The 144,179-nt window shown below is 39.9% G+C and overlaps 1 protein-coding gene and 2 long non-coding RNA genes across 4 annotated transcripts; 2 read left to right on the top strand and 1 right to left on the bottom strand.

Moving 5' to 3' along the window:
* The first annotated feature begins 7,279 nt into the window (after positions 1 to 7,279).
* Positions 7,280 to 12,402, top strand: LOC135713419 (uncharacterized). Its single transcript, XR_010518734.1, has 4 exons — positions 7,280 to 7,472; positions 9,937 to 10,047; positions 10,933 to 11,142; positions 12,221 to 12,402. It is a non-coding gene; the product is annotated as an uncharacterized LOC135713419 (long non-coding RNA).
* Positions 12,403 to 23,835: 11,433 nt separating this feature from the next.
* On the top strand, positions 23,836 to 141,233 carry LOC135713420 (glutathione hydrolase 1 proenzyme-like). Of its 2 annotated transcripts, XM_065236532.1 has the most exons (8): positions 23,836 to 24,127; positions 24,189 to 24,435; positions 67,243 to 67,387; positions 93,025 to 93,132; positions 96,704 to 96,749; positions 103,730 to 103,899; positions 140,393 to 140,454; positions 140,510 to 141,233. In XM_065236532.1, the coding sequence occupies exons 1-8, from the start codon at positions 23,931 to 23,933 to the stop codon at positions 140,588 to 140,590; spliced, it is 1,056 nt and encodes a 351-aa protein (XP_065092604.1). In that variant the 5' UTR covers positions 23,836 to 23,930; the 3' UTR covers positions 140,591 to 141,233. The 2 variants fall into 2 exon arrangements, with proteins under 2 accessions (XP_065092604.1, XP_065092605.1); XM_065236533.1 differs by lacking the exon at positions 93,025 to 93,132 and having other exon boundaries at positions 23,843 to 24,127; positions 140,510 to 141,215.
* Positions 70,914 to 71,861, bottom strand: LOC135713421 (uncharacterized). The gene is made up of 3 exons (XR_010518735.1): positions 71,780 to 71,861; positions 71,656 to 71,723; positions 70,914 to 71,594 (listed from the first exon to the last, which is right to left on the bottom strand). It is a non-coding gene; the product is annotated as an uncharacterized LOC135713421 (long non-coding RNA).
* Positions 141,234 to 144,179: the final 2,946 nt, after the last annotated feature.

Genomic DNA, 144,179 nt, shown 5'->3' with positions numbered 1-144,179 from the left:
GGTACACTGAAAAATTGTGTGAGCAGGTGCGTCGCCAAAGTTTTCGAGCCGCTCCGTCTGTCACTTCGTTTGTGGTTAAACTCCAGTACTCGTGCCACCACTGGTTGGGAGTGAAAAGTTGAAAAATAAACAACATTGACATGAATCCGATCAATGATGTTCATTTGTCCACTTGTTACTCCCAACACATTTCAAGCTGAACATTGCATTAGGTCCTAAGTAACATTGATCGATTCTCTTCGTCGTCTTTCTCTTTCGTTAATTACTTGACCACATAACCGTTTCTTGTTGTGATTGTCGTATTAGATGCTAGATAGAAGCTTCTTTATCGATCTGTGAGCTGAAAATATCTGAGAATGTCCTTACATGGTCGTGGGAATACAAATAGAAAGTCGATGAAGAGAATCTGTTAATGTTACTTAGGACCTAATGCAATGTTCAGCTTGATTTTATCCATTTTTGGGTACACGGTAACCAGCGTAAACACATAAATGAGTAAAAAAACTACACATTTTTATATTTATATGCAGCTGTCAAAAAATGTGAAAATTTGGAGATCCTAAAATGTGTAAAAAATTCACATTTTAAGAATGTAGTACCAGTCAAAATATGTGTATTTTTATACTCATTAATGGGTAAAAAAAACTTCAAACTTTGCTGCATCCTGCTTTGTTGACGCACGCCATTTTTTACTAAATTTTCAGTGCACGGCGAATGAGAACAACCCAAATTTGAGTTTAGTTCACTCATAATCGCCAAAAGTGCAGGAACTCAGCGATGAGTAAAATTTGTCCCATGGTTTCCTGTGGAAAACCTAAAAAATCTGCCGGAAAATGAGGAAATTGACGAAAATTTTATTCAGTCTCGGAGTAGTACCAATAGACTGAGTGAATCCAATCTTTACTTTTCTCAAATTCGGGAATTTTTCCCTGGAAAATCCTGGAAAAACCTGAGAAAACATGAGGCAAATTAACTCATCGCTGAGTTCCTGCACTTTTGGCGATTATGAGTGAACTAAACTCAAATTTGAGTCGTTCTCATTCGCCGTGTGAAGAACCGCAGGAAAATGGAGGAACTACGGTCCAAACTGGACTGTGCGCAACGATGGACATGCTAGAGGGTAGGTGATCTATACTTTTTTCATAGCTTTTAGTTTTAGTTTAGTTTATATACTTCATATACTGATTTTTGTTTTTCTTCCCTTGATTTGTTTTCCGTGCTGAGCACCAATGCTACCGACACCAGGGAGGAAGCTCCCATATCTGGACCCTACCCGAAAAAAAAAATAACAACAAAAATACATTAAAAAACAATGTAACAATAAGACGAAAACTATTGTCTTAACAATGATTTATATTGTACGTGTACAATAAATTTACCTTGATTTTTGTTGTACTAAACAGTAAATTTCATGGTAAATGGAAAATTTACAATAAAAAAGGGGGGTTGTTAAGTATCTTAACAATGAAATTTTCGAGATTTCCGCATATAATTTTTTTCAATAACAGTATATTTTATTGTTATTTTACTGTTGGTTGGCGAATTTATTGATTAAAAAAATAACAGTGTACTTTAGAGTGTATGTGTTGGCTGGACAGATATACTTTATCGACTTTAAAAAAATCAAAAAAATTAAACATCGTCCCGGGAAGGGAGGGGGTCAGTAAATTCAAAGATGAATACTAAGATGAAACTGTCGGAAGAAAAACCTTAAATTTTAGTGTCCTCTTTCACGGTCCCTTTCATCCAATGAATACCCCCCGTATTCAAAGTAATTTTGTGGTTTTGCTGCCCCCTCAGTAGAGATGAAATTTTGCGCTCATTTTTATCAAAACAAACACACCAAAATCAGAGATGTCCCATTTTTTAATTACTCGATTAACAACTAATCGATTATTTTTTGTTCGCTGTGCTGCCATTTTTCCACCACGATCGGCACGATATAACAACCGATTACAAATATTTTACTTTTCGGTTCGTTAATCGATTAATCATTTCAAGAGAAAATTTGCATTACGTCGAATGTAAGAAAGGTAAACAAAGTCGAGCTATCAGTGTCAATCGATTCTCCTGCTATTACACTATATACTGTCAGAATATAGGATCAAATCCCATTTTTAAATTTATTTACCAGTCAAATTGCTTTTTGACGTAATCACCTTCCGATCAAAATAGTTTTCGATGTTACTTAAGTCACCCAATTTCTATGGAGATGCCGTATGACTTAAGTAACAGCGCTGAGAAATCCGTGAAAAGTGTACGTTCGTCGTTTCGCTTTCTCATTATTAAAGTGAATATCCAAACTGTTTGTTGCTGAGATGATTTCGGTGGTCCTAAAATGATGAATGGGCTGCACGTAAAGAGACGTAATTGATAATTCTCCCGAATATCCTGGTAAATACACTTTGACTTAAGTAACAATAGGGGCCACCAAACGACGTATATAAACTTTTGACTTAAAAACCAGTATTTTTTAGCATGAAAGCTAGCGATTTGCATTTGTATGATTAAAACCCTGCTAAATATGTTAAACATTGCTATCACTATGAGATTATATGTGTTTACTTGGAAATAGGAATAACTTTTCGGTCATCAAAACAAAACTTTATTTTTCTCGGATTGGTGCGAATGTTACTTACGACATAATGAAAATTTGCTCTTGAATTATTCGAATGAAAATCGGCCATCACTAGATGAATGTGAAACGTCATTTCAAATATAAGGACCGTACATAAATAATGATACAATTTGAAAGGGACCGGGCTAATCACAAATTACGTCCCCACGGTAACTGAAATGAACACGAGTGTTCACCGGTTGGTAAATCTGTTACGGGTGAGTCCTTTTTTTACTGGTTTTGGATTGAGATTCGATCCGGAACTTGTGAGAAATGCAGGCCAACTCCCCTGCACTCGATCTCCCTAGGTCACGCCTCCTTGGTGGTTGAGCGTCGTTGATAAGTTAATACATTCGACTGGAGAGAATCGCCCATGAAATATGCTTCCACCTGAGAATTCCTTCCTGATATCTTCAAGTGGTGGATTTTTTTTATTATTATTGTATGATTATTGACTGCACGGAAAAGGTCTGCATTAAGCGGGATTTAGATGAGGCAGGTGAGTTGAATTCAACTCAAATCGATCTGGTCGTAGGCGTTCAATCAACAATCAATACGAAACTAACGATTTTAAATTGGCTCACCACTTTAGTAGCCTATTGGTCCCAAGCAAACGATTATCGTACCCTATTCTAGTTGAAATTCTATTAATACACTATGTTTGTTTTGATTCGCTATGAAAGTTTGACAGATCCAGAACAACATGTGAAAAGGGCATACAAGCTTTTTGTAAACAAACCTTCTTATGCCCTTTTCTCGCCACCCATATGACACCAACGCAAACCTTTAACATCACCGGATAGGGGACACTTTCCCCTTCCCGGTGATATTGCTGGTTTGCGTGGGCGACCCTCGGTTGGTGAGAAAAGGGCCTACAAAGGTTTGTTTACAAAAAGCTTGTATGCCCTTTTCACATGTTGTTCTGGAGATAACATCAGGGGTGTGTGGATTCATGCAGAACATGCAGGGGTGAGTGAAATAGCTTGGGACTGCTTGGGACCGTTGTTCTGGTACTGAGTGAGCCAAAAATAATAATGATTTTCTTCGGGACCCAGTGGTCTTAGAGTTACCTCTATGGTTCAATTGACTTGGCAACGAATAAAGCAAGTCCGATATCAGTCAGCCAAACGAACTGTCAAAGCCAGATCCTTTACGGACAGTGCCTATATTGATTACATTGGCAGTGTAGCTGACTCTCTCATAGTCTGCATGCTTCAATTAGATTTATTTTTATTGTTTGTGACGTAACCCACAATGAAAACACATCAATATTTAATGTAACAACAATTTTTATTGTAATAGAGTTGTTCATTATTGTTCATGATCGAATCACGTTAACAATAAAATAAATGAAAAATACTAGGAAAAATACGATAAAAATCATTGTAACAACATTTATTATGTACCCTCATTGTATGTACATCTAGGTACCACTTTTGCCGTTTTCGGAAGGGTTCAACATTATAACAATCATTTTTATTGTCGACAATAAATATTAATGTTAGAGCATTGTTTCCACTGAAAATTACACTGTAATTTTTTTTTTCGGGTATGCCTATCGACCCCCCGCATAAACGCGAACCATAAATTGACCTTACCGATAATGGTTATAAATTGTTTATAATCCCTCCTTAACTTTAACTGAAATGGTTTTGGAACCTTACATGAACGTTTGTGTGATAAAGTTTTAACCTTATGTATTATGGTTTTTAGGAAGCGGACCTTACAAATAATGAGTTGTTAAGAACCATTACCATTTCAAATTCTTGTTTTCTCCATACATTTTCGGAAAGAGAACTATATTAGAACGGTTTTACTTATGGTTTGAGAACATTAATGGTTATGGTTATGGTAGTCAGTAAGGCCCATGAATGGTATTATGTCCCGAACAGAGGAAAAAAAAAACGACCCATTATTTGTAAGGTCCGCTTCCTAAAAACCATAATACATAAGGTTAATACTTTATCACACAAACGTTCATGTAAGGTTCCAAAACCATTTCAGTTAAAGTCAAGGTTAAAGTTTAGGAGGGATTATAAACAATTTATAACCATTATCGGTAAGGTCAAGTGATGGTTTGCGTTTATGCGGGCCATCAACTCGATTTCTGGACCATCCATTTCCAAGCGGATTTCCATATCTGGAACCTTCTTTCTTTTTTCTAGTTTTCACTATACAGACGACTTTTTATTTTTTGCTTCCGTTCATACTTTTTCATAACACATTTGTAACAGGTGGGGTACTCCCTGCCCAGCACTAATGAGACCCCCCTCTACACTACCTCAGGGTCGGCATGCGCGCTCGAATATCACGGCCAAGGAAACACTCGAATATCTAACACACACAACACTTGTTTAGCTATAGGCACCTTTATTGTTCCCACTTTCGTCCCACTTTCTTATTCGCTATCTCCTACCTCGTTACGCCTGACGTTTCTTCTAATTCTTCAGCGCGGGCCCGCTGTTGGTCCTTCCACAGCCACTCCTTCACCTTCCTCAGCTTCCTTCTGGGTACTTTTCACAGGCCAGTCGGTTCCTTTCCTCGACTTGGTTCGCAAGCCGGTCGCGTACTTCGGTACTTTCCGCGACGGCTCTTCGATCTCTCTCTCTCTCCTCACTATACTCGTGGCGTGGCGATGGGCCGTTGGTTAGTATTCCCGGATACCTTCGTATCGGAAGATGCTCCGTGTCTAACCGTATGCCGAATAACGGACACTACGGGGTCTGACCACGCCGTGGATGAATTGCCAGCGGTAAACTACGGGGTCCTGGATGGTTCTGCACCTCACTCTCCTTCTTCACTTTTTTTCACGTCCTCACGGTTTTTTACTGGTTTCGGACTTGCTTGAACTAGCTTTACGAAGTATCGCTGTTGAGTATCGCCAATCAAATAATTCTTGACGATGGCGGCTGACCTATCCTCTCTCCTCCTCGCTGAGCCATCGTCCTTCCGCCCTATTTCGCCTCATCATGGCCCCATTATGCCACCTCCTAATGGCCTCCAAATCCAGTAAACAGTGCCATCTGGTGGTAGGTAGCGGATCTTCCTGTCGTTTAGGCGGTGTGGCTGTGTACTGTCCAGTGGGTGATTTTGTGGGCGATGGGTGGTGTTGGTAGCTTGTATTCAAACCTTTCCTTGGCATATTGTTATACATAAAATACGAAACACTAATCGTGACAATCTCACTAATCTCAGACAAACAGACACACCACTGGTTACACTCTCCACCCGCTCGGGTAAAAAAAAATGTCGGTGAAGCCGAATTTTTTTTTTCTTTTTCATACACAAGAATTCCAAAATTGTGACGCGTACCTCTGAACCAGAATTTTCACAAACAAAACGAAACTTACTCGCACACTTTGTTTTTAACACAAACTAATGAATCAAAACCTCAAACTTATCCAAAAGTATCGAATCACAGATGTTAGCTAAGGAAAGAGTAGCGTTTTATTAACAGTGTATATTTGGGTCGGGGTCATAAGTTATCATCGTTGGTAAACCAACTCAACTCAGTTTCAAGGTCAAAACCTCCTACTGACCATCAATATCTTTCGATTCCGGTCTCCAGCGATCCCTTTTAAACTGTATAAATTGTTGGACCAACACTCAAGAAAAACGAAATAAAATATATATATATATAAGCTATACTACATTTAACAATTAAAAATAGTATTTTAAATCTACTAAAACAGAACATGCAGATTTTCAAAATTTAACATATTAATAAAGAATTCCGGAATAATATTTACAGTTTTTACAAAATTACTCTAGAGTACGGTGTGAAAAATTTCATCACCTTTAGAAACGTTTTGCTATGTCGGAGTAAGCCGTTATCAGTGAATCAACTGTGGCTTTTTGTGATAACGTTATCAGTTTTATCAGTGTGTGCGTACGGAAGACTGTGAACTACCAAACTGTCAAATGCCTATTATTTCAGAACGTATTGTTAAAAGTGGTGTGCTGTTGATGAAGTTGTGGCTAAAATCTAGGTAAAAAGGTACTTTTTTCAGAAGAACTGTTATCAATTTGATGACTAGTCGAAACTTATTTTGGCCTATTGATCATTTTTGCTAGTTTTTCTTCTCGGAAATTTCCTTCTCCAACGATTTTAGCTAGAAGTTCATCATGTATGGGGATTGCATGCTGGACATACAATCAGGTAAGTATGGACAAAAAAAAATGTGGTTGATTCAATGTCATCTTACTACGGTTATCCATTCTCCTATTGTACGCTCACTCTCTCTCACATTATGCACTGCTATTACCAACTGATTGCAACCCAGTTTCAAAACTTTGTTTACGATATTGTAAACAATTCAGTTGATTGCGTAAAGTGCATAAATGGGGTTATTTGAAACTACACACAGCTATTTGACAACAAAACGAAAATTAAAGTATTTAACAAATTATTCATTACAAAAATACTAAAATTAATGATTTCCTAGTTGAATGCATTCGGCAATGTCTTTCTTTGACACATTCTTTACTTAACTAGTGATTCTCTCCTCGATATAGAATTACGCAATAGGATTAGGAATACTGGACCAGATGAAACCGTTTTCGGTTCAGTAGCCCTCCTCACCATTGACCTTCTGTAACTCAAGAATCAAACAGTTATTAATTGGTGGTACCACGCTTTATTTTTAGATTCTTCTATTTTAGGCCTTCAGATCCGCTGCCGAGAAGATACCTAAAGATCTTCCATTGAGATCTGAGATCTCATACGAGCTGTTGCCTTTTTTTGCAACGATGACGCACGCTTTATACTGCGGACCTAACTTCGCGTTAAAGTCCTTTCCAGCAGATGACAAAGTAAAGCTCCGTTTGAAGACTCGTTGTCCGACAGTGAATGTAGGTGAGTAGCGTTTGTGATGTAAGTCATATTGCCGTTTCGTGCTCTCGTAGGCTCTCTTCAAGTTCTCCCTCACGAGCTCGAAGTTCTTTTTATTAACTCCCTGCATCCTTACCCCACGTTCTTCTTCCGAGAGCTCACTCTCATCTTCCCTCCGGTGATCTGATCCTAGAGTTATGTACCATCTCATGCCCGAAGATCACTCGGTACGGGGTGTACTTCGTCGATCCATGTATGGTGTTGTTCAATACGAACTCAATTTCTGAAATTTTAGTATCCCAGAGCTTCTGATCGTGACGGACGTACGTGCGGATCATCGAGTTTATCGTCCTGTTAAGCCGTTCTGCTGGGTTTGCTTGACTTCGGTGTCGTGAATTGGCCCAGTGCTGGATTTCATATTTCCTCAGCAGCTCTTGAAATTCCTTTGATAAAAAGGTAGTCGCATTATCCGTTATAACGTACTGCGGAACGGACAGTCTTCGGAACCATCTTTCCTCCAAGATTGTGCACAGACTCCCTGAAGAGATTTTCTTTACCGGAACAAGCAGGCAGTACTTAGAGAAAACGCCTAAGACGACTAATAAGTGGGCATTGCCCTGCTTGCTTCTAGGCAAAGACTGTATGTAGTCCATGCACACAATCTGGAAAGGCCTGGTCGCGATTCGTTGATTTCCCATTTCCGGAGCAGTTGATGTCGTTGAATGCTTGTTCTCCTTGCAAGCCTCGCATTTTCCTACGTACTTCTTAACGTCAGCACTCATCCTAGGCCAATAGTACTTTCGTTTGACACTCTCGATGCACTTCTCGAATCCGATGTGCATCATGCCATCGTGTTCCTGGTGCATGATTCGTGAACGTTCGGACTCAGGTACACACTCCTTCCATTCAAATCTGTAGTCTAATACATCCGATTTGGCAGCTACAAACTTGAACAATCGACCATCCTCGATCCGGAAGTCGATGTATTTTTCGGGTTCGTTTTCAACTGATTCATACAGATTGTGGTACCATGTGTCCGCTTCTATCACCTCCAATGCTTCAATGGACCGAGATAACGCATCTGGGACAATGTTCTCCTTCCCTTTACGATGTTTGATCTCCACATCGTATTGTTGCAAAGTAATGCTCCATCGGCTCAAACGCGATGAGGATCTCCATTTGGCTCTCATTATAAAAGAGAGTGCCGATGAATCCGTTACGAGAGTGAACCGAGTACCCTCTATATAGCATCGAAACTTCTCAATGCAGCGAAGGGCAGCCAACCCCTCCTTCTCTGCTGCATGATAATTAAGTTCGGCTCCTTTTAGCTTCTCTGAGTGGTATGCTATCACTCTTTCCACCCCACTGTGTACCTGAGTGAGAACACCTGCTAGAGCGGTATCACTAGCGTCTGTCTGCACGCAAAACGAAAGACTGAAATCGGGATTAGCCATAACAGGGGCAGTAATTAGCCTCTCCTTGATAGCTTTAAATGCATTTTCTGCTGCCTCATTCCACCGCACTTTCTTGGGTTTGTTTTTCAACAAATCGGTGAGTGGTGCGGTGAGTTCGCTGAATTTGTCGATAAACCTGCGGTAATAATTTACCATACCGAGGAATCTTCTCAGTGACCTTACTGACTTCGGGGCCTCGTATCCAAGAATCGCTTGGACTCGATCCGGGTTAGGCCGTAATCCTTCTTCCGAGAGGATGTAACCGAGGTAAGGCAGTTCGTAGCAGCAGAATTTGGATTTCTCCAGATTTATAAATAAATTCGCCTCTTTTAATCTTCTAGCTAACTCCCTTAACTTCTGTACGTGCTCCTTAAACGTGTGACTCGCTACCACAATGTCATCCAGATACACGAAAATGGCTGGTTCTAGTTCTCCATGCCCCAAAACTTTGTCCATCAGCTTACTCAGCGTTGCCGGACTATTCACCAGTCCGAAGGGCAACCTGGTAAACTGGAAAAGTCCCTTACCTGGTACTGAAAAAGCAGTAAATCTACGGGATTCACGGTTCAAGGGCACCTGAAGAAACGCTTGTGATAGGTCTATCGTAGTTAGGAATTTGAATGGACCCAATTGGCTAAGAATTCTATTCTGATGGGGGAGTGGATATGCATCTCTCTTTGTTCGCTCATTGAGCTTTCTTGCGTCGAGACAAAGTCTCACATCCTCACTGTCTCGCTTCTTGACGGGAACAACTGGCAAAGCCCACTCCGATTCGGATGGCTCGACTACTCCGTCCCTGATCATGTTATCCAGCGCTCGATGGATCTTCTTCTGGATCTCTGGACTCCAAGGGTACGGATTTTTACGAACTGGATCAGAATTTATTAATTCGTCCTTTAGCTCGATTTTGTGTTCGATGAGACTGGTTTTCCCCAAGTGGCCTGGACTCGCTAAAAATAAACTTTTTACCTCCTTCAGTTGCCGTTTTTGGTCGTCGCTCAGCTCACTAACACTTTCTACTGATTCAATTTCAGCATCATCGATCGCGTCGACGGATTGAGAAACTGTTGGACGAATTCCAAAGGCCTGCCAGAAGTTATATCCCAAGATGCAACGACGATTCAAGTTGGGATCAACCAAGACCGGTAAGATTTTGGTTTCTCCATTAAATGTTATTGGAATGTCGGTGGTCCCTATGACATCTAAGTCCTGTCCTCCTGCTGTTTTTAAGTTAACCCTAGTGGGTCTCAATTTTAATTTTAAATCACTCACTAGTTTCCTACCACCTATTCCTAACACTGTTCTAGCAGCACCACTGTCTAACAGTCCTACGATAGAAATTCCCCACATTTCCACTCTCACGAATGGTCTTGCGTCATCGCTGAGTGTTACCAGTATAGTTGCTATCTCCTCAGTTGTATCTCCACTCACTCGCGAGTAACCCAGCTGTTCGAGAGCTTCTGGAACTACTGGTCCTATGTGAGGTCTTGTGGAGACAGTCTTCGGGCCGTTTTTTGACTGGCAATACGGGCAATCTCTCGTTTTGAAGCCCGGAAAACCACAACGTTCACAGAACATCTTCCGTTCCTTGGTACAATCCTCGAAATCGTGACCTCCTTCATGGCAATTGTAGCATACATTCTTTCTCAATGGAATGTACGCATTGACGATTCTCTGAAGGGCATTAGTTCCACTAGGACCTGGAACAGGACTGCTGGTTCTTTGTCTAGTGTCCGGCTTCGGATTTGGTTTGATGGAATTGATCTGCTTTTGGTGGCTTTGGTAGACATTTTGTTGCTGTTTCCATGGACGCTTCTGAAGCTGTTGGTTATCACCTGGTCTAAACTGGCGATTTGAATCTCCCCTATTCTGGTTTCTGTCCTGATACCTGCCACGATTGTCTTGGAACGTTTGCTGTTGTCTAATTTCATCGATTTGTACAACCTCTTTTCTCGCAAACCTAACATCCTTCCTCTGATACATGTGCCAGTTGATTGAATCGAACCGCTTACCGAAATCCTTCATTCTAGGTATCGAATCAACGTTCGCAGCCAGCAATGCAATACGGAAATCATCTCGAGTATTGCGAAACAGAACATCGAACTTCCTCTTCTCATCCCACGGATTTGACATGCCGCGAAAGATCCGGACCATGTCCAAGTAAAAGTCCTGGAACTTCTCCCTGACACCTTGCTTCCGGTTGTTAGCTTGCCGTTCGTAGACGTAGTCGATGTCGACAGGTAAAAACTCCTTTTTCAACTCATCTACCAGCTCATTCCACGATCCTAGTTCCCTACTAACTTCCATATACCAGGATCTCGCCTTCTGTGTAAACAGATGATGAGCTCCCTGAAACAGCTCAGTGTCCGAAAACCCTTCTGACTTAGCGTTAAATTCCACCTCCTTAAGAAATTCATTCAACCTTCTCCCATTATCCATCCCATCATATCGAACTGTCCATTTGTGAATTGGAAACCTACTATGTATTGATCGATTCCTCTCTCTTTCCCTGTCATTCATTTCATTTACTTTATTTGCTACCGTTTTCCTCTCCTCTGCGCTTTTCAGTGTTTCCAACGAATCATTCTTCTGTTTAATCCACTCCAGAAAATTTACTGGTTTTGGATGAGCCTTTTCTACCCTTTTCTCCTGTCGTACTCTTTCCTCAATTCGAGTGCTGTTGTTGGTTTGAAGTGGGGCATCCTGTGACTGACTTACGGATTGTTTTGATTCCAGCACTGTGATCCGTTGGAGCAATAGACTCACAACTGACGTCAGTTGCTTGATCTCATTCGCCAATTTATTTCTCTCACTATCCACCTTCTCAGACTCACTACCACCAACAGACTCTACTACAACACTCTCCTCTCTAAGCTCAGTTATGCTCTCCTCAGCGGAACTCTGGACTGGATTTTCATTCTCGTTTTCCTCTTGCTCCTGATCAGCGTTCATGTTCTCTCCCTCATTACGAAGCTGGATCAAACTTTCATTGATGACCGCCAACTCAGCCTCTCTCACTTCTGGAAGATGGGAGGTTGCTGAAAAGTACACATTGAGCAATTTCACACACTCTCCGGCTATCACAGCTAGACTGTTCAATTCATCTTCTTCTTTGACGTTGACTCTCAACCGCTGCATTCGAAAGAGAATATGAATCAGTCTGCTTTTGTACAGCTGGTCTGGGGCTTTCTTCGATCGTCGCTTTTCCAAATGGTTTTTTATTCCATTCAGCTTATCATCACAAACCTCTAGCTCGTCTACTACCGATTCACAAACCGACGAAATCATAACACCTACTTTCTCTTTTTCCTCTTTCAGATGACTTCTCAGTGTTCTCTCTGATGCGCTCCGTGAAGATACAATTGCGAGACCACGGATCCTTAGCTCGTGTTGCAGCTCATCTATCGTCAGATGGCCAGGATTCAACGCATGGTACTGTGCCGACAAAAGAGACATGCTAGTCTCCGCCATGTTCATTCAACAACACAGGAAAATCGTAGAATAAAAATTGAAAAGAACCTAAAATATTGCTCAAGTGGAGCTCCCACTCAAAATTAATTGAAAAATCCAATTGTTGCACACTTTTGTTGCTTGAAAGCAGATTATTAAAAATTTGAAATCCTAAAATTTGTTCACGCTCCCTACTGAAGCAAATAATTTAAAAAAAAAAACCTAGTTTTAGCCTGTTTTTTTTCAATAAACGTTTTGTTTTTCTTTGGTGTTTTATTCAACAGTCGAAATTCACACAACACTGATATAATTCCGGAATTTGCCGCGAAAACTCCAACTATTCAACTTATATTGTTTTAGTAAGTTTTTCTTTATGTTGGTAGCTATTCAGACCATTGACTGACATCCAAGACCCCTCTTAATGAACAAATTCTGTTGAATTTTTATTCATCAACCAGGTTACCTATTTTGTGTGTTTTGTGGTTCAGTTTATTCGCGAAGTCTGGATGTTTTCCCAGAGACTTCTGCAAAGACACGCAAATGGTATTCAAGTGTACCCGAGCACTGATATTCTACGCAAATTTTCAGTTGGGCGCCAAGTGTAACATGTGGGGTACTCCCTGCCCAGCACTAATGAGACCCCCCTCTACACTACCTCAGGGTCGGCATGCGCGCTCGAATATCACGGCCAAGGAAACACTCGAATATCTAACACACACAACACTTGTTTAGCTATAGGCACCTTTATTGTTCCCAATTTCGTCCCACTTTCTTATTCGCTATCTCCTACCTCGTTACGCCTGACGTTTCTTCTAATTCTTCAGCGCGGGCCCGCTGTTGGTCCTTCCACAGCCACTCCTTCACCTTCCTCAGCTTCCTTCTGGGTACTTTTCACAGGCCAGTCGGTTCCTTTCCTCGACTTGGTTCGCAAGCCGGTCGCGTACTTCGGTACTTTCCGCGACGGCTCTTCGATCTCTCTCTCTCTCCTCACTATACTCGTGGCGTGGCGATGGGCCGTTGGTTAGTATTCCCGGATACTTCCCGGATACCTTCGTATCGGAAGATGCTCCGTGTCTAACCGCGCCGTATGCCGAATGACGGACACTACGGGGTCTGACCACGCCGTGGATGAATTGCCAGCGGTAAACTACGGGGTCCTGGATGGTTCTGCACCTCACTCTCCTTCTTCACTTTTTTTTCACGTCCTCACGGTTTTTTACTGGTTTTCGAACTTGTTTGAACTAGCTTTACGAAGTATCGCTGTTGAGTATCGCCAATCAAATAATTCTCGACGATGGCGGCTGACCTATCCTCTCTCCTCCTCGCTGAGCCATCGTCCTTCCGCCCTATTTCGCCTCATCATGGCCCCATTATGCCACCTCCTAATGGCCTCCAAATCCAGTAAACAGTGCCATCTGGTGGTAGGTAGCGGATCTTCCTGTCGTTTAGTGGTGTGGCTGTGTACTGTCCAGTGGGTAATTTTGTGGGCGATGGGTGGTGTTGGTAGCTTGTATTCAAACCTTTCCTTGGCATATTGTTATACATAAAATACGAAACACTAATCGCGACAATCTCACTAATCTCAGACAGACAGACACACCACTGGTTACACACAGCAAATAAATGCTAAATTAAAATTAACTATTGCTGGCTTAATAATAGAATATTGTTATTTTTACAATAGTTGCAGTTGAAAAGTGGCTTATTAAAACAAAAATAATCCTATTTTAATTTATACCACTAAGCATTATTGAAACAACAAAATGCAATATAATTTCAACCGGAATTGTTTGTGTAAATACAACTAAAGTTTTTTTTTGGTTCAATGCAAACAATTTTCTGTCCGTGTAGAAGGTCCCGAAATAACGTGCTCAACTTTTTGGCTCAGCTCTGGTACTCTCTTCGGTCCCAAGCTAATCGATTCACCCCTCGAAACTTAGGAAAAACCAATAACCCCTCATTTTATCTGTCAAACTTTCATAGCGAATCAAAACAAACATTGCGTTTTACTAGATTTTCGACTAGAATGGGGTACGTTAATCGTTTGCTTGGGACCAATAGGCTAGTCAAGTAGTGAGCCAATTTAAAATCGTTAGTTTCGTATTGATTGTTGATAAAACGCTGTCCAGACAGGAGAGTTATAACATGTTATAACGGTTGTCAAATAATTGCAACACAGAAACTACCATCAAGATAGCGCTATAACATGTTATAACTCTGTAGTCTGAACGTACTATAACCAACAATCAATACGAAACTAACGATTTTAAATTGGCTTACCACTTTAGTAGCCTATTGGTCCCAAGCAAACGATTAACGTACCCTATTCTAGTTGAAATTTTATTACTACACTATGTTTGTTTTGATTCACTATGAAAGTTTGACAGATAACATCAGGGGTGTGTGGATTCATGCAGAACATGCAGGGGTGAGTGAAATAGCTTGGGACTGCTTGGGACCGTTGTTCTGGTACTGAGTGAGCCAAAAATAATAATGATTTTCTTCGGGACCCAGTGGTCTTAGAGTTACCTCTATGCTATAACGGAACTATCCACCTACCCTCTTTTTAAGATCATTCTCTAGCTAATAAATTATCACACTAAAGCTTCATGTTAGATAGCATTTCCAACCAACTCTGAAAATCGTAAACCTCGCGTATGAAGTAACATAAAAACACTCCGAAAAAAGATTATTACAAGACATATTATAATACCATATTGGATAAAACCATAGAGGTAACTCCATAGAGGTAACTCTAAGACCACTGGGTCCCGAAGAAAATCATTATTATTTTTGGCTCACTCAGTACCAGAACAACGGTCCCAAGCAGTCCCAAGCTATTAAACTCACCCCTGCATGTTCTGCATGAAACCACACACCCCTGATATTATCTGTCAAACTTTCATAGCGAATCAAAACAAACATAGTGTAGTAATAGAATTTCAACTAGAATAGGGTACGTTAATCGTTTGCTTGGGACCAATAGGCTACTAAAGTGGTGAGCCAATTTAAAATCGTTAGTTTCGTATTGATTGTTGATAAAACTGTATAGACTTATCCGTAAGCTTCTCCAATGTTTCGGAATCTAACCTTCTCCGAAGATCTTCCATTTTTGCTAAAAAAAAAAGAAGCTGCGGACAGTAACTGTTTGCATTCCCGATGAGTCGGTGACGGAATGAGACGATAAAATCTCCAAGTGTTTTTTCACCCATTATTGGGTAAAAATATACCCATTATGCAATCGTGAACTTATTCTTTTATTTATTTATTTATTTATTTATTTCGTCAACCAACGTAGACTAATACATATTCAAATACAGTTTTGTTTCTAAAATTAATTTATTTATTTATTTCGATGGGTTAAATGGGTATTTTTTCACAAATTTTATGATTTCCAAATTCCCCCATTTCTTGACAGCTGCATACATGGTTTGAAAATGGGTATTTTTTAACCCATTAATGGGTTTTCCCGAAACACCGTGTAGTATAGTACTAGAATTTCGGCTAGAATGGAGTACGTTAATCGATGTACTTGGGACCGATCGGTTAGTCCAGTGTGTGCCAATTTAAAATAGTTAGTTTCCACCGGTTGGTAATACCAACCAGTGGAAACTAACGATTTTAAATTGGCTCACTTCTTGACTAGCCTATTGGTCCCAAGCAAATAGATTAACTTACCCTATTCTAGTCGAAATTCTAGTACTACACTATGTAAGTTTTGATTAGCTATGAAAGTTTGACAGATAACATGAGGGGTTCGTGGATTTTCCAATGTTTCAAGGGGTACATCGATTAGCTTGGGACCGAAGAGAGTACCAGAGCTGAGCCAAAAAGTTGAGCACGTTTCTTCGGTACCTTCTGGTCTCAGAGTTACCTCTATGGTAATACCAACAATCAATACGAAACTAACGATTTTAAATTGGCTCACTACTTGACTAGCCTATTGGTCCCAAGCAAATCGATTAACGTACCCCATTCTAGTACTACACAATGTTTGTTTTGATTCGCTTTGAAATTTTGACAGATAAAATGAGGGGTTATTGGATTTTCCTATGTTTCGAGGGGTGAATCGACTAGCTTGGGACCGAAGATAGTACCAGAGCTGAGCCAAAAAGTTGAGCACGTTTCTTCGGGACCTACTAGTCTTAGAGTTACCTCTATGGTAATACCGAGGGGGGTGACACATCTAAATCTCAATTCTAGATACTCGAAAAATCTCACACTAGCGAATCAATCTTCGAAATAATTTTTTTTAATTTCTCGCATCTACTTGCATCGTGCAACATCTTTTTGCAGGAAATCTTCAGAATCGCCATCAATCTTCTTTTTATCTTTTCAGCGTGTGCGCAGCTAACCACAGCAAAACATTATTTTTCCTGCATCGTAGATAGAGTCGTCCCCCTCGGGTAATACCAACAATCAATACGAAACTAACGATTTTAAATTGGCTCACTACTTGACTAGCCTATTGGTCCCAAACAAACGATTAACGTATCCCGTTCTAGTCGAAATTCTAGTACTACGCAATGTTTGTTTTGATTCGCTATGAAAGTTTGACAGATAAAATTAGGGGTTATTGGTTTTTCCTATGTTTTGAGGGGTGAATCGATTAGCTTGGGACCGAAGAGGGTACCAGAGGTGAGCCAAAAAGTTGAGCACGTTATTTCGGGAACTTCTAGTCTTAGAGTTACCTCTATGGTAATACCATAGAGGTAACTCTAAGACCAGAAGGTCCCGAAGAAACGAGCTCAACTTTTTGGCTCAGCTCTGGTACTCTTTTCGGTCCCAAGCTAATCGATGCACCCCTCAAAACATAGGAAAATCCACGAGCCCCTCATTTTATCTGTCAAACTTTCATAGCGAATCAAAACAAACATAGTCTAGTACTAGAATTTCGACAAGAATGGGGTGCGTTACTGGATTTGCTTGCGACCAATAGGCTAGTCAAGTAGTGAGCCAATTTAAAATCGTTAGTTTCGTATTGATTGTTGGTAATACCATAGAGGTAACTCTAAGACCACTGGGTCCCGAAGAAAATCATTATTATTTTTGGCTCACTCAGTACCAGAACAACGGTCCCAAGCAGTCCCAAGCTATTTCACTCACCCCTGCATGTTCTGCATGAATCAACACACCCCTGATGTTATCTGTCAAACTTTCATAGCGAATCAAAACAAACATAGTGTAGTAATAGAATTTCAATTAGAATAGGGTACGTTAATCGTTTGCTTGGGACCAATAGGCTACTAAAGTGGTGAGTCAATTTAAAATCGTTAGTTTCGTATTGATTGTTGGTAATACCATAGAGGTAACTCTAAGACCACTGGGTCCCGAAGAAAATCATTATTATTTTTGGCGCACTCAGTACCAGAACAACGGTCCCAAGCAGTCCCAAGCTATTTCACTCACCCCTGCATGTTCTGCATGAATCCACACACCCCTGATGTTATCTGTCAAACTTTCATAGCGAATCAAAACAAACATAGTGTAGTAATAGAATTTCAACTAGAATAGGGTACGTTAATCGTTTGCTTGGGACCAATAGGCTACTAAAGTGGTGAGCCAATTTAAAATCGTTAGTTTCGTATTGATTGTTGGTAATACCATAGAGGTAACTCTAAGACCACTGGGTCCCGAAGAAAATCATTATTATTTTTGGCTCACTCAGTACCAGAACAACGGTCCCAAGCAGTCCCAAGCTATTTCACTCACCCCTGCATGTTCTGCATGAATCCACACACCCCTGATGTTATCTGTCAAACTTTCATAGCGAATCAAAACAAACATAGTGTAGTAATAGAATTTCAACTAGAATAGGGTACGTTAATCGTTTGCTTGGGACCAATAGGCTACTAAAGTGGTGAGCCAATTTAAAATCGTTAGTTTCGTATTGATTGTTGGTAATACCATAGAGGTAACTCTAAGACCACTGGGTCCCGAAGAAAATCATTATTATTTTTGGCTCACTCAGTACCAGAACAACGGTCCCAAGCAGTCCCAAGCTATTTCACTCACCCCTGCATGTTCTGCATGAATCAACACACCCCTGATGTTATCTGTCAAACTTTCATAGTGAATCAAAACAAACATAGTGTAGTAATAGAATTTCAACTAGAATAGGGTACGTTAATCGTTTGCTTGGGACCAATAGGCTACTAAAGTGGTGAGCCAATTTAAAATCGTTAGTTCCGTATTGATTGTTGGTAATACCATAGAGGTAACTCTAAGACCACTGGGTCCCGAAGAAAATCATTATTATTTTTGGCTCACTCAGTACCAGAACAACGGTCCCAAGCAGTCCCAAGCTATTTCACTCACCCCTGCATGTTCTGAATGAATCCACACACCCCTGATGTTATCTGTCAAACTTTCATAGCGAATCAAAACAAACATAGTGTAGTAATAGAATTTCAACTAGAATGGGGTACGCCATAGAAGTACTTGGGACCAATAGGCTACTCAAGCAGTGAATCAATTTAAAATCGTTAGTTTCCACCCCCTGGTAATACCATACCGTGATACCAACAATCAATTTGAAACTAACGATTTTAATTTGGTTCACTACTTGACTAGCCTATTGGTCCCAAGAAAATCGATTAACGTACCCCATTCTACTATAAACTCCCGTACTACACTACGTTTGTTTTGATTCGCTATGAAAGTTTGACAGATAACATGAGGGGATCGTGAATTTTCCTATGATTCGAGGGGTGCATCGATTAGCTTGGGACCGAAGATAGTACCAGAGCTTGATAGTTAAGTCTTTGTATGGTTAAGGCATGTAAGAGGTGCTTTACCTACCTTGCCATTCAGGGTCGTATATACAATTGATCTCCAGGAGAAATTGCAATGGGGCAAACTTTCATCCCACTTTTGGTGGAAAGGCGGAATTTACAATGAAGATGGCGGAAAACAAGATTTTCTTCACAAACAAAAATTAGAACATATAATCAGTTGAGGTTTAGAAGGCCAGACATTTTTATTTTTTAAGAGAAATTAGCGAGTAATTTTTATGTAGGTTAACTTTTTATTTGTAACCATGCCGTGAGCTCACCGTTGCGGCCGATTGTTGACCTGCTCTGGAACATCTGGAAGTGGTTGGGACTTCGTTGATCTCCGGAACGCTTCTTCACGAAATCATTCTTCTTCTTCTTCTTCTTCGTCTTCGGGGCACTTCTGAGCTTCACTGTTCCCACTCTTGACAAGGGATTCACTAGCGGTAAGGCTCTCATATCGTGGGCCAGAGTTCTGTTCCGGGGAGTGGTACCGTTCGTGTATACACTGTTTTTCTTAAGTGGTCATCAAGCGAGCTGCACCACCATTTGTGAGACGGGCAGACACAATCTTTACGCAATACCACTATTTTCACTGTCCGCTCGACCACGTACATTGTTCACTTCAACTGCAGTTTTTTTAGTTGAAGATGCTAATTTCAAATAACAGACTGTAGTGGTAATTTTTATACGATAGATGGAGTAGATGAAAGCATAGAGTTGATAGTTCCGTTAGAGTACGGCAGTGTGAAGATTGCATATAGATATTAGAATATAGCGAGCTAGGACAACTTTTTAAGGAGGGTACAAATCGGTTTTTTCATCTCTCTTTACCAAACTCCCCCCTTTGGAGAGGGATGGTGAGGGGTGTGTCCCCCCGCCACCACTGGCAAAAAGAGATGAAAACCGACCCGCTCAAGTACCAACTGTGTGTTTGAAACAGTTCTACCGATTTTTTACCGCACTTCAGTTGTTATTTGAAGGAAGGCATCCAGTCGTAGGTTTGGAAATTGCAACTATTGTTTACCCCTACCACGATATGTGCTCCTGTCATCGTCGACTTGACGATCTCGAGGGGACACGGGTGGGGCTACTGTACCTTTCGACCATTGACAGTAATTGATGGTATGCTCCCATCCAGAGTTATGTACTTTGACTATATGTTTTAGTATTACTTCTACGTGAAGTCAACGATTTACATAGTTGAAGATGCTAATTTCAAATAACAGACTGTAGTGGTAATTTTTATACGATAGATGGAGTAGATGAAAGCATAGAGTTGATAGTTCCGTTAGAGTACGGCAGTGTGAAGATTGCATATAGATATTAGAATATAGCGAGCTAGGACAACTTTTTAAGGAAGGTACAAATCGGTTTTTTCATCTCTCTTTACCAAACTCCCCCCTTTGGAGAGGGATGGTGAGGGGTGTGTCCCCCCACCACCACTGGCAAAAAGAGATGAAAACCGACCCGCTCAAGTACCAACTGTGTGTTTGAAACAGTTCTACCGATTTTTTACCGCACTTCAGTTGTTATTTGAAGGAAGGCATCCAGTCGTAGGTTTGGAAATTGCACCAACCAGGAAGTCTACAATTAACTGTTTTTTTTTTTTTTCAGAGGTCAGAAGGACCTCCATCTAAGCCTCTGGTAACTGCTCTAGCCACGGTCACCGTCTGAGGTGGGCATTACATGTGCCATCTTTTAAATGTACAGTAAATTATACACACCCTTAAAATACAAAATGAAAAATAAACGTCACTCAAACACTATACAAAGCGGAGACAGACATTTATTTGACATACGAGCACCAGGGAAATCTTAGACGACACAAAACATAAATATTTACAATTTTTCAGTGTGTCTAAACCTCCAACTAGCCTTTCCACCAAACAATTTATTGTGACCCGAAAGTCGTCGGTCACAAGCTGAGCCAAAAGTTGAGCTCGTTTCTTCGGGAGCTTCTGGTCTTAGAGTAACTTCTATTACCATAGAGGTAACTCTAAGACTAGTAGCAACCAGTGGAAACCTGGGTACTGCGAACACAGCCGTTTTTGTTTTGCAAGTCAGCAGGAAACAACTTGAAAATTTTCCGATATCACAAATTGTTTTGCTAATGCACTGCTCACAATTTGCATATACATGCTGTCGAAAGTTCACCCTTTGCTCCATAAATAACGTGTACATGGTGTTGGGAGTGCACCTACCCACATGACTCTTATAAAGTTTGTTTGCATTCTTCCTTCAGCAGTTCGTGCAGGTTCGTTCGTTCGTTACATTGTTTACATCCGAGTATTTGAGCAAGTTTTTTGTTGAAGAATATTAGTAAAAAAATGCCGAAATGACAATATTTTCAACATTGACCACAATACTTTCTCTGCCGACGGGGATTGTATGAGAAAAGTATCACTTTTAGCAGCTCTAGATCGTTGGATTCTTTTTGACAGCACCAGTTGGATTCTTTTTGACAACCATTTCGTGTTTCTCCGCACCACTCAGGTGGAAACTAGCGATTTTAAATTGGCTCACTACTTGACTAGCCTATTTGTCTCAAGCAAATCGATTAATGTACCCCATTCTAGTCAAAATTCTAGTACTACACAATGTTTGTTTTGATTCGCTATGAAAGTTTGACAGATAAAATGAGGGGTTCGGGGATTTTCCTATGTTTCGAGGGGTGCATCGATTAGCTCGGGACCGAAGATAGTACCAGAGCTGAGCCAAAAAGTTGAGCACGTTTCTTCGGGACCTACTAGTCTTAGAGTCACCTCTATGCTAGTAGGTCCCGAAGAAACGTGCTCAACTTTTTCGCTCAGCTATTGGCTATTTGACTATCTGAGGCTCTCTCACACGGACAGAAAATTGTTTGCATTGAACCAAAAAGAATCTTTAGTTGTATTTAAACAAACAATTCCGGTTGAAATTATATTGCATTTTATTGTTTCGATAATACTTAAAATACGATTCTTTTTGTTTTAATAAGCCACTTTTCAACTGCAACTATTGTAAAAATAACAATATTCTTTTACTAAGCCAACTATAGTTAATTTTAATTTAGCATTTATTTGTTGTGTCCATTCCCCGGGTCATGAATGCAAAAATAATTACCAACCATTCCCTCGTTTTCACCCAGACCAAAATGTACACAATAACACAAAACTGTTCTCGTTTGATTCAGCTCTTTTCCGCGTTCAACGTAAATATTGTTTTTAACTGTGAATTTCGGGAAATAAGTGCAAGATTTCCGAAAATCTTGAGACTTGAAGTAAGTAAGTATGCTGCAGTTGCTAAATATAAACAGTTTTTCTTGATTATATTTTCCGTCGATTTTGTTTTCGTACTGAGTACCAATGCTCCCGACGTCAGGAAGGCAGCTCCTGCACACCTGGACCACAGACAAACAGACGTAACACTTTGAAAAAGTTTTTCTTGAAAACATAGTATCTCAAAACATAGGACCTCAGTAACGACATCTCTCTGGCTTCTCGCGGAAAACAAGATTGCTCGCTAACTCGCAAACAATATTGCATAAAAGTTCTATAGAATGTATAGAAACGTCAAAGTGATCCGATGTCAGCGCTACGACGAGTAGTTCGCGGAACTGATAATATTCAAATCGTCCGTTAAATGCGTGAACGAAGATACACAATGAAGTGTTACGTCTGTTTGTCTGTGCCTGGACCCTACCTAACGATCCATCAACTCATGAACCAGGGATCAACGGCTTTACTTCCTTTCCGAAGGAAGGCGTGATCAGAGATTTTATGCCTCAGACAGGTTTTTTTTTTAATTTAATTGCAATTATGTTTGTTACCTACATAAAACAAAACTTAAAAATAATCGCAAATTATTATTGAATAAATAAACATATTTTTATTTCTTTTGCGTATATTTTCAGGCTTCATAAAATATATATATGATTGAATAAAAAAGAAATCTCTTTTAAAAACAAACATATTTTTTGTTGTTGACCCAGCTGCCAAATTTGACAGCTTACGTCAAAACCATGAAAGCTCTTGTAAATTCGAAAAGATTTTCTTTTTGATTTAACAATCCATGGGTTTTGAGAAACAAAAATACTGGATTGTTGAAACAATAATGATTTCTTTTTGCAGCCAAAACAAAATGAATTTCTGATTAGTTTTACGTCAAATATTATCACGTTTAATATATTTTTTTTGGGCGCCCCGGCGTAGTGGTTAGCATACATGCCTCTCACACCAAAGTCACGAGTTCAAATCTCACCTCCGGACAAGTCACGAATAACCCAAGAGTGTTAAAATGTCCATAATAATGAAAAAAAAAAAATCTGCGTGCAGAAGTACACATACCCCCAACTGGGCAATCTAAGATTCTAATACAGATTTGCATAATATGTTTGCAGAATTTGCAATGTTTCACGACATGAACAGATTCTGGAATGCGGTCACAGGAAGGTTTTTTGAATAATTTTGTATTTATTCTGTTAGCTTAATTTTCGAACACAGTTGTTTTTCCGAATGGATTGCTTCTAGAAGTTTTTCTCATGAAGTTTTATACAAAAATATGTATTCTGGAAAAACTTGCTTGTACGCTGCAATCCATTGCAAGAACTTTCATTGCATTTGTTGTATGTAGAATATTCAGATGATGTAATAAATCCAACATTACGAAATTTGTTTTGCGTGTAGCTACTCTGAATGCCAATTTTCATATTGTTTTAGATTTTTTAGAATTGAGGGATGGTACAAACCTTAATTCACACACGGCACAATATAATAAAATGCAGCAGGATCTCTTGAAATTCTTCTCATCTTTATTGCAGAGAAATGTATGTTGATGAAATAACGGGAACTTTCTACAAGCCAGGAACTAAAATAAAACCTGGTCAGCTCTGTAAAACACTTCAGTATATTTCTGAACATGGAGGAAATTCTTTATATGAAGGTGAACTTCTACAACAATTTGCAGATGATTTAAAAGATATGGGTAGTATTATTACAAAACAAGACCTTGAAACATATGAGTAAGTAAAAAATAAGTACAGTGAAAAGATTGACGACAACAATTCATAAATTTATTTTCAGAGTACTGTGGAACGATTCCATTCCAATTGATATCAATGGTGATACAATGTATGTAGTTCCGCCACCTGCCAGCGGTATTCTTCTTAGCTTTATTGTCAATATTTTGAAGAACTATAATTTTAAGCCTGAGGATCTTTCAACTGTTAAGTCTACTATAATAACATACCACCGTATAATAGAGGCATTTAAACATACCTACGGCAAACGTTCTTTGATAGGTGATCCAAGATTTGTGGATATTGATGATGTAAGCCTTAGTTTTGTTTAAGTAGATTTAACTCTTCTCTATCACCCTATAGTATAGAGTATTCTCTCATAGTGATATTGAAACGAAAGGATAAACAATGCTACTAGCCATAGTTGTGACTTCATGATATTCAATATAACCCTTATTTAACTGCAGCAAAAATTGAAAACACCATCTTTGTCTAAAAGTGTATTTTGTGCAACGTAATCATATATGATCAATACAAAAACGCTGGTGCCACTAGCTTGTACACGGTAACTCGCAACAACTCAAAATTAGTCGAACATGCTCATTTCAGCGAGAAGTATGGCTACTCAAAAGTAAGTAAACACACTTTTACTCACTTTTGAGTAAACGACGTTCTCGCACAGAGTGAGTCAAAACCTCGGTCAAAACCCCTCTGTGATATTTTCAGCCAGCAAGTTTGTATCTTTATTTGTTTTGATAAAAAATGGAAATTACCTGCTCCAGATTCATTCAACTGAAGCTGAAGACGACTGAAAACCGACTCCGCATGCAATTAATACTTACCTTAAAACATTTCGGCCGGTGTTATACAATAATTTCGCCGTTTCTTAGAGCGTTTGTTTCGACAAGGCTGGTATGTTTGACGTAAACTACGTCTTACGGCAAGGTACTGGGGGTAAATCGAAAATCTAAAATTGCGACCGTCACGAAAGGTTTTGAACTTTGTCATTTATAGATTAAATTAAAATCCAAATACACCAATCGATAGGAAATAACTTTGATAATCTGCTACAATAAACGCTCATTTAATTTTATAAAAAACTGTAGAAAAATGTACAAATAACAAGTGATAATTTTATCACTGTTTTCATGAAATACACGTTCTCCCCAAGTCCAGTCGTCATAATCAAGTACCATTTAGTTGCACATCGTGCTGCTTGAATCCATAGGCGTAGCCAGAGGGGGGCAACTGCCCCCTCTTAGCCCAGCAACATAAAGACTTTCGGTGAAATGGCATTCGCCCCTCCCTAGCTACCTAGTGCCAGGTAGCATCAGGTAGCAGCAGCAGCAGTAGGAATGGAACGGTTCCTGTCAAGCGCGCAGCGTTTGAGTTTTCCACGTCGAACCTTGCGTGTCGTTTCCGTCGAGATCACATGCCGCTGGCAGCGCCATTGCCATGGTGGCGCAAGTGCTCCGAAATTAATCAACCTTCTTGTCTGAGTGATAACGATCCCGCGTTCTACTTACCTTACCAGGCCAAGGCCTTGTTGTCCTCTGCTGTCCGAAGAAGTCGTCTCCACTCTACTCGATCCATGGCCACACTTCGCCAGCCTCGTAGTCTGCGAAGGGTCCGCAGGCGCCTCTTCTTCTTGTTCCTGTTGGGTCGCTTTCTAGAACCATTTTCACTGGGTCGTCGTGTGGCATTCTTACGACGTGCCCAGCCCACCATAGTCGCCCAATTTTTGCAATGTGGACGATGGATGGTTCTCCCAGCAGCTGGTGCAATTCGTGGTTCATTCGCCTCCTCCACGTTCCGTCATCCATCTGCACTCCACCGTAGATGGTACGCAACACCTTCCGTTCGAAAACACCAAGGGCGCGTTGGTCCTCCACGAGTATGATCCAGGTCTCGTGGCCGTTGAGCACCAGCGGTCTAATCAGCGTCTTGTAGACAGTCAACTTCGTGCGGTGGCGAATTTTATTCGACCGGAGCGTCCTCCGGAGTCCAAAGTAGGCACGATTCCCTGCCATAATGCGTCTTTGAATTTCTCTGCTGGTATCATTTTCGGCGGTCACCAGTGAGCCCAAATACACGAACTCATCGACCACCTCGATTTCGTCACCGTCAATCTGAACTCGGGTGGGAGGCTAACATTGTCTTCCCTAGAACCTCTTCCTTTCATGTATTTTGTCTTTGATGCGTTGATGGCAAGTCCAATTCGCCTAGCTTCAGCCTTCAGTCTGATGTACGTTTCCGCCATCGTCTCAAAGTTCCGTGCCATGATGTCAATGTCATCGGCGAAGCCAAGAAGCTGGATGGACTTTCTGAAGATCGTGCCACTCGTGTCTATCCCAGCTCTTCTGATCACACCTTCTAACGCGATGTTGAATAGCAGACACGAAAGTCCATCACCTTGCCGTAACCCCCTTCGAGGTTCAAAGGGACTCGAGAGTGTCCCCGATACTCGAGTAACGCACATCACTCGATTCATCGTCGCCTTGACCAATCGCGTCAGTTTATCCGGAAATCCGTACTCGTGCATAATCTGCCATAGCTGATCTCGATCGATTGTGTCGTATGCGGATTTGAAATCGATGAACAAATGATGTGTGGGCACGTTGTATTCGCGGCATTTCTGCAGAACCTGCCTAATCGCGAAAATTTGGTCCGTGGTAGCAAGGGCACCCATGAATCCCGCCTGGTATTGCCCCACGAACTCTCTTGCAAATGGTGACAGGCGGCGCCATAGAATTTGGGAGAGTACCTTGTAGGCGGCGCTCAGCAGTGTGATCGCGCGGTAGTTGCAGCAATCCAACTTGTCGCCCTTTTTGTAGATTGGGCATACGACACCTTCCATCCACTCCCCCGGTAATATCTCCTCCTCCCAAATCTTGGCAATTACCCAGTGCAGCGCTCTAGCCAGTGCTTCACCACCGTATTTTAATAGCTCACTTGGTAGTTGATCTACACCAGTTGCTTTGTTGTTCTTCAGCCGGCCGATCTCTTCCTCAACTTCTTGAAGATCAGGGGCCGGTAGCCTGTCGTCTTCTGCGCGTGCTCCAAGGTATGTTGCCGTGCCACCTTCGTTTTCTGCTGCTTCACCGTTGAGGTGCTCGTCATAGTACTGCTTCCACCTCTCAATCACCTCACACTCGTTCGTGAGAAGGTTACCGTCCAAGTCCTTGCACATATCGGCTTGCGGCACGTAGCCTTTGCGCGAACTATTTAGCTTCTCGTAGAACTTCCGTGTGTCGTTTACGCGGTACAGATTTTCCATCGCCTCGCAATCTCGGTCTTCCTGCTGACGCTTCTTCCTTCGGAAAACCGAGTTTTGTCTGTTCCGCGCTTGTCTGTATCGCTCCACATTCAATCTCGTGCGGTGTTGCAGCATTCTCGCCCGTGCTGCATTCTTCTCCTCTACTAACAGTTTGCATTCGCCGTCAAACCAGTCTTTTCTTCGGTCCGGGATTGCAGTACCTAGTGCCGATGCAGCAGTACTACCTATGGCGGAACGGATTTCCCTCCAGCCATCTTCAAGAGAAGCTGCGCCAAGCTGCTCTTCCGTGGGTAGTGCAACTTCCAGCTGCTGCGCGTAGTCCTGGGCAACTCCGGCGTCCCGTAGTTGCTCAAAGTTGGGTCGCGGCGTTCGACTTCGACGGGTGTTACGAACCATCGAGAGTTTTGAGCACATGCATACTGCAACTAGGTAGTAGTCCGAATCTATGTTCGCACTGCCGTACGTGCGGAGGTTGATAATGTCGGAGAAGAATTTCCCGTCGATTAGAACGTGATCGATTTGGTTTTCTGTGTGTTGGTCAGGTGATCTTGTAAGTTGTGGCTAGCTCAGCACTACTCTTATCTCGGGCCGACTGCCCACGTACTCCAAGCAGACTCGTCGGGGGACAAAGTGGACCTATCACCAGACAAACAATCACTTTGAACACACTTGACATGCACCTAAGGCTCGAGTTTTAGAAATTATAAGACGCACACAAGTTCATTTAACATTTTTTTTATTCATGGATACATGGGGTGGTAGGAGGGGAGGGGGGGGGGGGGGTAATGGGAGGGCATAGAGGAAAAGGGGAACGTTGCGGCCGTTCAGCTCCGGTTGGGGCCCATGCGGTGGAGAGAAAGAGAGAGTTGCATTGTCGACATACCTTTGCTGAAGATGCTCACGGAAGGGGGAGAGGCACATCAGTACCAAACACTGGAAAGCGGGGGCAAACCCTCCGGACCTTACCAGGCTGATACCTCCATAACGTCCGCTTCTCCGCTCCGCAGCCGTGTGTAGCCGACCGAAATAACTTGGGGCCTCGGCGACTACCTGCACCTGGGATGGGTATATTGTCCGGTGGTTGGGGTTCCTTCTTGGGTTCCTTGAGAATTGATTCTTGGCGGTTCCTCGATGTACACCGGTTCCTATTTCCACAACCCACGTGGTTTGACAGCGGCGTTTCGAGGCAGCTCCTTGAAGCGGATCCTTCTCCCGGCTACGGTTTTTTTTTCTTTTTTTGGCCTGATCCAGTAGTACGCCGTTCCTTTGAAATTCCGGAATATGGCTGGTCCGTGATAGAAACCAGGTATCTCCGAACACTCACTCGCGAACTTTTTACGTGAACGCACTATCTACGATCCGTAGTATTTCGGATTAGAATCCGTAATTATAACCGCGTGCACGGTATCACCATAGAGGTAACCTAAGACCACTGGGTCCCGAAGAAAATCATTATTATTTTTGGCTCACTCAGTACCAGAACAACGGTCCCAAGCAGTCCCAAGCTATTTCACTCACCCCTGCATGTTCTGCATGAATCCACACACCCCTGATGTTATCTGTCAAACTTTCATAGCGAATCAAAACAAACATAGTGTAGTAATAGAATTTCAACTAGAATAGGGTACGTTAATCGTTTGCTTGGGACCAATAGGCTACTAAAGTGGTGAGCCAATTTAAAATCGTTAGTTTCGTATTGATTGTTGGTATCACCATAGAGGTAACTCTAAGACCACTGGGTCCCGAAGAAAATCATTATTATTTTTGGCTCACTCAGTACCAGAACAACGGTCCCAAGCAGTCCCAAGCAGTCCCAAGCTATTTCACTCACCCCTGCATGTTCTGCATGAATCCACACACCCCTGATGTTATCTGTCAAACTTTCATAGCGAATCAAAACAAACATAGTGTAGTAATAGAATTTCAACTAGAATAGGGTACACAGAAATTCAAAACAACCCAAAATTAAGTTCTTTTCACTCATCTCCCATGTTCCGTACGATAAGCCAAATTTGGGTAAACCGGCTCAAAGTAGTTTGCATTTAAGCACGGCAAAAAAAATTACCCATCGCTAAGTTATTTTCAATTTTTTCTACCCAAAATTAAGTTCAATTTACTCAAATTTGGGTATATCGCATATTACTCAATTTTGGCTTCTCGTACGGAACTAGACGGTTGAGTCGAATCTTTCGTTCTATTTTTGACAACAATAGCGAGAGGAAATGAAACGGACAGAGGTCAAATAACTCAAATTTGAGTTTAAAAAACCCAAGCGTACATTCTCCCTCATCGGTCATCTCCAATCTTCCTTCTCCTTCATCCACTTCTTTTCCAACTCTCTCTCACTTCTCTTTCTCATCTCTTTCGCCGGTTGTCTTCCGGAAATGGGAAAACATACCCATTTCGCTCCATCAGGGATGTGAACGGTGCACGTGATTTGTGCACGGTGAGTCAGTCAGTTGTTTTTTTGGTTATATTATTTTAGTGCGGAACTTTGCCGTCTTTTTTCTCATTTACATTATAATCATTGAACAAATGACGCAAGCGCGATTTATATTGGTTCAATGGTATTTTTTTTTTTAATTTCTTTTAAACATCATATAGCTGCATGCGACGCTTTACATATATTAAGTATGGGGCTAGGTGACTATTTATATAGGTAATAAATTTTAGGTTAAACATAAATTAACAAATGTAGTTTTAAGATATAGTAAATAAAAAATTTATATAATGCTAAACACAGATATTTACGTATGAGTGAGCCTTCCTATAGCAATTAAATTTAATAAACTAGCCTCCTATAAATTTAATTATGATTATGACAAAAGCTGTACAAAGCCAATCAGCTTCAAAGCCATTGTTCTCGGTGATTGACCGGTAACAATCTCCAGGTGGCTTTGTGGATATCCTTGCGGGGGAAAAAGGTACTTCGAAGTACCATTCCTCGAGAGGCTGCAAAGTTCACGCATCGTTGGCCATTGTCGTTCGATACGGCATGCAGGCTGTTTGGCCCGATTGCCGGTCTATACATTGTCTCCCGTCCTACCTGAGCGTTCATGTCACCGATGACGATTTTGACGTCCCATTGCGAACAGCCGTCGTACACCTGCTCCAGCTGCGCATAGAACACTTCGTTCTCGTCGTCGGGTCTCTCTTCGTGTGGGCAGTGCACATTGATGATGCTGTAGTTGAAGAAACGGCCTTTAATCCTCAACTTGCACATCCTCGCGTTGATCGACTGCAAACCAATCACGCGTTGGCGCATCTTACCCAGCACTACAAAGTCGGTTCCCAGCTCGTTGGTGGTGCCACAGCTCTGGTAGAAAGTAGCCGCTCGATGCCCGCTTTTCCATACCTTTGGTCCCGTCCAGCAAAGTTCCTGCAGTGCAACGACTTCGAAATTGCGTGGTTGAAGTTCGTCATAGATTAACCTATCGCAGCCCGGGAAGCCGAGCGATTTGCAGTTCCATGTTCCGAGTTTCCAATCGTAGTCCTTATTTCGTCGCGTAGGTCTGTGCCGATTGTTCCAATTCGTATTTCTTTCTTCAGTATTTGCAACTTTATGTTTTTTTTCCAGGGCGGCTTGTTGGGCGTTCCCGCGTTCTACAAATCTCGATTACTTTTTCGAAAGGACATATCAGCTATTAAATAACACATAAACGGTTTGGCGTAGCTGATAGCTTTTTGGTTCAGCTCTGGTACTATCTTCGGTCCCAAGCTAATCGATTCACCCCTCGAAACATAGGAAATTCCACTAACCCCTCATTTTATCTGTCAAACTTTCATAGCGAATCAAAACAAACATTCTGCAGTACTAGAATTTTGACTAGAATGGGGTACGATAATCGATTTGCTTGGGACCAATAGGCTAGTCAAGTAGTGAGCCAATTTAAAATCGATAGTTTCGTATTGATTGTTGCTAACACTACTATATCAGGTAGGGGAAAATTTCTCCTATCTGATGGTAGTGTTAGCATGCATGGGTGAGCTACCAGTTACGCCAAATTGACGATCAAATGCGTTTACAAAAGCTGATACGTCCCTTCGAAAAAGTAATCGAGAAATACTCCCAATTTTTCCCAACATTTTGTAAGCTATTTTCAATGTTCGAAAATCCCGAAAATTTATCGGTTTTCAAACAGAACTCAGCCATGGTGGCCAAAATTTAACTGCTAGTCGGTCAGAAATAACCACGCTCGGATACCAGGGCTATTCGATAACTCATCTGTCACTTTTAACCACGAGTTAAATTTAACTCGCCAATTGGGTCACAGCCTTGGAAGTAAAATAAGGCACCATCCATAAATGACGTAGAATTTTTTTTTTTACCAATTAACCCTCCTTCCCTTCGTACCGTGTTTTGATATACTTAATACATGGCCGGTCACAACTTCTGAAACCCCTTTCCCCCCTTAACTACTACGTTATTTATGAAAGTTTCCTAAGCATTGGGCAACAGTGAAATCAGTGCCATGTCTCAACAATGTTCCTATTTTAATATTCAGGTAGAGCTTCTTCAGAATGCTATAAACAAGCGCACAAAAACGGGTCTGACATTTTGCGAAATTTCGGTATTGATCGTTATTATCTTGCGATCAGAACATTTTAGCTTGAAATCCTTCCATTTTATTATCGGTACATCTTTTATCTACCGATTGAATTGGAAAAAATACTAAATATTGTTTTTTGTTTTAAGATTTCGTGCGGTTTTGTTAACGCAATTCCATTATTTTGCATAAGAAAACGGGGTGTTCCTGCGGTAAAAAAAAAGATTTCCCTACACAGATTACCGATTTCTGTACCAAGCATTGAAATTATCAGACGTTATCTCTATTTATGCTTTTAGATTAGCTATGTAAGTCCATCCTACATTTTTTGCTGATGGGGGCGAGGCATAGCAAGCCGTTAGATTGCACAATTCTCGGAGTAAGAGGGACTTACAATGCTATTCTCTTAGCATAAATAGAGGTACCGTCGAGTTTTTTTTTTGCCGTCATACTACGATCAGCACTCGGTGTGGTCGAACGCAAGTTTTTTCTCACGTTTTTTCGTTCAACCCAGGCGTAAAAGCGTTGAGAAAAAGAAGAAGTTGCTTCCTTTCTATGTCAAGGGACAGCCACGCGAGCTGCTTGACAATCTGAATGTGCTAGTCCGTAGGGCTATGGGCCGAATTCCGTATCTGCGCTGATGGCGTGAAAATCAATCACCTCCCCTCGGCGGAACATTATAACTCCGTGGCGGAGACACTACAACTCTGGAAGGTGGAATATTTCACCCACGATGTGCAGATGGCGAAGCCCTTCAAGGTCATTCTACGCGGGCTGCACGAGCTGGATATTTCGGTTGTGGAAGAAGAGCGAAACGCAACAATCTTCAATCTGTGAAGGCTTTCGTGATCAAACGCCACAACGAGGCGATGAAGTATCATGACCAAAGCGTCACAATATCAGCTTCAATCGACCAAATCGATGCGACGAAGAGACTGCTGGCTTTCTTTTTCTGTTAAAGTCGAACAGCTTCGCAGCATTCTAGAACCTCAGTCGGCGTGCACATACAAATCTAGATAGAGCAGGAATTAGGGCGTAGCAGCTTTTGTAAGCAATGACTTCTCTCAAAGATTTCTAGGAATTGAAGGCACGCCCACGCAATCCAATACAACCATCGAGTAGCGGAAGTCTTCCTCGACCCGATGGTGATGTTGATTTGCGTGGGCGAGCCTTGATTTTGTAAAAATCATCAAGAGAAGTCATTGTTTACAAAAGCTGATACGCCCTAATTCCAGCTCTATCTAGAAATGTTCAATCGCGTCCCTCTTTCTCCCGTCGCTCCATTGGTCTTCCTTTCAAGCTTCTGTGAAACGGATGCGTGAAAGAGCGCTCGACTTTGATAGTTTTCTCTTTCATGAAACACATCAATAGAGGTTTCATGACGTATATGACGGAAAATTAAAATATATATTTAAGGCCATCGTTCGGACATTTTGAGCCGTTTGTCTGTGATTTGGGTGGTTTTCCAGGAAACGTCCCGAAAATCCGGTGAAGGAAAGCGAATATCGGGAAAGCAAATTCCGTCCGATTGTAGCCAAGGATTTTGTTTTTCTAGTGGTGTAAAATTTGGGTGGAAAAGTGCATTCGACTTCAAGTGGTGTGCTTTTTCCGGGAAAGTGGCATTTCCACCCAAAGAGAATATGCACGTGGGGTGTTTGATACTACTGGCTATTTCTCCCGTCAGTGTATATGTACGCGCAAGGAAATGCAATCTTGCGCCTATGTTTTCCCGGGAATTTTCCAAGAAAGTATACCATTGTAATGATGGTTGTCATCATTCCGAATATAATCAGACCTTACTCGTTGAGTGTTACGTTCCGAATGTATCGGTTTATTCATTAATGCTTCATTGAGACCTATTCGTAAAAGTTTTACATAATGTGCTTAAAACGAAAGAGAGCGCAAGAGAGAGTTGGAGGTGCCTGGTAGCCAAATGTGTTGAGAATTTATTGCAGTTGACAAAGTGTCGAGAACTGCCGATAATTCTCGATAACTTTTTCAAAGGGACTTATCAGCTTTTGTAAACAATGCATTTGATCGTCGATTTGGCGTAACTGGTAGCTCGCCCACGCATGCTAATCCTACCATCAGATATAGAAAATTTTCCCCTACCTGCTAGTGGTGTTAGTAAGCGTGTGCGAGCTACCAGTTACGCCCAATCGACGATCAAATGCATTGTTTACAAAAGCTGATACGTCCCTTTGAAAAAGTTATCGAGAATTGTGTAATTGGAGAAAGGTTAAAATTGAACCTGGGGGGCGGTTGCAACATGTGCTATTGAACTTGGTTGTTCTTGCTCACGTTGCGAGACCTTGACGATGGGAAATATTGTTGCTGTGCCACATCGGGTGGCCATATGCAGCTAAGATAATTTATGCACTACACCATATTTTTATACCAAGACATTCTGCAGACTATGCACAACATGATGGTATACATAAACATATGATTCTCGAAAATTTGTAGCATGGTTTTTCAATTTCCAAACCATGCGCCAAACATTCTCGCTGTAAATTAGTCACGGACATAGTAAAGAAGCAATCAGCAATTACGCATTTGTTTTACCACGTTGCCACATTTTCTTGTTTCTTTGCTACCGGATCGCATGTTCGTAGGTCCATGTTGATCAGGAATCCTCCCGAAATGTCAAAAATTATATCGAAGACCTACGACGGATCGGAAATTGAAATTGAGATCTCCGTATCTAGATAGAGCTGGAATTAGGGCGTAACAGCTTTTGTAAACAATGATTTCTATCGATATTTTCTAGGAATTCAAGGCACGCCCACGCAAACCAACATAACCATCGGGTAGGGGAAGTCTTCCCCTACCCGAGGGGGTGTTGATCTGCGTAAACGAGCCTTAGCTGTCTAGAGATCATCAAGAGAAGCCATTGTTTACAAAAGCTGTTACGCCCTAATTCCAGCTCTATCTAGATATATTCTTTCATCATATCAAACTGAACAGGAGTTCTTCAAAATCTTATCTTATCTATCGAAGACCTACGACTTATCGCGAATTGAAATCGAATCCTGCATATTCCCTCATCACATCAAATTGATCATTAATTCTTCCGAATAATCAGAAATTATATATAAAACGTATGACTAATCGGAAATTGAAATTGAGTTCTCCATATATTCCATCAACACATCAAATTGATCAGAAATCCTTCTGAAGACATTCGGGCAGTTAGAATATATTTCAAAATACAAGGATGGTCAGAAATTCTTCCAAACTATCAGAAGTTATATTAATTCCTTCATCATATCATTTTGATCAGGAATTATTCCGAATAATAAGAAATTTTATCGGAAATTGAAATCGAGTTCTCCATCACATCAAATTGAACAGGTTTTCTTCCAAATTATCAGAATTAATTTCGAACACGTATCAACATATCAAATTAATCAGAAATCCTTCTGAAGATCTTCGGGCAGTTCGAATGTATTTCAAAATACAAGGATGATCAGAAATTGAATCGAAATTCTACCGAATTATCAGAAGTTATATGGAAACCCTATGATAGGGAATTGAAATCGATTTCACCATATCAGGCATAACATTTGATAACGACACAAAAGCTTTTGTAAACAAACTTTTAAGGCCCTTTACACACGAATCGAAGTACGCTCACGCAAATCAACAACATCATCGGATAGGGGCAACTCTCACCTGTTCGAAAGTGGTATTGGTTTGCGTGGGCGTACTTTGGTTCGCGTGTAAAGGGCCTTAAAAAGTTTGTTTACAAATGCTTTTGCACCGTTATCAAATGTTATGCCTGATATGTACAGTATCAAAGTGTTCAGAAATTCTTCCGGATTATCAGAAATTATTTTGAAGGTTGTCGACTAATAGAACAATTGCAACCGAGTTTCCATATATATCTCAATCAAATCAGGTTGATCAGGAATTCTTTCGAATTATCAGAAATTATTTAAAAAAAAAACTATTTCTGACCAGAAATTGAAATCGAGTTCTCCTTATTCCATGACCATATCAAATTGACCAGGAATTCTTCCGAATTATCTATCATACATTATATCAAAGCCCTACGACTGATCGGAAATCCAAATCGAGTTTTACATATATTCCTTCATCATATCAAAGTGATCAGGAATTCTTCCGAATTATCATATATTATACCGAAGGCCTTCGATTAAAAGAAGAATTGAAATCGAGCTCTCCATATATATACCCTTTTTCCATCAAATTGAATAGAAATTGTTCTGGACATTTTTGGTCAGTAAGAATGTATTTAAAAAATGTAATAATGATCAGGAATCATATAGAAGACTTTCAAATCATCATAAATTTGATTTAAACCCGTTGAATACTATCCAACAATGTCAGTTTGATCAATAATTCATTCGAATTATCATAAATGATACGAAGACCTACGATCGGAGATTGAACCCGAGTTCTCCATATATTCCCTGGTCATATCAGAGTGATCGGGAGTCCTTCTGATTATCTTTGGTCTGTAAGAATGTATTTTCAAAATTTAGCATTGATCAGGAGCCATGTAGACGATCTTCAAATGATCTTGAAATAAAACCATTTGAATATTCTTACATCATATGAGATTGGTCAGGAATTCTTCCGAATTATTAGAAATTATTTCGAGGACTTCCAACTTATAGAAAAATTTATATTGTGTTCTCCATATATTAGCTTCTCATATCAAGTCTTCTTCCGAAGATCTTCGGTCAGTTAGAATGTATTTTCAAAATAAAGGGTGATACGGTCAAAATTTGGTCAAGGGAAAACGCGTGTAAATCGGTGAAATCGTTTATTTAAAAAATCAAATTAAATTTCTTTTTCAAGTTCAATTAGTATAAAATTCAGGAAAAATATTCAGTTAGGCTTCCGCTTTTCCAAATCCGAATTGCCGGGCCTTACGCTTGACCCCTGCCATCAGATTTTGTACAGCCACCTTGTCCACCTTCTTCGCCGCAGAAAGCCAGTTTGCCTTGAACTGCTGCTCGCCCTTAGCAGTTTTTTTGGTCTTCTTTAGGTTCCGCTTGACAATAGCCCAGTATTTCTCAATTGGGCGGAGCTCTGGCGTGTTGGGAGGGTTCTTGTCCTTGGGAACCACCTGCACGTTGTTGGCGGCGTACCACTCCATGGCCTTTTTACCGTAATGGCAAGATGCCGAATCCGGCCAAAACAGTACGGAACAACCGTGTTTCTTCAGGAAAGGCAGTAGACGTTTATTCAAACACTCTTTCACGTAAATTTCTTGGTTGATAGTCCCGGAAGCTATGAAAATGCTGCTTTTCAAGCCACAGGTACAGATGGCTTGCCAAACCAGATATTTCTTTGCGAACTTTGACAGTTTCATGTGCTTGAAAACATCTGCTACCTTTCCCCTTCCTTTTGCCGTATAAAACTCCTGTCCCGGAAGCTGCTTGTAGTCGGCTTTGACGTAGGTTTCGTCGTCCATTACCACGCAGTCAAACTTCGTCAGCATCGTCGTGTACAGCCTCCGGGATCGCGCTTTGGCCATCGTATTTTGTTTATCATCGCGATTTGGAGTCACTACCTTCTTGTAAGTCGATAGTCCGGCTCGTTTTTTGGCTCGATGCACGGTTGTAGACGATACACCCAGCTTATTTGCGGCATCTCGGAGAGAGAGGTTAGGGTTTCGCTTGAAACTACCGGCAACTCTCTTTGTCGTCTCAGTGGCTTCCGGTTTTCGATTTCCCCCCGATCCAGACTTCCTGGCTGTCGACAAACGTTCCCCAAACACTTTAATTACATTTGTAACGGTTGATTTGGCAACTTTTAGCGATTTTGCCAACTTTGCGTGCGAGTAGCTCGGATTTTCGCGATGCGCGAGCAAAATTTTGATACGCTGCTCTTCTTGCTTGGACGGCATTTTGACAACTGAAGAGTGAATTCCAAAATCAAAATAGGAGCAACATTCTACACACACACACCTTCAAAATGAGGGGTGTTCAGGATTTTTAAATGCAAAATTGAAAGAAATACGTCAAGTTGATATTGACCAAATTTTGACCGTATCACCCTTTATAAAGATGGTTAGTCGAAGGCTTTCAAATGATCTAAAATTGAAATTCAATCTTGTGAATATTATCGCCCCATATGAGAATCATCAGAATTTATATCGAAGACTTACGACTTACAGGAAATTGAAATCGATTCTCCATATCAAAGTGATCAGGAATTATTATGATGAATGTAGCAAAAATTCGAATATTCAAAGGATTTTATTTCAATTTCTGGCCGTTTACAGATCTTCGACATGATTCCTGATCAACACTATATTATGAAAATACGTTCTTATTGACTGAAAATCTTCAGAAGAATTGCTGATCTATTTGTTATAAAAGGGGCGCCGGTGGTGTAGTAGTAAGCGTGATTCCCTCTCATCCCAAAAGGCCTGGGTTAAATATAAGTCGGCACCACCGGAGTTTTCTGAGGAATAAAATTTCTTATCACGCATTCCTTCGGCAGGGAAGTTAAACCATTGGTCCCCAGTCCATGAGTTGATGGGTCGATATGTAGGGTCCAGGTATGGAAACTACCTCCCTGGTGTCGGTAGCATTGGTACTCAGTACGGAAAACAAGATCGACGGAAACAAACTAAGGATTTTTTTTATATGATAAAGAAATATATGGAGAACTCGATTTCAATTTTTTTTTCTATTAGTCCAAGGTCTTCGATATAATTTTTGATAGTTCGGAAGTATTCCTAATCAACCTCATATGATGAGAGAATATTCAAAGGAATTATTTTTAATGTTTAATCATTTGAAGATCTACGATTCTTATATTTTGAAATGCATTCTTACTGACCGAAGATCTTCATAAGAATTTTTAATAATTTCGATATGATAAGGAAACATTATATCAATTTATCAATTTATTTATTTATTATTTAGTCGTTAATCAAAAGCGTAGATTACATTATTATATCATTACTTATGATCTATGATTTCGCAGTGCTTGGAATTATTTTTCATTTTTATAGCGGTGACATATTTACGTTTCACAGTTTTCATTATATATAGATATCATCTGACTTATCGGTCCATATTTCGTGTAGTTAGTGCGCTGGCGATCTACCGCGAACAAATGTCTATTACGCAAGTTTCGAAAAGGTGCATACAAATTAAGGCTTGATAATAAATAACCTGAGTCAATGCGTTGCGAAGCTATATTGTTTACGGAAGAGACCATATATGTTATACCGATGCTCTTTCAATACCTGAATGTTGATTAACAAGCAACATGCTTCATAAGATGGGAGAAGAAATGCTGTCCATCCCAATTAACTCATGTAATACAAACTACTTTTGGATTGACTCTATTCGTTCAATTGTGTAATTGTTTTAGTGTGTAAAGTGGAAACCAAAACGCGTTATAAAATAAAATTGCTTTATAAAATAAATATGAATTGCCTGCTCTAAGAATTATTGTGTTATAATGATCCACAATTGCTTATTTAGAATCTAGAAAAACTCGTAAATCTTTTATTTTATATATTATTTATTTTATCAAACAAACTTTTACAACACCACGTCTAAAAAAAACATGTACTTCATCAGCATGAATAAGCACTTTAAGCTTTTTCAAAATAAGAGAGATATCGTTAACGTACAAAATGAAAAGAAGAGGTCCCAAGTGCGAGCCCTGAGGAACTCTTGACAGGACTTGAAATGAATTAGATTTTTTCTCGCAGTATCTTACGATTTTCTGACGGTCCGTTCCCAAGTATCACTTGCAACATCGTTCTTGACGTCTTGTTTTAGACCCGTTGTATTGTTTTTGTGAAGTATTCAACCTTTCTGACATGCTGTTTATCTTGAAGTTATAATTCGGTATTGAATGTCTCAATTATCTGTTTACAACATATTTATAAAAAAAAAATGAAAACTTGCTAGCCTTATATACAACATCTTTTCGTTTGTCAGTTTTAGAAACGTGAGCAAATATGAATACATCTTAAATATAACTTATTTAAAACATGAAAGTAATAAGTCATATTTCAGTGATATACATGACTAGAAAATTTTCATCAAATACCATCAGTTATAAATGTGTTATAGTGGTGCCGGTGGTGTATTGGTAAGCGTGATTACCTCTCACCCCAGCAGGCCTGGGTTCAATCCCAGTCGGCGCCGCCGGGATGTTCTGAGGCATAACATCTCTGATCACGCCTTCCTTCGGAAGGGAAGTAAAGCCGTTGGTCCCCGGTTCATGAGTTGATGGGTCGATAGGTAGGGTCCAGGTGTGGGACCTGCCTCCCTGGCGTCGGTAGCATTGGTGCTCAGCACGGAAAACAAGATCGACGGAAAACAAACCAAAGAAAAAAAAAATATAAATGTGTTATAAACAGGTAGTTAAGAGTTGCAATACCGCATTATAACTTCATTATTTGATACACGTAATGTTCTTGTTTTTCGAATACATTTCATTCATGTTTTTATCATCACAAGTACGGTGTGTAGAAGAGAAACGTAAATAAGTTGACATTCTATTTTTTCCCAAAAAAAAAGATGTTTGCAAAAATTGGGAATTTTATCCAGAATATGATGTACAATTCTATTAACAGTTTCAAGCTTTTTCTAAAGAGCCCATGAGTTTTTTGAAAGTAGAATGTAAAGATTCACCAAAAAATAGCATCTGCATTGGGAGTATGAGATCTCATTTTATGCCCTTTTTTCGCATAATTAAATACCCCAGAATAATAAGTTTTGTTAATTGATGATAGAAACATAAAAAAAATCCATTCGTTGGTAGGATGAAATTCATTTACAACATGCCCAAATTAGTAGGTTGCGTTATAGTTATAATTAAGTTGCGCTAGTCAATTATATAAACCATGACATATGTCACCTCTTGCGCTTTTATCGTGTGACTAGACCAAGTAAAAAATCTTGAAAGCGATTCTGCTGATTTTTACTTGATTTATTTGGTTTAGTCCTAAGAAAACATTTTTTTTTAATAAACTGCAATGTCTCATTTACACCAATGACTGCGAGCAGAATGCTCTCATTTTCTGAATCAGAAATGAATGTAGGAAAGCAAGATAGACGGAAACAAACTAACGATTTTTTTTATATGATAAGGAAATATATGGAGAACTCGATTTCAATTTTTTTCTATTAGTCCAAGGTCTTCGATATAATTTTTGATAGTTCGGAAGTATTCCTAATCAACCTCATATGATGAGAGAATATTCAAAGGAATTATTTTTAATGTTTAATCATTTGAAGATCTACGATTCTTATATTTTGAAATGCATTCTTACTGACCGAAGATCTTCATAAGAATTTTTAATAATTTCGATATGATATGGAAATATTATATCAATTTATCAATTTATTTATTTGGCATTGTTAGTGTGTGGGTGTGTTTTGATTCTCGAGAAATTTACGTTTAAAGTCTGATTGTTATCGTTTAAAGATTTCAATTGTTGATCTAGAGTTCTCTCGTCGTCATCAGCAACCGTTGTTGGTAGGAGTCGGCCCGAATCAATACGCTGGATTACCGAGGTGAAGCAATCACTCACACAACCACTGTACGATACACGCAAGTACACGCAAGTAGTGACGTCACTACTTGCGTTTACGTTGATTTTTTGGTTTACTAATACAACCCTATTTCACGATCTGCGCCACCTCTCTCTGTATCTCATTGGGCCCGAATACCGTGAAGAAGTAATTTGGCGCTTGTTGCACGAAAATGCTCCGTCGCATCGGTCGCATCGGAAAAATCGCGTATTAACCATCAATCATGCCCCGTATTCGCTTGATTTGGCACCGTGTGACTTCTACTTGATTGAATAATTACATTTGCCGAGAACAGAAAAGCATTGTAAGGACATTGAAGATTCTTTCTGAACTTTCCTGTAGTTGGAACTTTCTTTCAGTTTTTGGAAAATAACCATGGTCACCGGATTCCGTAGATAATCCGAGTTTTATGAGGGCCTGTCTATCTTGCTAAATTTGTGATGTTATTTTCTTTAGTTCTATAGTATAGTATTTAAAGTTAATACACAGGAAGAAGAACCATTTCCAAAGCGAATGATACGCCAAGAACTTAAAATCGATTAATAGTCAACCGAGGTATAGCCATTTCCCTGAAATCGGTTCTTATTAGGGTAAATTATGGCTTCGGCACCCATTGACTATTTTCGGCAACCGAAATTGAAACGTTAATTTCACTGTATTTTCCCATCAAAACTCTTCGCTGAATGTATTAAGCCGATTCCTTACCTTTTCAGCTTCAATCTGATTACATTTTTACGACTGTGCAATCCTGTTATGCCATATTTTTCTTTAAATTAAACATACACACTACAAAATACGGCTGATTTCGAGTTGCCGATAATAGAACAGCTGGTTAACACGCAGTTCAAATGGAAAGGGTGCCGAAGAAAAAGAGACTGCCGACAATAGTCACACTCACCTGAGAAGTTTGGAGCGTTGTAAAAACATGTTCAACCCGTTTTGATCAATTCTGTCGATTGGAATTGGTAGAACAGCAAGCAGCAGATAAATGTCAACAAACAAACCTGTCATGTATGTGTGTGACGCTGAGAAATCGCTAATAGAAGTTCGGACGCTGCTTAGATTGACGAGAATACGTAAATTCCCCTATTTAGTCGTTAATCAAAAGCGTAGATTACATTATAATATCATTACTTATGATCTATGATTTCGCAGTGCTTGGAATTATTTTTCATTTTTATAGCGGTGACATATTTACGTTTCACAGTTTTCATTATATATAGATATCATCTGACTTACCGGTCCATATTTCGTGTAGTTGGGAGTATGAGATCTCATTTTATGCCCTTTTTTCGCACAATTAAATACCCCAGAATAATAAGTTTTGTTAATTGATGATGGAAACATAAAAAAAAAATCCATTCGTTGGTAGGATGAAATTCATTTACAACATGCCCAAATTAGTAGGTTGCGTTATAATTAAGTTGCGCTAGTCAATTATATAAACCATGACATATGTCACCTCTTGCGCTTTTATCGTGTGACTAGACCAAGTAAAAAATCTTGAAAGCGATTCTGCTGATTTTTACTTGATTTATTTGGTTTAGTCCTAAGAAAACATTTTTTTTTTAATAAACTGCAATGTCTCATTTACACCAATGACTGCGAGCAGAATGCTTTCATTTTCTGAATCATAAATGAATGAAATCAGCATTGCCTTGGATGAAAATGCCATAGATATTAATTTTAATTTCAGGAGGAAATTGAGATACTATTTATTCAGCTATTTGGAAGAATATTTCAATAGAAGTATTACAATCATAATCTGGGGAGAATATAAAAGTTTTACCTGCTATATTTGTTTTCACCCACACACGCTCAAATTCTTTAGATTAAGATTGGATAATGACTGATCATTCTAATATGGTGGGATACTATTCAAACGATGTAGATTCAATTTTTGGTCATTTGAAGGTTTTCGACATTATTCCTGAGATTCTTATATTTTGAAATACATTTCAACTGAAAAGATCTTAAGATGAATTTATGATCAATTAGACATGATAAGAAAACATACGGAGAACTCGATATCAATTTCCGATCAGCCGTAAAGCTTCCAACTAACTTCTGATAATTCGGAAGAATTTCGAAATAATTCCTGACTATCGTTGTATTTTGAAATACATTCTAACTGCCCGAAGATCTTCAGAAGGATTTCCGTTCAATTTGATATGTTGATGGAATATATGGAGAACTCAATTTCAATTTCTCGCCAGTCGTAGGTCTTCGATGTAATTTCTTATAATTCGGGAGAACTCCTGATCAATTGATGTGATGATGGAATATATGGAGAACTCGATTTCAATTTCCGATCAGTGGCAATTTCTGATAATTCGTAAACAATTCTGATCAATATGATTTGATGAGGGAATTAATGGAGAATTAGATTTCAATTTCCAATCAGTCGTAGTGTTTCCATATAACCTCTGATAACTTGGAAGAATTTCAAAATAATTCCTGACCATCCTTGTATTTTTTAAATCATTCTAACTGCCCGAATGTCTTCAGAAGGATTTCTGATCAATTTGATATATTGATGGAATATATGGAGACCTCAATTTCAATTTCCGATTAGTCATACGCGTTAGGTAATTTCTGATAATTTGGGAGAATTCCTGAGCAATTTGATGTGATGAATATACGGAGAATTGATTTCAATTTCCGATCAATCGTAGGTTTTCGATTTAATTTCTGATAATTCGGAAGAATTACTGATCACTTTGATATGATGAGGAAATATACAAAGACCTCGATTGCAATTTCCGATCTGTAATTGGTCTTTTTTATAATTTCTGCTGATTCGGAAGAATTCCTTATAAATCTGATATGATGAGGGAATATATGGGGAACTCAATTTTAATTTCCAATTAGCCGTATATGTTCGATATAACTTCTGATAATTCGGAAGTATAGCCGATCAACCTCATATGATAAAGATATACCTATATTGTAAAATCGATGGCAATTCTTCTATAAGTCGAAGGCCTTGAATATGATTTCTGATAATTCGGAAGAATTCATGATCACTTTGCTAGGGTGTATATGGATCATTCGATTTCAATTTCCGATCAGTCGTAGATCTTCGATATAATTTCTGGTAATTCTGAAGATGTCCTGATCAAACTCGATTTCAATTTCCCACCATTCGTAGGTATTCGATACAATTTTTGATCACACGAAAGAATTCCTGATCAATTTGATATGGTAAGGGAATAAGGAAAACTCGATTTCAATTTCTGATCAGGAAGTTTTTTTTTATAATTTCTGATAATTCGAAAGAATTCCTGATCAACCTGATATGATAAAGATATACATGGAAAACTCGGTTGCAATTGTTCTATTAATCGAAGACCTTCAACATGATTGCTGATAATTCGGAAGAATTCCTGATCACTTTGATAGGGTACATATGGAGGAATCGATTTCAAATTCCGATCAGTCGTAGGATTTCCATATGACTTCTTATCATTCGGAAGAATTCCGAAATAATTCCTGATCATCCTTGTATTCTGAAATACGTTCTAACTGCCCGAAGATCTTCAGAAGGATTTCTGATGAATTTGATATGTTGATGGAATATATGTATGGAGAACTTGATTTCAATTTTCGATCAGTCGTACGTGTTCGATATAATTTCTGATTATTCGGAAATGCAACAAGTTGATATCTGTGATTTCAGTTCGAGACAATTTTGAGATTTTGGTTTCCAGTAGTTTTAGGGAAAACTGACTCATTCCGGTACAGAACCTAGTAAATTAGTTTACAAGTTTTATTGAATGGATAACCGATCCCTTCAAATACATAATCCTATGGTTCCTATTGCCATTCTTGAGTTTCGCAAATATGTTGCCGTATTTCTGAACACTGCTACGATAAAAATTGAAATTATTGTACTTTCATCTTGAAACTGTTGTATAATTGGGTTTTACATTTCCAAGTTTCATTATTATTTTCCCAGGTTTCATGAACTACAAAGATATAAGAATTGAAAGGTCGGTGATTTCTGCCCAAAATATGTTTTGAAATTGCGATTTAAAGTAGATTGATGTAGAATAGACTCTTGCCAGTACAGAACCTTGCAAGTTCGTTCCTATAGCCCTTCCAGATTTTTGAAAGACCTCAATGGACCAGCAACAACAATATAAGAAATAGAATATCTGTGAATATATCCCGGGACAATGTTGAAATTGCGATTTCCAGCAGCTTTATGAAGAACTGCCCTTCCCGATAAACCTTGCAGATTGGTGCCTATGCACATTCATGAGATGGGAAAATATTTTTTCAGGTTTCTGGAAAACCTAAGAATCCACTGCAAAGAATTGAAATATGCATACATACTGTATGGCAAAGTATTTAAACACTCACGATGTACTGAACTCATCATAAGTATGGTAGCACAAAGAATAGTGGATACCACATATTTGTGCTGTCAACTCTTGGAAAATTGATCATAATTTACTTCGAAAACTGATAAATAATACCCTCAGAAAAGGTTGGACTAGCTTCGGAAAATGTTGAGTCAATGTTAAATCTTATTGAAACATAACTTTTCTTAGTGAGCCGACACTCTCCAAAGCTGGTTCAATCCTTTCCAAAGTGAGTCGACAATTGTCTGAAGTGATTCACCATTTTCCAAACTGAATTCAATCCAATTCAGCTGAAATCACACACAAACGGCTTCGTTTTGAAACTAGTACAAAGTCCTTCAGATCTGTTTAGCATATAAGGATATTCTGACATCATTTTGTATACCTGCTCTTGTAGAGATTTTCCTTAGTTCTCTGTGTGAACTAGCAATACTTTTTATTGATTTGAATACCATTTTTAAATTTTCACTGAAAAATCACGAAAACACGTTGATTCTAACGCAAAGTTCTAGAGATAATACCATCGTACTAGCATACTACACACTAAGATTTTGTTTTCGTGTTCGGTAAATTTTACCGAAATCAGAACAGCTGAACGTTCGGTAAAACTTTGACCTTCAATTTAAAGGCTATTGAACTTGAAAATACTTTCAAAACATGGTCAACCTTGTTTAAAGGATCAAATCTTGTCATTTTAGTGGAGATTTAGTTTCAAAGTAGCTGAAAAACAAATGGAATTGAATTGCATAAATTTTACCGAACAGTTCAGCTGTTCAGATTTCGGTAAAAATTACCGAAGTCGGCGATAATTTCTAAGTGTGTAGGACACGTGGACCTACGAACATGTGATCCGGTAGCGAAGGAACTAGAAAATGTGGCAACGTGGTAAAACAAATGCGTAATTGCTGATTGCTTCTTTAAAGGGCGTCCACGATGAAATTGCCACACTATGAAATTGCTCTAACTTTTTAACCGTTGGGTAGAATTTAATGAAAATTTGGGTGGGTTTAGTTCATAGTGCATTATTTACATCCTGCAAGTTTTAAAGTCCTGTGATCAAAACTCGCGGAAATGGAGTCGAAAGAACAGCTCGTGCATGATAAAATCTTGCGCATTCATCACGAGAACAAGGATCTCTCGCATCGTTCCATCGCTAAAACGTTGGGAATCGCGAATTCCACGGTGTCGCGAGTGATTAAGTGGTTCGAGGAACGGTTGACCACCGATCGGAAGCCCAGAAGTGAAGGAAAAAGTATTCCGTACAACACCAAAAATCACAACCGCGTAGTTGGGGCCTTCAACCGAAATCCGAACGCCTCCGTTAGGGATGTGGCTAAGAAGCTGCACCTAAGCCGAAGTTTTGTCCAGAAGGCCAAAACTAAGGCTGGGCTTCGAACGTTCAAGGTACAAAAGGCCCCTAATCGCGACGAGAAGCAGAACAAGTCCGTCAAAACCCGTGCCAGGAAGTTGTACCTCAACATGCTGACGAAAGTTGAATGCTGCATCATGGACGACGAAACATATGTGAAGGCCGACTTCAAACAGATCCCCGGCAACCTGTTTTTCACGGCCAAGGATAAGTTCAGCGTTCCGGAGCATGTCCACACTCAGAAGATGTCAAAATTTGCGAAGAAGTTCCTGGTTTGGCAAGCCATCTGCACGTGCGGGAAGCGGAGTGCACCTTACGTGACCCAGGACACGATGAACGGACAGGTGTACATAAAAGAGTGCCTCCAGAAGTGGCTGCTTCCTCTCCTGAAGGCCCACAACGTCCCAACAAGCTTCTGGCCGGATTTGGCCTCATGCCACTACTCCAAGGACGTGCTGAAGTGGTATGCGGACAATAAGGTCAATTTCGTGCCGAAAATGTTCAACCCTCCCAACACTCCGGAGCTCCGCCCCATCGAGAAGTACTGGGCGATTATGAAGCAGCACCTTCTTAAACGACCTAAGGTAGTGAAGACAGTCGAGGAACTGAAGAAAGTATGGGTTTACATGCAAAAAACGGTTGATTCACAGGTTGTGCAGAATCTTATGGCCGGGGTTGAGGCCAAGGTGCGGGCATTTGCGTATGGACTGTAAATAAAATACGAGTAAAATGGTAAAATGAGGTTTAATAGTTATTTCTCAATCCCTGAAAATTTGATGGCAATCGGATGAAAACTCGAATTTTGCGAATCAATTTTGTGTGTGGCAATTTCATCGTGGACACCCTTTACTATGTCCGTGACTAATTTACAGCGAGAATGTTTGGCGCATGGTTTGGATATTGAAAAACCATGCTACAAATTTTCGAGAATCATATGTTTATGTATACCATCATGTTGTGCATAGTCTGCAAAATGTCTTGGTATAAAAATATGGTATACTTTCTTGGAAAATTCCCGGGAAAACATAGGCGCAAGATTGCATTTCCTTGCACGCACATATACACTGACGGGAGAAATAGCCAGTAGTATCAAACACCCTACGTGCATATTCTCTTTGGGTGGAAATGCCACTTTCCCGGAAAAAGCACACCACTTGAAGTCGAATGCACTTTTCCACCCTAATTTTACACCACTAGAAAAACAAAATCCTTGGCTATAATCGGACGGAATTTCTCACGTGTATACACTTAAAGATTACACGTAATATTTTTAATTTATCTTCCATCCATATATTTATCAAAAAAAAAAAAGATCGAAAACGGGACGTAACACATTTTAAACAAATTGAAAGAGCGGTGATAGCAACAATCAATACGAAACTAACGATTTTAAATTGGATCACTACTTGACTAGCCTATTGGCGTTGACGGCACTGTCGAAAAATTTGCTCTTCCAGCAAATGTAGACAGTTTCTTATAGGAATTTTCGGTGGAGTGAAAGGATAGTACAAAGTTCGCCATGTTTCACGCACAGTTTGACGTTTGCTTATGGATTTTCTCATAGGAGTAAAGAGCTACAGAGTCGCCGTCAACGCCAATTGGTCCCAAGCAAACGATTAACGTACCTCATTCTAGTCGAAATTCTAGTACTACGCAATTTTTGTTTTGATTCGCTATGAAAGTTTGACAGATAAAATGAGGGGTTAGTGGATTTTCCTATGTTTCGAGGGGTGAATCGATTAGCTTGGGACCGAAGAGAGTACCAGAGCTGAGCCAAAATGTTGAGCACGTTATATCGGGACCTTCTAGTCTTAGAGTTACCTCTATGGTGATAGAGTGTTCGTGAAAGGGGATTGAAAGCCATAATGAGGTTTCGTTTAACTAGAAAATCGACGTTAGTTACATTGAAAGCGATGAGCAAAGCATCGACGAGAAGTTCCACAACCAGCCTTTCCTTCTAAGCGTCCTGCTTTTTTATATCGTTTCTTGCTGATAGTCTAGCTAGGCATTATAGAAATGAAGCGTCGAACACGTATGTATGAGAGAAACAAAACACGAGTTCATTTTAGGGCTTCGAAAATGTAGAGCCCTGATCACGACCCTGTACCTGGTGCATTTGGTTGGCGGATCCACAAACATGAGGCAACTTCAAAGCATCCGAACGCTGCTCAGGGTCGTCGTCGAGTGTACCAGCTGCTTGAATTTCAGACATGGCGCGCGCAACTGCCATATGAAATCGCGTTGCTCCAAATGCGGCCAACAACATGTCACTGCCAAATGCATCGTGGACATGAAGGATAAGCAGCCAACCTGTGTCAACTGCGGGAATGCCCACACATCGACTAGTCGATTGTGTCCCAAGCGGTCCGAATTCATCGCACTGTGGAAGAAAGCAAGCCAGCCAAGAGAGCAGAAAAATCAGCAACTACCCGGAATTGATATCGAAAACGATTTTCCACCGCTTCCTTCAACCGAAGGACGCAAGCCGAACCAAGCAGCACTTCTCCAGGATTCTGGGGAGCCCAGCCTAGCGCTGTACCGTTGGTCCCACCAACCGATGGTCTGACGCAGGTAATCAGTCATCTGGCAACACTTGTCAGTGAAATGCAAAAAAAAAAAAGATGGTGCATATTATTTAATTTATTTCATTTGTTTTTCTTCATCGTACTTAACGTGTCTAAATGAAGCCTGATGGGGAAAAGCCTAGAAAAGGCGTAAAAACCCCATATCTTTTCGAAATACATGAATCACAATAATAAAATACAATTACAACGAACATTAATCAAGTTTATAGCATGAAAAAAGTTATCCTCCTATGGCATAGAGTTGTCCGTGAATCAGGTAGAAGTCCTCGTCATGCAGTTGAACCGGAAACAGAAAATAAACAGGTAGCACAATCCTTCACGTGTACATTAAATGTATAGCTACTCACCTTCTCAGGAGTCTGCGTTGAATACGGTGACGAAAGGTTTCCGCTGCACAGTTAAAGTCGAAAAACTCGTAAAACTCGTTGAAACGCCAAGACATGAACCGTATTGGGCCATGCAAGCTGTAGTTCGTAGCACGAGGTCCAATATGCAGGAAACTCTTCGACCGAAGAACTCGTTCGGGTACGTAGATTTCGAATTCAGCCAAGATTCCTGGAGAGTAGATATCACCAATAAGTACTTTCGCTGCGAACACGGCCTGACTAATCGTCCGCCTATGTTCTAGTGTTTCAAGACCCAAGAGTTGACAACGATCTTCGTACGGCAGAAGGTTTATAGTGTCATTTCAAGGAAGGTGACGAAAGGCATACCGAACAAATTTTCTTTGAACAGATTTAATCCTCGCTATCCAAACTGCTTGATACGGGCACCATACTACCGATGGACTTCATGACGAACTTTCACGTTCACCATCAAGGCCCTTAATTGGAACGCCCATTCAGTGGTGAGAAAACAGCCGGAAATCGTAGGTCAACTTTAGCCTGCCAAATCACACAATTGCTAGACTGGACCGAGTTCAAGCACAGAGGGGTGGTGGCGTTGCCATTGTCATCAGGAGAGGGCTGGAGTACAGGATACTGCCTGACTTTCGTCTATCGTTCGTGGAAGCCATTGGAGTCGAGCTGGCATCGCCGGATGGTCCCATTACACTCATTGCCATCTACTGCCCTGCCCGAGGGGGGCGACACATCTAAATCTCAATTCTAGATGCTCAAAAAATGTCACACTAGCGAATAATTCTTCGAAAAATCTTCTTTCATTTGTCACATCTACTTGCATCGCGAATCATCTTTTTGCATGAAATCTTCAAAATCGTGATAAGTCTTCTTTCTATCTACTCAGCGTACGCGCAGCTAGCCACAGTAAAACACAATATTTCCTGCATCGTAGATAAATTCGTCCCCCTCGGTCCTGCCCAATGTAAGGAGTCGGATGGAAAAATCGATCATCTCAAGAATGACATCCAGAAGTTGACTCGTCGGAAGGGTGAGTTTATCCTCGCCGGTGATCTCAATGCACGCCACTCGCTATGGGGCAATGCAAGAAGTAACAAGAACGGAGCAGTGCTGGTCACGGATCTGCAGGCGGGACACTACGTGGTCCTTCATCGGGACTCGCCTACCTTCTACTCACCAGCCGGTGTCGGATCCACCCTCGACATCGTTCTCACCAACGCCATGTTGGTGAGAACGATGTCGAGGGTGGATCCGGCACCGGCTGGTGAGTAGAAGGTAGGCGAGTCCGGATGAAGGACGCCATGGACGGTTGCTCTTAGCCCCGTGCCATTACCGAGCTGTCATCCGACCACCTACCGGTGGTTTTCGAAATGAATCAAACCATCAACCAACGTCAGCAGCATCGTAGGCGAAACTATCATCAAGCGAGTTGGCCTCAACTCCAGCGGTTTATGGAGGATCGAGTGGTCGAAAATCCTGCGTTAACGACGACGGAAGAAATCGACGGTGTGCTGCAAGCGCTCTCCGATGACATATGCGAAGCGGATCAACGGTTCATCCCGTCTACCCCGGTGACATGTAAATTTACCAACCTTGATGAAGAGACCAAGCGAATAATATCTCTTATCAGTTGACTTAGGAGGCAGTTTCAAAGAACGCAAAAAGTTAGTAGGAAAGTTATAAATAAAAAAAATTAAACAAAATTATTGCCATTAGGGCGAGGAGCCGTCAACTTGAGTATTTTCTATTCATCTACCTGACTTGAAAAGGTGTATTTTGTATTTCTTTATATATATGTATTTTTAAGTTTTGTGTATTTTTGTATTAAAATCATTTAGAAATGTATTTTTCGTGTACAAAGCATTTTCGATGTATTTTTTAGTATTTTTATTAGGATATTTAAGTTTCAGCGTGTACGCATTTACGTATTTTTATGTGTATTTTCCGAAGTGTGTATTTACAATTCAGCTGATTTATGAAGTTGGTCGCCCCTCGCATTAGGGTGGAAAAACTTAGGAACAGGCAGTTTGCAAAAACCTTAGTAGTTTACCAAATTACTCTCGGCCCTTCTGGCGTTTAACAAAAGTGCTTAAAAACAAACCAAAGCCCATGCCGCCTCTTAGAGTTGATAATGAGGTTCACATAACAGCCGTCGAAAAGGCGAACTCCGTTTCTCAACATTTTATGGGTTCGCATAATCTGGGGCCATATTGCGCATCTCAAAACGAAACATTTTTTTTACGAATGCTTGTATAAAAAAGTTTTTCGTTTCGAGATGCGCAATGTGGCCCCTGGGTCGAGATATTGTCAGCCCGATGGAGAGTCCGGTGCTTGAGAGCATCTACCAGCTAGCTACTTCCGGCCAACCGGAAAATCACACTTGATGAGGTGGTGAACACCATCTAGTCAACGAAGAAGATGAAGGCCGGGTTTCGACGGACTCTTCAACATTGTCCTGAAGATTTTAGACCGAAAGCGCATACTATTCTGGTGAACGTCTTCAATCGCTGCCTGGAGTTCGGTCCAAGGTGGTACCGATACCGCAGCCGGGAAAGGATCCTACCAACCCGTCAAGCTACCGTCCGATCAGTTTGCTTTCCTCGCTTAGCAAGTTGTTTGAAAAACTCATTTACGCCAGACTCTTCGAGCACACCGAGGCGAACGACATCCTACTGGACGAGCAATTTGGATTCCGACGAGGTCACTAAACGGTGGACCAACTCAAACCTCATCAATCAGGCGAAGTCGGTCTTGAACACGGACAGAAAATTGTTTGCATTGAACCAAAAAAAAACTTTCGTTGTAGTAGAAATCAGTAATTGACGTGTTTGTTTTCAAAAGCAATTACGCCAAAATCTCAAATCACTCCGGATTTTTGAATCAATAAACATATTTTTATTTCTACTGCGTGCATTGTCAGACTTCATAAAATAAATATTATTGAATCAACAAGAAATCTCATGTCATCGACTTTATATGTTTAGATGAATTATTGAATTATTCAAAAACAATCGATCTATATCATATGCGAAGTTGGACAAGGAGGGGAGGCTTAGGACCCCCCCCCCCCGCTCTCTTCACTCATATCAATCGAAGTAAAGATGCAAACTGATATAACGTCGGAAATTCTTATCTTATTAATTTGGTATGTCCAGAAGAATTATTCACTCTTGAAATAAACTGACCTATTGGTTGGAGAACTACCTTCACAGATGGAATCACGTTTTGACGTAAAATTGGTTTCATTGGTTCAGTATGTGGTACATCGAAATCAGATCACAAAAACTTCAAATGGAGTCTCTTTTTCTTATCCATTTTGAAAAATAAATCTTTACTGTGCAGATAATTTTCGCTCTTTGGGCTAAGCCCATAGCCTAATTAGGGTATGTTCTATTTGGCACATCGAAAATGAATTATAATGTTCAAAAATCATTCTGTTGTTGATCATCCGATTTTCAAGGAGGTGTTTGTCAAAATTGATTCCCGGTCTTTCAGAAATAAGTCTGGTAAAATAGCAGCATTATTTAGGTTCCATCTGTTGAACCTAAATGAAAATTCACCAAAATGGAAGACTTTCGTTAGTTTGGCTGAGCTGGCAGAGCATAAAATTTGTTGAAGAATACACCGATTGTTTATTATAATCAAAATCGTTTTAGAAACTATCCAAATTGTTCATCCATGATCCCTTCGAAAAGGAATCATCACTGTCAGAAATGAAGATTTTTTTGTTGCTAGGAGTTGAACCAATGGACGCTGCGACCGCTGCGGTTCAACCAAAGATGAATACTAAGATGAAACTGTCGGAAGAAAAACTTTCTATTTTAGTGTCCTCTTTCACGGTCCCTTTCATCCATTGAATACCCCTCGTATTCAAGGTAATTTTGTGGTTTTGCTGCCCCTTCGGTAGAGATGAAATTTTGCGCTCATTTTTATCAAAATAAACACACCAAAATCAGAGGTGTCCCATTTTTTAATTACTCGATTAACAACTAATCGATTTTTTGTTTGTTGTGCTGCACTTTTTCCACCAATGAGAGTGCAGCACTTGTTTGAAACGATCGGTGATGATCCTCTGGAGAAGTTAATGCTTATATCGGCATGATTAAACCGATTGCAAATATTTTACTTTTCGGTTCGTTAATCGATTAATCGATAATTCGAATGAAAATCGGCCATCACTAGATGAATGTGAAACGTCATTTCAAATATATGGATCGTATATAAATAATGATACAATTTGAAAGGGACCGGGGCTCATCACAAATTACGTCCACACGGTAACTGAAATAAACACGAGTGCTCACCGGTTCAACTATAATATACAACTATAAACTATAAATTAAGTTTTTTTCCTCTGGTTTGTTTTCCGTCGATCTTTTTTTCCGTCGATCTTGTTTTCCGTTGATCTTGTTTTCCATCGATATTATTTTCCGTGCTGAGCACCAATGCTACCAACGCCAAGGAGGCAGCTCCCACACCTGGACCCTACCTATCAACCCAGCAACTAAAAAAAAAAAAAAGTTTGACTTTGATTAACACGCAGAAAAAAAATATTTTAAACGTAATAATATTTGACGTAAAATCAATAAGAATTTCATTTTGTTTTGGCTGCAAAAAGAAATCATTATTGTTTCGACAATCCAGTATTTTTGTACCTCAAAACCCATGGATTTTTAAATCAAAAAGAAAATCTTTTCGAATTTACAAGAGCTTTCATGGTTTTGACGTAAGCTGTCAAATTTGGCAGCTGGGTCATCAACAAAAATATGTTTGTTTTTAAAAGAGATTTCTTGTTGATTCAATCATATCTATTTTATGAAGTCTGACAATTCACGCAGTAGAAATAAAAATATGTTTATTGATTCAAAAATCCGGAGTGATTTGAGATTTGGGCGTGATTACTTTTGAAAACAAACACGTCAATCACTGATTTCTCTTGAATAAAAGCTCAATCTCACAAACAAACTATACCAAATAATAGAGGAATCATTCCTCTACTTCATAGTGTTATTAATTTTCGGGATTGAGCTTTTATTCGCGAGAAATCGGTGATTGACGTATTTTTTTACAAATGCAATTACGCCCAAATCTCAAATCACTCCGGAAATAATATGGCAAATTTTTTTATGTTTTGTTTTCTTTTTCACTGATCATGCTTCGGAAGGGAAGTAAAGCCGTTGGTCCCCAGTTAATTAGTTGATGGGTCGATATGTAGGGTCCAGGTGTGGGAGCTGCGTTCCTGGCGTCAGGAGCATTGGTACTCAGTACGGAAAACAAGATCGACGGAAAAAAAATCAAGGAAAAAAATAGAAAATTGATTATATTTAGCAACTGCAGCTCGAACTGCAGCATACTTACTTACCTCAAGTCTCAAGATTTTCGGAAATTTTGCACTTATTTCCCAAAATTCACAAGTTTTGTTATTGTTTACATTTTTTCCGGGTGAAAACGAGGGAATGGTTGGTAGTTATTTTTGCATTCATGGCCCAGGGAACGGACACAGCAAATAAATGCTAAATTAAAATGAACTATTGTTGGATTAATAATAGAATATTGTTATTTTTACAATAGTTGCAGTTGAAAAGTGGCTTATTAAAACAAAAATAATCCTATTTTGAATTTATATGAATAAGTATTATTGAAACAACAAAATGCAATATAATTTCAACCGGAATTGTTTGTTTAAATACAACTAAAGTTTTGTTTGGTTCAATGCAAACAATTTTCTGTCCGTGAAGGTGGGCTACAGTCTAACTAAAACTTAGCCTACTTAAAGATTGCCCAACGAGCGAAATTCGACTGTACCTACTATTTTGATTTTTTGAAGAACATAGTGTGATAAGATATCTTTGAGTAATTCTTAATAATAAATAAATAGCTTAAATTAACTTGAATAAAACGTAAACAAACCATCACTGGATGTCAAACTAATTAACTCCCACTCTCCTCCAGCTCCGTATATGAGATAAAACTATTGTTTTGAAATAATTCATCAGAACATACCAAATGGAAAAGATGTGAAACTCCGAAATTATTTCTGTTTGAAATCTGACTTCCCTTGTTACACCGGCAGTATTGGCAGGAAAAGAGAATTGTTGGCATTTCATTCGAAACAACAATCTTTGAACAGCTATAACACTTTGATATATATCTAAGTGTTTTTACATTGTTCCTGCCTTGGCAATTCAGTATTTTAAACAGGTTTTTTTTTAAACCTGCATGTCAGTATAACAACTTTAATCTTAAAACTAAAAACTAAAGCTAAATCTTATCTAAGTTTATAAGAAATTAATCGTTGCAATTGAGGATTGCAACGATTTTTGCCTGAAATTATTAATTATTTTGTTGGACATTTGTTCTAAAGTCTCAACATTCGAAATTCTATGTACCTCGGTAGTACTCGGTAGAATCCTTTGAAGTGCTTTTTTCCTGGTAGTGCAACAAATAGACAATATTGGCACAGCGTCACACTTATTTTTTTTCGCCGAGATTCCAACAGCCGAGTAGTTCTGCAATTTAGTTTGCTGAGGTTCAGTGAAATAATTGCCGAGACTCAGCTAACAAATATCATTTTGCTGCGATATCAGCTAACAAACATATATTTTGCAGGTATATCAGCAAAAGTAAATGCCGAGGTAATCGGCTGTTGGAGATTTTACCGAGCCAGATTAAGTGTGTAAAGCATGGAAGTTTATTCGTCAGGCAAAGTTTGGATCTCCTATTTATAAAAGGATGCAAACATTTTATATACATTTGTTAAATTTGACTTGAATGCCCTCAATGTGATCTTTAAAAGTTAATTTTTGGTCGAGTACTAATCCAAGATATTTTACTTGGTTTAACCAGGAAATTGGAACTCCGTTCATAGTGACTATGTGACTATTAATAGGTTTTAAAAAGAAAGCTCCAGGCTTATGTGGAAATATTATAAGTTGAATTTAGGAAGCGTTAGGAGAAATCTTCCATTTTTGTTATTAAGAAGAGAAAATATCTAAAATTTTCTGCAGTCTGCTGCAAATAACACGAAAACTTCTTCCTTTAACGGAAATGCCTGTGTCATCAGCGAAAAAAGATTTGTGGCAACCCTGAGGCAAATCAGGGAGGTCCGAAGTGAAAATGTTATACAATATAGGCCCAAGAATGCTACCCTGAGGAACTCCTGCTCTAACAGGTAGTCGATTAGATTTGAAATTTTGATAATTTACCTGCAGAGTTCTGTCAGTTAAATAATTTTGAACTAATTTCATAACATAAAGAGGAAAATTAAACTTTTTCAATTTAGCAATCAAACCTTCATGCCAAACACTGTCGAATGCTTTTTTTATGTCTAGAAGAGCAACTCCAGTTGAGCAGCCTCCAGATTTGTTTGAACGAATTAAATTGGTAACTCTTAAGAGTTGATGAGTAGTTGAATGCCCATGGCGGAATACAAACTGCTCATCTGCAAAAATTGAGTTCGTATTGATGTGAAGCATCATTTTATTAAAAATTATTTTTTTCAAAAAGTTTACTTATTGAAAAAAGCAAACTTATTGGACGGTAGCTAGAAGCTTCAGCTGGATTTTTATCCGGCTTCAGAATTGGAACAACTTTAGCATTTTTCCATTTATCAGGAAAGCATGCCAACTGGAAACATCTGTTAAATAATTTTACCAAGAAAGACAAGGTACTCTCTGGGAGTTTTTTAATGAAAATTCCATCATCACCTGGAGCTTTCATATTATGAAACTTTTTAGTTATAGACCTTACTTCGTCCAAATCAGTCCCCCAGGAATCATCAAAAATATTTTCCCGAGAGAAAATATTCAGATAATCCCGAGCAACCTGATTCTCAATAGGACTTGTAACTCTGGAAGCTATTATTCAACGTTTGATCAACTCAGGTGTTTTATAAGAGCTCCCAATGGTTTGTCTTGATGCGTTTATTCCACGTTCTGTATAGCTCTTGTGAATCAGTTTAACTAAGGTGCTATAAAAGCTATCATAGGTCTTATAAAGCATATAGTTAAACCGAACGTAAACAATCATTTAAGAGTGCTCCAACAACTTTTAAAACTTTTAATCAAATGGCAATACAACTACATTCTTGTTCAACTCTGGAAGCTTTTATTCAACGTTTGATCAACTCAGGTGTTTTATAAGAGCTCTCAATTGTTTGTTGGGTATTTCTAGCACTCACTCTGACCGGAAGCCTTGCGGATCGATGCTGGTAGTAAAAGATAGCTAGCACTTGCCGTATTGTCGGAAAAGGAGCTCCAGTGATAACTTCACATTCAGGTCCCACAAATTTAACGAGAGTTTCACTTCTAAGTTTATGAGCCATTTTGAGGATGCTTTTCACTGCTTGAAACTACGCATCTAAACGCACTGAAATAAGGTATGCCACTGTTAAGACCCAAACTGGATACTGTCGTAACCGGACAGAGGTTTCCAGCCTTTGTCACGGCTACACGAAAGCAATTGGTTTCTCGCTACCTGAATTGTTGCCGCTGCTACTGTTACTGCTACTGCTGTTACTGCTGCTAGTACGTCTGCTTCAAAGTTCGTTACAATAATGACTTCATTAGGCATAGGTAAGCTCTATTTATATGTAGCTAAATTTTCACTTGTTTCCAAAGCACTGTTAGTTGCCATGGAATTTACCCTAACAAACCAAGAAGATTTCGGATCCAATGCCTACTTCCGCAACGTCTTCTTTCATTTTCTTTTTCACATTTTACGCATGACAGCGTTGTCATATTTTTGAAGAGAGAGAGGGAGATAGAGCTTTCATTTACACTCTTACATGTTCTTGGAAGAAGAGTGACTATGTAACATACTGTTTTATGTTGACATTCAGCATACGTGTGCGAGTATCTTTTCATGGTTTATACCATGGCTTCATGGTGATACCTATGCAGTGTACACCAAGGTAGCGTGGTCGCCGAGGCATGGGTGGTCTCCTACACTACCATTCATTTAGAGTCGATGAGCGACCTCTAAAAGTTAACGTACGAACTTCAAATTTTTATATGTTTGTTTTCAAACCAAAACGAACATTTTAAGAGGTTGAATTTACAAATTGGTCGAATTTTTGAAAATAAGGGACGGCCTACACCACAGGCTCCATCAAGACGATCATTTCTATAAATAAAATAAATTGCGTCCCTCCGTCCCTCAGGTATAAGAAACGTTTCAGTTATAACGGCAATATGCATGTTATGAACTCTCACAAAGTTAAATAGCTCGTCTTCATTATCTTTAAGAGATCGAGCGTTCCAATTTAAAACAATTAATGCTTTAAAATCCGTTACTGAATTTCAAAGTCATGACAATATTGTTCGCAAATTTTACTCTAGTTTGAATAGCATCAAACATGGAGTTAGATTTAAGCATATAAGTAATCATGTCAATTAATGATTTTTTTCTTCCCAAAAATTGGATTTGTGGTTTTCACCACAATTTGAACATTTAAATTTCTTAGGATCTTCCTTCACAGGACAGTCGTCCTTTGCGTGAAAGGAATCACCACAATTCATGCATTTGGCTGGCATGTAGCAATTTTTAGTTCCGTGACCCCATCCCTGGCACTTACGACACTGGGTGAGGTTTTGGAAATTTCCTCCAATCTTCCTGAAGTGTTATTCCCACTTCACTCGGACATGGAGCATAAGGCTAGCTTTTTCTAAGGCCTTGACTTGAAGTGAACTAAATAAAAATCATGATAAATCCCGTTGCGCGAATCGCCAGGACGGGATTTCATTTTCATTTTGATTACTTGGAGTGGCACAACTCCAAGCAATTTTGCCAGTTCATCTTTGATCTGATCCAGGGGTCCTTTCATTACAACCTTGAACACACGTTCAGTTTTGGTGTCGTAAGTAAAAAATTTGTGCTGCTTCTCAGTAAGATACTTGAGAAGACATTTAAACCCGTCCATGGTTTCAGCCAATACACGGCATTCACCCCAACGTCCAATTTGTAGTGAAAACTTAACTTTCACGAAGTTCAAAAGCATGTGAGCATGGAAATCGGAAGTGGTTATCACAATAGGGGGAATGTTGGCATTAAGCCGGGAAAGTTTACTAAAATTTTTCTTGAATGATGGATCATTCTCATCATCCGTGAGCAAATCAAATTGATAGCTCAAATTAATTTCATCAGAAGGGGAATATTTTTTTTGCGCTTAGGCGCCATGGCAGCAGTAAATTTTTATCCAAATCGACATCCAAGCAGATTACTATAAGAATTTGAAGAAGAATTTTCAAAATTGATATCCATGAAGGACTACCTCGGTTAGGGTCCAAACAAGGATCGAAGAGAAATAAGAGTTGAACAAGGTATACATTTTACAGGTTGAGCTCTGAAAAGTTTAAATTTGTTGTAGCTTTAGGTAGTACAGGTAAACTTCGATATAACATACATTTTGAATTCACGGATGTATGTTATATCGAATTGTATCTTATATTGAAGCATGATTTTTAAATTAAGAAACACATTTCATTTTGCATTATTATGATAAATTATAAAAAAATATAGCATAGTAACACTTCCTTCAAAAAAAATCAAATAGATCCGCACGGCAAGAGATGCGGACTGAAAATACTGAACCATATGATCACGAATCGTATCACTCATATCAATAGAAATAAAGTTTCAAACTGAAATAACTTATCTTATCGATTTGGTATGTTCATTTGAATTATTCAAAAACAATTTTTCAATCTAATAGGCATATTAAGAAATGAGGGGGGAGGGGGGCTAACTATACCCCACCCTCTTCACTCATATAAATGGAAGTAAAGCTTCAAACTGCAATAACTTCGGTGTTTCTGGTCTTGTCAAGTTGGTATGTTCAGATGTATTCAAAAGCATGTGCTACATTTAATAGGCGTAGTTAGATATGGGGGGGGGGGAGGGAGCTTACTGTATCCTTTCCGCCCCTTACTTATATTAATGAAAGACTAAAATTACTTCGGAGTTTCCCATCTCTCGAGTTATTTTGATGGGTTATTCAACAACATTTGCTCAATCTCATAAGAGCTGTTTGAAAACGAGTGGGGGTGTTCCCTTCCCTACTCTTTTGGTGCAGTATACAATGTCAGATATATTCACACAAATGTCATTGGATTGTAATGATTATATTTCATTTTATTATATTCTACGATTTATCAAGGTACTCTTTTCGATTCTGTTCCATCCCCTGAAGCAAATATTGCTGTTGAACTAAGTCTCGGGTGAATTTCTTGATAAGTCAGAAATTAGTTTCACACCTCATTCAGCCATATCGTTGGCAACCATCAAGGAAGCAACTCGTTGTATCGCATTGAAATAATCTGTATCATTACTCCACTCGTTTACCGGTTTTTGCATGAAGCCGGCCGAAATTTGGAAAAGGAATCAGCACTGTTAGAAATGACGTTTAACTTGGGAGCCCAACTGAAACGTAGCCCACTTAAAGTTAGCCCAACAAGCGAAATCCGACTGTACCTGTGTTTGAGACGAAACTGGTGAAGACAGTTTCCGTTTTCTACTATTTTTTTGTTTTTTGACTTACGACTACTTCTGTGTCTTCTATTTGCGGGTTGCCAGTTTAATATTTCAAATAAAAGCTTTATATAGAAATAATATAGCAGCTGGACTAATAATTCAAACAACATCTCCTCATTAACAAATAAACGGACAAGTGGAAATTAAATATTTACACTACAACAATTTTCGTTTTAAAACTTCTTATAACGGCGTTGAGCTTGAGTTTCAATTTCTTCAGTGCACGTTCATTGAACGCGCGTGTTACCTTTCGAACTCAGGTGTAATCTGCACATTGAACGTGATACCATAGAGGTAACTCTAAGACCACTGGGTCCCGAAGAAAATCATTATTATTTTTGGCTCACTCAGTACCAGAACAACGGTCCCAAGCAGTCCCAAGCTATTTCACTCACCCCTGCATGTTCTGCATGAATCCACACACCCCTGATGTTATCTGTCAAACTTTCATAGCGAATCAAAACAAACATAGTGTAGTAATAGAATTTCAACTAGAATAGGGTACGTTAATCGTTTGCTTGGGACCAATAGGCTACTAAAGTGGTGAGCCAATTTAAAATCGTTAGTTTCGTATTGATTGTTGGTGATACTTCGTACCTGCACGCAAGTGTGAACATTGAGGCTTGCTACACGCTAACTTCGCCTTACTCACCGGGTGAGTCGATCGTACTCACTTTCGTCCGATGTATCGAGTTGTCAAAAACTGAGTAAACGAGAAATGCCAAACTGAGTGAAAGTTAGTCAGTCAACAAAATCCTGGACTTAGAAAAAATGTCAACCATGTTGGAGGAAACGTTTTAAAAAATGGGTGAATGTTTCACTCAACACCGACGGAAATTCCTTCAGGTAAGTAGGAATTGCTTTGGACGATGGTGTTGAACACTTTTCTGCTCCGGTAGAATGAATCCGGAGCAGACAATTTTCATTTCCTGGAATAAAATCAAAACAAAAACCCCTCCGCAACTGAAAATATCGCTGAGTGGATTCGAATCAGTCTACGTGAGAACGTCGTTTACTCAAAAGTGAGTCAAGCGTATTTTGCATGCGCACTAGCACCATCTATCATCCACATTCCCAAGCATTGTTTTGCAACCGGAGCATCCCTCGTTCATGCAAATTTTTCACTAGTTACTTTTCCCTCGTTCTGTCAACGCGTCATCTGTGTTGAATAAAAATAAAACAAATGTAAGTCAGTGATGTCGGTTCTACGAAATTTTCCGTAGATCTATAGAATTGATTGAATTCTGCAAAAATACGGATCCATAGGAAAGTTTCACAGAACCTCAGAATTCTTTTTAAAGGGATTTGTTTTGTTTGTTAAGTTTGCTTTTTTCTTTTGCTGGAAACAAGTTTTTAAACGAGTTAATGCTTCACTAATTAGTGCCCTTTCTACCACCGCTCATCACTTTAATGTGTACACAGCAAAAAAGTATAATATGTATCAATCAATGACATTCATGGTGAAGTATTGAACATCAAAAACTGGTAAAAGTTGATAGCATATTACAGTCATCAGATTGATTTGTTCTCAAATTATGTGTACATGGTACAGCGTAATATTAGGAACGGAATGTACAACAGTTTTGATGTAATATTCAACAACTTTTTTTTTCCAGTGAGATGCCTTGACCAGTTATTATTTTCAAGAGCTGACATCTACTAACTAGACGTGAAAAAGAACTGGCATCACTGATAAGTTCGAAATGTGATGTCTTGCTCAATGCTTCAGTGGCGCCACCATGACAAATGCAAGCACATTCCCAACTAAAACACTATTTGCGATTAATGTGATTGTGAGTGTTATGTCTGTTTGTCTGTGTCTATGGTATTACTTCTGCGTGAAATCCTCGGTGAAATCAACGATTTACATAGCTGAAGATGCTTATTTCAAATAACAGACTAAAGTGGTAATTTTTATACGATAGATGGAGGAGATGAAAGTATAGAGTTGATAGTTCCGTTAGAGTACAGCAGTGTGAAAATTGCATACAGATAGACAACTTTTAAGGAAGTTACAAATCGGATTTTTTCATCTCTCTTTACCATATTCCCCCTTTGGAGAGAGAAGGTGAAGGGTGCCACCAACCCCCCCCCCCACCCCCGCCACCACTGGCAAAAAGAGATGAACGCCGACCTCTCAAGTACCAACGATGTGTTTGAAACAGTTTTACCAATTTTTACCGCACTTCAGTTGTTATTTGAAGGAAGGCATCCAGTCGTAGGTTTGGAAATTGCAGCTATTGTTTACCCCTACCACGGTATGTGCTCCTGTCATCGTCGACTTGACGATCTCGAGGGTACATGGGTGGGGTAGGTGCTGCTACTGTACCTTTCGATCAATAAAGGCCCAAGCGCAATGACAGCGGAAGCGGAACGGCAGCGGCAGCGGAATAGCCCGATCTGAGTAAGCCTATTTGTCGGATTGAAAACAAGTTAGAACCAAATCGACTTCGGTTAGGCAGCTTGATGTCATTTGTGACAACTGTCAAACTTTCCGTTTCCGTTCCGCTTCCGCCCACATTGCGTTTGGGCCTTAACAGTAATTGACGGTATGCTCCCATCCATCAACTATGTAAATCGTTGAATTCACGCAGAAGTAATACATGGTAATACTAAACCTTAATATGGACCAACAGGTCTGTGCCATAAAAAGGGAGAAGTAATACTAAACATAAAGTCAAAGCACATAACTCTGGAAATATCATGCAATTTCACAGAAATCAAAACGACATTACCATTTTCACCCACTTGCCATCTGTAAGTCAATCGTCACTTTGATTCTTCAACAAACGTGTACCAACACAAAAGATATCATAGATGGTGCGACTATACCGCGTAGTGTTGGTTGTACAACTGCAGTGTTTTGTAATGATCATAGATTACGTCACAAAATTTCATTTTAAAATACATAAGGAACACAGGGGCAAGTGGGACCACGGGGATTGTAGTAACTATAGATACTATAGATTCCATAGATAAGCGGAGGCACAAAAAGTTGTTTTGACAACCATGAAAAATAAATGATCTTACTGGCATCCGTGAAAAAAGTTCATGCCATCATCCATTCGTTCTGCAGTTTAGTTTTGTTTCGTGCGTAAAAGTTCAAAATGAAGTGCAAAGCAAATCTTTGCAACAGTGTATCGAGGAATGGTTTGCTTTATCTTTCCTTCTTCCGTTGTCCGCGAAATAAATCGGAATATGCACGGTAAGCGCAAAATACCCAATAATGACTACAAAGTAAGCATTTTCGAGGGAAACTGGGACTACCCATTAAATTAGTAAAACTTTACCCATTTATGAGTAATTACAACTACAAAAACAAGTAGTAAGTATTCATTTTTGAGTAAAAAATACTCATAAATGGGTAATATTTTTACTCATTCAATGGGTAGTCCCAGTCTCCCTCGAAAATGCTTACTTTGTAGTCATTATTGGGTATTTTGCGGTTACCGTGTGGAGTGTGGAAAGCGTTTTGTGCTCGTAATAGGGTAGAGAACTACTAGGGTCTAAGCGCCCATTTTGGGCCTATCAAGCAGGAAACATCAAATAAATCAATTTTTTTTAACTCTTTATTTGTTTCAAATTCCAAATAAATCACATTTCATTTTAACCTAGGTGCTCCAGTTACTACAGTAACTTACCAGCCTTAATTGTTATGATATATATCTAAGTATTTTACATTGTTCCTGTCTTGGCAATTCAGTATTTTAAACAGGTTTTTTGAACCTGCATGTCAGTATAATCAAATAAATCCATGTTTTCGGCGTTTACAGGTAGATTATGCGTTTGGTACGATACTTTAGTTAATAAGCTACCGAACGAAGTCAATGAGAACGCGTGATATGAACGTTTGCACCCAAAATTCCCAAAAACAAAAGAAGTGCTCCGACCGAATCAATTTTCATCTTCATCCGATAGGTCGAAGTGAACTCATTGGCGTTTCAATGGCGTTTCAATGCGTTAGGCCGAGTTAAGAATCCGTAGGCCGAGTTTGGCGTCAAGAAGCAGTGTTATACTTTTAACAATGGGTCGTATGAATAAAAAGAGTTTACTTTACTTTCCCGTGCTTTTCTTACGGGAAAAGTAAAGTAAACGCTTTTATTCATACGACCTAATATCTCAACAATTTGTTTCTCTTTATCAAATCTTACGGTATGTACGGAAAGGTAAATACATTTGGAAGCCATCAGTAACAATAACATTCCGTTTGGTGCTAAACTACGATAGATTAAGAAAGACTAAGTGCGGGTTGTGCTTAATAGGCCGGAAATGGGGTCGTTAACCCTATTACAATACTTCTCCCTCAAACAACACCATGATGACGTCATGCTCGTTTGGCTACACTAACTGACAGTTCGTTTGGCTACATTATACTTTTCCTCCGCTATGGAATCTATAGTATCTATAGTAGTAACGGCTTATTTTTAAATATGAATACAGTGTTTGTGCGATAAGACGAGCCTCGATTAGACCCAATGATGTCATCAGCGCTATGACATCATTGGTTCTAAGGAATTTTCCGTCTGAATGTTTTAGTGTGAGTGCGATAACACTACAGCATTCAGATTTCAAAATGACAATTTCCACTTACCCCGCGGTCCTACGTGCCCCGGTGTAATTAAAATACATACAAAATGGGTGTAATTAAATTTTATTTAAAAAAAAAAAACAGATTTAATAAAGCACTCTAGTAAAAGTATGGACGACTGTCATCACAAAACTGAAAAAAATTGTTCCAATCGAACAAAGCAGTGAATATTAACGATTAGATTGGAACACCTTTTGAAAGACGTCCATACTTTTACTTAGGAAAGTCCATTAATTATGTCACGCAAATTTTGACCATTTTAAACCCCACCACCTACCCCCTCCCCCCTTTGACACATTTTTTGTATGGACCTTTACTTTTTTATGACTCGTCACAGTTTCCAAAACCCCCCTCCTCCTAAAAGTGTGACATAATTAATGGACGGTCCCTTCGCGGACTTTAGATTACAATAAATGGTTCTTAAGATGATTCCTTGTAGAGTCCACAAATGGCCGACACGTATACATGCACTTCCGCTCCGAATTTTCAATTACACAAATCTCGGAAATTTGTGCCTCATTTCACCAGAAATTACTACTGCATGTATGCTGCAGTGCAGCAAACGTGGAATTATGGCCCAAACGCTATGAGAGGGCGGAAGCGGAACAGAAACGGCAAGTTTGGCAGTTGCCACAAATCACATCAAGATGCCTAACCGAAGTCAATTTGCTTCTAATTAGTTTTCAATCCGACAAGCAGACTTACTCAGTTCGGGCTTTTTGGCTGCCGATGCCATTCCGCTTCCGCTGTTATTGCGCTTGGGCCATAACAGTTGCATTGTGGTACGTGTAGTGGAAGCTGAAATTTGTGCACTTAAAATTTCGAAGTGGTAACGAGAATAAGGATCTCACAGCGAAACACCTTAATGTACCGTGAAATTAAATCACTCGAGGTCTATATGCCTCATAAATATTTAGGTGTGCTGGACTATTTACTAATTACATCTTTATTGCAGCTGGTTCGAAATTTGACATCACCTGAATATGGAGAACTAATTAGACAAACAATTGACGATTCTAGTACAAAACATAACCCTCAGGACTACGGTGGACAATTCTTCATGAAAGATAGCCACGGGACTGCTCATATATCGTTACTAGGTTTGTATTTGCTAGAAGGAATTGTCTTTTCTAAAATGTTTAGATTTTCTGTGAGATCATGCGGGATTTGCTGGGCTGTGAAAATAATTAAATACATTATTGCGAGTTTTTTTTTTTAATAAATTAGATTATGGCAATTGTCATAAGGAAGCGGCCAGAGTAGATGCGACAAGCTACGCGATGCGATGCGACTCACGCAAGAAAGAATAATAAATAATAAGATACTTTTGAATTGGACGCGTCGCGTCGCGTGTCAGGTCTTCTCAGTTTGACAGCTTGACAAACTGATAAAATTTCAAAGATTGTTTTTATGTGTCCCACACATGAATTTTTGCAATGTGAGCAACAAATGATATATATGTGTCGGACACATACGTAATATGTGTACGCATAAAAGCCATGTGTAACCACACATACTATTCATTTGGCTCATAAATTTCAGGTGTGCTTCTGGGTGGATTCTGTTTATGTGTGGTCACATGAAAATCATGTGGAATTTAACATGGAAATTCGTTAATAAAAATGTGTGGAATTCTATTGGTGTAGCATCACAGTTGCAAGTATTTTTGCATTCGTACACCACCGTTCAAACCACAGGAGGAGGAAGAGGTAAAAAAAAAACTACAAATAAATAAAATTATATAGTCAAGGACACTGGCTCGGACACTGGTTATCACAAACGAAGTGACAGACGACTAACTGGCGAAGAAATCCATTAAAATAATGTGGTTAACTGTAATAGAATTTTCTGGGAAGCTTGTGCCATCATCCACCAGATGGGTTAGTTTTTTTGTTTTCATTTGAACAAAGTTGATTTTGTGTACAATGATTCTTTGACAGTGTGCAAAGAGTGTATCATATTGTCATTTTTTTTATGCATTTCAGTTTTGAGTAGAGTGAAAGAGATAGAACCAAAACATTCTAATACATTTGGTGAAAATGCTAGTACAATCCAGTAGTAGTGTTCCCATGTGGTACAATCTAGTAGTAGTGGTGTTGCCATGTGGTACACTGAAAAATTGAAATAGCAGGTTAGTCACCAAAGTTTTCGAGCCGCTCCGTCGGTCACTTCGTTTGTGCTGGTTATATTTAATAAGTGATACTTGGAAAGGAGTCTGGCGAGTTTATCTTTATTATTCGTATATTTGTATCAACGATCTTTTACAGAAGCTGGAAGCTCATATAGTGAATACAAATTCAATTTACTGAATTTAATAGTTTAATCAGCAAAATGCAGTCAATTTTTTAATTTGCTGAAAGATCAGTAAAGAAATATTGCTGATTTTCAGTAAAAGGTTGTCATTTTGACAGAAGTAGGAATTGCTTAAAAATTCAGCAGCATTATTTTGCTGAAACGTTTGCTGATCTTTCATCAAGTCTAAAATCAGCAAAATTTAGCTGATTTTCAGCTCTTTAAATTTGGTGTGTATGTTTGTTTTGATTTGCTATGAAAGTTTTACAGATAAATGAGGTGTTAGTTGTTTTTCCTATGTTTCGAGGGGTGCATCGATTAGCTTGGGACCAAAGACAGTACCAGAGCTGAGCCAAAAAGTTGACCACATTTCTTCGGAACCTTCTGGTCTTAGAGTTACCTCTATGCTTATACCATAGAGGTAATTCTAAGACCAGAAGGACCCGAAGAAACGTGCTCAACTTTTTGGCTCAGCTCTGGTACTCTCTTTGGTCCCAAGCTAATCGATGCACCCCTCGAAACATAGGAAAATCCACGAACCCCCTATTTTATCTGTTACACTTTCATAGCGAATCAAAACAAACATAGTGTAGTACTGGAATTTATACTAGAATGGGGTAAGTTAGTTGATTTGCTTGGGATAAATAGGCTAGTCAAGTAGTGAGCGATTATTCGATTATTCGAATGAAAATCGGCCATCACTAGATGAATGTGAAACGTCATTTCAAATATAAGGACCGTACATAAATAATGATACAATTTGAAACGGACCGGGACTAATCACAAATTATGTCCCCACGGTAACTGAAATAAACACGAGTGTTCACCGGTTGACTATCACACTAAGATTTTGTTTCCGTGTTCGGTAAATTTTACCAAAATCAGAACAGCTGAACGTTCGGTAAAACTTTGACGTTCATTTTAAAAGCTATTGAATTTGAAAATAATATCAAAATATGTTCAACCCTGTTTAAATGATCAAATCTTGTCATGTTAGTGGAGATTTAATTTCAAAGTAGCTGAAATGCAATTGAATTGAATTGCATAAATTTTAACGAAAAGTTCAACTGTTCAGATTTCGGTAAAAATTACCGAAGTCGGCGATAATTGAGTGTGTAGTGCTGTTGTTCCCACTTCGGTGCCAAGATTGAAAATAGTGGGCATGAGTGATCAGTATTCCTCCGATGTTTTCATTGACTACTATAAAGTCAAAATGAAGACATCGCCACAGACAAACAGACATAGCACATTGAATATTTCTCACTGTAAAACATCATTACCGCCATCTGTTGAGCACACTGTGGTGGGCAGTACGGGGTAATAGATGGCGGTAGTGTGTAAACGTCAAACGCAAGGGAATTGACTATGCGCGCCACAGGTGGCGATACTACCAACTACGATACTTTTAAATTGACCGTTAAATGCTTGTTCGATGAACAACTTGCGAGTGTTATGTCGATGTGATATAAATGATGTAAAAGAAGTGAACATGTTTGAAAATCCACGCTTCACTTATAATAATGGTTCCCGCGATTAATGTGTTGAGATGCTTCAAATGTAGAGAATTTGGGCACAAAAGCATGGATTGCAAAAATTGTGATAGATGCTCTAGGTGCAGCCAACAACACAAAACGTCGGAGTGTACGTCAACTGTATTGAAATGAATAAATTGTTTGAAAATGAATGAAGAACGTAAACTGAACTTGGACGTCAACCATGCCGCATTTAGCTCTGAATGTTTGCTCTATAAAAGACTTTTTGATCAGATGAAAAGCAGCTTACGTTTCAATAAATAGCAGCCAAGTTCCAGGAATGTGAATCAATTTGATTTTTTGTATTTGTATATTGCAGGGTTGTCAACAAACTACGTAGCATTACGTCAGATTGTTGAGGAAAAACGTCCTCTTTTAGTTTTATTATCTGAAACTCATATTGTAGAAATTGAAGCTTTTTTTTTTTTTTTTTTTTTTTTGTAATTACTTTATTTGTACAGGCTCAATCGAATAAACTTTACAGAGCCGAGTTATCCTTTGCGTTATACATTGTTACTGTCTTATATTTAAAGATAAAGGAACTGGACCGAGTACTCGCGGCCGTCTCGAGGTTAGTGGAGATTTACAATTTTTTGGATGGGAAAAGGGAAGAAGGAGGTTTTAAATGTGGTTTACGATATAACTATTTAATTAATCCTAAAGCATGAAATTATTTCTATTCATCTTGAAAACAAACATTGAAAAAAAAACCCCCAGACGTACAAAACACAAACTAAACACAAGGTTAATCAAACTTACAATCTAAGGTTAATATCCTTAAAGTAAACATATATGAGTTTCATAAACTCCAAATCGCGTCTAGCCAAAATATCCCAAACTGGAACATTAGGTTGTCTACCTCGAGCCCGAAGGGAATCATAAAAATGTGATCTGACTCCACGATACTCCACACAAGACCAAAGGATGTGATCAGCGTCCTGGTAACCTTGTCCACATTCACAGAGATTGCTGTCTCCCAACCCCACACGGAACAAGTGAGCGTTTAGACAATAGTGATTGGACATGAGACGAGACATCACGCGTATACAGTCTCGACTCAAGTCCAACCCTTTGAACCATGCAAACTTCGACACCTTAGGGATAATTGAATGTAGCCATCGTCCCAAGCTACCCTCACTCCATTGATGTTGCCAGCTAACGAGCGACTGCTGACGATAAATAGAGAAAAATTCACTATAGGCGATCTGTCGATCATAAATGTCGCCTTCCATAGCGCCCACCTTCGCAAGTGAATCCGCCTTCTCATTGCCCAAAATTGAGCAATGCAAAGGGACCCACGCGAAGGTGATGATGAAAGAGCGCACGGATAAATCACTAAGCAGTTCTCGTATTTTCAAGAGAAAATACGAGAAGTGCTTTACCGGCCTAATGGAACGGATAGCCTCGACAGAACTGAGACTATCTGTTGCGGGAGTAAAACAAACACTGTTCCGATAGTTGCGGTGACTGAGCAACTTCAAAGCTGCAAATTTATTTCATATTAGGTTAATAAAGTTGTTTTAAGGTTTTACTTTTGAACTTACATTTTCAGTGTTCGCTCATCCGAAAATAAGGTTATGTTTTTCTCTGCCGCACTTCTCTCATCTAGAACCTGTCGTAAAAGCTTATTACATATCGAGTTACACCAGTTCATATGGTAATTCTTACCGTAGGTACTAATGCTAAGTTATTTTGAACTAATTGAATATAAACGGAATGATTTTACTGGGTATTTAGAGCAAAGTTATCAATTCACTTTTTTTCCTTGTATCGCGCACCAGGTGCCAGGAGTGGACGGTAGCTTCACGTCTGCGTACGCACAGTGGGCACGGCAACATCCCCCCACCCGTGAGCTTCCCCAGTCCCGGAACGGCCATCCTCTTCAGCGGAGATTTGATCCTTTCTCACGTCCAAGAGTGCCAACTTCACGGCTGGCCTTGAAATGATTCCTCTCGCTGTTTGAACAGTGGCCCGTCTGACCTGGTTGTCAGCTCCCTTGGTAGTTTCAAGAATTCGTCCCCTCGTCCAGCTATTTCGTACGTTTTCGTCGATTACTATGACTAAGTCGCCAGGTTCCAACGGTTTCACCTTCTCAAACCATTTTGTACGCCTTGTCAGCATAGGAAGGTACTCGCGTACCCACCTTCGCCAGAATCCATCCACAATGTGTTGTGTTAGTTTCCAGCTATCACGAAGTACACCACCATCGCCTACCAGTGCCGTTTCCGGTTGTTTCACTCCGCTTGATCCGTACAGCAAAAAATGGTTCGGAGTCAGTGCTTCGTCATCGGCTTGCTCCAGGGGCAAATATGGTAGTGGCCGTGAGTTCACTACACCTTCCGCCTCCAACAATATTGTCTCCAAAACTTCGTCGCTAGGGTAACGTGGACTATCGGATATTGTTTTCATGGCCGTTTTCACCGATCTCACTAAACGCTCCCATGGTCCACCCATATGCGGAGCTGCTGGGACGTTGAAATGCCATGTGGTGTACGCGTTGGTAAATGTAGAAGCACATTCCTGGCTTATGTCCCGGATCTTCTGTTGCTCTTCGGACAGCTGGCGATTGGCTCCCACAAAGTTGGTGCCGTTATCCGAATACACTTCAAGGGGAGCGCCGCGTCGTGCCACGAATCGCCGAAAGGCCATGATACAGGATTTTGACGACAGGCTATGCGGTACTTCAAGGTGGACAGCTCTCACAGTTAAACAGGTAAACAGGGCTATCCATCTCTTCACCAAACTTCGACCTACCTTTACCTCCAATGGCCCAAAATAGTCCACACCAACGTATGTGAATGCTCGTACAAATGGTGTGAGCCGAACACTGGGCAGTGGAGCCATCATCGGGGGCTTGGGAACTGCGTGGTTGACCTTACATAGCTGGCATCCCCGCGCAACTTTTCGAATCAAGGTACGAAGTCCGGAAATGTAATACTGTTGTCTCATTTCGTTGTGAACTGTCTCATGATTCGCGTGCAAGAAGCGTCGATGGAAGTTGTCGATAAGCAGCGTCGTAACGTGATGTTTCTTGGGTAGAATCACCGGGTACTTGGTGGAGTAAGACGCTTCTGGAGCCGCTGCAATCCTGTTTCCCATCCGAATTATACCATGGTCGTCCAAGAAGGGAGTTAGTTGGTAGAGAGTACTGGATTTGGCGATCGTTCCTTGCTTTACCAGCGATGCTAGCTCATCCGGGTACGCTTCGGCTTGTGCTTGGCGTAGTACTGTGTATTCGGCTTCCTGGATTTCATTACGTTGCAGGACAGAGCCTCGTCCTTCTGCTGGGATCCTTTTCTTCAGTACGGTAACTGCTCGATGTACGTAGGCCATAGCTCTGACCAGACGGTTCCAGTTGGAAAAACGGCATTCGTTTATCAGCTTCTCCATAACATTGTGTTGGTGCAAAAATACGGGACGAAGTTCTTCACTGGTGGTGGTTGGATTCTCCACTTCCACAGGCCATTCGATACCTTCTTTCGTGAGAAACTCAGGGCCCTTAAACCAGCGGCTATCGGGAGCAAAGGTGGGGCCGGAGACCCACTTAGTGGCTTCGTCAGCAACATTCAGGGAGAGTATCTCCCCCACACGGAATCCCACGAATTGGTGATAGCAACGGCTGTCCGAGCGTAACCATGCCAGCACAGTGGTCGAGTCCGACCATAGGAAACTTTTATTGATCGGAAGTGTTAGCGAAGAACAAACTGTTTGCATTAGTCGTGCCCCAATCATGGCTGCCTGTAACTCCAGCCGTGGAATCGAGAGTGGTTTCAGGGGTGCCACCTTTGTCTTCGAAGCCACCAAAGCGCATCTAGTTCCTTCTGCGCAACGCAGTCGGAGGTATGCCACGCAAGCATAGGCTGATTCGATTGCATCTACAAACACATGTACTTGGAGCTCTCGTAGGGATTCAGACGAAAGATTTCCGAAGTAACATCGAGGCACCTGAACTTCTCCAATGAGTGCCAATAGCTCCGACCAACGGTACCACATATCAAGCAAGTTCTCAGCAATCGGTTCGTCCCAATTGGTTCCGGATCTCCAAATCTCCTGCATCAATATTTTCTCATGGATGGTGTAGTGGGAAATGAATCCAAGTGGATCGAACAACTTCATTACCATTTGGAGCACCTGTCGCTTGGTGGGTATCACGGTTCCGTTGAATAGTTGTTGGATTTGTAGACCAGATGCGTCGAAAGTGAATACGTCCTTGATTGGGTCCCAAATCAATCCAAGTACTCGTTCAGAAGTGACTTGCTTGTCGGAATTGATCGGTTTGTCTGATGTCGATGCTTCAGGCTCTCCTAGAGCAGCTAGAACTTCGGGTACATTTGATCGGAATTTGTGGATTTCAAACCCTGCTGCTGCGTGAATAGTCTTCACCTCCTTCACGAGCTGCACCGCTTCGTCGACGGTATCCATACTGTCCAGGAAATCATCTACATAATGGTTTTTAGTGATGGCCTCGACAGCTCTGGGATAGATGGTAGCGTACTCTTCTGCGTTTTTGTTTTTTATGAATTGCGCTGAGCAGGGCGAGCACGTGGCACCAAACGTGGCGACATCCATAATGTAGATTTCGATGTTTCCATCCGGGCTGCTTCTCCAGAGAAATCGTTGGAACTTCGTATCGTTTACTCGAATCCAGATTTGGTGAAACATCTCACATATGTCACCACATACTGCAACATTTCGTTCTCTGAATCGGAGAATGACCGCCACTAAAGATGTAAGAAGATCCGGTACTTTTAGAAGTAGGTCGTTGAAACTAACACCTTCCACCTTCGCGGCAGCGTCCCAGATCAGACGGATTTTCCCAGGCTTTCTTGGATTCACGACTACTCCTAATGGAAGGTACCATACACGTTGATGATCCGTCTGCTCGAGCTCTTCCTTTGTTGCCTTGTGAGCGTATCCCTTCTTCACGTAGCTTTCGATCTGCTCGTTCACTTTTGCAGCTAGTTCCGGATTTCGTGCCAGGCGCTTCTCCAGACTCTTCAATCGTCCTTTTGCCATGGGCAGGCTGTCAGGAAGCACGGGATCATCAACCCTCCACAGCAGCCCTGTTTCATAGTGTTTCCCTTTGCGGACTGTAGTTTGTTCCAAGATTTGGAGTGCGCGTTTATCTCCCTCGCCCTCAAGCTTCTTGGTAACGGCACTTTCTTCGACAGCAAAGTAGCTTCGCATCATGTCGTGGAGCGATTGATTGCTTACAGGTTGAACATAGTGAAAATTCAGGTTCGCTGATGTAGGGACGCTATCAGATTCCTTCCCAAGCGCACACCAACCCAGCCGCGTCTTGACAGCAATGAGCCCACCGTTTCTTCTTTCTCGTGTCTTCAAAGCAGTGAGCAGTCTTACATGTTCCAATCCTATGATCATACGCGGTACGATGTTCGAATAGCTTTGTAGAGGTAATCCCCTCAGATGAGGATGCTGATCGGCTAGCCCTTCGTAGTTGAAAGTCTGCTTGGGTAGATTCAGCTCATCGACGGTTTGAACATTCTCCATGGGGTACTTTTTGTGCGAGCTCTCACCGGCGATGGTCAAACTGACGCGCTTCGATCCCTTCTCTTCTCTGGAAATTTTCCCAGTCCACGACAGCCATAACGAAGAAGAAGGCCCATCAATTCCTAGCTGCTCGGCGACCTCAGCCTCCAGAAGAGTTAAGCTTGATCCTTCGTCGAGAAATGCAAAGATGTTCACAACTTTACCATTCCCAAACAGCTTCACAGGGAGATACCTGAAGAGAGAGTACGATTTACCGCAGTGATGGTTCTGGTGAGCATGCAATCCGTCGTTAGAAGATGAAACTTCCGACAAAACTTGATCCGTTTGCTGGGCGTACTGAGCGTGCAGAAGCTGATGGTGACGTGACCGGCAACCTTCGAGTCCACATTCCTTCTTCGACCGACACGGCCATTTTCGATGAGGCACCAAACAGGTCCGACAAAGGTTCTTCTGCCGAATGGCCTTCCAGCGAGCGTCGATGTCAAGTGCTTTAAAGGATTGGCAGCTCGCTATTTGGTGGTTTGCATCTTCACAGTAGGTACATCCTTTGAGTGGTCGATCCTGGGCAACTTCCGGGTTCCGTTCCTGCTCATTTGATGATTCTTGAGTGTGAATGAAGAGTTTTTCCTTGTGCTTGTCGGATCGACTCTCCTTCGTGTTAATTTGCAGAGATTCTGTATTGAGCATGAGATCAGAAGCCAGGCCCACTAGATTTGACATAAAGTGGTTGAATGTCGCCAAGTTGACATCTGTTTGTGATTGTTTATAACTACCCCACTGCAGTTTCATGTGGGTGGGTAGCTTCTCCACGAGCTCGTTCAGAAGCATTGGATTCGTGAGATGGTTTTGCTGTTCCGCAATGATCATGTGATCGATCAAATTTTGAACCGCCAGTCCGTAGTCAACTATTGACCTGAGGTTATCTGCCTTCGGGGCAGGGGCAGCTCGTACACGCTTGAGGAGTGAATTTATTAGAAGTTCCGGTCTTCCATAAAGCATGCGAAGGGTTTCCATGACACTGGGAACCGAGGAAGGCAGCAGCAAGCGGCTTCTTACTGCTTCTAGAGCGTTTCCTCGCAAACATCGTTGGAGTCTGGCCAGATTTTCGGCGTCGCAGTAACCACAAACCTCTGTGGAGTTTTTAAAACTGCTATAGAAAATAGGCCATTCTTCTGGAACGCCCGAGAAGATAGGCAAGTCTCTCGACATGACCTGACGAGCGGCTATCTGAGAAGCATTGGGTCCAGGTGGCACTGAAACCTGTTGGCTATTTCCCGGTCCGTATGGGTTTATCCCTAGCGAAACAGGAGCTGTTCGGTTATTCGATAGCGTTGCGAACGTGTTCGAAACCCAGATGTACTGAATCAGGATTCCAACTGGGTACAGTTGACGGAAATGGATAAACGTTGGATCTGCCTATGGGTTCATATCCCATCGTTGTCATTGGGAGATTCTTTTGCATCGAACTTCCTTGGGTTGCAAATACTTCCGTAGCTACTACCGGCATCCCAGATGAAAACGTTGGAATTGTAGTAGTCCTCATGGATGTTCCCCAGGGAAATGTGTTGGCAGACGTACGTGGAAGGTAGCTCGTTGGTTGCACATGTTGGTTGTTCGCTTGAGGTGCCGTCGTACTGTCGAACGTTCTCGACGAAAATGCTACCGCTGGAGGTGCTACTCTGGATAGTGCTTGACCGACCATGGAAACAGATGGATTCTTCAACTGTGCCGGAGTAGAAACGGTTTTCGGTCCGCTTCCTACGGGAGACTCTTCCAACTTCCTCGAAACTGACTGTGCTTCAGAGGTAGGAATTAAACGTACTTTCCCTTGCGTTGCTCCGGTTATTCCGCTGCTGTATGGTACACTAGGCAGTCTGGGATCCATATTGTTGATGGTGCTAGCAATCGCCTCGTCCTCCAACCATTTTCCAACCTCTGCTGCTTCGACTTCGCGCTCACATTACTTCTGTTGCTAGCCAAGTCTTCTTCTTCCTCCAGCTGCATCAATATGTCGAACTTTTCCTTCAAATACTTTTCTTCCTCTTCTAGCCGCTTCATTTTCAGCTTGTTCTGTTGCTCCAGAAGCTCCAGCTGCAGTTGTGCCCGTCGAGACCTTTTGCTCGACGCCGATGTGTACGCCGTAACGGCAGAAATAGCTTTTTCCTCCTCCGCTACTGCTAATGCTGTGGGTCGGCATTTCTCGCACCTCCACGACCGATTCGGATCGGCAATCGAATCCGATACACCAGCACATCCGAAGTGTTCCCAAGTTTCGCAAGCGTCACATCCGACCATATTATCAGCAGTGTCGGGTTTATCGCACTTCTGGCAGTGATTTTCATCCTCCGGCGATACTAGCGGCATTTCGATTTCAATCCCACTCGGGAAATTGAAAATCTTTGAAGTTTGTTGCGGGAGTAAAACAAACACTGTTCCGATAGTTGCGGTGACTGAGCAACTTCAAAGCTGCAAATTTATTTCATATTAGGTTAATAAAGTTGTTTTAAGGTTTTACTTTTGAACTTACATTTTCAGTGTTCGCTCATCCGAAAATAAGGTTATGTTTTTCTCTGCCGCACTTCTCTCATCTAGAACCTGTCGTAAAAGCTTATTACATATCGAGTTACACAAGTTCATATGGCAATTCTTACCGTAGGTACTAATGCTAAGTTATTTTGAACTAATTGAATATAAACGGAATGATTTTACTGGGTATTTAGAGCAAAGTTATCAATTCACTTTTTTTCCTTGTATCGCGCACCAGGTGCTTTTTCGTTTTGACAGTTTCTCGCGCTAATCGTTCGAGGGAGTGGACGGTAGCTTCACGTCTGCGTACGCACAGTGGGCACGGCAACACTATCCGTAAAAATAAAGTAGTGGTCTGGAAGAAGTGAAGCAATAGTTTCCAAAGTGTAGTGAATTGCTGCCAGTTCAGCCACATACACAGAACAAGGAGCTTCAAGTTTTCGAGAGGCGCTATGAAATTCATTAAATACACCAAAACCAGCGGACTCCTCTATTAGAGATCCATCTGTGAAAAACGTTCTTGCAGAATCAACATGGCCAAACTTTGCAGCGTATAATGACGGAGCAATCATAGGACGATGATGCTCTGGAATTCCGCGGATTTCCTGCGTCATAGATAAATCAAAATTCACTGAATTGCCGAAATCGGAGAAGACTACACGATTGGGAATATTTCTTGAAGGGCTGACATCCTGTGTTAAATATAGGTAGTACAAAGTCATAAAACATGTTTGAGGATTTAGCTCCAGAAGCTTCTCAAAGTTTTCGATCACCAGTGGGTTCATTACTTCGCAACGGGTGAGGAGCCTCAGAGATAACTCTGAAAAACGGACGGATAGTGGCAACATGCCCGCCAGCACTTCGAGACTCATAGTATGAGTCGAGTGCATGCATCCTAACGCGATACGAAGACAACGATACTGGATCCGTTCCAGCTTGATGATGTGCGTTTTAGCTGCCGACTGGAAGCAAAAACTGCCGTACTCTAAAACCGATAAAATCGTTGTCCGGTACAACGTCAGAAGATCTTGTGGATGGGCTCCCCACCACGTTCCGGTAATTGATCGAAGGAAATTGATCCTTAGTTGGCATTTTCTTCTCAGATACTCAATGTGGGATCTCCAGGTGCATTTGGAATCGAACCAGACCCCGAGATATTTAAAAGACATGGAATGGGTGATCGGTTTACCCAAAAGTTGAAGCTTTGGTTGTGCTGGGCTATGCTTCCTAGAAAAAACGACCAACTCAGTTTTCTCCGTGGAGAATTCGATACCTAGCTGAGTAGCCCAAGTAGACAAATTGTCCAAGGTATCCTGTAAGGGTCCTTGCAGGTCAACCTCTTTTGGCCCTGTGATAGACACTACGCCGTCATCTGCAAGTTGTCTCAACGTGCAATTGTCACTAAGACAGGCATCAATTTCTCTAACGTAGAAATTGTACAAAAGGGGGCTTAAACATGAGCCTTGGGGGAGACCCATGTAGCTAAATCGAAAAGCTGTAGAGTTTCCATGAGAAAAGCTCATATGTTTTTCTGACAGCAAATTGTACAAAAAATTATTCATTAATGGAGACAATCCACAAGCGTGGAGTTTCTCTGAAAGAACTTCAACGGATACTGAATCAAAAGCCCCCTTGATATCCAAGAACACAGAAGCCATTTGCTCTTTCTTAGCAAAAGCCAACTGAATTTCCGAGGAAAGCAACGCGAGACAGTCGTTCGTTCCCTTACCCCTACGGAAACCAAATTGAGTATCTGAAAGAAGGTGGTTCGTCTCAACCCATTTGTCGAGGCGAAAAAGGACCATTTTCTCCATCAATTTCCGAATACACGACAGCATCGCGATGGGCCGATACGAATTGTGATCCGACGCGGGTTTATCAGGCTTTTTAATGGCTATCACCCTCACTCGTCTCCAATCGTCGGGAACAATATTGAGCTCCAAGAACTGATTGTACAAGTTCAACATGCGCCTCTTAGCGACGTCTGGGAGGTTTTTCAGCAAGTTGAACTTGATTCTATCAGATCCCGGGGCAGAATTGCCACACGAAAGGAGAGCGAGTGAAAGTTCGACCATTGAAAAAGGCTGACTGATTTCGTCTACCGAATTCGCGGTTTCGTGAGGAATCAACTGCGACGGCACGGAATCTGGACACACTTTTCGCGCGAATTTAAGAATCCATTGATCCGAGCATTCCTCGCTTTCGTTGTTAGTAGACCGGTTACGCATTCTTCGCGCCGTACTCCAAAGCGTATTCATAGACGTTTCGCGCGACAATCCGTCTACAAACTGCCACCAGTAACCCCGTTTTTTGGCCTTGATGAGGCTCTTGAGTTCGCGTTCAAGAGATGTGTATGCGTCGAAATGCTCGCGTGTTCCGCGTTTCCGAAAAAGTTTAAACGCGTCGGACTTTTTACGGTAAACCTCCGTGCATTGTTGATCCCACCAGAGCGATGGTGTTTTCTTACGAATAGACGATCACGGCACCGGTCGTGTTTGAGCTTGAAGTGCGCTGTCGACGATGAGATTAGAGAGGAAATTATATTCCTCCAACGGCGGAAGCTCTTCCACTGACGATACTGTATCGTCTATCGCGGATTGGAACTTAGTCCAATCGATGTTACGGGTTAGATCATACGCGACGTTAACGGATTCTGACGAGTTGAACCCACTGGCAATCGAAATTTTGATCGGCAAATGATCACTACCGTGCGGATCCTGGATTACATGCCAAGTGCAATCCAACGATAGTGAATTGGAGCAAAAGGTGAGGTCTAATCTGCTACCATTCGAGGATGGACCAGCCAAACGTGTTACTTCTCCATTGTTAAGGATTGTCATGTTGAAGTTGTCGCAGAGATCATAAATCAAAGTAGAACGGTTATCATCGTACAGTTCCCCCCAGCCTGTACCGTGGGAGTTAAAATCTCCCATGATCAACCATGGAGCGGGAAGTACCGCACATATGTCGAAAAGTTGTTTGCGATTAACAGAGACTCTAGGAGCAATATATACAGAAGCAATACAAAGGCTCTTACCTTTAATGGTAGCCTGACATGCGACAACTTCAATACCGGGGAATTCGGGAAGATTCACTCTATAGAAGGAATGGCACTTTTTGATCCCCAAAAGTACCCCTCCTCCACGTGAATCCTCACGATCCAATCGAATAATGTTAAAATCGTAAAAAGGGAGATCAATTTCTGAAGAGAGCCATGTTTCACAGAGGGCAAATGCATCGCAATTATTGTTATGGACTAAATACTTGAACGAATCTAATTTCGGAATAAGACTTCGACAATTCCACTGTAGAACAGTGATCAAATCCCCGACCTCGTTTGGAAAATTATCCATCGAAGGAGATGATAGCTGCAAGAAGGGGCCATTTTGAAGTCAATTGCTTCAAGAAGGATTTCACAGTGGGAAGCAATGTGAGGACAATGCTTTTCAGAGGATCAGAAATGTTGAGGTATTTGAGAATACCGTCCACAATGTCATCAAATGAGAACAACCCAGATGAAGAAGGGGTTTCTGTTCTTAAAATTGGGGCATCAGGGGTTTTGGATGTCCCCGGAAGTGGTGGAAAATCCTGGGTATAGTCAGTTCTGCGGAATCCAGGAGGAGTAGAAGTCTCCTTTTTTCCACCACTCCTTGATTTAGGCAAGCTGATTTGGGGTTCTTTATTTGCAACAATCCGCGAACGGATGCGCTTTCGTTTCCGTGCAGAACCTTCCGGAAAACTGAAAGAAGTTCCCTCCTCAGCCAAGTCAGAGTCAGTCTCGTCATCTGACAAAAGAGAAAAGGGATTTTTGTCATTGGTCGATGGCGTGGCTGTCTTAAGCATTTCTGCAAAAGACCGCCTGGAACGTTCCTTAAGGGAGCGTTTCATTTTGTCCCCGAGCTGTTTGTACGCCGGGCACGACGAGAGAGCATGAGGAGGAGTTCCGTTGCAGTACACGCATTTTGGTGCAGTAGCTGCGCAGGCGCCATCCTCATGCTTCTCCCCGCATGTGGAGCAGCGTGCCTTGTTGCCGCAGTGGGAGGCCGTATGTCCCAACCGCTTACAATGCTGGCAGTTCATGACCCGAGGTACAAACAACCGCACAGGAAGACGAAGTTTTCCCAGCTCGATGTATTGAGGAAGGGCAGATCCAGAAAAGGTCACCCGAAACGAGTCTGTGGGGGTAAAACTCTTTTTACCCTCGCTGAGCGATACTGACTTCATTCTATGAACGGCCAGTATCTTTACCGGAGGAAGCAAGGGGTTCTTGAATCGGCCAACCGCTTGCTTCTCCAGTATCTCGGGGTTCAGACTCGCCTCAGTGACCACGCCTTCGATCTCCACATCAGAGGCTGGAATGTACACCCTATATTCCAGTGTGAAAAATTGGGAAACAGCAATTTCATTGGCCTGTTTCAGGTTAGCGACGGTCACACGAAGTTTGTTGTGCCTAACCTTCGTTATTTCGGTCACGGCAGAGAATCGCTTTGTCAGATCATCAGATATCTGAACAACATTCAAGGGTTTGTTTTTGGGCTGAAAATAGACAACCCATGGGCCAGTCGAGTCATTCGGGTAGGCCCGCAATCTGGTGCTTTTCTCAGCCAGCCCATCGACAGACTGAGACGACGAACCAGGGATGACATCATCATTCTTCTGAGATGAATGGTCATCCATGTCGTCTTCTGACAAAACATCCATTTTGTTCAACTAGTGGGAGCGCAAAACGCTCTCCCACTGAACGCACAGACACAATACACAGAAAACACTACAAACACAGAAATACAAAATGAAAATTTAACAAATGGGGGAGTAAAAGAAACAAGAAAAAAACAAAAACTTATCTGATAATCCTATACTACTACCACCGAGCGTTATATGTGTAGGCGTTTACACAGATGGCTGGGAAGCGACGCGCAGCGTGGATGACCTTCGCTGTGGTGCACTTGATCGAGGCGCGGCACTCAGCGCACACAGGCGCACGATGAATGATGAACGATATAGATGTAGAAACGGGTGCTCACACTCGATGATGATGATACGTGAGCGGGTATGCGTAAGCGCGTATGCGTGACCACGCAACGATGATGCCCAAATTTGTTTGCGAATTTCCAATAGCACGGATTAATCTTTCCGAAAATGACACTTTCTACTAAAAAAAACTCACTTTTCGATCAATTTACCGGGAACTATGCCAGGAGTCACTTAGTGAGAAAAAAACTGATAAATTATATCAAGCGAACACCGAAAAAACTTCCAAAACAACGGAGCGCGAAACAAGTCGACCGTACTTCTTGCTAGGACGCAGTGGGATGAAATTGAAGCTTTTGATCAGTATAGTATTCCGGGATATATTGTTGCTGCTTGATTATCACATTCTAGACACACTGGCGGTGTTGCTATTTATGTCAAAGAATTAGTTCAATTCGACCTTCGTATCAACGAAGTTATCGATGGTTACAGTTGTGCGTGGCATGAAAATAGGTAATTATGGTGTTTTGTATCATTCTCCCAGTTCTAGTGACCAGCGTTTTGTTGAAGTTTTAGAGAACTGGCTCGAGACATTCCTTGATTCTAGTAAATTAAATATATTAGCTGGTGATTTTAATATTAATTGATTTGATAACCATAATTCGAATAATTTGAAGCGTTTAGCTGAGTTTTTATATTTCAAGCAAACGGTAAATGAGTATACGCGTGTTTCCAGGCACAGTAAAACTTTAATTGACCACGTTTATTCTAATTTTGATTCCATTTGTTCAGTTACGGATACTGATTTGAAAATAACCGATCATGAGACCTTAGTGATTAATGTCTTAGACCATGGTAACGATAACGATAATTTTGTAAAATTGAAGTGCTGGAGGAAATATTCGAAGCAAGCTGTTTCGAATCTTGTTGAGAGGAGCGTGGATTTTCCATTCGCGGCCGGTAACTTAGATGAATCTACAGCTGTTTTTAAAAACGCTTTGAAAACGTGTACCAATCAACTAGTTGAGCAAAAGTTTGTTTCTTTGAAAAACTCGAACAGCTGGTACAATTTGGATCTTTTGCGTCTCAAACGGAAAAGGGACAAATGGTACAAAAAGTGTTGTAGATCAAATAATAATCACAATCGCGCGTAATAAGTATTCACAATCGATAAAAAAAAACTCGTTGTGAATATGTACGAAGGAAGATTGATCAGCATCAAAACAACAGCAAAGAGTTATGGAAAATGTTGAAATCTTTATTAAAATCTAGTAATTGCAAACCGCGGTCCATAACTTTTAATGGCATATTAGAACAGTCAGAACAAGTAATTGCAGCTAAGTTTATTGATTATTTTGTAGACAGTGTTTCATTGATTAAGCATCCATTGAATTGGTCGATGAACCTGACGAAATAAAACAGCCAGTTAATAGTAGTTGTAGATTTGAAGGTTTTCACCCAATTACATAGATGAACTTAGAGTTAATTGCTTTTCAGTAGTAAAATCGGCTGGAGTAGATAATCTTTCTGGACCTTATTAATAAATCATTGCAGAATGGACATGTGTCACAAATTTGGAAGGAATCCTTAGTTATTCCTATACAAAAAGTTGCTGGCACGATTAAAGCCGAAGAGTTTCGTCCTATCAACATGTTGCACACATTAGAGAATATCTTAGAACTTGTTGTTAAAGGCCAGCTGTTGGAGTATTTGAATAGCAACCTTTGTTGATACCAGAACAATCGGGATATCGGGAAGGCCAATCTTGTGAAACTGCGTTGAATTTGGTGTTAGTAAAGTGGAAGACAACTTGGAGCGTAAAGATACGATTATTGCAGTTTTTTGGATCTGAAACGCGCTTTTGAAACAATTTCTAGTCCCTTACTGTTAAGTAAAATCAAACGCATTGGAATAACGAGTACTGCATAAAATGGTTTGAAAGCTATTTATCTGACAGAACTCAACGGACTGTTTTTAATGATTCTGCTTCCAGTACCGCGGGGAATAACTTTGGAGTGCCCCAGGGAAGTGTATTAGGGCCCCTATTATTTATAATGTATATTTATATGAATCTTCTTGCAGATTATACCGTGTTATTCATTGCAGCTAAGGATTTAGAAGTTGCCGTCTCACACTTGAATGAAGATTTGCAGTTTCTAAGTAGATGGTTGAAGTGTAAGCAGTTGAAATTGAATACAAGTAAAACTAAATTTATGGTAATTTCGCGGAATCGATTGATTGAGAACGTCTCTGTTGTAATTGATGATTATACTATTGATCGCGTTCGGGAGATTAGATATCTTGGAGTGATTATTGATGACACACTTAAGTTCAACTCTCACATTGACAATGGCACCAAGAAAATTGCCAAGAAGTATGGAATTCTATGTCGACTGAAAAACGATTTATCTATTGCCAGTAAAATACAGCTATACAAATCAATCATCTCTCCTCATCTAGACTTTTGCCCATCCATTTTATTTCTGTCCAATGAAACACAAATATCGAGATTACAGCGCTTGCAGAATAAAATAATGCGTTAGATTTTGCGATGCACAAGATTCACTTCCTCAATTTGATGCTAGGCGCCTTACAATGGTTGTCGGTGAAGCAAAGAATTGTATATTCGACTATGGTGTTCATTTTTAAAGTAGTTTCAGTTTACTGCCTCGATATTTGAGTGATCGAATAGAAAGAGGAAGTGACTTTCATAGATATAATACTAGAAACGCGGTTGAAATAAGAACACCACATTTCTTGACATGTGCTTCACAGAATTCATTATTTTTTAGAGGAATTAATGTTTTCAATTCGATGCCTAGACACATTAAAAGTGCAACAACATTAGCAGACTTAAAGAGACAGTGCAATTTCACACGTTAAAATTGTCTTTTGAACGGTTATCCAATGATTTTTTTTTATGAATTGACAAATTATGTATCTTGACGAAGTTATTTTTAACGGATTATTTTGTATGGATAGCTGTTATAACGACTTTTTAATAATTATTGTAGCACTGCAAAACTATTTTTTTTGAGGGGTCTACAAAGGTTTGAGCCTTGCACGCGTGTTACGGATATAGAGGACTGAATTAAAAATTTGAAAGGAAAAATGCAATTTTGAAGCTTATTTGGAAAATACCTTGAGTTAGTAGTAAGTTGTCTGGCAAATGTCGGGGGTTCGTAAGCATTCCTGACATTGCTGAAAATTATGATAGCATCAGATTGCGGGGTTGCTAGTGTAAGGAGTGTAAGGATGCTTTGTTGATTGTTCATTAACTCTTGATTACTTTTAATACTTATGAATATTAAAGGTGGACAAAAGGCAAACTAAGAGGTTCCTTTTCAACATTTATATCGTTGTGAAGCAACTGTAAACTCTAGAGGGAATTTATATCTGTTAATTTAACCAGTTCGTTTCTTTGATAACCTGTTTAAAATGTTTACATATAATTATCTTAAAGATAAATCGTCCAGCTCAAACCTTTGTAGGGGTAAGAGATGGAACCATCATCATCATCATCATCATCATTGTGAACTGCACTGTAGCTGGAAAGTACCCATTAATGGGTACAATTTCACCCATTTTGAAGAAAAGTAGGTCAACCCATTTAATGGGTAAAAAAATTACCCATTACCCATATGTTTCTCGAGGAATCACTAGCATAAAACCTTCTCAATCATCATCTCATATCAACAAAGGAAAAAATAAAAGTTTTTAACGTTTCAAATAAATTATTTGTTGTTGTTTCCATCAAATACTGAAAAAAAAACTCACCAAAATTATCTAACAGAACGTTCGGTAAACTTTACCAATCATTCAGCAATATTTACAGTGCGGTTCAGTAAACTTTGCCAGCTCAAGAGTGAAGTTGAATTTACTGAACGTACTGTAAAACAAAAATATTACCGAATCGATTACCGAGTGTTCTGCTGTTCCATATTCGGTAAAAAATTACAGTATCCTGTAAAAAAAATCTTAGTGTGTACATGATGAATGGCTGTTTATGGCTATTTAATATGGAAAGTCAAACAATCGAATCAATAATCTTCATAATCTAAAGCATTTGCAAGTCATCGTATCCTTAAATTGTAGTCCTCTGAACCCTGTATGTTTTACAGCCAATTTCCAAATAAATATCATCCTTTATTTGGAGGACAGTCATATGGATGCTCATCGGTTGATGACGAATTCGACCATTGAGTTCTCCAAGCAAGATCTCACGAACACTACACTAATAACATAATTTTACACACACTAACGTATACGGTCATGTGCACGGCAAGAATCAAACCTCCCTTTATGAGTAAAAGTGAACCCATTGTAAATAAAAGGGACACTACTAATTAATGAGTAATTTTTTATGCCAATTAAGTAGTAACTTTAAACTACTGTTAGCAGAAACTCATTGTTGTTAAAATAACTTACTCATTAATGAGTAAAACCACTTTTATTAAAAATGGGTTAACTTTTACTCATAAAAGGGTATTTGACTGTTACCGTGCAACCGTAGGATTTGTTTTTCGTTTTGTTGTTTATTTTTACTTTAGAATGACAGTTCTTACAGCAAACAAAAAATTTCTCACAGCTAACAAAAAAATTTACCTCACTAACACACGCAAATCGCACCAATACGAACCCGTCTGGAGAGGACTATTGGCATCTTGCAGTGAACCTTTTCCAAGCTTTCGCCACCTACATTTCGAAGTGAGAACTACTAGAAGGAGGATAGTTTCCAAATTTTCCAAGTATAACAGACGCTTTTTGGGGCAAATCGGTCCATAAAGAAAAACTAATAATTTCCCGTGGAAACTTTTGCTTGAATCGTGTAAGAAAACGTGTTTGAAAACTATTTGTTATTATTTCGGTATGGATCGGAGATGTTTTCATGACAAATTATGCATAACAAGTTTGCACCCACAGGGAGAGGTTAACTCCTGCGCAGCTGCATTTTTCAGAAAATGGTAAATATGTGCGATTTTCACTAATATGAAAGTGGAAATTAAGTGAATTTACTTAGGAAAGGTTGTATCACAGACAAACAGACATAACACATTGAATATTTTTCACTGTAAAACATCGTCGCTAAGACATTACCGCCATCTGTTGAGTACACTGTGGTGGGTAGTACACTGAACAGATGGCGGTAGTGTATAAACGTCAAACGCAAGGGAATTGACTATGCGCGCCACAGGTGGTGGTACTACCAACTAAGATACTTTTAAATTGGCCGTTAAATGCTTGTTCGATGAACAACTTGCGAGTGTTATGTCTGTTTGTCTGTGGTTGTATCATGCTGGTGGTAATAGAGAATTGGTTGTATAGGACGCCAATATTCAATAAATGTTCATTTTGGCCTTTTTTAAGCAAACATATTGATACTCACAATTTTCGACGGAAAACGCACCGGAACTTGATTTACTCAACACGCACCATGCTATAAAATGGTGATAGATGGTCTTCAAAGTGATAACAAGATGACAAATCATCTTTATTTTGATTAATTGAGCAATTTACTTCTGTTTACCATCATATTTACGATGCAGCATTGATGGAGCCGTGAAATGAAATGAATATATCTTGAAAAGTTCACCTAGAAAAGTCAAAGATGCGCATCAGTCTGATCATAAAAACGTTTTCTTCTTCAATTCGAATGTTATATTGGAAGGATTTCATGCAGGCTTGATGAAAATTATGATTTAATGCTAATTTTCACGAATTTTATATACAGTCTGTCAACATTATCATCATCATGCAGTGGCGACATCTGCGTTGAGCTTTTGCGGCAATGTTCCAATAAGGAAATCATTCGAAATTCGGCAGCGTATTTTTAAAGGGCTCGAGCAATACAATAATCAGTCGAAGTATTGGCAAATCAAAGTTGACACTCGTGGAGAATAGAAGAACTATGAAAGTGATGATGGTTTCAAAATTTTACACTTTGAGGTATACGAGTACAATCTTAAAATGCTTCTATTTTGCAAATGGAGCATTTTATTTAAATCTTCGTGTGTTTGAAACAGTTCTACCAACAATCAATACGAAACTAACGATTTTAAATTGGCTCACTACTTGACTAGCCTATTGGTCCCAAGCAAACGATTAACGTACCCCATTCTAGTCGAAATTCTAGTACTACGCACTGTTTGTTTTGATTCGCTATGAAAGTTTGACAGATAAAATGAGGGGTTATTGGTTTTCCCTATGTTTCGAGGGGTGAATCGATTAGCTTGGGACCGAAGAGAGTACCAGAGCTGAGCCAAAAAGTTGAGCTCGTTTCTTCGGGACCTTTTGGTCTTAGAGTTACCTCTATGGTTCTACCGTTGGTACTTGAACGGGTCGGTTTTCATCTCTTTTTGCCAGTGGTGGCGGGGGGGGGGGACACCCCTCACCATCCCTCTCCAAAGGGGGAGTTTGGTAAAGAGAGATGAAAAAACCGATTTGTACCTTCCTTAAAAGTTGTCCTAGTTCGCTATTCTAATATCTATATACAATCTTCACACTGCCGTACTCTAACGGAACTATCAACTCTATGCTTTCATCTACTCCATCTATCGTATAAAAATTACCACTACAGTCTGTTATTTGAAATTAGCATCTTCAACTGTCTACATGATGTTCATTGAGGGCCATATTTTTTCCTTGGGTACTAGATCAGTCCAAGCAGTAGAAACATTTGTAAAAAATTTCATTGTATTTAACTACAAGGTACCAGCTACATTGATAAAGCTGACTGAATTAGTTAAAATACTTAGCTATAAAGTAAAAATGAGCAGTTCACGACTCTCAGTTAACAAACTTTGTAATAAAATGCGTGAGACGATTAATGCGAATAAAATCTAGAAAGGATTTATTCCATTTAATTAATTAAATAAATAAATAAATATTACCGTTAAAATTCTTGTGCATTTTTATTAAATATTTAAAACCAACTTGAGATACAAAATTTGTTTTATTGAAGGTATTACCATAGAGGTAACTCTAAGACTAGAAGGTCCCGAAATAACGTGCTCAACTTTTTGGCTCAGCTCTGGTACTCTCTTCGGTCCCAAGCTAATCGATTCACCCCTCGAAACATAGGGAAAACCAATAACCCCTCATTTTATCTGTCAAACTTTCATAGCGAATCAAAACAAACATTGCGTAGTACTAGAATTTCGACTAGAATAGGGTACGTTAATCGTTTGCTTGGGACAAATAGGCTACTAAAGTGGTGAGCCAATTTAAAAATTAGTTTCGTATTGATTGTTGGTATTACTATGCATTAAACAATGCATGTGGGAGTATAAATTACGCATTTATACTTTGTTCGGGGTGTCAAAACTACGCATTTTTAAGTTTACTATGTGGTGTAAAAAGTATGCAGATTCTGACGTACATTCAATTTACGCAAAAGAGAGTAAAAACAGTATACTCCTTTATTGGGTAGTCCCATTTTCCAAAGAAAGAGCGTACTTTATAGTCATAAGAGAGTTTGTTTTGTTTACCGTGTGTGGTACAATCCAGTAGTAGTGGTGTTGCCATGTGGTACACTGAAAAATTGCAATAGCCGGTGCGTCACCACAGTTTTCGAGCCGCTCCGTCTGTCACTTCGTTTGTGGTACCAGAGCTGAGCCAAAAAATTCAGCACGTTTCTTCGTGACCTTCTGGTCTTAGAGTTACCTCTACACACTTAGATTTTTCTACAGTACACTGTAACTTTTTACCGAATATAGAACAGCTGAACATTCGGTAATCTATTCAGTAATTTTTTTATTTACAATCCGTTCAGTAATTTTTTTTCCTTTGTAAGCTGTCAAAATTTGCTGACCTGGACTGTAAATTTTGCTGAATGATCGGTAAAGTTCGAGGTAAAGTTTGCAATAGCGTTTAGTATAATATTTACCGAAATGAGTGTACTTTATTTTCCTGAATGAATGTAAAAAAAATGATTTTAATTGATTAATTCATTATTTCTTTCACTAAATAAACGAAAAGGTTAATTTGGCTCATAAACATTTATTTTTGTTTTTGTATTTTCACAGTGCGTCCGTTCAAAAATAATATTCTCTCTACTCAGCGTCAGTACACCGCAAACAAACTCGTTTTTTTTCCTGTTGAGAAGGACATCAGGTCGCTTAATGTCGAGCCATGGCACCTGAAAGCCCAGTAATGAAAAAGAATTATACTTTCAGCGAAAGGATTGTAGTAAAAAAGTAAAGTACTTACGGAGCACAGAAGAAAACTCATCTTAGAAATGGCAGCAAAAGTTGGGTTTGATATAATGAAGTTTACAAATGTTCAGTAATTTTTACAAAAATCTCGTACAGCAGTTACTGTTTGTTTTTGTAAAATATTGGGTTTACAGTTCATTCGTCACAATTTTTACAGAATTGTGGAATTTCAGCCATTTACAGTTTTAATCAGTTTTAATTAAGCAGTTGCTCAACATAATCTTTATAAGCATAGAAGTATACATGGAAAAAAAGCAACGTATCGAAATCATTGCTAAACAAACGTAATAAAATATGCTATCTTACTTGACCAACGCTGCATACTATTAGATATTCAAAAATTACGTTGGTATATTGATTACTTTTCTATTTTATAACGAAGATATTTTACAATGACGGTGAATGAAATCGCAAACTGAAGCTGCCGAAGCTGAGTGATGACACCGCTTCGTGTTTTGATTTGCGCTGTACCCTCCGCTCCGTGGTGTGGGTTCGTACATGTATGATGGTGTGCGTGTTTTCTTCCAACACTGCAGTTCAACCATAGAGGTAACTCTAAGACTAGAAGGTCCCGAAATAACGTGCTCAACATTTTGGCTCACCTCTGGTACTCTCTTCGGTCCCAAGCTAATCGATTCACCCCTCGAAACAGAGGAAAAACCAATAACCCCTAATTTTATCTGTCAAACTTTCATAGTGAATCAAAACAAACATTGCGTAGTACTAGAATTTCGACTAGAATGGGATACGTTAATCGTTTGCTTGGGACCAATAGCACAAACGAAGTGACAGACGGAGCGGCTCGAAAACTTTGGTGACTAACCTGCTATTTCAATTTTTCAGTGTACCACATGGCAACACCACTACTACTAGATTGTACCACATGGCAACACTACTACTGGATTGTACTAGCATTTTCACCAAATGTATTAGAATGTTTTGGTTCTATCTCTTTCACTCTACTCAAAACTGAAATGCATAAAAAAATGACAATATGATACACTCTTTGCACACTGTCAAAGAATCATTGTACACAAAATCAACTTTGTTCAAATGAAAACAAAAAAACTAACCCATCTGGTGGATGATGGCACAAGCTTCAAAGAAAATTCTATTACAGTTAACCACATTATTTTAATGGATTTCTTCGCCAGTTAGTCGTCTGTCACTTCGTTTGTGCCAATAGGCTAGTCAAGTAGTGAGCCAATTTAAAATCGTTAGTTTCGTATTGATTGTTGGTTCAACGTTGTATCGTCACAAACCTATTGGCACTGTTATCTGTCTCTATAAATTCCAAAGAGTGAAGGGGGTCTGCTGCAACTCAGCAGCAGCTGGAGGAAGTAGAGGAGATGCTTGCTAGATGGACGGGTGGGATGCTGATAACTAGAATATGCAAAATAAACAATATATCGGTTGATTTTGCTTGATCCGGTTTGTAATTCAAAATCAACAGTTGAATGGGCCTCATCAGCTTTTGTAAACAAAACTTCTTGTTGCCTTTTTTCGTGAATCGGAGTTCACCTACGCAAACCAAAAACGCTATCACATAAGGGAAGCTTTTACAGGTGAGCTCCGATCCACCGGAAAGGCCGCATGATGTTTTGATTACAAAAGCTGATGATGTCTTTTCAATCTTTAATCTTAGTTCATTTAACTCACCCTACTGATTGACTGTCATTCGTTTTCCGCAAGCCGTCGACAGCTCGAGTAACTTTCCGGAAGGATTGCAGCAGCTGCAGCAGGAGCATGAACAAGCAGTTCACTTTAATGCGCACAAACACAATTTTCACCCAATTTTAGGTAAAAAATAAAATAAATATTTAAAAACGCACTTTATTTATAATAGAGTCAAAATTCCTGAAGTGGACCACTGATTTTTCACAAATCATTGGATTCCGTTCAAAATACGTCTATTTATTGCTCTTACCACGACAAACAATAACCCAAAATATTTCGGCAAAATTCGTATTTAAACAAAAGTTATAAACAATTAAGTTTTTTGGACCCTTTTTCGAAAAAAATCTTATCTCTAGATCGGGCCAATGAATTTTTCTCCAGTTTTGATATACTCACAAGAAGACATGTTTGTTCCAAAATCACTAACATTTATTCATCGAAAATGTAATTTGTTTATAATAATTACAATTTTTTATAAACAAATGCAATTTTTTGGTGTTCTTCGCGCGATACAAGCACAGACAAAATACAAGATTGCTTTTTGTTTAGAATTGTTCCTTGACTTTTTTCCCATACAGAACCGTTTCAACATTGTTGTCAACAGTATTGGGAGCCGAGTTATAGCAATTTTTGTAACGCGCCGCACCAAGCGCGCGGCGCCGCGTCGTGCCCCTCGCGCGCGAATCGAGTCGCGACGCGCTCTTGGTCCGAACTCGTTTAAACAAGTGAATTTTTAGTTTGGGCGCACATCACGCTTCCAATTGTTTTTAGTCTTGCTTTCGGCGTGCACGAAGTACCATTTTTTTATAATGGGTCGTGTAAAAGTATGCTCTAATCCGTTGCAAAAGCCCAATCATAAAAAGGTCTACAAAAACCTTTACCTTGTTGCAAAGACCTGGAATGATAAGTTTCAGCAGTTAATTGGACTTTACGTGTGTAATAATTGTCGCAAAAGTATCTACAGCCAGAGTGATGTAATTATTCGACCAATTGATCCTGTTCCCGAGGAGCTTGCAGAATCCGAAGCAGAGTAAGTGGATTTTTACGTTTATTATATTATTTAAAATTTGGGAATGGCGAATCGGTTCTGATGAAATCACAAAGCACATATGATTTTACAAAATAATGATAAAGTTGAGAATATTATAAAATTGTTATTTATCTGTAGTTCTCTCAAAACCTAAGAATTTTTAACGTTTCGATCAAATATTTTATTGAAGGCATTGTATCTTAATGATTGATTATTGTTTTTAGCATATCGGATGATGGGAGTAATGTCCTACAGGACGACGAAAAAATCACAAAACAGACTTTGGCGTGAATGCAGAATGGAATTTTTCGCGACTTCCCACGGGAAAGGGGCGTGCGACGGTATTGGGGGGTCTGTAAAAAGACATGCTTTCAAAACTAGTTTGCAACTAGTGGATGGAAATCAAATTTCCACCCCTAAACTGTTCGAATGGGCTCAAGGATTTTTCAAAAAAATAACTTTTGATTTTTGTACTCAAACCGAGCATGATCTTCACGATCAGAAATATGAAAAGCGTTTCAAAACGGCGATAACTGTTAAAAACACGCGGATGTATCATCAATATCTTCCACTAGACGATAAGAATATCGCATGCAAAATCTTTTCGCATGATTCCAGCTTTGTAAAAATTGCCATCTCTAAATAAATCATGTTGTAAATGTTGATACGTGCAAGAAATGAATATTATAGTATTGGACTTGGTTTTTTTTATTATAGAAGGTTCTCATCTTTTAGTTAATAATTTTTACATTATGTGCAGACATTTATTAGAATCAACGCACAGTAAAAATGTCTTTCCGGTGTCTTTCCCGATGCGTGAACGCGCGAGCGGCGCGACGCGGCGCCGCGCGCTTGGTGCAGCGCGTTACAAAAATTGCTATAACTCGGCCCCCAATACTGGTGACAAAAATGTTGAAACGGTTCTGTATGGGAAAAAAGGCAAGTAACAATTCTAAAAACAAAGCAATCTTGTATCGCGCGAAGAACACCAAAAAAATTGCATTTGTTTATAAAAAAATGTAATTATATAAACAAATTACATTTTTGATGAATAAATTTTAGTGATTTTGGAAGAAACATGTCTTCTTGTGATTATATCAAAACTGGAGAAAAATTCATTGGCCCGATCTAGAGATAAGATTTTTTTTCGAAAAAGGGTCCAAAAAACTTAATTGTTTATAACTTTTGTTTAAATGCGAATTTTGCCGAAATATTTTGGGTTATTGTTTGTCGTGGTAAGAGCAATATATAGACGTATTTTGAACGGAATCCAATGATTTGTGAAAAATCAGTGGTCCACTTTAGGAATTTTGACTCAATAGGGGAAATGGCTCTAATGTTGGCCTATGGATCTAAGATTGGGCCCATCGCTAAAAATCTGCTATTCATCAATTTTATCTAGATGAATGCGTCATTAGGACGGTACTAATGGATTTTTTTTTTCTTTATTAAAGAGACTTTCAACCTTGGGCTGGTTCGTCTCTGGCTGGTACTAATGGATATTTTTGGTTGCTATTGAAAATTTAGTCGATTGCTGAATTTATGTATGGGCCCAAATTAGGGACATTTAGGCCGACATTACATCCATTTCCCCTATTAGTAAAAAGTAACGTTATTTATCGGTATATTTTACCTATATTCTGAATTTTAGCGTTTTAGTATCCTAATGTTAAGTTAAATAAAAACCTGATTTTAGGCAATCTTATCTTAGCGTGTTGTAAATTTGAAGGAAATTCTCGAAATTCTCGAAATACTCAGAGGGAGAGATGGGCGGAGAGAATGTTTTGAGCCAAATGAACTGCCAAAATCTGAGCCAATCGAACATTCTCATTAGAATTTGTCCGAGGATTTCTTATTCTTCCTAGATTAAATTTGAGAGTACTGCAATCGAACAGAAATTCAATCACCTTTTTGTTTCGTGTGCTTCTCAAATTCAACTAGTTTTTTGAATCAAAAACAATATTCTAACTCTATTGATTAATTGATCTTAGTTGAGTAATTAATGGCACCAAGAAATGTGCAAAATATTGCGATGCAATCAATTATTATTTTGCACTTAAATCGAATCAAAAATAAAAGTCATCTGAAATGCTGGCTTCTAGCAAGGGTTGCAAGATAATTTAGGTACAAATCCCTGCTGCCGAATTGTATTTTGTTTTCTACGCCTATCTCTCCCTCTGAGTATTTCTAAGAAATTCTAATAGTAGTGCTGCCATGTAGTACTCTAGACAAATTGAAATAGCAGGTTCCAGAGTTTATAATAGAAGAGTTACGCAGAATGAAACCAAAATCTACTTTACGAACTGTCAAACCGTCTACCTATCGAGCATAGTAGACAAACTGATTCTGTTACGCGGGAAGTATTGTTATCAAAACTAGAGAAACTTTCACAACCCAGGTGAAGTCATCCGAGGTGTAAACAAAACAAAGGTTGCCAAAATAAATAAATAAAACCCATTGATCGACATTAGTGTTGCAAGCTGCACTCTGCGTAACTCTTCTATTATCAACTCTGGCAGGTTCATCACCAAAGTTTTCGAGCTTCGTTTGTAATACTACTTAGTGCATATGGTGGCAAGCAGAACAAAATTTGTTGCAATGAAATGTCCCTAGAAAAGCCTGTGCCATCAACTTCATCTTAATTTTCTTTGCTTTTATTTTTAGGTCCAAATGGAGACGCAGTGTCGGTGACAAGTTCGATTAATTTTTAGTGAGTCTTTGTGTTTTTTTTTTATAGACAAACAGACGTGATTCATCATTAACACTTTATCGTGCTCGCGTTTAACATTCAATTCAATCATAATTAGTTCCATGATCAGCTTTTCGATTTATCTTATGGTATCGGATCATTTTAACATGTATATACACAATATGTTAATTGTACGTCACATAGGGGCCTCCCTTAGCTCAGGTAAAGGCGCAGCAACAAAGCAAGCCCATGCTGGAGGTGGTTTGCAGGGTGGCCAGACCATCTGATTTATCGGTAGCCCTACATGCCTACCGATTCACAGACGAAAGGTTTAAAATTACCGATTTTTCCCTTTTCCTACCAAGAATCACAGATTTTAAGGCTGTGTTGCATTTGTTTATATGTTTATAAATCACAGGAACTACTTTGAATATACGTGCATTCTGGTTGTCTGGGTGATCGGTCAGAAATAAGTCTGCACAGCAAAAAGAAATGTAATATCGATCAACGTAATTCAAGCTGATGTATGTATGAAATAATGATGTAATAGCAAAAATCAGATACAATATTACATCAATGGATGTAATTTTGTTCGCAAAATCGATGTACATCGTACGTGATCGTACGATGTGATATTACACAACCGATGGATTGACCTGGTTACAGCAGTTTCGATGTAATATTCAACAACTTTTTTGCTGTGTTTACATTGATTATTTAAGTGAAAATTCACCATTAGAACACAACCTTAAGGCCTGTATAGAGATCGAAGCAAAGCGAAAACCTCATACAAAATACTAAATTTTTCACCAGCGTGAAAAACGCAATTGGCAAATTTTTCACTTCGCTTTGTACTGAAAACAGATACGATCCAGCGAAATCTAATGTTGTGGATCGCATCTTTTTCGCTTACGTTTATTTTTTTCGCGCATGCAGCGAAAAGAGCAGCAGCTAAAGCCTAGTACCTATACAGATCGAAGCGAAACGAAAATTGAAGCACGCGAAAAATTATGAAATTGAAATATGCTTCCACCTGAGAATTGAACCATCTTAACCCAGCTTTAGAGAGGGTCTAGGATAAGAAATGAGCGGACGCGCACTGGCTAAAGCCCTATAGTACAGTTTAAGCATAGAGGTAACTCTAAGACCAGAAGGTCCCGAAGAAACGAGCTCAACTTTTTCGCTCAGCTCTGGTACTATCTTCGGTCCCAAGCTAATCGATGCACCCCTCGAAACATAGGAAAATCCACGAACCCCTCATTTTATCTGTCAAACTTTCATAGCGAATGAAAACAAACATTGTGTAGTACTAGAATTTCGACTAGAATGGGGTACGTTAACCGTTTGCTTGGGACCAATAGGCTAGTCAAGCAGTGAGCCAATTTAAAATCGTTAGTTTCGTATTGATTGTTGGTAAAAGTATGGACGTCTGTCATAAGTTGTTCCAATCGAACCGTCAAAATGCACCGCTTTGCTCGATTGGAGCAGCTTTTTTCAGTTTTGTGGTGACAGTCGTCCATACTTTTACTGTAGGGCTTTAGCACTGGCTGGTTTTCAGCCAAACGAACTGTCAAAGCCAGAGCCATATATGTATGTGTGTATACACGCTATTTCAAAACTACCTAAATTAGGGTAGAATCCACCCAGATCGGTCAAAACTGAACCTACCCAATTGATACATATTATTTATTTTGACGTTGGATAACGTCTTTCGGCAACATACGGGGGTACAAAATTGAAAACAGTCATTTTGGATGAGTTACGAAACATTAAAAGATTTTGAACGATAATAACTCAACCGTCTCTCGATAGATTTACGAGATAATGGCATCAATCGATTGGAAATATATCTAGCAATTTGCTGAATGTTTCAAAACTATTGATTTCATTCTGTAAACTATTGAAAAATGGTTAAAAGTAAACCATTGTCTAAAGATGGTGAAAATCGATTGATTTTTTTATATTCTTATACTTTCTCCAACCGTGACATCAGATGCGAGTATCTGACACCTCTGATATTTTCTGTTCTACTATATAAGCGTCCAACAAGGTCGCCCGTACCATCATTGTCTATCCGATCGTCGACCCAGCAGCAGAGCAGCAGAGCAGCAGAGCAGCAGAGCAGCAGAGCAGCAGAGCAGCAGAGCAGCAGAGCAGCAGAGCAGCAGAGCAGCAGAGCAGCAGTACCAGAGCAGCGGAAGCAGAGCAACGGCAGTAGAGCAGCGGCAGCAGAGCCTGGGGGCGAAAGGGCAACTACGCCGAGTGCGTTGGTGCCAGTGCTCCGGTATACTGGGCCGCCGTCATGGAATGCCCAGCTGCTGCAGTTCTCAGTCGGTCGTATTCACCGTCTTCTCCGCAAGGGCAACTACGCCGAGTGCGTTGGAAAAATGGCCCTTTTCAGGGCCACAACATTATTAAGAAAGAGTTTAACGATTAATTTTCTAATTGCGAAGCCATATTTTATCTCGAAAAATAGTTTTAAAATTCTTAACAACGATAATCTTGAAAACATAATAAAATTTACTTAGAAAGTACCATATGTTATTTTCTAGTGGATTGGGCAAAGACCTTTTCACTTTGATGCTACATGAAAATAAAGTGAAATTCATTTCCAAATCATATACCGGACCCGGCTGTGTTTGTTTTCAAAATCTCGAAAACAAACCCCCGCACACGTTCTACTTCGTTACTTCTAGACTAACATTTGAAAGGGGCGGAAGAGCCAAAATGTAAACAAACCATATTTTGGCACATATAGAGAAAACAGTTCACAAACTACTCGATAAACACGAAAAAGTAGAAGAAAATATCACTTCATATCATCAAAAACGTTTCTTCTTACATGGCGTATTTCCAACTTTCAACTCGATGATGCAATTGGTTGTTACGCCTTGCACCAGAACAACGAATTATATTGTTTTAATATGCCAAACGTATTGATTCTGTAGTATCTAGTCACGCCCGATTCATTTGAAACGCATCCGATTGATATTTCACGTGTAAACAACGAACAAAAAGAAGACCAAAAAATCTCCGGGCGTAATTCCACTCTCACAAAATTTACGAACGAAGAACCAAGGCGGAACAACAAACAAAAAAATCCCGATGGTGTACTTCCACGGCGTATCACCAGTGTTGGCAGTTCAAAGTGTGGAAGATCTGGGGGGTAACAACATGTATGAATTTATCAGAGCGTATGATGTTTTCTTCTCAATTTCACGACAAAGAAAACTTTTTTTGAGTTTTTAGTTATGCATGATGATAGATTACACTATTAACTATATGTCAAGCTTATAAAATCATCCAGAAAATGGAAAGTCGCGAAATAGGATTAATTTTTAGGTCATCAAAATTCGGAAGCGATTTTCTCGATATGGTTTTTTTTTTTGGAGTTCCGCCCTTTTCAAATGTTAGTCTAGACTTAATCTAGACTAGAACGGAACGAAAGGTCACTTCAACTCTTTTGAATTATTGTGGTGGCCCTGAAAAGGGCCGGTTTTGTTAAGATACGACGAGCCAGCTGGATGTCCTTCGGCATGATAGTGACGCGCTTGGCGTGGATGGCACACAGATTGGTATCCTCGAACAGACCGACCAGATAGGCCTCGCTAGCTTACTGCAGACCCTAATAAAATTGTTATGGTTATTTTGCTTAACGACGTGTTCTGGGAATCTTCCAAACCATTAGTGGAAAAGTTCAATTATTTTGGGTTATCGTTCGTTTATGGTTATTTTTTATTAGGAGAGCCATAACAGCTGAGCTCTGGAAGCGCAGATCGGTCTTGAAGTCCTGGGCAATTTCACGGACCAGACGTTGGAAAGGCAACTTTCGGATCGGCAGTTCGGTGGATTTCTGATAGCGACGGATCTCACGCAAGGCGACGGTGCCTGGCCGGTAGCGATGGGGCTTCTTTACTCCTCCGGTGGCTGGAGCGCTCTTGCGAGCGGCCTTCGTTGCCAACTGCTTGCGAGGAGCCTTTCCTCCAGTGGACTTGCGAGCGGTCTGCTGGGCTGGTTGTGATGTGTATGCAATGAAAGCACACTGTGGAATAAAAATAAAAATCACTTCCATTCTGTTTTATAACATGTGTTTGCTGTGTTCAACCAATCACAAACGATGAAAAAACAAGAACACAACAACTAACCAAAAGAATTTAACCCTCGAGTAGGTATAAAACAGCCAAAATTTTGAATTTTTGTTCACTTTTGTTTCAAACTTCATCGACGTTACAATTGTCATATTAGAAAATGACTGGACGCGGCAAGGGTGGAAAAGGACTTGGCAAAGGAGGAGCCAAGCGTCACCGAAAAGTGTTGCGTGACAACATCCAGGGCATCACTAAACCTGCAATCCGTCGTTTGGCTCGTCGTGGTGGAGTTAAGAGAATTTCCGGTCTCATTTACGAAGAAACCAGAGGAGTGCTGAAGGTATTTCTGGAAAACGTTATTCGTGACGCCGTTACTTACACCGAACATGCGAAGAGGAAGACTGTCACCCCCATGGATGTCGTTTACGCTCTGAAGCGGCAGGGACGTATTTTGTACGGATTCGGGGGTTAATTTAGTATCATCGACTCAGAACCAAAAAATCGGCCCTTTTCAGGGCCACCATATAAATTTAAAAGGTGTTTCAGAATTGACTTTCTTGCCAGAATGTGAAAGGTTGAAGTGATGTGATGGAGCGTTCATCAATCTGCGGATGTTAAGCTTAAATCAACGTAGGTCCTGCTGGTTACCGCTACTAAACCAGTACCGACAATATTTTGCATACATTTTGGTGTGGTAGTTCCAGATACGTCGTGCACTTCCGGAATCGAGAGAAGAAATTAATGAAAACGCCTGAGTTGTCCGAACGCGCTTTGGGGAAAGATATCGAGCTTATTCGAGCGTTTTATTTCGATAAGCAGCAGGTGTGCTGAAGGAATTACAGGGAAACGTCATTCGATGAACTGTTACATTCAAGTAATTTTCCCCGGTATATGACCACAATTTTTAATAGGGCATCACGGCCACCCAAATTTGAGTTAAGTTAGCTTGTTGTAAGTGCAGGAACTCAGCAATGAGAAAATGTCTCATGTTTGTCCAGGATAAACTTACTGAGAAAAGTAAATATTGGACACACATTCATTGGTACTACTCCTACTTAGAGTAAAATAATTTCATTTTCCGGCTGATTTTTGAGATTTTCCACAGGAAACCATGAGCCAATATTACTCATCGCTGGGTTCCTTAACTATTGGCTACTAAAATTTAGGTCGTGCTTATCGCAGGGTTGTCATTGTCAAAACTCAAAATAGTAAACCTATAACACTCTTGTAACTTACAACTTGTACTGTTTATTTTTGATAGAATAAAAGGAAACAACGATTCAGTCCAATGGAAATGGAAAGCTTCATAAAATTTCCAACATAGAAATACAAATTGATTGTGGTACCTAAAAAAGAGTTATTAAGGAATATTCCTAAAATTTAATATACACAATTAAGTACAACACATAACAGACGTTTTTTTTTTCTTTGTGGTTGTCTTTACAGACGGCTAAGACCATAGTTTGGTCCATCTCACCTATAACAGACGTTATCCAACGCTAACCCTGCGGTCGTATCTAGTATACAACCCTTCCAACTTTTTTCTTCTGTGTACACATTAAAGTGATGAGCGGTGGCAAATTGTACTCATCGCTGAGTTCCTGCACTTTTGGCGATTATGAGTGAACTAAACTCAAATTTGGTCGTTCTCATTCGCCGTGTATCTAGAAGAAAGGAGACAAACGCAATGTAGAAAACTACCGTGAGGTTACCTCGCTTGGGGTTGAATCTAATAGCGAATTCGTTTATTATCGGGGTTAACACCAGTTCCAACCCAGTGCGAAACCGAACTTTTTGTCAGTGTGAACCTCAACCTGAGCTAGGTTTTAAAAACAAACGAGCAAAACAAAATATTTCCTGCATCGTAGATAGCAGTGCTAACATTTGAAAACGGCGCAAAAGCCATTTGTAAACAAATGGTTTGTGGGCCCTTTACTCGCTACCCGAAGAACGCCCACGCAAACCAACAGCATCGTCAGGAAGGGGAAAATTTCCCCTACCCGATGTTGCTGTTGTGTCGCGTGGGTGTACTTCAAGTAGTGAGTAAAGGGCCCACAAACTATTTGTTTACAAATGGCTTTTGTGCCGTTTTCAAATGTTAGCACTGCTATCTACGATGCAGGAAATATTTTGTTTTGCTGTGGCTAGCTGCGCATACGCTGCGTAGATATAAAGAAGATTTATCACGATTTTGAAGATTTCCTGCAAAAAGATGATGCGCGATGCAAGTAGATGCGAGAAATTAAAGAAGATTTTTCGAAGATTTATTCGCTAGTGTGAGATTTTTTGACCATCTAGAATTGAGATTTAGATGTGTCGCCCCCCTCGATAAACCGTACATGTCGATTTGTGTCAGTGTAGGAAACCGTATAGGGGAAGTACACCAGTATTGGCCATAAGTTCCTATTCTGACCACACCTCAGAAAACCGATTAAATGACGATATTCGTGCATTTTATTGTGTTGAAGAAAGTGCGGTTTTAGAGCAAATTGTAAACAAACTCGGTCTCTGTCCCATACAAAAATCCAACATGGCTGAATCATGAATTTGACACATTAGAACACCTCTATGTAGTCACCTTGGTTAGTATTATGCTTTAACAAGCATAGATCACGGGGTGTCATTACAGAGTTTCGTACCAATATTTTGAAAAGTGGTTCAAGAGTTACGTATGTTTGCCTATAATTTTGTTAATTTATGGCGATAAGCTCCAACCGGTATTATTCTTGGAATTAATCACGATCTCGAATAACGGCTGATTTGTTGTCGCCGTAGATGTTAATCAATACTATCATTAACAAGCATTTGGCAGATCCACCAATCAGGGACGGTTTTAAAGGTTAGTCCAAGTTGGAGCTTACCGCCATTAGAGGTTATTTTCTAGCTATATAACACTTTATTATTGATTCCTAGTTTCGGAGCTGCTTTAACTGGCCATCGCACTGGTATAATCGTAAACAGTGGAATGGATGATTTTTCGTCTCCTGGATTGAAAAATTACTTTGGACTTCCTGGTTCAAAACGTAATTATATTCGACCGAAAAAACGAGCGCTGTCGTCAATGTCCCCAACGATTATTGTTGGTGAGTATTTTTTATAGATAATCATAGACGTGGACCGAGACGTGGACGAAGAAAACTTTTATATAGTATGATCACAGACAAACAGACATAAACACATTGAATATTTTTCACTATCAAACATCGTTACTAATACCATAGAGGTAACTCTAAGACCACTGGGTCCCGAAGAAAATCATTATTATTGGCTCACTCAGTACCAGAACAACGGTCCCAAGCAGTCCCAAGCTATTTCACTCACCCCTGCATGTTCTGCATGAATCCACACACCCCTGATGTTATCTGTCAAACTTTCATAGCGAATCAAAACAAACATAGTGTAGTAATAGAATTTCAACTAGAATAGGGTATGTTAATCGTTTGCTTGGGACCAATAGGCTACTAAAGTGGTGAGCCAATTTAAAATCGTTAGTTTCGTATTGATTGTTGCTAATACCATAGAGGTAACTCTAGGACTAGAAGGTCCCGAAGAAACGAGCTCAACTTTTTGGCTCAGCTCTGGTACTCTCTTCGGCCCCAAGCTAATCGATGCACCCCTCGAAACATAGGAAAATCCACGAACCCCTCATTTTTATCAGTCAAACTTTCATAGCGAATCAAAACAAACATTGTGTAGTACTAGAATTTCGACTAGAATGGAGTCCGTTAATCGATTTGCTTGGGACCAATAGGCTAGTCAAGTAGTGAGCCAATTTAAAATCGTTAGTTTCGTATTGATTGTTGGTACGTCTCTTGAAAAAATGATGCATATATCTTCTGAATTATTTCCTACTTTTTCGTCTAAAGTAATTTTTGATGGAAAGTTGCACGAATTAATTTTAGTTTAACGTAATTGAAGAAGTTTCTTGGACATAATTTAATTTCATTTTCATTTATCTTGGAACTATCTGCAGGATTCACTAGAAATTATTCGCAGAATTTTCATGGAATCACCCAACAAACAATTGCCTATTGAATAAACGACTTCTTGACGATTTTATTCAACTGCATGCTTAATAATACTTGTACTATTTTTAATAATAACTTCTGTTCAGGCTTTGTTCACACAAATCTGGTGAATTTATTCAACCACAACATTGAAATATTTGGTAGGTTATAATAAGGTATGTCGATAAGCTTTTATTCGACTTACAAGAGTTGTAACAGAGTTTATTCGATCAAATTTTTGATTATTCAGCGTTTATTAGACATCATTACTTCCTTAAACAGCAATGGTATAAAGGTGTATGTAGACGCTTGATTCTCATGTGAAATAATGTTTGGTTAGATACTATTATACATTTATTAAACGATTCTCCAACTACGGTATAATTAATCCTAAAATAAGAACGACACAGAGCAGGGTTAATATCTTTGTTAGTGATTGTTGTGTCATTATTTCTGTCGAAGTACGCACCCACCACACCACACAGATATACATTTAGAAAATTTATTACATAAATACATACAGACACATGTCGTTTTATGGGATTCGAACCATGACCTTCCGATCACCAGCCGCTTGCCTTCCCGTAAAAAAAATCCAATAAAAATACAATGATTTTCATTGTCATTGTAACCATGATATTTACTGTCAAAACATTGGACATTTTTGTCCATTACCATAAAATCACAACGAAATTCATGGTTCACAACAATGGAAATCATGGTATTTGAGAAATTTACAGTAAAAAAAGGGTGTTGTTAAGCATCTTAACAATATAAAAAAGTGATTTTGCCCGAACAAATTTGATCTCATCACACTGATTTTCGTTGTTTAAGCATTGCATCGGTAAAAATCGAAATCTATTTTTTCTCCCGTACAATCATTTAACAATAAATTTTAATGTACTCAAATTTAACAGTAAAAATCATTTTAATTTCGTTGTTTTATTATATTTTTTTTCGGGTTGCCATCTGAGCTATCCTAGAATACATCATATGGGCAGCTAAATAAGCAATAAAAGCTTAAATCTGAATACCTATTAGCACTCCCTGCTTTAACTCTAGCTAATTCAAGGAGATGTGAGAATGATTAATTAATTCATAGTTGTTACCTCTCCATCTATCTAATTTCGATGGCAAGGATGCTGGGCCTCTGCTGGGCTATTCTTTTAGATAGATCGATGAATTGGTTGTCGTGAGTGATACGATCTATGATTACGATTTAAGTTAATTAGGCAAACCTTGTGTTCTCAATCCCTACCCTGCCATCCATTTGTTACAATTTGTTACCCCTAATCTCGAGATAGCCGCAAGTAATCGGCCCCCGCTTTACTAACGTTAGTTTTAAGAAATTTTGCAATCCAAACAATGAATATCGGCTCCGCAAAGCTACGGCAAATGAGCCTGGTAAAATAAACGCATTATAAAAAAAAATGAATAAGGCCTAATAAATAAAAAAAAAGGGTTGAGTTTGGGATTGAACTCGCGAACTTGGAAAGCGGAAACGGTAACTACTAAGCTACCAATTTCGTTTTGTTGTTAGCCTGAAACAGTGTTGTGGAAAAATGAATGTATACGTCGTTTGTAAAGCATTTACAAATCACGCAATTAAAACATGGACGCATAGTGGTATAAGAGCTATTTTGCTGACTGTATTCACCTTTATTCAGCAATATTGTTAAGCAATGCAATGGAATCTAATAATAGAGCTAGAAAACAATTATTAGACGTATGTTATTAAATCAATTGAAAACAGTCGAATTAAAGCGTCAATGTATGTGCAAATTACACTTATTCAGTATGTTATTAGATCAAACTTCTGGTGTTGAATCAGGAAGGCAGTCATCGTTTGTATAGCTTTTAATAAGTATATCAATCAAATCAGAGCAAAGGCGCATTTATCGATCTCAACGTGTTTTTTTCAGCACATAATTTGACAATCCGTTTTATTCAGCATTGTACACTGTTATAAAGCATTTATTCAATAAATATGCTTATTTGTGACTCTGAATTGTTTGTTGGGCATCCTCAGAAATATATTTTTTAAACTGTCCTCAGAATTCAATACCCTTGAGGTTCTTCTCGGAAGTCAAGTTTAAGTTGTCCGTCCATTCACCAAAACGTTGTAGTTTTTCTACCAAAAATGTTCAATTCAGCTTGTTCCTCCATGCAGCAGATTGTTGCAAATCTTACACCAGAAATTTTCAATACAAACTTGCCCCCTGGTAATTTTACACTGAAAATTTCAGTTGACCAAAAAGATGCAAATTTTCCACCGTTAATGTTCCATAAAAAATTGCTTCTCCATTATTCTGATTGGTGCAGATTTCCTTTTTCCATTTTCCATTCGAAATTTTCAATATAGTTGGCTTCTCCTATCATCAGAATGTTGCAGGTTTTTCACCAAATAAAGCTTGCACCTATTTTCAGATTTTTCATCATAAATTTTCAGTACAGCAACTTCCCTCCAATCATCAGAATGGTGCAAATTTAACACCAGAAATTATTATTAAATTTATTTTTTTATCTATTTAGCAGAATGATGCAAATTTAAGACCAAAAATTTTCCTAATACGTTGCCCATCCGTTCACCAGAACGGTGCAGTTTTTCGACCAGAAATTTTCAATGTGGCTTAATTTTAAATAAAGCTTGTACCTTCATTTAAAGACCAGTGCAAGTTTTTCACCAGAAATTTTCTGTTCATTTCATTTATCAGAGCGATGCAAATATTGCACCAGAAATTTTCAATAAAGCATGCTCCTCCATTCACCAGAACGGTGCACCTAAAATTGTTAGTGAAGTTTGTGTTACCCTGCACCTTTGTGGTGTAATTTTCATGCTTTGCCTCTTCATGCGCCAGAATGGTGCATATGATGATATTTTTACACCAGAAATATTCAATAAAAAACTTTTTCATTGATTTACCACCACGAAGGTGAATTTTTTCAATCTTAAATTTACCCTCTTCTTTTAACCCCCTTTTTTTTTCCTTTGGTTTGTTTTTTCCGTCGATCTTGTTTTCCGTGCTGAGCACCAATGCTACCGACGTGCCAGAAAGGCAGCTCCCACACCTGGACCCTACCTATCGACCCATCAACTCATGAACCGGGGACCAACGGCTTTACTTCCCATCCGAAGGAAGGCGTGATCAGAGATGTTATGCCTCAGAACATCCCGGCGGCGCCGACTGGGATTGAACCCAGGCCTGCTGGGGTGAGAGGTAATCACGCTTACCACTACACCACCGGCGCCGTTGTTTTAACCCCCTTGAACACCCTTGAAAAAAAAATTACATCATAAATGTTTTGACCAAAAAAGTTCATTGAAGTTTGTCCCTTCATGCACCTTTGTGGTGCAATTTTCAGGTACTATCTCAAAGAATTTGACGCAATAAAAGGTTTTCAGTGCCCTTATATTATGAAATAAAGTTATTTTACCTTCAAATCAAGTTATCAATAAATCAAGGTATTTTATATTATAATGTTGTAAATGTGGAATTAAAAATATTATTTTCAAAAGGGGGGGCAATTGCTGCCACCTTGCCCCACCCTGTCCACGCCAGTGTTTCCAGCACAACATATTTTTCAAGAAACGACTCCAAGCGGCGGCTCTTTGGATAAACCCTTCACAATGCTGGAATTCTCTATGGCTCTTCTTTCATCGAACAACTCCTCACCGGGAAGCGATATGATTAAATTCAATCTTCTGAAAAATCTCCCAGATATCGCTAAAAGACGCTTGCTAGACTTATTCAATTCCTTACTAGAAAACAACATAATACCGTCTGAATGGAGACAGGTCAAAGTGAAAGCCATTCGAAAACCTGGCAAACCAGCGTCTGACCAAAGATAGTTCATTAACAAGATATCCCACAAATCAATTCCTCGAACAAGGCAATGGATACACCAAAGAAGGTATTTTTCAATGACGGCGAATTAAATCGTAAACTAAAGCTGCCGAAGCTGAGTGATGACGATGAGTAATGACACCACTTCGTGTTTTGATTTGCGCTGTACCCTCCGCTCAGTGATGTGGGTTCGTACATGTATAGATGATGGTGTGCGTGTTTTCTTCCAACGCTACAGTTCAACGTTGTATCGCCAAATACCTATTGGCGCTGTTATCTGTCTCTATAAATTCCAAAGAGTGAAGGGGGTCTGATATAAGTCTACTCATCACGCGAATGAAGTCACGACTTAAGTCCAAGTCTTTAAACCACGCTCTCGAAGAAACATTAGGAATAATTGAATGTAACCACCGTCCAAGATTTCCAGTGTCCCAATCGGTTAGCCAACTCGAAAGGGTACTCTGTCGCACTAAATGGTAAAATTCATCGTGTGAAATTTGCCTGTCATACAATTCGCCTTCCTGCGCGCCCACCTTTGCGAGAGAGTCCGCCTGGGATTGAGCAATGTGAGGGGACCCATACAAAGGTAATCATATATGATCTTTCGACCAGTACACTCATCTGCTCCCTTACCTTTGAAAGGAAATAAGATGAGTGCCTACCTTGTTTCATCGACCGAATAGCCTCAATCGAACTGAGACTATCCGTGAAGATGAAGTAATGGTCTGCGGGCATGTTGGAAATCATCCCCAATGCGAAGTTGATTGCTGCCAGCTCAGCAACAAAAACGGAACAAGGTTCCTGGAGTTTGCGGAAGGCGCTAGAGTTTTCATTGAAGACACCGAAGCCAGTGGATCCACTGAGACGAGACCCGTCTGTAAAATATCTGTTCACGCAATTGACGTGTTGGTACTTTTCAGTAAAAATACGTGGGATAATAATAGGTCGAAGTTGATCGGGAATCCCATGAGTTGCTTGTTTCATGGTCAGATCATATTCAATTGAGGAACTGCAATTGGTGAAGTGAACACGGTCTGGAGTATAACAAGGAAGACACATATCTGACGATTATGAGAATAATCGAGATTGTGTGTTCAGCACAAGAATTTCTTCAAAATTTTCAATTATAAGTGTGTTCGTCACTCCGCATTAGATTAGTATTCTGAGAGAGAGCTCCCAGAAACCGTTCTGGAGGGGTGTTACTCCTGCCAGAACCTCGAGACTCATGTTATGCGTTGAGTGCATACAGCCAAGAGCAATACGCAGACAACGATATTGAATTCGTTCCAATTTTATTAGGTGACATTTTCTTGCCGAGAGAAAGCAGAAAGAGCCGTACTCTAGAACAGAGAGAATAGTTGTTTTATAAAGCGTTATGAGGTCTCCCGGATGAGCACCCCAGCATGTGCCGCAAATTGAACGGAGAAAGTTGATCCTCTGCTGACATTTTTGCTTCAAATACGTAATATTGGTATTCCAAGTATGGAGGCGAACCTTAGAGATGAACTAGCCTAAGGCTAAAAATCTCTTAAATAAAGAAAAAAAAAAAAAAAAAAAAAAAAAAAAAATGGAGGCGAACCAGCCCAAGGCTGAAAGCCTCCTTAATAAAGCTAAATAATAATAATATTCCAAGTGCACTTTGAATCAAACCAGACCCCAAGATACTTGAAAGACAATGATTGAGTAATGTTTCTGCCCTAAAGATTAAGATGCATTTGGGCTGGGTACCGTTTTCGAGTAAACACTACCAGTTCAGTTTTCTGCGGCGAGAATTCGATCCCTAGATTCCTAGCCCAAGACGACAAGTTATCTAAGGAACTTTGCAATGGTCCTTGCAAGTCCACGGCATGTGGTCCTCTTACGGAAACCACACCGTCATCTGCAAGTTGACTAAGCGTGCATTGTTCTGCCAAACAGTTGTCGATATCTTTGACATAAAAATTATAAAGAAGAGGGCCTTCGGGCAGGCCCATGTAGCTAATTCTTAAGTTGTCAGTTGTCCAAGGGAAAAGTTCACTTGCTTTTCTGACAACAAATTGTACAAGAAATTATTTAAAATTCCAGAAAGTCCACATCTATCCAGATTGTCTGACCGAATTTCAATGGAAACTGAATCAAAAGCCCCCTTAATGTCCAAGAATACTGAAGTCATTTGCTCCTTGTGCGCAAAGACCAGTTGAATATCTGTGGAAAGCAGCGCTAGACAATCGTGTGTTCCTTTGCTCTTGCGGAACCCAAACTGTGTATTTGATAGCAAGTTATTTGTTTCGACCCACTGATCGAGTCTCCGAAGGATCATTTTCTCCAACAATTTCCTAATGCAGGAAAGCATCGCAATCGGACGGTATGAGTTATGGTCAGACGCTGGTTTGCCAGGTTTTCGAATGGCTATTTCTTTGACCTGTCTTCATTCAGGCGGTATAATGTTGTTTTCTAGTAAGGAATTGAATAAGTCTAGCAAGAGTCTTTTAGCGATATCTGGGAGATTTTTCAGAAGATTGAATTTAATCATATCGCTTCCCGGTGAGGAGTTGTTCGATGAAAGAAGAGCCATAGAGAATTCCAGCATTGTGAATGGTCTATCCAGCGAGCTGCCGCTCGGAAACACTTCTCGAAGAGCTGAGTCCGGACAGAGCTTTTTAGCGAAATCGAATATCCATCGGTTGGAGTATTTTTCACTCTCATTAGAAGATGAGCGGTTACGCATGTTGCGAGCCACCCTCCACAAGGTGTTCATTGAGGTTTCTCGTGAGAGTCCCTCGACGGAATTGCGCCAATAACCGCGTTTTTTTGTTTTGATTAATTTTTGTAGCTTTGTTTCAAGCTTTGAATATTCCTCGAAGTATGTGGAGGTTTTGTGTCTACGAAAAGCTTTGAAAAGCATCAGATTTTTCTACATACAATTTTGTGCATTCTTCGTCCCATCCAGGTGTGGCTGGTCTCCTTTTGAAGGGCGCACTTGGAACTTTTCTTTTTTGTGCTTCCAGTGAGCTTATGTACATCAAATTGGCGAGGAATCGATATTCTTCCAATGGTGGAAGCGTATCTATTGATTCGACACCGATTGTCACCGCCGTTGCATATTTCTGCCAATCTATGTTCCTTGTAAGGTCAAATGGAACTCGAGATGGTTCTGCAGAGTGAGGGGCACACTTAATTGAAATGATGATTGGCAAATGATCGCTACCATGGGGATCATTGATAACCTTCCACAGACAATCCAATGATAGCGATCTTGAACACAAAGATAGGTCGAGTCGGCTTTCTCGAGCCGGAGGTTTTGCTATACGTGTCGCTTCACCAGTGTTCAAAATAGTCAAGTTGAAATCGTCGCATAAATCGCAAAAAAATAGCCACTCTATTGTCATCATATCGATCGCCCCACCCAGTACCATGGGAGTTCATATCACCCAGGATTAATACTGGGATGGAAGAATCGAAACTAGATTCCAGAGTTGACTACGGCAAATGGAAAGCTATGCAAAGATCTTTGTTCTTCACATATATTTGGAAAGCGACGATTTCCACGCCTGATAGAGCAGGAAGGAAAATTTTGTAGAAAGGGTAGCACTTTTTGATCCCTAAAAGTACTCATCCATAAGAATCGTCTCTATCCAGGCGTATAATGTTAAAATCGTGGAAGCTGAGTTCTTTATCGGAAGAAAGCCATGTTTCACAGAGAGCAAATATATCACAATCAGAATTGTGAAGTAAAAATTTGAACGAGTCTAGTTTAGGCACTAGACTACGGCAGTTCCACTGTAGCACAGTGATCATATCTTCAACCTCGTTCGACGAATTATCCATCGAAAGATATGATTGATGCAAGGAGGGGCCATGAAACAGTCAATTGCTTAAGATATGAGTCTAACGTTGGAAGCAAGGCAGAAACTAAGCTTCTTAGAGGGTCTTGTATGTTGAACATGTTTAATATGAATTCCACAATGTCCGAAAAAGCTAGCAAACCTCGTTCAAACTTGGATTTATTTTGAGAAGTTTGAGGAGCAGCTTTATTATTTTTCTTATCTTTTTTGGGTAATGGTGGGAGGTTCCTGCTGCTGCCAGGGATTGGATCAGCAGGGTCCTTCGGTTTCATTTTTCGTCCCCATTACCCTGGGAATTTGCCAATCTTCTGGAGGTGACGTTAGTTTTTTTACGGCGAACTTTCGGGGAGGGGCATTTTCGTTTTGAGGATCCGTCCATTTTTGAAGATGCGTGTACCACCGTAGAATCATCTTCATCGGATGAGTCAGAGTCCGATTCTTCAGCTGACAAAATCAAAAATTGGTTTGTATCTTGGACGGCTGATGCAGCCTTCACCATTTGAGCATATGTCTGCTTGGAGCGTCCAGAGATTGAACGCTGCACTTTATCGGAGTGCTGCTTGTACATCGGGCACTCCTGCAAGGGGTGAGGATTCTCGCCACAATAAGCGCATTTTACTGATTCTTTGTGGCAAGAATCCTCTTTGTGGTTTTCACCACATTTGCCACAACGAGTTTTGTTGCCGCAATGGCTGGCCGAGTGTCCAATCCTTTTGCAGTTGGTACAATTGTATACCCTCTGTACAAACAGCCGCACCGGAAAAAAAGCACCATGAATTTTAACAAAGTTTGGGAGACCTGAACCTGCGAAAGTCACCCGAAACGAGTCTGAATGCCGATAAACTTTTTTACCGTCTAGCAAAGATGCTGAATGCAATTGCCTTACATCCAGTATCTTCACTAGCGCGGTAGCGAATGTGGAGTTTTCAAAACTTCCCGAGGCACGTTTCAAGTCCTCGACAGTCAGACTCGCGTCGGAGACCACGCCTTCTATCTCCACATCTCGAGAAGGGATGTAGATGTTATACTCAACACTAAAAAGCTCGTGTTCAGCAATTTTATTTGCCACATCATAAGTCGGTGCTTCTACTCGCAGTTTGTTGAATCTTTCCTTGTGTACCAAGATTCCCGGATACTTTCGCAGCAAATCTCTCGTAATGTCGAGAGTTTTCAAAGGTTTATTTTTGGGCCGAAAAAAGACAACCCATGGTCCTTTTGGAGACGGTTGGTAGTATCTGGTTCGCGCAACGTAGGCATCCGAAGACGCCATAAGTGTTGCGCAAAAACGGTGCACAACCGCTTGAAATTGAAAAAAAAATTAAAAATAACCTTCACCAATTAATTTAAGTTGTTGATATTTTGTTGTTATAAAAAAAATTATATTAAAAAAAATAACTTTTTACTAATTGTAAAAATGCCCCACCCTATTAGGGAGAGCACACTGCCACAAGGCAACTTTGCTATACAATGGCAAGGCAATCGAAAAAAAACTATCCTATTATACTAATGCCGTTTGCTGCTGCTTGCTGGCAGCTGCTGGTGGCGATACAATGGAGACGTCGATAACTGCGATACAATGGAGACGTCGTGATGATGGTGATCTTTCACCGGGATGGGTGGAGATGGACACTCGAAATAAACGGGCTCGCCGAATTTCGGTGCTTCCGAGACACGCACGCTTATCACCTCGACACTGCACGACTGCACTGTGATGCAAAAAAAACCACGCGTGTGGAAAAAAATCACAACTAATACTTAATGTCGTGTGAGAGACCGGAACCGTGTTAACCGACTCACCGCTCGATACGGAATGAGAAAAGTAGCTATTCACCTCTATTCACTATCAAAGGAGACCTCCTCCGAATGGGTGATATCAGTTGCTTAGTCATTTGACGAAGGCATGGATCATTCTCATTTGAGAAACGCTATATATAATTCAATTGAGTGCAACCTACACGCTAAGGTCAGATAACCCAAATGTAGGTTTACTTTACCCAAATTAGGCGTAAACTGCACAAACTCAGATATAGGTAAATTTTTTAACCCAAAAAAGGGTAAATTTAAGTCAAATTTGCATAAAAATAAATCATTTATGGTTCATAAGAAATTCCGCATCGAACGTTCGACTGTTTCGGTCTAGTGTTGCTTGCACTCCGGTATCAGTACTAGTTTTTTTTCCCTATTGAGGTTTTTTTTCAATCCGCTTTCACACTGAGTGGTGTTATAGTATACAAAAGTGTAGTGAGCATCGCGGAATTGCATTTGCCGCACAACCGTTCGAGAAAGGAAGCAGTCATTTCCGGCCGAGTCCGGCAGATGAGCTGTTCATCTTTAGCCAACAAATTTCATCGCATCACGCCACTGCAACATCAAGGTCATCGAGTTCACCAGCCGGCGAGCCAGCCGGTGCTTTGTTGAAAACACTCGAGGGCAACAATAGAACGATCATCACCATCATCCTCACATCAGTAGATCATCGTCATCAGCCACACTCCGTGCGCTTGTGTGGAGAGTTAAGTAACAAACGGTTATCTTCCGTTCTCCGCAACCTGATTAATCTCCATACAGCGTTGATTAACTTTTCTGACACCTTTTTGTTTTTTTCCTGAAAAAGTTTTCATTTTTTTTTCTTTTTCTTTTTCATTTCGGTCTTTTTTTTTTGCAATCCTTATAGTGTTGATTAACTTTTCTGACACCTTTTTGTTTTTTCCTGAAAAAGTTTTCATTTTTTTTTCTTTTTTTTCACTTACTGTTTTTTTGCAGTCTGATTAATCTCCCTATAGTGTTGATTAACTTTCCTGGCACATTTTTTTTGCTTTGTTGGATTAAGTATTATTTTTACCGTTTTATTTTCTGGATAAGTTTATTTTTTCTTATATAGGGGAATTTATGTATTCTCGGCAACCTAAGCAGCGAGCTTCGTTCTATAGCCTTTTTCTCTATGGAACGCACACATATGCAGTATTGGTTTGTTTACAATCTTTTGCTGCCAGCTGCTCTAACAAATTCAGTCGAAAGAAGTGTCAAAAACTGTTTTGAAACGCTTTTACAAAGCTCCAATCTTCTCTAGTGAGAGCGAGTATTGTCGGCAACCAGTTTTTCTTCGGCAACCGTTCCATTTGAACTGCATGTAAATCTGCTGTTCTATTATCGGCAGCTCGAAATCAGCTACAATTTGTAGTGCGTGTGTTTCATTTCAAGAAAACCCTGCTAGATTGCTTTTTCTCAGTGGTAAAAATATAGTCAAATTGAAGCTGAAAGCATAAAGAATCGTTTGCATGCATTCAGCGAAGTGTTTTCGTAAGAAAATCCAGTGAAAATAGTGTTTCAATTTGGGTTGCCGAAAATAGTCTGTCATGCCGAAGCCGTCATTTCCCCTTTATATTTTTTATTATTATTTTTTTTTAATTTTTTTTTTGTTTTCCTTACGCATATTTTTTTTTCTTGTTTATGTCGAAATCTGTTGCGGAGGTACTTAAGACCCCGCAATGGATGAAACAAATGATGGCGGGGGTATTTCGCTAGCAGATATCTCCGATGATGAGTCTGTTGAATCTCCATCATTCGAAAATCTGCTTCTCACTGAAGAGAAAATGGATACCTCAGGGGACTCTACTTCGGACACCAAAACGAGCACTGGAGCTTACCCAAAGGTGATGTCTAAACAACAGCCTCCTGCACCCCCTGCCCCCCCTTCTCCACCATCGCCCCCTCGTCCACCTGTTCCCCCTACTCCAACCGTTCCCTTAAAAATTTCTGCGACCCCCCGCCATAAAGCTTACCCAAGCGGCTCAAAAGATCCGTGGGTTGTTTTTTCCGGCCCAAACAAAAACCTTTGAATATTTCTCGGATTTCGAAGGATCTGACAAAACATTTTTCGGCCGTAACCGATATATTTAAGGTGACGCCAAACAAACTGCGCGTTACCGTTGATGACCTGAAACAGGCAAACCGAATTGTTGCCTATGAGCTTTTTACGATGGAATATCGAGTCTACATCCCCAGTTGCGACGTAGAAATCGAAGGAGTGGTCACCGAAGCGAGTCTTACTTGCGAAGATTTTCTTCATGCCGAATCCTTCGGTATTTTTAAAAACCGTGCCCTTCCGAAAGTGAAGATTCTGGATTGCATCCAAATGCAATCAGTGTCTCTCATTGGCACGAAAAAAACGTACTCTCTGTCAGACTCGTTCCGTGTGACCTTTTCAGGATCGGCGCTACCTGACTACGTCGTAATTGGGAAAGTTCGACTGCCTGTACGCTTGTTTGTACCGCGGGTAATGAACTGCTCAAAATGCAAGCAACTTGGTCACACCGCTGACTTCTGCTCCAACAAACCGAGCTGCGATCAATGCGGCGAGCTGCATGCAGATGGTCCTTGCCGGGCTACCCCAAAATGTGTTTACTGCAAGGATACTCTGCATGCTTTGGTTGATTACCCGAAGTACAAACAGCAGGGAGAAAAACTTAAGCGGTCTTTGCAAGCTCGCTCCAAGAGTTCACTTGCAGAACTCTTAAAAAACACCGCTTCATCTTCTCAAACCACCCCCAAAGACCAAAAACACATACTCCATTTTGCCAGATGATGATCAGGGCTCTGACTCAGAGGTTGGTGAAGGTAGTCCCTTTGTCTTTAAAGGCAACACGAGAAAGCGATTAAAAAAAAACGTCACTCAAAATCCGCGTAAGACCTCTCGTATGGACTCCCAACCTACCTTGACAAATTTAAGAGGTAGCGGAAATGTACCGAAACCCCCACCACCGGGATTTAAATCTTGTAATTTTAACAAGGACTTTCCGCCACTTCCGGGATCATCTAAAACCCCAGATATCCCAGTTTTTCAGCCAGAAAAACAGCTGAATAATCAGCAAGAACATGATGCCATGTTCACGTTTTCTGGAATTGTGGAGAGCATCTTCAATATATTCAACGTCTCTGACTCAACTCGGAACATTATTAATTTAGTGCTTCCATTCGTGAAAACTCTTTTGAAGCAACTAGCTTCTAGGTGGTCCTTCCTTGCATCGATCATATCCTTTGATGGATAATTTTCCGAATGAGGTCGGGGATATGATCTCTGTTCTTCAGTGGAACTGTAGAAGTCTTATACCGAAACTTGACACATTCAAATTTTTACTTCACAACTCACTTTGTGATGCATTTGCTCTTTGTGAAACATGGCTTTCTTCAGACACTGATCTCCCTTTCCACGATTTTAACATTATTCGCCTTGATCGAGCAGATTCGTATGGAGGGGTGCTTCTCGGGATTAATAAGCTCCATTCCTTTCATAGAATCGATCTGCCTTCCGTGACAGGCATTGAAGTTGTCGCATGTCAGGTAAATATTCGAGGTAAAAGCCTCAGTATTGCCTCAGTATATCTTCCTCCAAGAACTGCGATTTCTCGCCAAGGTCTCTCAGATATCTGCTCAGCTTTATCTGAGCCTCGGTTGATCTTAGGAGATTTTAACTCCCACGGTACAGGCTGGGGGGAACTGTACGATGACAACCGCTCAACCCTGATATACGACCTTTGCGGTAACTTCAATATGACAATTCTAAACACTGGGGAAGTAACACGAGTGGCCAAACCTCCAGCAAGAGGAAGTAGATTAGACCTCTCCCTCAGTTCGAGCTCACTATCGTTGGATTGCTCGTGGAAAGTAATTCAAGATTCCTACGGTAGTGACCACTTGCCAATCAAAATTTCTATTACCAATGGTTCATCTTCCACTCGCTCGGTTGAGGTCGTACGCGATGACCTCACAAAAAACATCGACTGGCAAAAATTTGCGTCCGCGGTTCTCGGTGGTACTGATTCGGTTGAGATACTCCCTCAGCTGGATGAGTACTCCTTTTTATCGCGACTTATCGTTGACTGTGCTCTTCAAGCACAGACGAAACGCGTTCCGGGTGTTTTCGTTCGCAAACGACCTCTCACTCCGTGGTGGGATAAGGATTGCACCAACGCAAACAGCGAGAAGTCCGCCGCGTTTAAACGCTTCCGCAAACACGGTAAGGTCGAGGATTTCGAGCGGTACATCGACCTCGAGAACACTTTTAAGGGCTTGATTAAAGCCAAAAAACGCGGTTACTGGCGTCGGTTCGTCGATGGTTTGTCGCGCGAGACTTCCATGAGAACGCTCTGGAATGTCGGCAGGAGAATGCGAAACGCGTCATCACCGGTCAACGAAGACAAGGAGTACTCAGACAGTTGGATATTCAGCTTCGCGCGGAAAGTATGCCCGGATTCGGTGTCGGTTCAAACCAACGTTCGTGATAGTCCGTCGGGTAGTAACGAAATAGATTCCCCGTTTTCGATGGTGGAATTCTCACTTGCTCTCCTCTCATGTAACAACTCAGCTCTAGGAATGGATAGAATCAAGTTCAACTTGCTCAAAAATCTCCCAGACGTCGCGAAGAGACGCTTGTTGAACTTATTCAATCAATTTCTGGAGCACAACATTGTTCCGGATGATTGGAGGCAAGTACACGGACAGAAAATTGTTTGCATTGAACCAAACAAAACTTTAGTTGTATTTAAACAAACAATTCCGGTTGAAATTATATTGCATTTTGTTGATTCAATAATACTTATTCATATAAATTCAAAATAGGATTCTTTTTGTTTCAATAAGCCACTTTTCAACTGCAACTATTGTAAAAATAACAATATTCTATTATTAATCCAACAATAGTTCATTTTAATTTAGCATTTATTTGCTGTGTCCATTCTCCGGGCCATGAATGCAAAAATAACTACCAACCATTCCCTCGTTTTCACCCGGACAAAAATGTAAACAATAGCAAAACTTGTGAATTTTGGGAAATAAGTGCAAAATTTCCGAAAATTTTGAGACTTGAGGTAAGTAAGTATGCTGCAGTTCGAGCTGCAGTTGCTAAATATAATCAATTTTCTGTTTTTTCCTTGATTTTTTTTTCCGTCGATCTTGTTTTCCGTACTGAGCACCACACCTACCCACACCTGGACCCTACATATCGACCCATCAACTAATTAACCGGGTACCAACGGCTTTACTTCTTTTCCGAAGGATGATTAGTGGAAAAGAAAACAAAACAAAAAAATTGGCCATATTGTTTCCGGACTGATTTGAGATTTGGGCGTAATTGCATTTGTAAACACAATACAATCACCGATTTCTCGCGAATAAAAGCTCAATATCGAAAAGTAATAACACTATGAGGTAGAGGAATGATTCCTCTATCATTTGGTATAGTTTGTTTGTGAGATTGAGCTTTTATTCAAGAGAAATCAGTGATTGATGTGTTTGTTTTTAAAAGCAATTACATCCAAATCTCAAATCACTCCGGATTTTTGAATCAATAAACATATTTTTATTTCTTTTACGTGAATTGTCAGACTTCATTTAATAAATATGATTGAATCAACAAGAAATCTCTTTTAAAAACAAACATATTTTTGTTGTTGACCGAGCTGCCAAATTTGACAGCTTACGTCAAAACCATGAAAGCTCTTGTAAATTCGAAAAGATTTTCATTTTGATTTAACAATCCATGGGTTTTGAGGAACAAAAATACTGGATTGTTGAAACAATAATGATTTCTTTTTGCAGCCAAAACAAAATGAAATTCTTATTGATTTTACGTCAAATATTATTACGTTTAAAGTTTTTTTTTCTGCGTCTAAGAGTTATCGCCATTCAAAAACCCGGTAAGCCCGCGTCGGATTATAACTCGTACCGTCCCATCGCGATGCTGTCCTGTATACGGAAATTGTTGGAGAAAATGAATATTTTTCGTCTAGACAAATGGGTCGAGTCGAATGGTTTACTTTCAGATACGCAATTTGGATTTCGGAGAGGCAAAGGAACGAGCGACTGTCTTGCGTTGCTTTCAACTGAAATTCAACTGGCCTATGCGCAAAAACAGCAAATGGGTTCAGTTTTCTTGGACATTAAGGGGGCTTTTGATTCTGTTTGTATCGATGTCCTTTCGGATAAACTCCACGATAGTGGGCTTTCACCAATTATGAACAACTATTTGAGCAACTTGTTGTCTGAGAAATATATGAGCTTTTCTCATGGAAACTCGACAACTTCACGAATTAGTTACATGGGTCTCCCCCAGGGCTCATGTTTAAGCCCCCTTCTTTATAATTTTTATGTAAAAGACATTGATGGTTGTCTTGATGAAAATTGCTCGCTAAGGCAGCTTGCAGATGACGGCGTTGTGTCCGTTATAGGGCCAAGTGCACCGGACCTGCAAGGACCATTGCAAGATACCTTAGACAATTTGTCTACTTGGGCTATGAAGCTGGGTATCGAATTCTCTCCGGAGAAAACTGAGTTGGTTGTTTTTTCTAGGAAGCATCATCCTGCACAGTTACAGCTTCAACTAAAGGGTAGAACAATCACTCAAAGTATATCTTTCAAGTATTTAGGTGTCTGGTTCGATTCCAAATGCACATGGGGAAAACATATTGCGTATCTGAAACAAAAATGCCAACAAAGAATCAATTTTCTTCGTACAATTACCGGAACTTGGTGGGGAGCACACCCGGAAGATCTGATCAGGTTGTACCGAACAACCATCCTTTCGGTTTTAGAGTACGGCAGCTTTTGCTTCCAATCCGCAGCAAAAACACACATTCTTAAGCTGCAACGGATTCAATACCGTTGCCTTCGTATTGCGCTAGGCTGTATGCACTCGACTCATACGATGAGCCTCGAAGTACTCGCGGGTGTTCTCCCACTGACAGATCGTTTCGCTGAGCTGTCTTTCCGGTTTCTCATCCGTTGTGAAGTATTGAATCCTTTGGTAATAGAACACTTTGAGAAGCTGCTCGACCAAAATCCTCAAACAAGATTCATGAGTTTGTACTATGAGTAGGGGAGAATGGTATACAACGCACCCCCTGGGCAGAACGCACCAGCTGACTTTCATTTGTGTTTTTCATGGCTTTTACGTAACTTTTTTGTTGTCTTAACAAGCAGCACATCTAGCATTGCATCTGAACTCAAAATCCTGCATGAAAAATCCTAGAATTGGATTAAAAATTCCAAGAAAAACTCAAAATAAAATGAAAAAGTGCGTCTTACCCCGGGGGTGCGTTATGTACTGTTCTCCCCTACATGACGCTGGAGGTTGGTCCTTCTTCATTAATCTCCAATCGTGATTGCTTTCAAGCCTTCTAAAGTTCCTCTGTAAATTTTGATCTGACCATGATGCAAGAAATCCATGGAATACCAGATCACCATCGGTCGATGGTTGTTCCCTCAATTTTTGCAATCAAGTACCACCATGTAAGTAACGATAAAAGATTTTTCACAGATGGGTCAACCATAAATGCTTCCACTGGATTTGGTGTATTTAATCAATTTCACAGCGCCTCCAATAAACTGCAGAAACCATGCTCCGTATACGTTGCGGAACTCACAGCTATATTTTACGCAGTAGAGCGAATTGCCTCACTACCTTCTGACCATTATTTCATTTTTACGGATAGTCTTAGCTCATTGGAGGCTATTCGTTCAATGAGGCCGATGAAGCACTCCTCGTATTTCCTGCCTGAAATACGAACTTAACTGAGTGCTTTATCTTACTGCTCCTATACTATCACCTTAGCTTGGGTCCCATCTCATTGCTCAATTCCGGGTAATGAGAAAGCGGACTCATTGGCTAAGGTGGGCGCTATGGAAGGCGATATTTTTGAGCGACAAATCGCCTTCAACGAATTTTTCTCCATTGCTCGCCAGCAAGTCCTCATCAGTTGGCAACAAAAATGGAATGATGGTGAATTGGGAAGATGGTTACATTCTATTCTCCCACAGGTGTCGAACAAACCATGGTTCAAAGGGTTGGACATGAGCCGCGACTTTATACGCGTTATATCAAGGCTTATGACCAATCACTGCTCGTTAGACTCGCACTTCTATCGAATTGGGCTCTCAGGCAGTAATTTATGTGCGTGTGGCAGTGGTTATCACGATATCGAGCATGTTGTTTGGTCGTGTACCTTACACCGTGTTGCCAGATCTGAGTTATCCACATCCCTCAGGGCCCGAGGAAAACAACCCGCGATACCCGTTAGAGATGTCTTGGCGAGCCGAGACCTTGACTATTTGAATTTAATTTATGTGTTTTTAAAACGGATAGATTTGAGGATTAAGAAGTTAGTGTCATCTTGTGTTCTCCCAAGTTGTTAGCTACCCATCGGTGTACCCCCATGTTTGTCTTTTTCATCAGAGTGTCGCCTAGTTCGAGATCAAGAGCACATTGCTCTCCAAACCTTGTGTTTACAATCCCTACCCTGCCATCCATTTGTTACAATTTGTTACCCCTAACCTCGAGATAGCCGCGAGTAATCGGCCCCCGCTTTACTAACGTTAGCTTTAAGTAATTTTGTTATCTAAACAATGAATATCGGCTCCGCAAAGCTACAGCAAATGAGCCTGGAAAAATAAACGAAATATTAAAAAAAAAGCGTTATGAGGTCTCCCGGATGAGCACCCCACCATGTGCCGCAAATTGAACGGAGAAAGTTGATCCTCTGCTGACATTTTTGCTTCAAATACGTAATATGGGTATTCCAAGTGCACCTTGAATCAAACCAGACCCCAAGGTACTTGAAAGACAATGATTGAGTAATGTTTCTACCCAAAAGATTAAGTTGCATTTGGGCTGGGTACCGCTTTCGAGTAAACACTACCAGTTCAGTTTTCTGCGGCGAGAATTCGATCCCTAGATTCCTAGCCCAAGACGACAAGTTATCTAAGGAACTTTGCAATGGTACTTGCAAGTCCACGGCATGTGGACCTCTTACGGAAACCACACCGTCATCTGCAAGTTGTCTAAGCGTGCATTGTCTGCCAAACAGTTGTCGATATCTTTGACGTAAAAGTTATAAAGAAGAGGGCTGAGACATGAGACTTGGGGCAGGCCCATGTAACTAATTCTGGAAGTTGTCAGTTGTCCAAGGGAAAAGTTCACTTGCTTTTCTGACAACAAATTGTACAAGAAATTATTTAAAATTCCAGAAAGTCCACATCTATCCAGATTGTCTGACCGAATTTCAATGGAAACTGAATCAAAAGCCCCCTTAATGTCCAAGAATACTGAAGCCATTTGCTCCTTGTGCGCAAAGACCAGTTGAATATCTGTGGAAAGCAGCGCTAGACAATCGTGTGTTCCTTTGCTCTTGCGGAACCCAAACTGTGTATTTGATAGCAAGTTATTTGTTTCGACCCACTGATCGAGTCTCCGAAGGATCATTTTCTCCAACAATTTCCTAATGCACGAAAGCATCGCAATCGGACGGTATGAGTTATGGTCAGACGCTGGTTTGCCAGGTTTTCGAATGGCTATTACTTTGACGTGTTTCCATTCAGGCGGTATAATGTTGTTTTCTAGTAAGGAATTGAATAAGTCTAGCAAGAGTCTTTTAGCGATATCTGGGAGATTTTTCAGAAGATTGAATTTAATCATATCGCTTCCCGGTGAGGAGTTGTTCGATGAAAGAAGAGCCATAGAGAATTCCAGCATTGTGAATGGTCTATCCAGAGAGCTGCCGCTTGGAGACGCTTCTCGAAGAATGTGTTGTGCTGGAACTGAGTCCGGACAGACCTTTTTAGCGAAATCGAATATCCATCGGTTGGAGTATTCTTCACTCTCATTAGAAGATGAGGGGTTACGCATGTTGCGAGCAACCCTCCACAAGGTGTTCATTGAGGTTTCTCGTGAGAGTCCCTCGACGAAATTGCGCCAATAATTGCGTTTTTTTTGCTTTGATTAATTGTTTCAGCTTTGTCTCAAGCTTTGAATATTCCTCGAAGTATGTGGAGGCTTTGTGTCTACGAAAAGCTTTGAAAGCATCAGATTTTTCTACATACAATTTTGTGCATTCTTCGTCCCATCCAGGTGTGGCTGGTCTCCTTTTAAAGGATGCACTTGGAACTTTTCTTTTTTGTGCTTCCAGAGAGCTTTTGTATATCAAATCGGTGAGGAATCGATATTCTTCCAATTGTGGGAGCGTATCTATTGATTCGATACCGATAGTCACCGCCGTTGTATATTTCTGCCAGTCGATGTTCCTTGTAAGATCAAATGGAACTCGAGATGGTTCTGCAGATTGAGGGCCACACTTAATTGAAATGATGATTGGCAAATGATCGCTACCATGGGGATCATTGATAACCTTCCACAGACAATCCAATGATAGTGATCTTGAACACAAAGATATGTCGAGTCGGCTTTCTCGAGCCGGAGGTTTAGCTATACGTGTCACTTCACCAGTATTCAAAATAGTCAAGTTGAAATCGTCACATAAATCGTAAAAAATTGCCGCTCTATTGTCATCGTATAGATTGCCCCACCCAGTACCATGGGAGTTCATATCACCTAGAAATAATACTGGGATGGAAGAATCGAAACTAAATTCCAGAGTTGACTACGGCTAATGGAGGTTCTTGGTGGAACATATACTGAAGCTATGCAAAGATTTTTCTTCACATTTATTTGGCAAGCGACGATTTCGACGCCTGATAGAGCAGGAAGGGAACTTTTGTAGAAAGAGTAGCACTTTTTGATCCCTAAAAGTACTCCTCCATAAGAATCGTCTCTATCCTGGCGAATAATGTTAAAATCGTGGAAGTTGAGTTCTTTATCGGAAGAAAGCCATGTTTCACAGAGAGCAAATATATCACAATCAGAATTGTGAAGTAAAAATTTGAACGAGTCTAGTTTAGGCACTAGACTACGGCAGTTCCACTGTAGCACAGTGGTCATATCTTCAACCTCGTTCGACGAATTATCCATCGAAAGATATGATTGATGCAAGGTGGGGCTATGAAACAGTCAATTGCTTAAGATATGATTCTAATGTTGGAAGCAAGGCAGAAACTAAGCTTCTAAGAGGGTCTTGTATCTTGAACATATTTAATATGAATTCCACAATGTCCGAAAAAGCTAGCAAACCGCGTTCGGACTTCGATTTCTTTTGAGAAGTTTGAGGAGCAGCTTTTTTGTTTTTCTTTTCTTTGTTGGGTAATGGCGGAAAATCCTTACTGCAGCCAGGAAGTGGAGCAGTAGGAGCCTTCGATTTAATTTTTTCATCCCCATTACCCTGGGAATTTTGCAATCCTCTGGGAGTGACTTTAGTTTTCTTACGGCGCACTTTCGGGGAGGAGCATTTTCGTTTTGAGGATCCGTTCATTTTCAAAGGTGCGTGTACCACCGTAGAGTCACCCTCATCGGATGAGTCAGAGTCCGATTCTTCAGCTGACAAAATCGAAAATTGATTTTCATCTTGGACGGCTGATGCAGCCTTCACCATTTGAGCATATGACTGCTTGGAGCGTCCAGAGATTGAACGCTGCACTTTATCGGAGTGCTGCTTGTACATCGGGCACTCCTGCAAGGGGTGAGGATTCTCGCCACAATAAGCGCATTTTACTGATTCTTTGTGGCAAGAATCCTCTTTGTGGTTTTCACCACATTTGCCACAACGAGTTTTGTTGCCGCAATGGCTAGCTGAGTGTCCCAGCCTTTTGCAGTTGGTACAATTATATACCCTTTGTACAAACAAACGCACCGGAAAAAAGCACCATCAACTTTGACAAAGTTTGGGAGAACTGAACCTGCGAAAGTCACCCGAAACGAGTCTGAATGCTGATAAACTTTCTTGCCATCTTGCAAAGATACTGAATGCAGTTGCCTAACATCCAGTATCTGTACCTGCCCACCGATTTTCGAGTTTTTGAAGCAACCCGATGCTCGTTTTAAGTCCTCGACACTCAGACTCGCGTCGGAGACCACACCTTCTATCTCCACATCTCGAGAAGGGATGTAGATGTTGTACTCAACACTAAACATCTCATGTTCAGCAATTTTATTTGCCACATCATAAGTCGGTGCTTCTACACGCAGTTTATTGAATCTCTCCTTATGTACCAAGATTCCCGGATACTTCCGCAGCAAGTCTCTCGAAATGTCGACAGTTTTCAAAGGTTTATTTTTAGGCCGAAAAAAGACAACCCATGGTCCTTTCGAAGACGGTTGGTAGTATCTAGTTCGCGCAACGTAGGTATCCGAAGACGCCATGAGTGTTACGCAAAAGCGGTGCACAACCGCTTAAAAAGGAAAGAAAAAAAAAAAACTTAAAGAACCCTTCACCAATTAAACTACTTAACTACTAGATGTTAATATTTTGTTGCCCAGTATATGAACAACCAAGCAAAACAAAAACAAAATTATCAAAAAAAAAAAAATTTACTAGTTGCAAGAAGTTGCACCACTATAGCCCTCACAACCCTATCAGGGGAGAGGGCAAAGCCACGCGCAAAATTTTATAACAAAAGCGCGGCAATGGGCTAGAGAAGACTATTGGCAAATCAAAGTTGGCACGCGTGGAGAATAGAAGAACTATGAAAGTGATGATGGTTTCAAAATTTTCCACGGGGAAGTATACGAGTGCAATCTTAAAATGCTTTTATTCTGTGAATGGAGCATTTTATTTAAATCTGGTTAGTGCTACGTTAGTAGAAAACTTCAGGACTACTCAATAGACATATAATACAGAAAACTTAATTTCTTTTCAGATTTTTAGGTGTAAACATAGACTTCCGCTTTTCTACCACTGTAGCAGTAACCAGATTTAAATAAAATGCTCCATTTTCAAAATAAAAGCATTTTAAGATTGCACTCGTATACTTCCCCGTGCAAAATTTTGAAACCATCATCACTTTCATAGTTCTTCTATTCTCCACGAGTGCCAACTTTGATTTGCCAATTAATCATGTTTTGTTGTTTTTGACATCATCCACATCCAGAGGGCCAGTCACTTCGAATGTATGGGAATGGTAGGAAACCATTTGAAAATGCATGGAAATTTTCAGTTTTTATTCATTATCCACTTTATGGGCAGTTTTAGATGCACAAAAATTGCACGAGTACATTACTATGGTGATAAGGTAAACACTCGTTTATTTGTTTCCTTCTGTGAAAGCATGTTTAGTCACAAAACGTGGATTTTCTGATATTCTCCATACTGCAAAAATGACTTTCCTACCACTGAAGGGGCGACATCTCTCGGATCTTCAGTATAGCTACTACTCAAATCATATAATTAATTGTATAGTATACTTAACACCGGCCGGTGCCGGCTGTGTGAGCTGGTGCAGCCACTCCGTTTGCTGCTTTGTTGTTGTTGCTTGCTGCTTTGGAGTGGTGATGAGACGATGACGGTGAGATCATAGTCCACCTATAGCGTCGCTAAAGGTGGCTACTTCCTCTGCTGACTGCGGTTGCCTTGGGCACTGAACTTCGTGCACGGTAGGTAAAACGCGCGATATAAAAAAAAAACCACTATGATGGGAAAACAAACTCCACCGGCTACGAAACCAATACCCGCAACGGAGACACGAACAAACTACGTCCGGCTACTTCAAGCTATCGGCGAGGAATGATTGAATGGTTGTAGTGGTTCATCTTCAATCGAATAATATGAAAATTTACAGCACTGCATACACCTAACCAAGGCGGAACACTTGATTACGGTTTTCTCCACATGCGAGTGGAATAGGAGCTTTTCGTCAAACAACATGCCGAGATAGGTTACTTCGACACTCTTTATTTGTTCCAAATTCAAAATAAATTACATTTTATTTTTAACCTAGGTGCTCCAGTTACTACAGCAACTTACCAGCCTTAATTGTTATGATATATATCTAAGTGTTTTTACATTGTTCCTGCCTTAGCAATTCAGTATTTTAAACAGGTTTTTCAAACCTGCATGTCAGTATAACAATTGAAATCTTAAAACTAAAAACTAAAACTAAATCTTATCTAAGTATAAAGGGAATTAATCGTTGCAATTGAGGATTGCAACGATTTTTGCCGGAAATTATTAATTATTTTGTTGGACATTTGTGCTAAAGTCTCAACATTCGAAATTCTATGTACTTCGGTAGTACTGTACCAGGGAGGCAACTTCAAAATCATCTTCAGAAATTTGTTCTGAATCCTTTGAAGTGCTTTTTTCCTGGTAGTGCAACAACTAGACCATATTGGCACAGCGTAAAGCATGGCCGGTCTAAAAACTTGTTTAAATATTAGAAGTTTATTCGTCAGGCAAAGTTTGGATTTTCTGTTTATAAGAGGATACAAACATTTTATATATTTGTTACATTTGGCTTGAATGCCCTCAATGTGATCTTTAAAAGTTAATTTTTGGTCAAGAACTAATCCAAGATATTTCACTTGGTTTGACCAGGAAATTGGAACTCCGTTCATAGTGACTATGTGACTACTACTAGGTTTCAAAAAGGAAGCTCTAGGCTTATGTGGAAATATTATAAGTTGAGTTTTGGAAGCGTTGGGAGAAATCTTCCATTTTTGTAAATAAGAAGAGAAAATATCTAAAGTTTTCTGCAGTCTGCTGCAAATAACACGAAGACTTCTTCCTTTAGCGGAAATGCCTGTGTCATCAGCGAACAAAGATTTGTGGCAACCCTGAAGCAAATCAGGGAGGTCCGAAGTGAAAATGTTATACAATATAGGCCCAATAATGCTACCCTGAGGAACTCCTGCTCTAACAGGTAGTCGATTAGATTTGGAATTTTGATAATTTACCTGCAGAGTTCTGTCAGTTAAATAATTTTGAACTAATTTCATAATATAAAGTGGAAAATTAAACTTTTTCAATTTAGCAATCAAACCTTCATGCCAAACACTGTCGAATGCTTTTTCTATGTCTAGAAGAGCAACTCCAGTTGAGTGGCCTTCAGATTTGTTTGAACGAATTAAATTGGTAACTCTCAAGAGTTGATGAGTAGTTGAATGCCCATGGCGAAATCCAAACTGCTCATCTGCAAAAATTGAGTTCGTATTGATGTGAAGCATCATTCTATTCAAAATTATCTTTTCAAAAAGTTTACTTATTGAAGAAAGCAAACTTATTGGGCGGTAGCTAGAAGCTTCAGCTGGATTTTTATCCGGCTTCAAAATTGGAACAACTTTTGCATTTTTCTATTTATCAGGAAAGTATGCCAAATGGAAACATCTGTTAAATAATTTTACCAAGAAAGACAAGGTACTCTCTGGAAGTTTTTTGATGAGGATATAGAAAATTCCATCATCACCTGGAGCTTTCATATTTTGAAATTTTTTAGTTATAGACCTTACTTCGTCCAAATCAGTCCCCCAGGAATCATCAAAAATATTTTCCCGAGAGAAAATATTCAGATAATCCCGAGCAACCTGATTCTCAATAGGACTAGTAAGACCCAAACTGAAATTATGGGAACTCTCAAATTGCTTAGCAAGTTTCTGAGCTTTTTCCAAATTTGTGATCAAAATTTTACCACCTTCTTTAAGCGCTGGAATAGGCTTTTGAGGTTTTTTCAAATTTTTTGTGAGTTTCCAAAAGGGTTTGGAACTCGGGTCTAATTAAGAAACATTATTTTGAAAAGTTTTGTTCCTCAGGGCAGAGAATCGCTTTTTAATTTGTTTTTGCAAATCCCGCCAGATAACCTTCATGGCAGGATCGCGTGTTCTTTGATAATGTCTCCTACGGACATTTTTAGACGGATCAATAGCTGAAGATCATCGTCTATTATAATTGAATCGAATTTAACCTCGCATTTTGGTACTGAGGCAGCTCTTGCTTCAACTATAGAAGTAGTCAGAGATTCAAGAGCATAATTAATTTCATCTTTGGTTTGCAAAGGAATGTTTGGATCGAAGTTATATTCCATAAATGTTCGATATTGCTCCCAATCAGCCCTATGGTAATTGAAAGTAGAGCTGTTGGGATTAGAAATTATTTCTTGGGATATTTCAAAAGTTACTGGAAGGTGATCAGAACCGAAGTCAGCATGGGTAACCAATTGGCTACAAAGTTGACATGAATCAGTTAAGACCAAATCAATAGTTGAGGGATTTCTTGCAGAAAAAAAGCATGTTGGGCTGTTTGGATATTGAATAGTGTAATAACCTGCAGAACAATCATCAAACAGAATATTACCATTGGAATTGCTTTGAGCATTATTCCATGAGCGGTGTTTTGCATTAAAATCACCAATAATGAAGAATTTAGACCTATGACGGGTAAGTTTCTGGAGGTCACCCTTGAGGAAATTCTTTTGCTGGCCTACGCATTGGAATGGCAAATAGGCAGCTATAAACGTAAGTTGTCCAAATTTTGTTTCAACAGAAACTCCCAAAGTTTCAAAAACTTTGGTTTCAAATGAAGAAACAATTTTATGCTTGATTCGTCTATGAATAATGATGGCAACGCCACCACAGGGTCCATCAAGACGATCATTTCTATAAATTAAATAATTTGAGTCCTTCTTAACCTTATGGTCAGGTTTAAGGAACGTTTCAGTTATAACGGCACTATGCACGTTATGAACTCTCAAAAAGTTAAATAGCTCGTCTTCATTATCTTTAAGAGATCGAGCATTCCAATTTAAACTGTTTAATGCTTTAAAATCCATTACTAAATTGAAAAAAAATTTAAAGTCATGACAATATTATTAGCAAATTTTACTCCAGTTTGAATAGCATCAAACATGGAGTTAGATTTAAGCATATCAGAAATCATGTCAATTAATGAATTCTGTAAAAATTCCAATTTAGGAGCAGTAATGCTTCCTAAGTCAAAATTGTCAAAATTTCCGTTAGAACGTTGGTTAGTATTTTGATTTCTACCCGTTGCAATAGCAGCATAGGTAGCTCCATTAACTCGCTGAACATTGTTAGCAGCGAGGGGAGTAGGTACAGATGAAACATTTGAAGCAGGAGTGATATTTGTACCTAAGGGTACGAATGTAGAATTTGTTCCTCGCTGACCGTTGTTAACAGCAGAGGAATTTGTACCTGGTCGGAAACGTGGAGCGTTTCCTACCTGACGGTTAGAACGAGATTGTAGGATCGCTTTGCGAGTCTTACATTCCCAAAAATTGGATTTGTGGTTTTCACCACAATTTGAACATTTAAATTTCTTAGGATCTTCCTTCACAGGACAGTCGTCCTATGCGTGAGAGGAATCACCACAATTCATGCATTTAGCTGGCATGTAGCAATTTTTAGTTCCGTGACCCCATCCATGGCACTTACGGCACTGAGTGAGGTTTTGGAAATTTCCTCCAGTCTTCCTGAAGTGTTCCCACTTCACTCGGACATGGAGCATAAGGCTAACTTTTTCTAAGGCCTTAAGGTTGTTTAGTTCACTAGACTTGAAGTGAACTAAATAAAAATCATTAGAAATCCCGTTGCGCGAATCGCCAGGACGGGATTTCATTTTCATTTTGATTACTTGGAGTGGCACAACTCCAAGTAATTTTGCCAGTTCATCTTTGATCTGATCCAGGGATTCACCACTGGGCAGTCCTTTCATGACAACCTTGAACACACGTTCAGTTTTGGTGTCGTAAGTAAAAAATTTGTGCTTCTTCTCAGTAAGATACTTGAGAAGACATTTAAAGCCGTCCAAGGTTTCAGCCAATACACGGCATTCACCCCGACGTCCAATTTGTAGTGAAAACTTAACTTTCACGAAATTCAAAAGTTCCATGCGAAGAGCATGGAAATCGGAAGTGATTATCACAATAGGGGGAATCTTTTCCTTCTTGGCATTAAGCCGGGAAAGTTTACTAGAATTTTTCTTGGATGATGGATCATTCTCATCATCCGTGAGCAAATCAAATTGATTACTCAAATTAATTTCATCAGAATGGGGGGTCAAGAGTTTGCCCCTTTCTTTTGCGTTTAGGCGCCATGGCGACAGTAAATTTTTATCCAAATCGACTTCCAAGCAGATTACTATAAGAATCTGAAGGATCGAAGAGGAATTTTCCAAATCGATATCCAAGAAGGATTACCTCGGGTAGGGTCCAAACAAGGATCGAAGAGGAATAAGAGGAGTTGAAAAAGGTAGAAAATTTTTACAGGTTGAGCACTGAAAAGTGCTGTTTAAATTTATTGTAGCTTTAGGTAGTAGTAACACTTCCTTAAGCAAAAAGCAAATAGATCCGCACGGCAAGAGAGCACGATGCGGACTGAGTTTTGGAGGCATTGATTTTGAGTTTTCCTCGTGGTGGCATAATCAGCAAAGGCGTCAAGACATCGTTGGAGCTTGTTTGTTATTTCGCAAGGCATCCTACCCTAGACGGTTATTGCGGTATCATCTGCGAATAGGAAGCCCGAAAAAAAAATTACAGTGAAATTTTCAGTGGAAACAATGCTCTAACATTAATATTTATTGTCGACAATAAAAATGATTGTTATAATGTTGTACTCTTCCGAAAACGGCAAAACTGCTACCTAGCTGTACAATGAATTTACATAATAAAATGTTGTTACAATGATTTTTATCGTATTTTTAATTTATTTTATTGTTAACATGATTCGATCATGGACAATAATGAACAACTCTATTACAATAAAAATTGTTGTTACATTAAATATTGGTGTATTTTCATTGTGGGTTACTTCACGAACAATAAAAATAAATCTGATTGAAGCATGATACTATGAGAGGGTCAGCAACACTGCCCATGTAATCAAGATAGGCGCTGCTCGTATGGCTCTTGCTTTGACAGTTCGTTTGGCTCAAAACCAGCCAGTCCGCGTCCGCTCATCTCTTATCCTAGACCCTCTCTAAAGCTTAATGGAGACCTTTTCCGTGCAGTCAATAATCATACAATAATAATAAAAAATTCCACCACTTGAAGATGTCAGGAAGGAACTCTCAGGTGGAAGCATATTTCATGGGCGATTCTCTCCAGTCGAATGCATTAACTTATCAACGACGCTCAACCACCAAGGAGACGTGACCTAGAGATATCGAGCGCAGGGGAGTTGGCCTGCATTTCTCAAAAGTTCCGGATCGAATCTCGATCCATATCCAGTAAAAAAAAGGACCACCCGTAACAGACATACCACCCCTTCCCTTCCCGCGGCAATGTTTTATTTTTTCGATTTATTTTTAAAGTCGATAAAGTAGATCTGTCAAGCCAACACATACACTCTAAAGTACACTGTTATTTTTTTTAATCAATAAATTCACCAACCAACAGTAAAATAACAATAATATATAATGTTATTGAAAAAAAATTATATGGGAAAATCACGAAAATTTCATTGTTAAGATACTTAACAACCCCCCTTTTTTATTGTAAATTTTCCATTTACCATGAAATTTATTGTTTTGTACAACATAAATCAAGGTTAATTTATTGTAGACGTAACAATATAAATCATTGTTAAGACAATAATTTTCGTCTTATTGTTACATTGTTTTTTAATGTATTTTTGTTGTTATTTTTTTTCGGGAGAACACGCAACCGTCTCCGAGGGGAGGAATGTCTGAAGTGTAGATGCTGTAAAGCAAAAGGCCCAAGAGACTTCCTTGCGGAACTCCTGCTGGGATGGAGAACGTGTTTGAAAGGCAGCCATTCAACGATACCTTAAACGACCTTTGCTGAAGGTAGTTACGGGTGATTTTAACAAGATGCAAAGGAAAGTTGAAGTTACAAAGCTTATATACAAGCCCATTGTGCCAGACATTGTCAAACGCTTTCTCAACGTCTAACAATGCCATGGCTGTGGACTTGGATACAGCCTTGTTACTTCGGATGTTATTCATCACCCGTACTAGCTGATGAGTTGTGGAGTGCCCCTTCCTGAACCCGTACTGTTCTGGTAGGAGAATGTTGTGCTTCTCGACAAACTTGAGCAAACGATTGAGAATAAGTTTCGAGAACAATTTGCTCAGCGCTGAAAGGAGGCTGATTGGTCTGTAGCTTGAAGCTAGCGTTGGGTCCTTCCCGGGTTTGCGGATAGGTATGATTTTCGCTGTCTTCCAGATACTTGGAACGTAGTGCAGTTCCAAGCACCTGTTGAAGACAGCAGCCAGCAGAGAGTGAACCTTCATGCTGAGATTTTTCAATACTAGGTTGAATATTTCGTCAAACCCGGGGGCCTTCATGTTTTTGGTGCATTTCAGCGCTGAGCAAATCTGTTCCACTGTGATTATATCCTCCGGAGGGATGGAACAAGAGGAGGAATCAAGGTTGAGTACGCATTGCTCAACCTAAACTTCGAGCGGATTTTGGATGTTGCAGCCAAGCAAGTGCGATTTGGCAATATGCTCACCAATCGCATTTGCTTTCTCCTGAGGGGTGATTTTGAGCCGATCGTCATCAGTTTCATCTTTGAGTGGTGGAATGGATTTGGGGTGCGTCTTTAAGACCTTGGCAACTTTCCAGAATGGTCTGGAGCGGTCGTCCAGATTCTGGACAAACCGCCCGAAACTTTCGTTCCGGAGTGAGACCATTCTGGAAGCAATCTCCTTGTTCAGATCGGCCATTTCACGTTTCCTCGCTAGATCTCTGGTACTCTGGAACTGGTGTCTACGAACATTTCTCAGGCGAATCAAGAGTTGGGTGTGGGAATCAATGGCAATAAACTTACCCCTCACAGGAACTCGTCGGACGCACGCCTCGTCAGCCACGGTTAGTCCCTCCAACGCTCGATCGATGTCCTCGACGGTGTCAAGCGACGGGTTGTCGATGATGTTCCTGCCCGCCGGTGAGATAAATGTTGGCTCATTCAAAAACCAAACGGAGTACAGCCCATGCTGTGAGTGGTCGAACAGCAGGCGACCGTTCTGGTTCTGCTGATAGTTCTGCCAGGCCTCATGATGAGCATTTAAATCTCCTCCTACTACGAAGCGGGAACCGTCACGGGTGATGGTGGACAGGTCCTTCTTGAATTTAGCCGCTAGTCCACTGCTGGCGGCACACTGTCGAAGGCAGTAGACGGCGATGAACTGGACGTATTTAGTCGACGACTCCACCTCCACACCAAGAGCCTCGATGATAGAGGTGCGGATATGGGACAGAGTGTGGTATTTTATTCCTTTCTTGACGACGACCGCAACACCACCCCCCCCCCCCCTCCCTGGAGCTGGTGCGATCAAGCCGAATAATGTTGTGGTCAGGCAACCAGAAGCTGTCGCCGGACTTTAGATGGGTCTCGGTTGGAAGGCCCACGACGATGCTGTGCTTGCGGAGGAAATCGGCAAGCTCAATATCTTTTGCTCTTACAGAGCAAGCATTCCAGATGACGATACTTAGTGGTTTAGACGCCATGCTGGATCTGTTCGGGCTTATTGCGGCACTTACGAAGAGCACCGGACATGTTGATGAAAATTTCCATCAGTTCGTCTGCTGAGAACAGATTGGGGTTATTGTTTTGCACTGTTGGTTGTCTCCAGAATCCAGGGGGGATGGAGAGCCCAGCAGAATCACCGAAAGCTTCTGCACCCGCGCATTTGCTTGTCTTTGCTGGGGAGCACGAAGAGGCGGGAAATCCTCCGTCCTGAATGCTGGGGTTTTGTCCTTCTTGCGTCCTGGTTGATTGATGCTTGACGCCTGCTTTCGGATGCGTTTGAAGTCCTCGCGTTTGGAGCACTGTCTGTCGGAACCTTGATGTGCACCACCACAGTTGGCGCCTTTTAACGCCACGGCTCCATCCGCTGGGCAGTCAGAAATGGCGTGTTCGTGAGCGCAGTTGCTGCAGCGTTGCTTGATGTTGCAGTTGTGAGTACCGTGTCCAAAATTGAGACACCGCTGGCACTGCGTTACGTCACGATGGCCATCACGGTATGGCCATAGAGGTAACTCTAAGACTAGAAGGTCCCAAAATAACGTGCTCAACTTTTTGGCTCAGCTCTGGTAATCTCTTCGATCCCAAGCTAATCGATTAACCTCTCGAAACATAGGAAAATTCACTAACGCCTCATTTTATCTGTCAAACTTTCATAGTGAATCAAAACAAACATTGTGTAGTAGTAGAATTTCGACTAGAATGGGTTACGTTAATCGTTTGCTTGGGACCAATAGGCTAAAATCGTTAGTTTCGTATTGATTGTTGGTATGGCTCCCATCGTACGATGATGAAGTAGATCGAGTGGATGGCTTGCAGCGCATTGAGCGTCACCGTCCCTTTCTGGAAATGCACCAGTAAAAGACAATACGGGTACGTCTTCATATTTTCGTCTATTCTTGTCATTCGGAAGACAGCGATTGGGGCCAGCTTGTACCGGTACTTGATTTCGGCTTCGATCATCTTGGGGTCGAAGTTTGGTAGGCCCCTGATGACTACCTTGAAGGGTTTCTCACCGGGGATGTCATGCGTGAAGAATTCCGCATTGGAATCCTTCAAATATTTTACGACCACCTCGTACTCCGCTTTCATATGGAGCATCACCTTGGTGCCGATCCTGCCAAGCTTAAACTCCGCTGTGATGCCCAGTGGAGGAAGCTTTATTTTTGGCCCACTCGGGCCGGCGGAATTCTCATTGTCGATGGCGTCACCGAAATCACCGATGACGCTGACGTTCGACGCGGTAGTATCGTCACGTCCACTCGTACCATCGGACTGGCCCTGATTTTTCTTCCTTTTCTTGGTCCGCTTCACCGTGCCAGAGGTGGTATTTCTAACATCGGTGGGAAGAGTAGCGTACCTATTCAAAAAAGGTACACTCAAGCTACCTTCACCGCTGTTCTTCTTCTCCGCTTTCTCTCGGAGCCTGCTCCCGGAGCGCTGTCTTCCCATCACACGAAGTGACCGTCACTACTGACGCCGCGATTAAACTGCGAACGTTTGGAACAAACTAGAAACTTTCGAACAACTCGTCAGAGCGAGCAAAAGCCGAACTGTACTGTTTGACGATCAAGCAGAGAATGATGACACTGATGAGTAGAGGCACGACAGCAGCGCTGTTTTATATCTTTTCAGGTTCAAGCAGAACGATGTGCAACCGCACCTGACACGATTTCCCACCGTTTTTTTATGAATGGGGTGGGGCAGAAAGTATGTTTTGTGCAGAATATGTAAAAAAGGAGGGAGGATGTTAACCTAAATCCATATATGGTGCATCATAGATAGAGAAGCTAGCAAGCCAACATTGAACACTAACAAAATTTCTAATATTGTTTTATGTGTCCCACACATGAATTGTTGCAACGTGATCAACAAATGATATTTATGTGTCGGCCACATACTTAATATGTGTACATATAAAAACCATGCATGTACATATAAAAACCATGCATAAATTGTATGTGTACTTCTGAGTGGATTCTGCGGTCAAATGAAAATCATGTGGAATTTCACATGAATATTTGTCAAGAAAAATGTGTAAATTGTTTTAAGTGAACCATAACCGAAACATTGAAATACTTGAAAATTTTAAGATAAAGTATAATAGTCAAAAATGCATGGAAAACATCAATTTTGCGTGGTTCTACGTCATACTGCGGTCGTGTCTAGGACACAACCCTTTTTTTTAATTTAAAGCGGTAAATGAATATACGCTGTGGGCTTGTGACTCTATCACAAGATGATTGTCTTGATGAAGCCTGTGGTGGCGTTGCCATCATTGTTCATAGACGAATCAAACATAAAATTGATTCTTCATTTAAAACCAAAGTTTTTGAAACTTTGAGAGTTTCTGTTGACACAATAAATGGACAACTTACGTTTATAGCTGCCTATTTGCCATTCCAATGCGTGGAAAAGCATTTTTCAGGGGTCACACTTACCCGTCATAGGACTACATTCTTCATTGTTGGTGATTTTAAGGGGAAGCAGACCGCTCCGAAAAAAAAAATTACGTTTTGATTTTTCTAAAAATATTGAAAAAAAAGTATCAAAAGTCTTTTTTTTTTTAATTCTTTATTTAAGAGATTTTTAGCCTTAGGCTAGTTCATCTCTATGGTATCAAAAATCTAAAAAAATCACATTTTTTCTAATTTTTTAAAGAAAATTCACGTGCAAAAACATGTTTTATAAGTTATTATGGCATAAAGTTGGACTCAAAAAACCACAAAACATCAACTTTTCGGTTTTTCTGAGAGTCCAATTTTTTTTTCATGATGGGATAGAAAAAAAAATTTTGTATGTTATTTTTGACAAAAATCTAAGGAAGAAACTGATTTTCTTGGATTTTTGATAATTTTTCCCAATATTTTTAGAAAAATAAAAACGTACCGAAAATATTTTTTTTATTTTTGGGCCGGTGAGCTTCCCCTTAATGCAAAACATCGCTCATGGAATAATGCTCAAAGCAATTTCAATGGTAATATTCTGTTTGATGATTGTTCTGCAGGTTATTACACTATTCAATACCCAAACAGCCCAACATGCTTATTTTCAGCAAGAAATCTCTCAACTATTGATTTGGTCTTAACTGATTCATGTCAACTTTGTAGCCAATTGGTTACCCATGCTGAATTCGGTTCTGATCACCTTCCAATAACTTTTGAAATATCCCAAGAAATATCAACTTGCGACCAACGCCGAAATCAGAACGTGGAAAATTGTGTTTAATTTCATTGTAAATACGAAGAAAATTCTTTAAAACAATATTAAAGTAGTTGAGCCGGTAACCTTTATTAAAAATTAGAGATCTTTCGGTAGTTTTCGTTTTTCATATCGACTCCAAAATTTCAGTTTTCCAGTAAAGTTGATAACAAATCAAGCTTGTTTTTTCGGTGAACTTTACCGATCGTTCGATAAATTTTACAGCTAAGTTTGCTGATTCAGTTTACAGATTTTTCGGTAATTTTCTCGTTTTTCGTTTACCGAAAAAATTACCGACCGTTCAGCTGTTGAGAATTCGGTAAAGAATTACCGAAGTCGGTAATTTTTTCTAAGTGTACCTAATTAGGCTCTGCAGCGTGACGTCACAAATTAACTCAGTGTTAATCGGCTGAACTTTTTTGATATTTCAGTGGTACTGTTTACGAGCACTTAGTCTTTTTTTCCAGAGACGTTGAGAGAGACAATCTTCGTATTTCTTCGTACTAACAATTTTAAATTGGCTCACTACTTGACTAGCCTATTGGTCCCAAGCAAACGATTAACGTACCCCATTCTAGTCGAAATTCTAGTACTACACAATGTTTGTTTTGATTCGCTATGAAAGTTTGACAGATAAAATGAGGGGTTATTGGTTTTTCCTATGTTTCGAGGGGTGAATCGATTAGCTTGGGACCGAAGAGAGTACCAGAGCTGAGCCAAAAAGTTGAGCACGTTATTTAGGGACCTTCTAGTCTTAGCGTTACCTCTATGGTAATACCATAGAGGTAACTCTAAGACCACTGGGTCCCGAAGAAAATCATTATTATTTTTGGCTCACTCAGTACCAGAACAACGGTCCCAAGCAGTCCCAAGCTATTTCACTCACCCCTGCATGTTCTGCATGAATCCACACACCCCTGATGTTATCTGTCAAACTTTCATAGCGAATCAAAACAAACATAGTGTAGTAATAGAATTTCAACTAGAATAGGGTACGTTAATCGTTTGCTTGGGACCAATAGGCTACTAAAGTGGTGAGCCAATTTAAAATCGTTAGTTTCGTTTGATTGTTGGTAATACCCCGTTCACATTACAGCGTATATCACGTGATATACGCTGTCTTGCCATGAGTACTCATACATCTAATATTCACTGGAAATCCATCGACACATTGTTATTGGCGAATTTCCATGTAAAATTCCACATGATTTTCATGTGTCCACACATAAACATGAAATTTATGAGTCAAATGAATAGTATGTGTTGTTACACATGAATTGTATGTGTACACATGAGAACTATGTGTCCGACACATATATATCATTTGTTTACCACATTACAAAAAATCATGTATGGGACACATACAAACAATCATTGACTTCTTATTAGTGTATGTATGAGTGCTCATTGCAAGACAGCCTATATTACGTGATATAGGCTGTACTGTGAACGGAGTATAACAGTACCACTGAACTGTCTTCAGATTGAGGTTAACCCCGGCGGTGCAAAACCTTACAGTGTTACTAACCATTTTATGTTTATTTCAGGAAACGATGGCAATGTCAAACTAATAGTCGGTGCTGCTGGAGGAACAAAAATAACAACAGCGGTAGCTATGGTAACTGTTTTTGTTTTCAATATTTTTAACATTAACTTTATTATAGTTGTGTTCCAGTAAACCTTTCTTGCTTAACCTATTCTTGGGTGACCTGGATTTTGAGGCTTATTATAAGATTTTACACTGACGGGGTTATCCTCATTCGGGTGATAGTTTAGTCTCGAGTTTAGAGGTACTATTAAGGTGGATTTCAATTTGAAAAATGCCGAGGATATACGTGGTGAAGGATGTTGCTCGAGGAAATTTCAGAAGAGTGGTTTACATATCACTGCATTCTGAAAAATTATAGTGTAACGTGCCAGTGCGGTGTTACTCCCAGCACTGATGAGACCCCCATCTCCAAGCCTCAGGGTCGGCACACGCTCGTGATAATTCCGCGAACCAAGAAAACACTCAAAGTTCACTTAAGACAAACTCCCACTTTATTCGTTTTGATGACACTCACTTCACGGACGGTCTCCCACTTCCTTAGATGTCTACTCCTACCTTGTGCTAGCACTACTCTTCTTCTGTCTTCGGGGCCCCTTCACCTGCCACTGCCGTCGTCGTCGTTCCTCTCCTTCCTCTGCTACCGCATCACCTTCTTGGGCCAGGGGTGGACGCCTCTACCTGTCCCGTACGCCCCTCGAGTATGGTGACGGACTCGAGGTTTCAACGAACCACAAGGGTAAGTTGACTTGCCTGGATTGGTGGCGCACACTGTAGTTGAGGGATCAGATTCTCGAACTGCGATTCGGACACACTACCGGTAATTGGCGTGGTCGACTCCGAAAAAATACGTTGAGTTCACAAATGTTACGGTAAAACCGCGAGGTCCTGGCTGTCCAATGATACGTGGCAACTTCCTCTACAACTTCTTCAACACGGACAGAAAATTGTTTGCATTGAACCAAACAAAACTTTAGTTGTATTTAAACAAACAATTCCGGTTGAAATTATACTGCATTTTGTTGTTTCAATAATACTTATTCATATAAATTCAAAATAGGATTATTTTTGTTTTAATAAGCCACTTTTCAACTGCAACTATTGTAAAAATAACAATATTCTATTATTGATCCAACAATAGTTCATTTTAATTTAGCATTTATTTGCTGTGTCCATTCTCCGGGCCATGAATGCAAAAATAACTACCAACCATTCCCTCGTTTTCACCCGGACAAAAATGTAAACAATAACAAAACTTGTGAATTTCGGGAAATAAGTGCAAAATTTCCGAAATTCTTGAGACTTGAGGTAAGTAAGTATGCTGCAGTTCGAGCTGCAGTTGCTAAATATAATCTTTTTTTTTTTTTTAACTCTTTATTTGTTCCAAATTCAAAATAAATTACATTTCATTTTAACCTAGGTGCTCCAGTTACTACAGCAACTTACCAGCCTTAATTGTTATGATATATATCTAAGTGTTTTTACATTGTTCCTGCCTTAGCAATTCAGTATTTTAAACAGGTTTTTCAAACCTGCATGTCAGTATAACAATTGAAATCTTAAAACTAAAAACTAAAACTAAATCTTATCTAAGTATAAAGGGAATTAATCGTTGCAATTGAGGATTGCAACGATTTTTTCCTGAAATTATTAATTATTTTGTTGGACATTTGTGCTAAAGTCTCAACATTCGAAATTCTATGTACTTCGGTAGTACTGTACCAGGGAGGCAACTTCAAAATCATCTTCAGAAATTTGTTCTGAATCCTTTGAAGTGCTTTTTTCCTGGTAGTGCAACAACTAGACCATATTGGCACAGCGTAAAGCATGGCCGGTCTAAAAACTTGTTTAAATATTAGAAGTTTATTTGTCAGGCAAAGTTTGGATTTCCTGTTTATAAGAGGATACAAACATTTTATATATTTGTTACATTTGGCTTGAATGCCCTCAATGTGATCTTTAAAAGTTAATTTTTGGTCAAGTATTAATCCAAGATATTTCACTTGGTTTGACCAGGAAATTGGAACTCCGTTCATAGTGACTATGTGACTACTACTAGGTTTCAAAAACGAAGCTCTAGGCTTGTGTGGAAATATTATAAGTTGAGTTTTGGAAGCGTTGGGAGAAATCTTCCATTTTTGTAAATAAGAAGAGAAAATATCTAAACTTTTCTGCAGTCTGCTGCAAATAACACGAAGACTTCTTCCTTTAGCGGAAATGCCTGTGTCATCAGCGAACAAAGATTTGTGGCAACCCTGAGGCAAATCAGGGAGGTCCGAAGTGAAAATGTTATACAATATAGGCCCAAGAATGCTGCCCTGAGGAACTCCTGCCCTAACAGGTAGTCGATTAGATTTGGAATTTTGATAATTTACTTGAAGAGTTCTGTCAGTTAAATAATTTTGAACTAATTTCATAATATAAAGTGGAAAATTAAACTTTTTCAATTTAGCAATCAAACCTTCATGCCAAACACTGTCGAATGCTTTTTCTATGTCTAGAAGAGCAACTCCAGTTGAGTGGCCTTCAGATTTGTTTAAACGAATTAAATTGGTAACTCTTAAGAGTTGATGAGTAGTTGAATGCCCATGGCGAAATCCAAACTGCTCATCTGCAAAAATTGAGTTCGTATTGATGTGAAGCATCATTCTATTCAAAATTATCTTTTCAAAAAGTTTACTTATTGAAGAAAGCAAACTTATTGGACGGTAGCTAGAAGCTTCAGCTGGATTTTTATCCGGCTTCAAAATTGGAACAACTTTTGCATTTTTTCATTTATCAGGAAAGTATGCCAAATGGAAACATCTGTTAAATAATTTTACCAAGAAAGACAAGGTACTCTCTGGGAGTTTTTTGATGAGGATATAGAAAATTCCATCATCACCTGGAGCTTTCATATTTTGAAAAATTTTAGTTATAGACCTTACTTCGTCCAAATCAGTCCCCCAGGAATCATCAAAAATATTTTCCCGAGAGAAAATATTCAGAAAATCCCGAGCAACCTGATTCTCAATAGGACTAGTAAGGCCCAAACTGAAATTATGGGAACTCTCAAATTGCTTAGCAAGTTTCTGAGCTTTTTCCAAATTTGTGATCAAAATTTTACCACCTTCTTTAAGCGCTGGAATAGGCTTTTGAGGTTTTTTCAAAATTTTTGTGAGTTTCCAAAAGGGTTTGGAACTCGGGTCTAATTAAGAAACATTATTTTGAAAAGTTTTGTTCCTCAGGGCAGAGAATCGCTTTTTAATTTGTTTTTGCAAATCCCGCCAGATAACTTTCATGGCAGGATCGCGTGTTCTTTGATATTGTCTCCTACGGACATTTTTAAGACGGATCAAGAGCTGAAGATCATCGTCTATTATAATTGAATCGAATTTAACCTCGCATTTTGGTACTGAGGCAGCTCTTGCTTCAACTATAGAAGTAGTCAGAGATTCAAGAGCATAATTTATTTCATCTTTGGTTTGCAAAGGAATGTTTGGATCGAAGTTATATTCCATAAATGTTCGATACTGCTCCCAATCTGCTCTATGGTAATTGAAAGTAGAGCTGTTGGGATTACAAATTATTTCTTGGGATATTTCAAAAGTTACTGGAAGGTGATCAGAACCGAAGTCAGCATGGGTAACCAATTGGCTACAAAGTTGACATGAATCAGTTAAGACCAAATCAATAGTGGAGGGATTTCTTGCAGAAAAAAAGCATGTTGGGCTGTTTGGATATTGAATAGTGTAATAACCTGCAGAACAATCATCAAACAGAATATTACCATTGGAATTGCTTTGAGC

The sequence above is a fragment of the Ochlerotatus camptorhynchus genome, unplaced genomic scaffold (genome assembly GCF_037179485.1).
Source record: "Ochlerotatus camptorhynchus isolate MF236.1 unplaced genomic scaffold, CSIRO-AGI_Acam_v1.1 ptg000555l, whole genome shotgun sequence".
NCBI classification, from domain to species: Eukaryota; Metazoa; Arthropoda; class Insecta; order Diptera; family Culicidae; genus Ochlerotatus; species Ochlerotatus camptorhynchus.
Note: the sequence above shows the minus strand (reverse complement) of the source record. Positions and strands in the feature narration are given on the sequence as shown.

Excerpts from the sequence above, each read along its gene's own strand:
- LOC135713420 (XM_065236532.1), top strand. The coding sequence starts at position 23,931 with ATGTATGTTGATGAAATAACGGGAACTTTCTACAAGCCAGGAACTAAA. Across the intron at positions 67,388-93,024 it reads TGCTCATATATCGTTACTAG|CCGTCGACAGCTCGAGTAAC; the intron begins GTTTGTATTTGC and ends GTTTTCCGCAAG. Across the intron at positions 96,750-103,729 it reads ACAAGTTCGATTAATTTTTA|TTTCGGAGCTGCTTTAACTG; the intron begins GTGAGTCTTTGT and ends ATTGATTCCTAG.